The following is a 144,179-nucleotide window of genomic DNA, read 5'->3' on the forward strand; positions in this document are numbered from 1 at the left end:
TGGAAATCACGAATGCAAAAAGGGAACATGAGATAGGTTTGGCAGAGAAAGTTAAGGAGAACTGAAAGAGATTCTACAAGTGTATTAAGAGCAAAAGAAAAGCAAGGGACAAAACCAGCATCCTTAATGATCAATGAAGCCAACGATGTGTGGAATTAAAAGATGCAAAACAAATATTTCACTTTGGAACTTACTGTAGATAAAGACTGGGGAGCTCAGGGAACTAAACAGTGTTTATCCTGACTATTATTGGAACACTGTGTGCAATTCTGGTCTCAATGCCACAGGAAGGATGTTATGGAACACGAAAGGGTTCAGAAGAAATGAACAAGGATGTTGCCAGGGTTGGAGGGTTTGCGCTTCAGGGAAAAGCCTGAATAAGCTGGGACTGTTTTCACTTGAACATGGGAGGCTGAGGAGTTACCTGATAAAGGTGTTTAAAATCATGATGGTCAGCGATAGGGTCAATCGATAAGGTCTTTTCCCAAGGGCTGGAGGATTCTAAACCAACAGAGAATAGCTTTAAAGTGCAAGGGGAACGTTCCAAAGGGACTTAAAGGACAACTGGTTCCTGTAGAGTGTATGGAATAAACTGCCCGAGGAAATAGTGAAGGGTGACAGAAATACATTTAAAAGGCATGTGGAAGGTTGTATGAATAGGAAGGGTTTAGAGGGATATTGGCAAAGTTCTGGCAAATGTGACTAGATACGTCATGCAGGAGTTGGTCCAAAGGATCTGTTTCCATGCTGTACATCTCTTGATGGCAACTGAAGGAAATGAAGGCAATGGGTTTAACCATTAAAATGTTTCATTGGAGGAAATTGCAGCTAATCGAATAGTGAGAGTGTGGTAAGCAGTTTGATAACTCAGTAACAGTGGAGTAATGGAGAGGGATGATGGGGAGGGAGAGCTGGGCAGTGTCAGTGTACATGTGAAACCTCACACTGTGCTTTTGGAAGATGTTACCTCCTGGCAGTATGTAGGTGAAATACAGGAGGGGATAACGATAGATCCCTTCGGCCCAAGAAGTCCACACTGACCCTCCGAAGATGAATCCACCCAGACCCGTTTCCCTACATCTACCCCTGAATAATGCTCTTAACCTGCACATCTTTGGACTGTGGGAAGAAACCGGAGCACCCGGAGGAAACCCACGCAGTCATGGGGAGAATGTGCAAACTCCACACAGACAGTCGCTCGAGGCTGGAATCGAACCTGTATCCCTGGGGCTGTGAGGCAGCAGTGCTCACCACTGAGCCACCGTGCTGGTCAGCCCTTGAGGGACATCACATACAGGGAATTCAGAAAGGAAATCAGAGAGGGTGTCACAGCTACAGACGTTACCATTGTCGAGGAGGGTCTGCCTACTGAGTCAGTATGGGTGGAAATTAAGATTCCCGATGAAGGGCTTATGCCCGAAACGTAGAATTTCCTATTCTTTGGATGCTGCTTAACCTGCTGTGCTTTAACCAGCAACACATTTTCAGCTGGAAATTAGGAACAGTAAGTGAGCAGTTACCTCATTAGGGGTTTACTACAGGCTCCCCAAACAGCAGCAGGGAGACTGACGAAAACATAGATCGGCAGATTTTGGAAAAGTGCGAATGGACTAAGGTAGATGTAATGGGTGATTTTAAATTTCCCAGTATTGATTGGAACCTTCTTCGAGCAGATGGTTTGGAAGAAGCTGTATTTGTAAGGTGTGATCAGGAGGGTTTCCTAACTCAGTACGTTGACAGGCCGACGAGGGGAGAAGCCATTTGGGATTTCATGCTCAGCAATGAGCTGGGGCAGGTGTTAGATCTTGTGATGGGAGAGCATTTTGGTGATAGTGACCACAACGGGCCTCACATTCTACATAGTCATGGACAAGGAGAGAAGCAGGCACAATGGGAGGATATTTAATTGGGGAAAAGGAAACTATGATACTATCAGACGTGCATTGGGAAGCATGGACTGGGAGCAATTGTTCCTTGGAAAGGGCACTATAGACATGTGGAGACTGTTTAAGGAACAGTTGTTGCGACTGATGCACAAATGTGTCCCGCTGAGACAGGCACGAAGGGGTAAGATAAAGGAACCTTGGATGACGGGAGCGGTGGAGTTCTCGTCAAAAGAAAGAAGGCAGCTTACGTAAGGTGGAGGAAGCAAGGGTCTTTCTCAACTCTAGAGGATGACAGGCCGGTGAGGAAGGAGGTCAAAAATAGTCTGAGGATAGCCAGGAGGGGGCACGAGAAAGGCTTGGCAGGAAGGATTAAGGAGAATACAAAGACATTTTACACGTATGTGAGGAGTAAGAGAATGATCAAATAAAGAGTAGGGCAGATCAGGGATAGCATAGGGAACTTGTGTATAGAGTCTGAGGAGGTAAGGGAAGCCCTAAATGAATTTTCTGCTTCCGTCTTTACTAAAGAAAAGGGCCTTGTAGTGAATGAAACCATTGAGGAGCAGGTAAGCATGCTGGAACAGATAGAGTTTGAGGAAGCTGATGTGCTGAAAATTCTGACAAACATGAAGATTGCCAAGTCGCCAGGGCTAGACCAGATTTGTCCTCGGCTGCTCTGGGGAGTGAGAAATTTGGTTGCTTCGCCACTTGCGAAGATCTTTGCATTCTCGCTCATATTGGATCCATACCTGAAGACTGGAGAGAGGCAAATGTAATTCCTCTCTTCAAGAAAGGAAATACGGAAACCCCTGGCAATTACAGACCAGTCAGTCTCACGTCTGTCGTCTGTAAGGTGTTAGAATGGATTTTGAGGGATAGGATTTATCACCATGTGGAAGAGCATGGCTTGATTAAAGGCAGTCAGCACGCCTTTTTGCGGGGCAGGTCATGTCTCACAAATCTGACTGAGTTCTTTGAGGATGTTACTAGACAAGTTGATGAGGGTCGAACTGTGGATGTGGTGTATCTGGACTTCAGCAAGGCATTTAATAAGGTTCCCCATAGTAGGCTCGTTCAGAAGGTCAGGAGGAATGGGATACAGGGAGACTTAGCTGTCTGGATACAGAATTATCTGTTGGACAGAAGACAGCGAGTGGGAGTAGAAGTAAAATATTCTCCCTGGAATTCAGTGGTGAGTGGTGTTCCACAGGGCTCTGTTGTTGGGCCTATACTCGTTGTAATTTTTATTAATGACTTGGCTGAGGAGATTGAAGGATGGGCTAGGAAGTTTGCAGATGACACAAAGGTTGGAGGTATCGTTGACAGTATAGAGAGCCGTTGTAGGCTGCAGCAGGACATTGACCGGATGCAGAGATGGGCTGAGAGGTGGCAGATGGAGTTCAAACTGAATAAAAGCGATGTGATGCATTTTGGAAGGTCGAATTTGAAAGCTGAGTACAGGATTAAAGATCGGATTCTTGGCAGTGTGGAGGAACAGAGGGATCTTGGAGTGCAGGTACATAGATCCCTTAAAATGGCCACTCAAGTGGCTAGGGTTGTTAAGAAAGCATATGGTGTTTTGGCTTTCATTAACAGAGGGATGGAGTTTAAGAGTCGTGAGATCTTGTTGCAGCTCTATAAAACTTTGGTCAGGCCGTACTTGGAATACTGCGCCCAGTTCTGGTCGCCCTATTATTGGAAAGATGTGGATGCTTTGGAGAGGGTTCAGAGGAGATTTACCAGAATGCTGCCTGGAATGAAGGGCTTATCTTACAAAGAGAGGTTGACTGATCTCGGACTTTTTTTCATTGGAAAAAAGAAGGAAGAGAGGGGACCTAATTGAGGTATACAAGATAATGAGAGGCATAGATAGAGTTGATAGCCAGAGTCTTTTTCCCAAGGCAGAAATTGTTAACACGAGGGGTCATAGTTTTATGCTGTTTGGCGGAAAGGAGAGAGGGGATGTCAGAGGCGGGTTCCTTACGCAGAGAGTTGTGAGAGCATGGAATCCGTTGCCAGCTGCAGTTGTGGAAGCCGGTCAGTGGGGATATTTAAGAGGCTGCTGGATGTGCATATGGTCACAGAAATTTGAAAGTTCATTCATTCGGTTTACCTTACATGAGGATCACTGGTCGGCACAACATCTTGGGCTGAATGGCCTGTTCTGTGCTGGACTGTTCTATGTTCTATGTTCTGTGAAGTGTATCTGTACCTTGCGACCATCTGCACCCTGTACTGACAGATAGTGCTCCCTCAATACCTTAGAAACCATTCCCACAGTAAGTTTATCCCCAAAGCCCCTCGACAGAACATTCATGACCTCAACTCCTCAGAAAACAAACTTGTTGTCCCCTTGGGCCGTGTCCATCCCCAAACCTGTTCTCACTGTGATGAGCCACAGCCACCCGCAAGATTGGAGCCCAGGGCCCAGAACATTATTTGAGTCTCTGGATTGATCATAGATTCCCTAAGATGTGGAAGCAGGTCCTTCGGCCTATCAGGTTCACACTGTCCCTCGGCAGAGCATCCCATCCCCCCCCTCCCCCCGCAATCCCTGTATCCCATCATTTCCCCTGGCTAATCCACCTAGCCTGCACATCTTTGGACAGTGGGAGGGAACTGAAGTACCCGGAGGATGACACGGGGAGAATGTGCCAACTCCACACAGACAGTCGCCTGAGGCTGGAATCGAAGCCGGGTGGGGTGAGGCAACACTGAGCCCCCTGACAATCCCACCATCTCCTCCCCGTCGATGACCGTTTGATGTGTATACCCGGGGAGTATCTTACTTGTCTAGTGTTTATTTAAGAAACAATAGGGACAAGGGCAATGCCTCCACAAGCTCAAGATGCTTGATCCTCCTCGAAAAAAAATTAATATCAATTTCAAAAACAGTCAAAAACAGACTTTATTCACAAAAATACTTTACGTACAAATACAGTCACGAAAGCTCAGTTCTGTACATTCTTTACAACAAGTCTTTGCCATGACATATACACTCCCCTTGGCTGATTAACTGAAATGTTAGGTCTGAGCTGTTCCTTCTGAATTCACATCACAAAGTTACAATGATCAGGATCTTTGTGAAGTGCCTGTGTTCTGTATCTGATCTCCCATGTAGCCCGCCCTCCGAATACAACACCTTATAAAGCTTTAAACCTGTTTGTCAACTTTCAGCAGAAGCAGCCTCAGGGCATTGAACACAGACTGAATTACTCAGTGACGCTTGGATCAGCTCAGATCAAATTCTCAAGCAAACAGATGGCTGGGGATATTCAGTAACAACGGTGAGGAGAGAGAGGAACAATTCACATTTCAAGTGACCCTTCCTCAAAACGGTCTGTTCTGAAGGAACTTTCCCGCAGAAATCACTGGACTGAAAGGTGAACTCTGTCTGTCTCTTTCTCCCTCTCCCTTTAGAGATGCTGCCGGACATGCTTAGCTTCTTCAGCAATCTCTGTATTGATGTTTCAGGTCTCCAGTGCATCCGTACAGATTGGTTTTAGTGTTGAATTCTCAAGCTTGTCTGAAATTACCATGAAGGCCCCAGCTTCTCAACCTCGCCCCCCACCTGAGGTGTGTGACCCACCAGGCCTCTCTCTCTGACAGGACAGCAGCTCTCGGGTCCTCCTGGTCTATACTCTCTGTCCTCCCTCTCTCTTCCCCCTTTCTCTGTCCCCTTTCTCTGTCCCCTCTCTCTCTCTGTCCCCCACTCTCTGTCCCACCTCTCTCTGTCCCAAATCTCTCTGTCCCCCTCTCTCTGTTCCCTCTCTCGCTGTCTCCCCTCTCTCTATCTCCCCCTCTTTGTGCCCCCTCTCTCTATCCACCCCCTCTCTGTCACCCACTCTCTGCCCCCTCTCTCTGTTCGCCCCTCTCTGTCCTCTCTTTCTCTACACCCTCTTTCTCTTTCCCCTTCTCTGTCCCATTCTCTCTCTGACCACCAAATTTCTGTCCCCCCTCTCTCTATCACCCCTCTCTCTGTACCCCCTCTTTCTGTCCCCACTCTCTCTGATCCCCCTCTGTCTGGACCCCCTCTCTCTGTCCCCATTCTCTCTGATTCCCCTCTCTCTGTCCCTCTCTATATGTCTCTTTTTCTCTGTCCATTTCACTCTGCCCCCTCACTCTGTCCCCCTCTTTCTGACACCTTCTCTCTGTCCCCTTCCCTCTGTCCCCTACTCTCTGTCACCCCTCTCTGTCCCTGCTCTCTCTGTACCCGCTCTATGTTCCTCCTCCTCTCTCTACCCCCTCTCTCTATCCCCACTCTCCCTGAATCCCTCTCTCTGAACCCTTTAACACCGTCTCTCTGACCCCCTGTCTCTGTTCCCCCTCTCTGTGTTCCCTCTCCAGACTCCGCTTGCTCTGTCGCGCACTTTCTGGGCCAATTTCTCTGTTCCCCTCTTACTATCCCCCTCTTACTGTCGCCCTCTCTCTGTCACCCCTCTCTCTGTCCCTCTCTCTCTGTCCCTCTCTCTCTGTTACCGCTATCTCTGTCCCCTCTCTCTGTCCCCCTCTCTCTCTGTCACCCCCTCTCTGTCCCCCTCTCTCTCTGTCACCCCTCTCTCTGTCCCCCCTCTCTCTGTCAGCCCTCTCTCTGTCACCCCTCGCTCTGTCCCCCTCTCTCCCTGTCGCCCTCTCTCTGTCCCCCACCTCTGACCACCCTGTCCGTTCCCCCGTCTCTGTACCCCTCTCTCTGTCTGCCCCTCTCTGTCCCTCCTCTCTCTGACCGCCCTCTCTCTCTGTCCCGCCCTCTGCCCCCCTCTCTGTGTCCCCATCTGTCTGTCCCCCTCTCTCTGTTCCCCACTCTCTGTCAACCTCTTTCTATCCCCCTCTCTCTGTCCTCTTCTCTGTGTCCCCCTCTCTCTGCCCACCCCTCTCACTTTCCTTCTCTCTCTTCTCCCTCCCTCTGTCACCACCTCTCCATGTCCCTCTCTCTGACCCCCGGTCTGTCCCCCCACCTTGTCCCCCACTCTCTGAACCCCACTCTCTCACCCTCTCTTGCTGTCCCTCTCTCCCTGTCCCACCCTCGCTGTCGCCGTCTCTCTGCCCCCGGTTCCCCCACTTTCTGTCCACCCCTCGCTCCATTCCCCCCCTCTCTGTTCCCCCTCTCTGACTCCCCTCTCTCCTGACCACCTCTCTCTGTCACCCTCACTCTTTCCCCCTCTTTGTACCCTTCTCTCTGTCCTGCCCCTCTGTCGCCTTCTCACTGTCTTACCTCTCTGTCTCGGGGGACAGAGAGAGGTGTAAGGAGAGTGGGGAGTCGCGGGGGGTGGTGGTATAGAGAGAAAGGGACATATAGAGAGGGACAGAGAGACGGGAATAGAGAGAGGGGGACAAAGAGAGAGGGTCAATGAGAGGGGTACAGTTAGAGGGGAACACAGGGAGGGGTTCAGGGAGAGTGGGTACAGAGAGAGGGAGGTAGAGAGAGTGGGCACAGAGAGTTGTGTACAGAGAGGACAGGGGAAAAGAGAATGGGGAAAAGAGAGAGTCCGAGAGGGGGGACAGTGAGAGGTGGGTGACTGAGAGTGGGGGACAGAGAGAGAGGGACACTTGAGGGGGTCAGAGAGTGGGGGACAGAGTGGGGGAGGGACAGAGAGAGAGGGACAGAGAAAGGGGGACAAAGACCGTGGCAGGGAGAGGGCAGACAGAGAGAGCGTGAACAGAGAGAGAGGGGGACAGAGAGAGGGGGGACGGAGAGACGGAGACAGAAAGAGAGGCGAGAGACTGAGGGGGAACAGTGAGAGGCATACAGAGAGAGCGGAAACAGAGAGAAGGGAACAGAGAGAGAGGGACAGACTCAGGGGGACAGACAGTGGGACAGAGAGAGGGGTTACAGAGAGAGGGGTGACAGAGGGAGGGGTGACAGAGAGAGGGGTGACAGAGAGAGGGGCAGAGGGAGAGGCGGGGGTCAGAGAGGGGGGTCAGTGTGGGGGGATGGGGGAGACAGATGGTGGAATGGGGCACAGGGGGGAACAGAGAGTGGTTAAGAGATTTGGAAAACAGAGAGTCGGTGTCACGCGGGGATATAGAGGGAGGTACAGAGACAGGGGAGACCGAGGGAGGTCGGAGAGAGAGTGGGGACGGATTGGGATCAGAGGGGAGGTACGGAGAGAGGGGGGTAATGGGAGGGGGCAGAGAGAGGGGGAAAGGGAGAGGGTTGGACAGAGAGAGTGGGGACAGAGAGAGGGGGACAGAGAAATGGGGACAGAGAGAGGGGGACAGAGAAATGGGGACAGAGAAAGAGGCTGCCTCTCCCTGAACCCCTCTCTCTGCCCTCCTAAGACCCCTCTCTCGGTCCCCCATCTCTCTGTCTCCCATCTCTGTCTCCCATCTCTGTCCTCATCTCTCTGTGCCCCATCGCTCCGCCACCCCTCTCTCTGCTCCCCGCCTCTCTGTTCTCCTCTCTCTGTTGCCCCTCTCTCTGTCCCCCACTCTCTGTCCTCCTCTCTTTGTGCCCCTCTCTCTGTCCACCTCTCTCTCTGTCCCCCTTTCTCTGTCCCCTTTCTCTGTCCCTCTTTCTCTGTCCCCTCTCTCTCTGTCCCCCTCTCTCTATCTCCCCCTCTCTGTGCCCCGCTCTCTCTATCCACCCTCTCTCTGTCGCCCTCTCCCTGTCCCCCTCTCTCTGTTCCCCTCTCTCTGTCCCCTTCTCTCTGCCCCTTCCCTCTGTTCGCCCCTGTCTGTCCTCTCTTTCTCTCCCCCCTTTCTCTGTCCCATCTTTCTCTGTCCCCTTCTCTGTCCCATTCTCTCTCTGACCACCATCTCTCTGTCCCCCCTCTCTCTGACACCTCTCTCTCTGTCCCCTCTCTCTCTGTCACCCCTCTCTCTGTCCCCCCTCTCTTAGTTCACCCCCCCCCCCGTCCCTCTCTATATGTCTCTTTTTCTCTGTCCCTTTCACTCTGGCCCTCTCTCTGTCCCCCTCTTTCTGACATCATCTCTCTGTCCCCTTCCCTCTGTCCCCTACTCACTGTCACCCCTCTCTGTCACCCTCTCTCTGTCACCCCTCTCTCTGTCCCCCTCTCTCTGTCCCCTCTCTCTCTGATCCCCCTCTCTCTGTCCCTCTCTCTCTGTCTCCCTCTCTCTGTCCCCACTCTCTGTCCCCCTCACTCTGTCACCCCTCTCTGTGTCCCCACTCTCTCTGATCCCCCTCTCTCCGTCCCTCTCTCTCTGTCACCCCTCTATCTGTCCCTCTCTCTCTCTGACACCCCTCTCTCTGATCCCCCTTTCTCTGTCCTACTCTATATGTCTCTTTTTCTCTGTTGCTTTCACTCTGCCCCCTCACTCTGTCCCCCTCTTTCTGTCACCTTCTCTCTGTCCCCTTCCCTCTGTCCCCTACTCTCTGTCACCCCTCTCTGTTCCTGCTCTCTCTGTACCCGCTCTATGTTCCTCTTCCTCTCTCTCTACCCCCTCTGTCTATCCCCACTCTCCCTGAATCCCTCTCTCTGACCCCTTTAACCCCGTCTCTCTGACCTCCTGTCTCTGTTCCCCCTCTCTGTGTCCCCTCTCCAGCCTCTGCTCGCTCTGTCACGCTCTTTCTGGGTCCACTCTCTCTGTTCCCCTCTTACTGTCCCCTTCCTACTGTTGCCCTCTCTCTGTCCCCCTCAATCTGTCACCCTCTCTCTCTGTCACCCCTCTCTCTATCATCCCTCTCTCTGTCCCCTCTCTCTCTGTCCCCCTCTCTCTGTCCCCCTCTCTCTCTGTCACCCCTCCCTCTCTCCCCCTCTCTCTGTCACCCCTCTCTCTGTCCCCCTCTCTCTGTCACCCCTCTCTCTGTCGCCCCCTCTCTCTCCCTCTCTCTGTCCCCTCTCTCTGTCCCACCCTCTCTGTCTCCCTCTCGCTGTCACCCCTTTCTCTGTCATCCCTCTCTCTGTCCCCTTGTCTCTGTTCCTCTCACTGTATCCCCGTATTTCTGTCCGGCTCTCTCTGTTCTCCCTCTCTCTGTCTCCCTCTCTCTGTCCCCCTCTCTCTGTCCCAATCTCTTTGTACATCTCTCACTGTCCCCCTTTCTCTGTCCCCCTCTGTCTGCCCACCTTTCTCTGTACCCATCTCTCTGTCCCCCTCTATCTGTCCCCCCTCTCTGTCCACACTCTCTCTGTCCCCCTCTCTCTGTCCCCCTCCCTCTGACCCCTATCTCTGTCCTCCTCTCACAGTTCCCCTCGCTCTGTCCCCTCTCTTTGTATCTGTCCCCCCTCTCTACCCCCCTCTCTCGGTCCCTCCTCTCTCAGACCTCTCTCTTTGCCCCCCTCTCCACATCCCCCTCTCCACATCCCCCTCTCTCTGTCCCTCTGTCTCTGTTTCCCTCTGTCTGTCCCCCTCTCTCTGTCACCCTCTATCTGTCTCCCTCTCTCTGTTCCCCTCTTTCTGTCACCCTGCTGTCTCTGTTCTCCTCTCTCTGTCTCCTTCTCTCTGTCCTCCTCTCTCTGTCCCACTCTCTGCCCCCCCATTCTGTCCCCCACTCTCACTTTCCCCGACATCTCTGTCCCCACCTCTGTTCCCACGTCTCTCTATTCCCCTCAGTCTGTCCTCCTCTCTCTGTCACCGCCCTCTCTGTATCCCTTCTCTCTGCCTCCTCTCTCTGTCCCACCTTCGCTCTGTCCAACCTCCCTGCCCCCGTCTTCTGTCTCCCCTCGCTCTGCCCCCCCGTCCCCCTCTCACGTCTCCACTCTCTCTGTCCCCTTCTCTCTGTTACTCTCACTCTATCCCCTTCTCTCTATCCCCTTCTCTCTGTTCCCCTCTCTCTGTCCCCCTCTCTCTGTCCCCCTCTCTCTGTCCCCCCGCTCTCTGTCCCCCTCTCCACATCCCCCTCTCCACATCCCCCTCTCTCTGTCCCTCTGTCTCTGTTTCCCTCTGTCTGTCCCCCTCTCTCTGTCCCCCTCTATCTGTCTCCCCTCTCTCTGTTCCCCTCTTTCTGTCACCCTTCTCTCGGTCCCATCTCTTTGTCCCCACTCTCTCTATCCCCCACTCTCTCTCTCCCCTTCTCTCTGTCCCCCCTCTCTCTGCCACCTCTCTCTCTGTCCACCCTCTCTCTGTCCCACTCTCTCTTTCCCCATCTCTTTGACCCCCTCTCTCTGTCCCTCTCACTCTGTGCCCACTCTCTCAGTCCCCATCTCTCTGTATCCCTCACTCTATTCCCGTATCTGGACGCGCTCTCTCTGTTCTCCTCTCTCTGTCCCACTCTCTGTCCCCCCTCATTCTGTCCCCCACTCTCACTTTCCCCCACATCTCTGTCCCCACCTCTGTCCCCACGTCTCTCTATTCACCTCAGTTTGTCCTCCTCTCTCTGTCACCGCCCTCTCTGTATCCCTTCTCTCTGCCTCCTCTCTCTGTCCCACCCTCGCTCTGTCCACCCTCTCTGTCTCCCCTCTCTCCTGACCACTTTCTGTCCACCCCTCGCTCCATTCCCCCCTCTCTGTTCCCCCTCTCTGACCCCCCTCTCTCCTGACCACCTCTCTCTGTCACCCCTCACTCTTTCCCCCTCTTTGTCCCCTTCTCTCTGTCCTGCCCCTCTGTCGCCTTCTCACTGTCTTACCTCTCTGTCTCGGGGGACAGAGAGAGGTGTAAAGAGAGTGGGGAGTCGCGGCGGGTGGTGGTACAGAGAGAAAGGGACATATAGAGAGGGACAGAGAGACGGGAATAGAGAGAGGGGGACAAAGAGAGAGGGTCAATGAGAGGGGTACAGTTAGAGGGGAACACAGGGAGGGGTTCAGGGAGAGTGGGTACAGAGAGAGGGAGGTAGAGAGAGTGGGCACAGAGAGTTGTGTACAGAGAGGACAGGGGAAAAGAGAATGGGGAAAAGAGAGAGTCCGAGAGGGTGGACAGTGAGAGGTGGGTGACTGAGAGTGGGGGACAGAGAGAGAGGGACACTTGAGGGGGTCAGAGAGTGGGGGACAGAGTGGGGGAGGGACAGAGAGAGAGGGACAGAGAAAGGGGGACAAAGACCGTGGCAGGGAGAGGGCAGACAGAGAGAGCGTGAACAGAGAGAGAGGGGGACAGAGAGAGGGGGGACGGAGAGACGGAGACAGAAAGAGAGGCGAGAGACTGAGGGGGAACAGTGAGAGGCATACAGAGAGAGCGGAAACAGAGAGAAGGGAACAGAGAGAGAGGGACAGACTCAGGGGGACAGACAGTGGGACAGAGAGAGGGGTTACAGAGAGAGGGGTGACAGAGGGAGGGGTGACAGAGAGAGGGGTGACAGAGAGAGGGGCAGAGGGAGAGGCGGGGGTCAGAGAGGGGGGACAGTGTGGGGGGATGGGGGAGACAGATGGTGGAATGGGGCACAGGGGGGAACAGAGAGTGGTTAAGAGATTTGGAAAACAGAGAGTCGGTGTCACGCGGGGATATAGAGGGAGGTACAGAGACAGGGGAGACCGAGGGAGGTCGGAGAGAGAGTGGGGACGGATTGGGATCAGAGGGGAGGTACGGAGAGAGGGGGGTAATGGGAGGGGGCAGAGAGAGGGGGAAAGGGAGAGGGTTGGACAGAGAGAGTGGGGACAGAGAGAGGGGGACAGAGAAATGGGGACAGAGAGAGGGGGACAGAGAAATGGGGACAGAGAAAGAGGCTGCCTCTCCCTGAACCCCTCTCTCTGCCCTCCTAAGACCCCTCTCTCGGTCCCCCATCTCTCTGTCTCCCATCTCTGTCTCCCATCTCTGTCCTCATCTCTCTGTGCCCCATCGCTCCGCCACCCCTCTCTCTGCTCCCCGCCTCTCTGTTCTCCTCTCTCTGTTGCCCTCTCTCTGTCCCCCACTCTCTGTCCTCCTCTCTTTGTGCCCCTCTCTCTGTCCACCTCTCTCTCTGTCCCCCTTTCTCTGTCCCCTTTCTCTGTCCCTCTTTCTCTGTCCCCTCTCTCTCTGTCCCCCCTCTCTCTATCTCCCCCTCTCTGTGCCCCGCTCTCTCTATCCACCCTCTCTCTGTCGCCCTCTCCCTGTCCCCCTCTCTCTGTTCCCCTCTCTCTGTCCCCTTCTCTCTGCCCCTTCCCTCTGTTCGCCCCTGTCTGTCCTCTCTTTCTCTCCCCCCTTTCTCTGTCCCATCTTTCTCTGTCCCCTTCTCTGTCCCATTCTCTCTCTGACCACCATCTCTCTGTCCCCCCTCTCTCTGACACCTCTCTCTGTCCCCTCTCTCTCTGTCACCCCTCTCTCTGTCCCCCCTCTCTTAGTTCACCCCCCCCCCGTCCCTCTCTATATGTCTCTTTTTCTCTGTCCCTTTCACTCTGGCCCCTCTCTCTGTCCCCCTCTTTCTGACATCATCTCTCTGTCCCCTTCCCTCTGTCCCCTACTCACTGTCACCCCTCTCTGTCACCCTCTCTCTGTCACCCCTCTCTCTGTCCCCTCTCTCTGTCCCCTCTCTCTCTGATCCCCTCTCTCTGTCCCTCTCTCTCTGTCTCCCTCTCTCTGTCCCCACTCTCTGTCCCCCTCACTCTGTCACCCCTCTCTGTGTCCCCACTCTCTCTGATCCCCCTCTCTCTGTCCCTCTCTCTCTGTCACCCCTCTATCTGTCCCTCTCTCTCTCTGACACCCCTCTCTCTGATCCCCCTTTCTCTGTCCTACTCTATATGTCTCTTTTTCTCTGTTGCTTTCACTCTGCCCCCTCACTCTGTCCCCCTCTTTCTGACACCTTCTCTCTTTCCCCTTCCCTCTGTCCCCTACTCTCTGTCACCCCTCTCTGTTCCTGCTCTCTCTGTACCCGCTCTATGTTCCTCTTCCTCTCTCTCTACCCCCTCTGTCTATCCCCACTCTCCCTGAATCCCTCTCTCTGACCCCTTTAACCCCGTCTCTCTGACCTCCTGTCTCTGTTCCCCCTCTCTGTGTCCCCTCTCCAGCCTCTGCTCGCTCTGTCACGCTCTTTCTGGGTCCACTCTCTCTGTTCCCCTCTTACTGTCCCCTTCCTACTGTTGCCCTCTCTCTGTCCCCCTCAATCTGTCACCCTCTCTCTCTGTCACCCCTCTCTCTATCATCCTCTCTCTGTCCCCCTCTCTCTCTGTCCCCCTCTCTCTGTCCCCCTCTCTCTCTGTCACCCCTCCCTCTCTCCCCCTCTCTCTGTCACCCCTCTCTCTGTCCCCCTCTCTCTGTCACCCCTCTCTCTGTCGCCTCTCTCTCTGTCCCTCTCTCTGTCCCACCCTCTCTGTCTCCCTCTCGCTGTCACCCTTTCTCTGTCTCCCTCTCTCTGTCCCCTTGTCTCTGTTCCTCTCACTGTATCCCCGTATTTCTGTCCGGCTCTCTCTGTTCTCCCTCTCTCTGTCTCCCTCTCTCTGTCCCCCTCTCTCTGTCCCAATCTCTTTGTACATCTCTCACTGTCCCCCTTTCTCTGTCCCCCTCTGTCTGCCCACCTTTCTCTGTACCCATCTCTCTGTCCCCCTCTATCTGTCCCCCTCTCTGTCCACACTCTCTCTGTCCCCCTCTCTCTGTCCCCCTCCCTCTGACCCCTATCTCTGTCCTCCTCTCACAGTTCCCCTCTCTCTGTCCCCTCTCTTTGTATCTGTCCCCCCTCTCTACCCCCCTCTCTCGGTCCCTCCTCTCTCAGACCTCTCTCTTTGCCCCCCTCTCCACATCCCCCTCTCCACATCCCCCTCTCTCTGTCCCTCTGTCTCTGTTTCCCTCTGTCTGTCTCCCCTCTCTCTGTTACCCTCTTTCTGTCACCCTGCTGTCTCTGTTCTCCTCTCTCTGTCTCCTTCTCTCTGTCCCCCCATTCTGTCCCCCACTCTCACTTTCCCCGACATCTCTGTCCCCACCTCTGTTCCCACGTCTCTCTATTCCCCTCAGTCTGTCCTCCTCTCTCTGTCACCGCCCTCTCTGTATCCCTTCTCTCTGCCTCCTCTCTCTGTCCCACCTTCGCTCTGTCCAACCTCCCTGCCCCCGTCTTCTGTCTCCCCTCGCTCTGCCCCCCCGTCCCCCTCTCACGTCTCCACTCTCTCTGTCCCCTTCTCTCTGTTACTCTCACTCTATCCCCTTCTCTCTATCCCCTTCTCTCTGTTCCCCTCTCTCTGTCCCCCTCTCTCTGTCCCCCCTCTCTCTGTCCCCCCGCTCTCTGTCCCCTCTCCACATCCCCCTCTCCACATCCCCCTCTCTCTGTCCCTCTGTCTCTGTTTCCCTCTGTCTGTCCCCCCTCTCTCTGTCCCCCTCTATCTGTCTCCCCTCTCTCTGTTCCCCTCTTTCTGTCACCCTTCTCTCGGTCCCATCTCTTTGTCCCCACTCTCTCTATCCCCCACTCTCTCTCTCCCCCTTCTCTCTGTCCCCCTCTCTCTGTCCCCCTCTATCTGTCCCCCCTCTCTCTGCCACCTCTCTCTCTGTCCACCCTCTCTCTGTCCCACTCTCTCTTTCCCCATCTCTTTGACCCCCTCTCTCTGTCCCTCTCACTCTGTGCCCACTCTCTCAGTCCCCATCTCTCTGTATCCCACTCTATTCCCGTATCTGGACGCGCTCTCTCTGTTCTCCTCTCTCTGTCCCACTCTCTGTCCCCCCTCATTCTGTCCCCCACTCTCACTTTCCCCCACATCTCTGTCCCCACCTCTGTCCCCACGTCTCTCTATTCACCTCAGTTTGTCCTCCTCTCTCTGTCACCGCCCTCTCTGTATCCCTTCTCTCTGCCTCCTCTCTCTGTCCCACCCTCGCTCTGTCCACCCTCTCTGTCTCCCCTCTCTCTGTCCCCCTCTCTCTGTCCCCCTCTCCACATCTCCCCTCTCTCTGACCCCTTCTCTCTGTTACTCTCACTCTATCCCCTTCTCTCTGTTCCCCTCTCTCTGTCCCCGTCTCTCTGTCCCCCCTCTCTCTGTCCCCCGCTCTCTGTCCCCCTCTCCACATCCCCCTCTCTCTGTCCCTCTCTCTCTGTTTCCCTCTGTCTGTCCCCTTCTCTCTGTCACCCCTCTCTCTGTCACCCCTCTCCGTGTCCCCCCTCTCTCTGTCCCCCTCTCTCTGTCCCCCTCTGTCTGTCCCCACCTCTCTCTGTCCCTCTCTCTCTGTCCCTCCTCTCTCTGTCCCCCTCTCAACGTTCCCCGTCTCTCTGACCTCACTCTCTGTTTACCTCTGTCTGCCCCTTCTCTCTGTTCCCCTCACTCTATCCCCATCTCTTTGTCCCCCTTCTCTTTCCCCTTCTCTCTGCTCCCTTTTCTCTGTTTCCTTTTCTCTGTTCCCCTCTCTCTGTACCCCTCTCACAGTTCCCTACTCTCTGTCCCCTCTCTTTGCCCCCCTGTTTCTGTCCATCCTCTCTCCGTCCTCCTCCATCTGTCCCCCTTCTCTCTGTAACCCAAACTCTGTCCTCCCCTCTGTTCCCACGTCTCTCTGTCCCCCAAGTCTGTCCTCCTGTCTCTGTTACACCCCTCTCTGTCCCCCCTCTCTGTCACTCCTCTCTCTGTCACCCCTCTCTGTCCCCCCTCTCTCTGTCCCACCCTCGCTCTGTCCACCCTCCCTGGCCCCCTGTCTTCTGGCTCCCCTCCCTCTGTCCCACCTGTTTGTCCCCATTCTCTCTGTCCCTCTCTCTCTGTCCCTCCTCTATCTCTGTCCCCCCTCTCTGTCCCCGCTCTCTTTGTACCCCTATCTCTGTCCCCCCGTCTCTGTTCCCAAACTTCCTGTTCCCCTCTCTCTGTCCTATCTCTTTGTCCCCCTCTCTCTGTCCCCTCTCTCTCTATCCCCCTTTCTCTGTCTCCCTGTCTCTGTCTCCCACTCTCTCTGTCCCGCAGCTCTCTGTCCCTCACTCTGCGCCCCTCTCTCTGTCTCCTTCTCTCTGTCCCCCTCTCTCTGTCCGCCCTCTCTCTGTCCCCTTCTCTCAGTCCCCCTCTCTCTGTCCCCCTCCCTCTGACCCCTCCATCTGTCCCCTCTCTCTGTTCCCTCACTCTGTCCCCCCTCATTCTGTCCCCCTCTACACGTCCCACCTCTCTGTCCCCCTCTCTCTGTTTCCCTCTGTCTGTCCCCTCTCTCTGTCGACCTCTCTCTGTCCCTCCATTCTCTCTGTTCCTCTCATTCTATCCCCGTATCTCTGTCCCGCTCTCACTCTTCCCCTCTCTCTTTCTCCTTCCCTCTGTTCCCCCCTCTCTGTCCCCGTCTCTCTGTTCCCCACGCTTTGTCCCCCTCTCTCTGTCCCCCTCTCTTTGTCCCCCTCTCTCTGTCCCCCTCTCTCTGTCCCCCTCTCTCTGTACACCCCCATCCCCCTCTCTTTGTCCCCCTCTCTCTGTTCCCCTCTCTCGACCCCTCTCTTTGTCCCCCTCTCTCTGTCCCCTTCTCTTTGTCCCCTTCTCGTCCACCCTTCTCTCATCCTCCACTCCCTCTCCCTCTCTCTCGCCCTCCCCACCCTCCCTCACCTCTCTCTTGCACTCTCCATTCATCTTGCCTTCCCCTCCTTCTCCCCCTCTCTCACCCTCCCCCTCTCTTGCCCCCCTCACTCGCGCTCCCCCTCTCTCCCATCCACTCTCTCACCCTCTCCCTTTCTCTTGCCCTCCCCTCCCTCCCTTCCCTGTCTCGCCCTCTCCCTCCCTCTCGGCCTCCCCTCCCTCCTTCCCCTCTCTAACGGTCCCCTCCCCTTCCTCTCCCCCTCTCTCGCCCTCCCCATCCACCCTCACCTCCATCCATCTTGCCATCCCCTCCCTCTCCCCCTCCCTCCCGCTCCCTCTCTCTCCCATCGGCTCACTCACCCTCTCCCTTCCTCTCGCCCTCCTCTCCCTCCCTCCCCTCTCTCTCCCTCTCCCTCCCTCTCAGCCTCCCCATCTCCTTCCCCTCTCTCACCCTCCCGTCCCCCCTCCCTCCCCCCTCTCACCCTCCTCTCTAGCCCTCTCCATTCCTCTCGCCCTCTCTTCCCTACCCTCTCTCGCCCTCCCCTTCACCCCTCTCCTCTCTCGCACTCTCCTTCCCTCCCTTCCCTCTCAATCCCTCTCCCTCCTTCAAGCCCTCCCCTCTCTCGCCCACCCCGTCTCTCGCCCTATCCTCTCTCGCCCTCTCCCTTTCTCGCACCCTCCCCTCCCTCCCCTCTCTCACCCTCCTCTCTCTCTCCCTCCCCTCTCCTACCCTAATCTCTCTCCCTCCCCTCTCTCACCCCTCCCCTCTCTTGCCAACCCCTTCCTCCCCTCTTTCGCCATCGCCTCTCTCACCATCCCTTCTCTCACTCTCCCCCTCTCTTGCACTCCCCTATCTCGCCCTCTCCCTCCCTCTCGCCCTCGCCCTCCCTCTTGCCCACCCTCCCTATCCTCCCTCTCTCGCCCTCCCCTCTTTCACTATCTCCCTCCCTCTCACCTTCACCTTCCTCTCCCCTCTCGTGCACTGCACTCTCTCGCCCTCCCCGTCTCTCGCACTCCCCCTATCACAACCTACTCCTATTCTCGCCCTACCCCCCATCTCACCCTCCCCTCCCTTCCCTCTCGTCTCTCGGTCTCCCCTCTCTTGCCATCTCCTCTCTCATCCTCCTCACTCTCGCCCTCCCCCTCTCTCTCCTCCCTCTCCCACTCTCCCTCCCTCTCGTGCTCCTCTCTCTTGCTCTCCACTCCCTCGCTCCTCTGTCTCATCCTCCCTCTCGCAACCTCTCCCCTCTCTCTCCCTCCCCTCCCTCCCTCCTATCTCTCGTACTCTCCCTCCCTTTTCCTCCCCCCTCGCGCTCCCTCTCTCTCCCATCCCCTCATTCGCCCTCTCCCTCCCTCTTGACATTCCCTCCCCTACCTCCATCCCATCTCTCGCCCTCCCCTATCTCACCCTATCTCTCCCTTGACCCCTCTCTCTCTTCCCTCTCTCCTTCACATTCCATCCACCATCTCTCACTCTTGACCCCCCTCAATCAGTGTCTCTCTCTCTCTCCCCCACCTTCCTCCGTTTCTCTCTGACTGAATCTCTCTCCCTCCTGTCCCTCCCTCCCCCTGTTTCAGACACATTCTCCATGGTCCTTCGCTCTCCCTCTGAACCCGAGATTGGGGGGTGCGGGTTTAGTTTGGTCGTGAGGCTGCGTGTCGGGGGTGTTGAGATGTGGGAGGTAGGAGGAGGGGAAAATGGGGTAGAGGTGGAACTGCTGGAGGGAGACAGAGACAGCAGGACAGAGAGAGTCAGGGTGAGGGGATAGGGAAGATGTGGGCAGGTGGAGAAACCGGGTTTGGTGGGATTGTGTGTGCGAGGGGAAACGTGGGAGTGTGAAGAGGAGAGGTGATGACGGAGAGAGAGACAATTGAGCAGAAAGAGTAGGGGAGAGATAATGGGGAGACCAGGCTGCAGTGGAGGGACAGAGGGAGGTAACCCCAGCTCCTGAGCTCAGGGCGCGGTGCCCTCCCCTTCCCTGAGGACCAGGACTTGGGGCGGAGTCTGTCTCTCTCCAGCTCAGCTTCTCCAACACAAAGACACACAACAACATCGGTCACTCTGCTGCTCGGCACGCTTTAATCCACATTTTTATTGGTTACAAATGGAAGTGATATATACAGTCAGTGTGATGGTGCCTTTTCTCACTGGCCCCTGAGTTGTGAGAAACATTGAAATGTTTCCCTGTAACCCCCCTGTGGGATAAGGATGGACAAACCAGCGCTGCCCCCTGTCTGTTACCATAGCGACATGCTGCTCCACCGCGGAAACACTGAACTGAAATGACAAAATCCCGGTTGGTGTGATTAATGAGGGAATTTGATGAATGGATGGAGCTGGGTGAAGGGATATTTCAGCACATTCTTCAGCTGCTGCCTGAACTTAGTCTGGGTCACGGCATAAATCGCGGTGTTTGTGCAGCAACTGAGGAGCTGCAGCATGAAGCCCAATTCCTGTACAAAGGGATAGAGAAACACAGACTGATACCCAGTATAATACATCCGGAACCATATAGAATACAGCATTAACGTTGACCATAAGAGGATGAAATTGGCCGAGATCACAAACAGTAAAATGATGGATTTTTTTCGTTTTCTCATTTCTGTGTCAGACTGAGCGTCCCCATTGGTGTGAGTGCGGAGTCTCCTGCGGGCTCTGCTGGTCACTAAAATGTGTCTGACGGTGAGAACATTGAGCAGCAGAATCAGGAGAAATGGGACACACGGGGTTAGAATGTGGTGGAGGAACTCGATTGTGACCCAGACACTGGAGACTCGAACAGCGTCTGTTACCTCACAAAACCAAGGGATGTTCCCCAGCAAATACGACGCCGTGAGAAGAAAATACCAGAAAATGTTCTTTAAACAGCTCAGCACAGTCACTGCTCCCAAAACCACAGCCGCCGTTTTCTCACTGCAATATTTACTTTTCAGCTTCTGGCAACAAATGGCCACAAACCGATCAAAGGTGAAAGTGACGGTGAACCAGACAGAGCAGTCAGTGGCTGCATAAAGCAGGACGGCGTGGATATTACACACGGGGACGGAGTACAGGAAATAAAACTGTTCCGAATAAACAATGGGAATGTGTCTCAGGATCAGGTCGAGGATAATGACCAGGAGATCCGCCGCTGCCATGGCCCCCAGGTAACGTCTGACACATGGAGACAATCCACAATCTTTATAAAGCAGGACGTAGATGGTCACTACGTTAACTGTGAGGAAGGAAAACAAACCCATTATCCATCAGCCTGGAGGCAAAGGGACCCGTTTGATCGGGGACCCAGTGAAATTTTCAAATGTGTCCCTGTATTCAGGGATTTATTAAAATAATTGGAACTGGAATAACAAATGGGAAGGTCGGAATTACTGACAAAAATGTGATATAAACCACAAGAAACCCTTCCTCCCCAAACACACAGAGACACATCCATAAGGACAGATAGTTTCTAGAACATTCCCACGCACTCAATCACTCGAGAGCAGGCACAGGCCACTCCTTCCCAGTTCCAAATACGGAGGGTGGAAACGTTGCTATCCTGAAGGATTCTCTCCCAGTTTCCTGAGGACAAACAGTTTGTGAATTCGTGAAGAAATGTAAACCCAGGGAAAACATATTCACCCCTTTAACTGCCTGAGGGGCCTTTGGAACAGTGTCTCCTTCTCCCTGGAACGGGATCTCTTCCCTCGGGATCTTATCGTTTGTTCAATTCACTGACATCCGGCCGTTCACAAACAAACAACGTCGGGGACAAAACGTTCCGGGGAATGTCAGTTATAGAATGTTGGGGACAGATTGTTCCTGGAAGCTCTGTGACCTGTCCATCACATTTCCCCCATCCACCCCACCAACATCATGAAGTGTGCACAGGCTACAGATCTGTCCAGTGCCGGGAGCTGCACTGACCACATCATTGTATTATCCATAAACCTCAACCAGACAGTCTGACCAGCACAGAGACCTGTGCAGTGATCACCCGTGAATTAATCTGTAACCCAGGAGCAGTTACCCTCCCAGCATGTAGGACTGTGTACCCCACCCCAGTGCATTGATCTGTAACCCAGGAGCAGTTACCCTCCCAGCATGTAGGACTGTGTACCCCACCCCAGTGCATTGATCTGTAACCCAGGAGCAGTTACCCTCCCAACATGTAGGGCTGTGTACCCCACCCCAGTTCATTGCTCAGTAACACTGTGTTAGATCCCTGCCCAGTGTGGGGAAACTTGCAGCCCATGCTGGAAATGATACGATGTTCAGCTCCCACCCATTTACAGCTCCATATCTCCATTGTGCCCTGACAAGGAGTGCTGTGGGTGTGAACATCACTGCCAGAGAGAGATGGCGGGGGAATCAGTTTAAATGTCAACACATGGGAGGGGTTTGGGGTATAGACAGAGAGGGGGAGACTGAGAGACAGTGTCATGGAAGGATGTGTTCTCAGGTTTCGGACTGCTGAAATGTAGACACTTCGATAGCATCCGGTAACATGAGCCAGTCTTCCCAGGAAAGGTGGGAAAAAGGGATATTGGTGTGAGGCCAGATGAAACAACAGCTGCTGTTTGGTTTTGAAATTACGTTTGTGTAATTTTCATAAATGTCGGTTGAGATGTCTGTAGAGTTGGAGGCGGGTAATAAGCAGTTAAGATAAATGGGCTCTGAGTTGTGAATAGTTGATGTACAATGTTCACTTTCAGAGTGAAAAAATAAGTTGATGTTTTTGTTTAAACAGTGGAATTTGGGAGTCCTCTGTCACTCATATTTTAACAGTTTACAAGGCAAGTTGAGCATTTATTTATGTTTAGTTTAAATTACCAGATGAGCTCAATGTTGTGTCCTAACAATTGCTGTGTGTGTATCTGTGTGTCTCTGTGTGGGGCAGGTCTGGCAGTCTCTGTGGTGCTGAAAGTGATGCAATGCCACCCTCAGCTGGCCTCCCCACGCCACTGCACCGCCATTGGCACAGGGTGAAAACCAACAGGAAATCATTCAGAGAGGGGGTGGGAGAGGGCAGCTGCTCAGAGCACCATCCAAACTGATGTCTTATCCATGTACTGATCTAAATGTCCTTTAAACGACATTACTGTCCCTGATTTCGCCAGTTCTTCTGGAAGTTCATTCCGCAAACAAGCCAGCTTCTGTCTAATATAATTACCTCTCATGACTTTTGTCAATCTTTTTCATCAGGCCTTAAATATCCCTCAGTTTTGAATCCCCAACTCTAGAGAAAAGACATCAGCCCATCAGCCTATCTGTACCCCTCATTATTAAATAAACCTGTGTAAAGTTACCACTTAATCTCATATTCTTCAGTGAAACAAATCCCAATGTACCCAGCCTCCCCTTGGAGCGCAATCCCTCCTTTCCCAACAACATCCAGGTTAATCTCTTTGGAACCCTCTCCAGCTTAATAATATCAAGGTCAATAATATCAAAGTGAATAGTCAAAGTATTTTCTAAGGGTACGGGGGATGCGGGGTGGGGGTGGGGTGGGTGTGATCCAAAACTAGAGGACATAGGCTTAGGGTGAGAGGGGAGCATTTAAAAGTGACCTAAGTGGCAGCGTTTTCACCCAGAGGCTGGTGTACCTATGGAATGAACGGGCAGGATGTCCAGACTGGACACGGTATTCCAGAAGAGGTCTCACCAATGTCCTGTACAACCACAACATGACATCCCAATTCCGATACCCAAAGGTATCATTGAAGATAAGTGTGTTAAACACCTTCTAAACCACTCTATCTATATGAGATGAAAATTTTAAAGAATTATACCTGACGGTCTTGGTCTCTGTCCTACAACACTGCCAAAGACCCTACTTTTAATTGTATAGATCCTACTCTTGTTTGATTTACCAAATCCAATACCTCGCATTAATTCAAACTAAACTCCAACTGCCACCCCTCAGCCTAGTGTGTGATATTGCTGCCACCACCCCTCCCCCTTCAATTTAAAATATCCTCCCCCTCTCCAGGAGGCCTGCACACTCCGGCCTTCATTTTCACAAAGACCCTGAGTTTGGTTTGCCTTGAGTGGTTAGTGGGAGGGGGGGGCAGATTGCAGACACAGTCAGTGGGGAGGAGAGGCTGGGCAGTAATCACCGGCCTGGTACCATTTCATGGTTTTAGGCAGAAGGCAGACACACGTTAGAGGTGGGTAACAGTGATCGGTGTTTTGGGACCAGGAATTTGGTTTTCAGTAATAAATATCCATTTGAGCCCCTTCATTGTGCAGAGTGTGTCTGCAAGATTTCTTTCCCTAATATTGCAGACGACTGATAATCGCGATAGTTAATTTCGATAGCATAGCACGTACAGTCAATATCCTACAGTTGAGACAAATATCTTGCATTTGTTTAACAATACAAAGTGTTTTCTGTAGTTCAATAATGGTAACCTGATTGTAGAAAATCCATACCAAGCTGAAAGCGAGCATTAAAATATGACTCAAAATCTGGATGTGGTAGTATAGTGGGTATTGTCCCTGTCTCTGAGCCAAAGCTCTGGATTTGATTCCAATTCATGAACTTGTGTGGTAGTGTTCCTAGCTCTGGACTAGAAGACCTGGATTCAAGTCCTGCCTGTTGCAGAGGTATGTCTCAACATGATAGAACAGGCTGATGAACAAACACACAGGAGAATAATGTTACAGCTTTATGGGTATTGCTGAGTGATGCTAGTGTCCCTACCTCTGGGCACAAAGGTCTAGGTGTAAATCCCACAGCAGTGTCTCATGATATATCTGAACAAACTGATTAAAATGGATTTAGAATTGTGACTTGATGGAGAAAGGACAGGTATGGGTGTTGAATTTCAGCATTTCGGCCGGGATTATTGAAAGTACAGCCATTCGTGTTGATTTAAGTCACATTTCGCAGCAGTAATGGTTTATAAACTCAGAACGGTCATGAATAGGGTGAGTAGTCAGGGTTTTTCCCCAGGTTAGGGGCGTTCAAAACTCGACGGCATTGGTGGAAAGTGAGAGAGGAAAGGTTTTGATGAGGCATAAAGGGCACCTTTTCACACAGAGGGTGGTGTGCGTATGGAATGAGCTGCCAGAGGAAGTGATTGAGGCTGGTACAACTACATCATATAAAAGGCATGCTGGGTACTGACAGATCTGCCGAGCTTTTCCAGCAATATCTGTATTTCTGTAAAAATTGCATTCATTTTAACACAGGTATTCTGAATAAATTAAACACTTTTATTTTTTAATGACGCAGGGCCATGTAAATATATCTTCAAATTGACCGAGACCATTTTCTGCTAAGGGTATGGCTTTGTGTATGACAGTAGCAATAATGCACCGACATGGAACAGGGAATGTGATGGAGACATAGTTTGGACAATGTACAAGGAGAAAGTGTCATCTGCCCGAGAAGGAACGGCCTATTGAACTCTCCCTCCTTCATTGTTCCTCATCACAGCAATGTGTGCAAGCTAAAACAAATCTCTACAATCATCGTTACCATTCTTATTATTATGAAATCCCTGCAGTGTTGAAACAGTCCCTTCAGCCCAACAAGTCCATACCAATCATCCCAACCCATTCCCTTATATTTACCCCTGACTAATGCACCTAACCTAGAAATCCCTGAACACGACAGGCAATTTAGCATGACCAATCCACTTAATTGAACTGTGGTAGAAAACTAGATCACCCATTTAGAAGCTCACACAGAAAGGTGGAGAATGTGCAAACTCCGTACAGACAGTCACCCAAGGCTGGAATCGACCCCAAGTCTCTGGTGCTGTGAGGCAGCAGGGCTAACCACCGTGCTACCCTTTGGGTGATCCTTGACCAGAATTCATTGGATTCTACTCACTGCTTAAAGCAAAGGGAATTCAGCCAAATCCATCTCTCCCAGGATGAAATCCCATTGCTAGCAGCTGTGTGAGTACAATATCTTCAAAAGCAGAATAATGTTTTGGACAATCTCGCAATGTTTCCTTTTGTCATGAGTTCCAATAATATCTGGACAAAGTTCTTTTAAGTTAAAATTGCAGAGATTTTGTGTGTGTGTGTGTGTGTGTGTGTGTGTGTGTGTGTGTGTGTGTGTGTGTGTGTGTGTGTGTGTGTGTGTGTGTGTGTGTGTGTGTGTTTACAAAGGGAAATATTGATTATATATTTGAAATAACCAAACACTTTGCCATTCATCTTTCCATCATAGTTTGAGTAACATTGTTCTGGATCAGAAACGTGCTATTTGAGCAGATTACAGAAACCAGCCTAACTTGTTCCTAAAACTGACCCTGACCCAGTCTGAGACCGATATCATCGGCCATATCACCGACCTGGTTACATTTAACATTTGTTGTGAGCAGTGCAGGAGTGGGACTAGAAAAGGAGACAGTGACCCAAAAAGCCGGGGAACTATAGACCGGTGAGCCTGATTTCAGTGATGGGTAAGTTGTTGGAGGGGATTCTGAGGGATATCATTTACATACATTTGGGAAGGTAAGGGCTGATCGGGGTAGACAACGTGACTTTCTTCATGGGAAATCATGTCTCATTAATTTGGTTGAGTTTTTTTTGAGGAGGTAACAAAGAAGATTGATGAAGGCAGTTTGGTTGACATTGTCTATGTGGACTTCAGCAAGGTGTTCATTTAAGGAACAAAGAGCAAAGAAAATTTCCAGCCCAGGAACCGGTCCTTCGCCCTCAAAGCCTGAGCCGATCCAAATGTACTGTCTAAACCTGTTGGTCAATTCCTAAGCATCTGTATCCCTCTGCTCCCCACCTACTCATGCATCTGTCTAGACGCACCTTAAATGAATCTGTCGTGCCTGCCTCTACCACCTCTGCTAGCAACGTGTTCCAAACGCCCACCGCCCTCTGTGTAAAGTACTTACCGCGTGTATCCCCCTTAAACATTCCACCTCTCACTTTGAAAGCACGATCTCTTGTTATTGAATCCTTCACCCTGGGAAAATAGACAAGCGACAATAGACAATAGGTGCAGGAGTAGACCATTCAGCCCTTTGAGCCTGCACCGCCATTCAATATGATCATGGCTGATCATTCCTAGTTAGTATCCTTTTCCTGCCTTATCTCCATAACCATTGATTCCACCATCTTTGAGAGCTCTATCCAACTCTTTCTTAAATGAATCCAGAGACTGGACTCCACTGCCCTCTGGGGCAGAGCATTCCACACACCCACCACTCTCTGGGTGAAGAAGTTTGTCCTCATCTCTGTCCTAAATGGTCTACCAGTATTTTTAAGCTGTGTCCTCTGGTTCGGCACTCACCCATCAGCGGAAACATGTTTCCTGCTGCCAGAGTGTCCAATCCTTTCATAATCTTATATGTCTCAATCAGATCCCCTCTCAGTCTTCTAAACTCAAGGGCATACAAGCCCAGTCGCTTCAGTCTTTCAGTGTAAGGTAATCCCTCCATTCCAGGAATTGACCTCGTGAACCTACGCTGCACTCCCTCAATAGCCAGAATGTCTTTCCTCAAATTTGGAGACCAGAACTGCACACAGTACTCCAGGTGTGGTCTCACCAGGGCCCTGTACAGCTGTAGAAGCACCTCTTTGCTTCTGTACTCAATCCCGCTTGTTATGAAGGCCAGCATGCTATTTGCCTTCTTCACTACCTGCTGTACCTGCCTGCTTACCTTCATTTACTGGTGTACAAGAACACCCAGATGTCTCTGTACTGCCCCATTACGTAAATTGATTCCATTTAGGTAGTAATCTGCCTTCCTGTTCTTGCCACCAAAGTGGATAACCATACATTTATCCACATTAAACTACATCTGCCATGCATCTGCCTACTCACCTAACTTGTCCAGTTCACCCTGTAATCTCCTAACATCCTCATCACATTTCACCCTCCCACCCAGCTTTGTATCATCAGCAAATTTGCTAATGTTATTGCTGATACCATCTTCTATATCATTAACATATATTGTAAAAAGCTGCTGTCCCAGCAGGGATCCCTGCGGTACCCCACTGGTCACTGCCTGCCATTCCAAAATGGAGCCAATTATCACTACCCTTTGTTTCCTCTCAGCCAACCAATTTTCAATCCAATCTAGTACTTTGCCCCCAATACCATACATCTTAATTTTACTCACTAACCTCCTGTGTGGGATTTTATCAAAAACTTTCTGAAAGTCCAGGTACACTACATCTACTGGATCTCCCTCGTCCGTCTTCAAAGCTCGTCTCTATCCACTCTGTCTATACCCTTCATGATTTTGTAAATCTCAATCAGGTCCCCCCTCAATCACCTTTTTTCTCGTGAAAATAAACCTAAATTACTCAGTCTCTCTTCATAGCTAGTATTTTATTCTGATTGATAGACAGATGAGTAAAATTCAGTCACGTGGGATACAGAAGAAGCTCGTCACAATTGTCTTGAAGAAAGAAGGATATTTTTCAGACTGGAGGTTTGTCAGCAGCACTGTGCTGTAAGAATCAATACTGAGTTCACTGCATTTCATCATTTATGTAAAGCATCTGGATGTGGATATTGGAGCCATAGTTAGTAAGTTTACTGATTACATCAGAAAGGTGGTGTAGTAGATTATCTCAGAGTACAACAAAACCACAAATAGATGGGACAAAGGGGCAAGGACTGACAGATGAAGTTTAATTTAGATAAATACGATGTTTTGCAGTTTGGGAAGGCAAATCAAGGCAGAAATTATACACTTAATGGTAAGGTCCTGGTGAGTGTTGTGAGTGTTGTGAAACAAATGGACATAGGACTGCAAGTGCATTGTTCCTTGAAAGTGGAGTCGCAGGTAGACAGAGTGGGACAGAACACGTGGCACATTTGCCTTAATCAGTCAGAGCATTGAGTATGGGGTTGTGGTGGCATGTTGTATCTGTACAGGATGTTGTTGAGGCCACTTTAAGAATACTGCGTACAACTCGGCCAAGCAAGGGCACTCATTTGTATCAAACTACTCCGAGGTGTGAAAGGATGAAACCGGACAGAACACCCGGCCCCAGCATCAGTGTCGGAAAAGGGAATGTGAACACGGTCCTCCTTCCTAACATCTGAGAGCATGTGACAACATTTACAGAGCTTTCCCACAGACTGCACAGTAACAGCGGGAAAGGAGTAGGTCATACAACACTTTGAGCCTCCCCCATTCTATTTCATGGAAAAAATCTCCTCGATGCACTTACCCCACATGATGTACATATCCGTTAATGTGAGTAACCTTGGGAAACTATAAAATAGGAAGTGCAGTAGTACGTTTGGTCCACCGAGTTTGCGAACCAATTCAATGTAACGATGGTTGGCCCTTCAGTTCCACACCGTACTCCTGCTCTCCCACCATCCCTTTACTGTCTCTAAATCCTTATAATCAGTGTCTCGGCATCCAGGTGCGAACGAATTCCCCAGGGTCACCAATGTCTGTGAGTGCAGCCAGTTATTCTCATCTCAATGCAGTGTGACCTGCCTTGCACCTAATACTGTGGTTTCTTGTTTTAAACATCCCAGACAGGGGAATAATCATGTCTGCTTCCAATTTGTCTCACCCTGTCAGAATTTTGTATATTTCACTGCGATCTCCACTCATTTTCCTAAACCCTGTTGAATACTGGCCCAGTCACCCCAAACTCTGCTCCCACAACAAGCCTGTCATCCCAGACACCAGTCTGGTCATCCTTCACTGCTCTCCCTCAATGTCAGGTTGGTCCTTCATTAGGTAAGGAACCCAAAACTGCACATAATGCTGCACAATGTTCGAGACGGGGTCTCACCAAGGCCCTGTATAGCTGCAGTAAGATATTCTTACTCCTGGACTCAAATCCTCCTGATATGCAAGACAACACATTATTTATCTTCCTCACTGCTTTCTGTTTCTGCAATATTGCTGTCAGCGATTGGTGTACAAGGAGATGCAGATCCTTTTCCATGTTATAGCTCCCCACTTGGTGGGTCTGTGTACACTGGTCAGCGTGCCAATGCCATTCCGAGTATTGACATCTGGTTACAGAACTCACTGCGCTGCAGGGACCTCAGAGGTTTATGCAGAAGGAAACAATAAAACGGAACATAAGTCCCTTCGTAGATCAACATGTTTCAACCAATCCTTTTCAAATGGTAGACTTTCAATTTATCGTTTCCACCAAAGGGCACGCTGTGGGATTATTGTTCTCCATCTGTCACGTATTTACCCATTCACTCCACTTGTCTCAGTCTACTTGGTGCATTTTTACAACCTCCTCACCCACTCACAATCCCACATCCGTTAGTGCTGTCAGCAGGCTGGGATGTATTGTATTTGATTCCAGCAACCAAATGTTTAAAGGACATTGTGAAACGCTGGGCCCCAAGCACCGATCCCTGCGACACCTCAGCAACCGTCCTCTGTTAATTTCTATTTCTGTATTTCGTCAATCTGGGTGTCACTGGCTGGGCCAGCATTTATTGTCCGCCCCTAGTTACCCTTGAGAAGGTGGTGGTGCGCTGCCTTGTTGAACACTGCAGTCCACCTGCTGTGGTTCACCTCCAATTCCATTAGGGAGGGAATCCCAGGATTCTGACCCAGCGACTGTGAAGGAGCTGTGATATATTTCCAAGTCAGGATGTTGAATGGCTTGGAGGGGAACGTAAAGATGATGATTTTTCCATACATCTGCAGCCCTTGTCCTTCTAGATAGACGTGGTCGTGAGTTGGAAAGATGGTCTCTGAGGATCTTTGGTGAATCATTTCATTGCAGCATGTAGATAGTAAGAGAACTGCTGCTGCTGCGCGTTGATGGTGGAGCATTGTGGGTGAAGGGACAATCAAACTGGCTGCTTTGTCCTGGATGATATAAAGCTTCTTGTGTGTTGTTGGGGCTGCATTCATCCAGGCAAATTGGGAGTCTTCTATCGCACTTCTGACTTATGCATTTTAGATGATGGACAGACATTTGGAAGTCAGGATGTGAGTTACTCGCCGCAGTATTCCTAGCTTCTGACCTGCTCTTGTAGTTACTGTGTTTATGTGGCGAGTCCAGTGAGTTTCTCAGCAATGATTACCCACCAGGACTTTGATACTGGGGGATTCAGTGATAGTACCACCATTAAATGCCAAGGGGCAGGTTAGATTGTATTTTATTGGTGATGGTCATGGTCTGGCATTTGTGAGGCCTGAATATTACTTGCCACGTGTCAGCCTGGATACTGTCCAGATCTTGTCGCATTTGAACATGGACTGCTTCAGTATCTGAGGAGCCACAAATGTTGCAGAACATTGTACAATCATCGGCGAACATCCCCACTTCTGACCTTAACATGGAGGGAAGTTTATTGATGAAGCAGCCCTGAAGAAGTTTTCGGCCACTGCTCGAGGGACTCCTGCAGACTTGGAGCTGAGTTGACTGACCTTCATCAACCATGACCATCTTCCTACGTGCCAGGTATGATTCTAACCAACGGGGTGTTTGCCCTGATACCCATTGATTCAGTGCTGCTAAAGCCCCTTGATACCACATTTAGTCGAAGACAGTCTTGATTTAAAGGGCTGTCACTCTCAAACTATCTCTGGAATTCAGCTCTTTTGTCCATGTTTGAACCAAGGTAATGAGGTCAGGAGCTGAGTGGACCTGGTGGAGCCCAAATTGGACGTCATTGACCAGGGTATTGCTGAGCAAGTGCTGCTGAAAAGCACTGACACCTTCCACCACTTTACTGATGATCGAGAGTAGACTGATGGGGTGGTAATTGGCCGGAATAGATTTGTTCTGCTTTTAATATACAGGAGATACTTGGGGTAGTTTTCACATAATCGGGGAAAGCCATTGTTGTAACTGTATTGAAACAGTTTGGCTGGGGGAGTGGCAAGTTATCGGTACTATTGCCAGAATGTTGTCAGATTATGGACCCTATGGAATATCCAGTATCTCCACCCGTTTCTGGACATCGTGTGGACTGAATCGAATTGACTGATGACTGGTAACTGAATTGCTGAGGACCACTGGAGGAGGCTGAGATGGATCATCTACTCAGCACCTCTGACTGAAGATTGTTGCGAATGTATCAGGCTTATCTTATACTCTGAAGTGCTGGGCTCTTCCATCATGGAGGTGGGGTTATTTGTGGAACCTTCCTCCAGTGAATTGTTTAATTGTCCCCAACGTTTCTCGACAAGGTGTGGAAGGACTGCAGAGCTTAGATCTGATCCTTTGCTTGTGGGATCACTTAGCTCTGTTTATCACTTACTGCTTATGCTGTTTGGCGCACAAGTTGTCCTGTGTGGTGGCTTCACCAGGCTGATACCTGATTGTCAGGTATGCCCAGTGCTGCTCCTGCCATCCTGCACATCCATTGAACCAAGGTTGATCCTTTTGGCTTGATGGTAATTGTTGTTAGGGGGATATGCTTGGCCATGAGATTGTGTGGCTGCACAATTCTGCTGCTATTGCTGACCCACAGCACCTTATGGACACCCAGACTTGAGCTGCTAGATCTGTTTGAAGTCTGTCCTATTTAGCACCGTGATAGTACCACCCAAAATGATGGAGGTTATTCTCAATGTGCAGGTGTGACTTTGTCTCCACAATGACTATGCGGTGGTCACTCTTATCGATACTGTCATGGGCAGATACTTCTGCAATTGGCAGATTAGTAAGGCTGTGGTCAGTATGTATTTTCCTCTTGATGGATCGTTCACCACTTGTCAGTCTAGCAGTTATATCCTTTAGTGCCAGGCCAGCTCGAACAGTAATGATGTAGATGAGGTACTCTTGGAGGTGGACATTGAAATCCTCCACCCAGAGTACATCCTGCGTCCGTGCGACCCTGAGTGCTTCCTCCAAGTATTGTTCAGCATGGAGGCGTACTGACTCATCAGTTGAAAGTGGCTGGAACATAGTAATCAGCAGGAGGTTTCCTTTCCCATGTGTAAACTAATGCCATGAGACTTCATGGGATACGGAGTCATTGTTGAGGACTCCAAGAACAATTCCATTCCAACTGTATCCCAATGTGCCACCACTTCTGCTGTATCCGTCCTGCTGATGAGACAGGAGATTTCCGGGGAAGGTGATGGGGAGTATGGGACATAGACTGAAATGGATCATCCACTTAGCATTTCTGACTGAGGATTGTTACGAATGAATCAGCCTTAGCTTATACACTGAAGTGCTGGGCTCTTCCATCATGGAGGAAGGGGTTATTTGTGGAATCTCTTCCTCCAGTGAATTGTGTAATTGACCCCAACGTTTCTTGACTAGATGTGGAAGGACTTAGACCTTACAGAATCATACCTTACAGACAATGTCAGGCTGTTGCTTGACGAGTCTGTTTATTTCTATTCATTGTTTCCTGCCAGCTGTCCCATTCTAGAAACATGCCCATATATTAGCCCCAATCCACTCAGATTTGATTTTGTAAACTGGGCTTGGAGCTGTACCAACATTTTTCTTAAAATCAATATGTTTAACATATATTGATTCTCTTTCATTTGTCTCCCATTCTGTTTCTCAAACATAACTCCCATTTCATAAATCTATGTTAGTGTTGTCTATGACTATTTCTTTAAACCCCAATAATTTATCCTAAACAATTTCCTTACTATCTTCTATGTTCCATGTACTCTATCATTTTCCCATACCAGACTTGGTTTTCCTTGTATTGTTAGGAAGTTCTGTGAAGACAGAACTGAAGTAGTGGCTTCATAGCTCTGCCATTTCTCTGTTCCCCATTCTCCATTCTCTGGTTTCAAACTGTAAGGAAACTGTACATGTTACTGATATTTTTCACATTGACATGATTTATCAAGTTATTACAGTTCACTCTTATAACCCTTGTGAATATACTCTTCAGAAACTCATCAATTCCCACCTTAAACTGCTCAATAATTAACCTTCCACACCATACACTCTCAGGAGCATAGACTCTGTGCCAACAGAAGTACAGCACCATCTATATTAGTCCCACTTCCCTACAGCAGGCCCATAGCCTGGAATGTTATGAAACTTCCAAGTGCTCGTCCAGGTACGTTTTAATGATTGCGAGGTTATCTGAGATTATTTCCCTCCCAAGACGTAATCCCAGAACACAACATCCTCGAGCTAAATCGTCTCTGAAACTCAAATGTTTCACTTTAAAAGTGTGCTCCTTTGTTCATGACCCTCTGACTAAAAGGAACAGCTGCTGTCTATCCCCCCTGTCCGTGTCGCTTATAATCTTATCCTTCTGAATCATGGACCCCTCAGCTTTCTCTGCTCCAAAGTAAACAACCTGAGCTTATCCAGCCTCTCTCCATAGCTGATATGCTCCATCCCAGGGAACATCCTGGTGAATCACTTCTGCACCCTCTCCAGTACAATCACATCCTTCCTGGAATGTGGCTCCCTGAGCTACATACAGTACTGCATTTTGGCCGAACCAAAGTCCTGTATTATTCTTATAATCTACACCCTGATTAGGAAACGCTACACCCAAGGTCCAATTCTTAACTAGTTAATTACCCTGTCCAGCCACATTCAGGGATGTGTGGAGAAGCACACTCTGAGGTTCCCAGTGTGCTGCCATTCATTGAGTCCTCCCCTGACTGGTTTCTTCTCCCAATGAGCATCACCTCATATTTATCAGGGTCACATTCAATCTGCCATTGATCTGCCCATCTGACCATTCCATCTGCATCTTCCTATAACTTAAGGCCTTCCTCCTCAATGTTAACCACTCAGCCAATCTTTATGTCAAACATACACTTACTTATCACACCTTCCCCACTCTCCACCTAGCCCCCTCGACATTCATATATATATATATATATATATATATATGAATTACACAAACAATAAGGGATACACCTCTGATCCCTGTGGTACACCAGAGGACACTGGACTCCAGTCACACAAGCAGCCTTCTCCCACCACCCTCTGTCTCCTGCTACTAAGACAGTTTTCTTTGTAACTTGTCAAGTTTTGCTTCATATTGTGAGATTTTACTTTATTTTTCAGTGTCCCAGGTGGAAATTTGTCAAAGACCTTCCTAAAAAAAACAAAACAATCGACCTCCTCAAACTAATTCAATCAAACCCATTAGATGTGACTTCCTTCTGATAAAGTCATGATGATTATCCCTGATCAAACCTTGCGACTCTGATTGGAGTTCGATTTTCTCCTTCCCTATTTTCTCCAGTAGTTTCCTTAACAGTGATCTAATACACGCTCTTCTATAGTTCCCTGGTCTATCTCTCCCACCCTTCCTGTGAAGTGGAATCGTATTAGCAGTTCTCCAGTTCTCTGGCGCATCCCCTATGGTCAGATTCTAATTAAAATATTCAGTCCGCAATACAATCAACGTGTGTATTGCTGCTTCCTCTGAAATACATGCATGAAGTACATCTGGTCTGTCAGATTTATAAATACTCAATCCAGCTTTCTTTTCAAAGATGACCCAAACACTGATAAGAATGATCTCAGATTTTACTTACACAAGTCCCATGGTCACTTGGTATTTCTGGAAGAATTTCTGGACATTCTTCCATGAAGGTAGACACCAAAGAAACTGTTTCCTTTCCCTGCAATTTCTCTGTTCTCTGCAATAACCTATCCTGAACGCACACCAACTGCACCACATTTGATCTTATTTTTATTTTTTCATACATTGATAGATGCTTTTTAGCAGTCTTTATGTTTTTCTTTCGCTTGCACGCTTTTTCTCTTTTTGATTTTCTTCTCAGTTTCTTGGTCATCCTTTGCTGGGTCCTACATTTCTCTGAACCACCGGCTTACTGCAACACCTGGCATTTTTCTAAGCTGCCTCCTTTCATCTAATAGGTAGATGAAGGTGGGGTTGAAAGTGATAGTCGGAGAGGAGGGGGGACCAGATTGATAGGAAGGAAGGTGAACACATAGCACCGATCAAAAGGGCGATGCTGACTTGGAAGGTTGGAGTGGGGTAAGGTGGGATTAAGGGAGATGGGGAAATCCACTATGATCCTCCGTGGTTGGATGGTCCCAAGGCAGAAGAGGAGGCTTTCTTCCTCCAGGCTTCTGGTGGCTCGGATTGGGCGATGGAGCAGGTCTAGGACCCTCATGTCCTTGGCAGATTGGGAAGGGGAGCTAAAGTGCTCAGCCACAAGGCGATGGAGTTGTTCAATGTGGCTGTCCCAGAGATGTTCTCTGAAATGATCTGCAAGTTGACCTCCTGCCTCGCCAATGTAGAGAAGACCACATGGGTTTAATGGATGCAGTAGATGAGGCATTTTGTCTCCCTTTATCACCTATCACTTTCAACCCCACCTTCATCTACCTATCACAATCTCAGCTACCTTCCCACTGCCGCACCCTCTTCTAATTTATCTCTCAGCCCCCTCGGCCCATAAGCTTCATTCCTGATGAAAGGCTTATGCCCAAAACATCGATTTATCTGCTCTTAGTATGCTGCCTGACTGTGCTTTTCCATCATCACACTCTTCGACTCTGATATCCAGCATCTGTAGTCCCCACTTCCACCTCACACCTTCATGGCTTGCAAGACTCAGATTTATAACGGTTACTTCAAATATAACAAAAACTGCCGTGTACTCAAACAGCATAAAAGAAAACCAATACATTGTGGTCACTGTTCCCAAAATGTCCTTTCTGGCAAAATTTTCAATTAGCTCTTCTGATCACTCAACACCAATTCCTAAATCACCTGATCTCGAGCTCAGTGCTCAACATAATGTTCATGTAAACCATCTCACACGCGGTCATGAAATCCATTTTCCCAACATTAGCATTAATTGGGTTAACACAGTTTAGATATAATTTAAATATATATCATTACTGCAGTCGCCACAAATGTGCATATCTCATTTCCCGTTTTACAACATGCCCAGCATTTGTATTGCAGCTTTCACTTTGATATATAACTCCCATCAATGTTTGCTCCTCCTTGCTGTTTTTTTAATCTCCAAATACTAGATTCTGTGGAATCTGAGCGATGTGGGCTCTGGGGAGATTAATGGCAGAGATCATCTCACCACATCATTTATGATCTTCGCAAACTTTAATTTCTCCAGATCTCACGTTATGCGGTGGAGTAGAGAAGGACAATGATCTTCCAACAATGCTCTGTATTCCCCCAGAGAGCTGAGGCTGATCTAACCTGGGTGGGAACCTTACAACAGGCTGGGAAAGTGTTGCTGCTGCTGTACAGGGAGATTACATCTGGAGTAGTGTGTACAGATCTAGCCTCTTCAATGAAGAAACGGTGTTGTTATATTGGAAGCAGCTCAGAGATGGTTCCCTCAACTGATTCCTGCAATGAAGGTGCTGGCATATAACGAAAGAATGATCAGGTTGATCCAGTAGCCATTGGAGTTTACAAAAAATAAAGAAGATCTTATTTGAACACAGATGACAGAAGGAGTCAACGAGTGAAGTGAATTACACAGATAGTTGAGTAATCCATTCCGTTCTCCAGCCTGTTGCACAGGAACAACAGGATGATATTCAGGCCTTCGACCCTGTCACACCAAAACAGGACGAAGCTATTCAGCCCCTGGAGCCTGATATACAATTACAGAAGGAGGCCAATCAGCCACTCGGGCCTATAACAGTAGTAAAAAATGAGGTCTGCAGATGCTGGAGATCACAGCTGCAAATGTGTTGCTGGTCAAAGCACAGCAGGCCATGCAGCATCTCAGGAATAGAGCATTCGACGTTTCGATGAAGGGCTTATGCTCGAAACGTCGAATTCTCTATTCCTGAGATGCTGCCTGGCCTGCTGTGCTTTGACCAGCAACACATTTGCACCTATAACAGTAGGCCATGCTGCATCAGTATCCTGTTAAACAGCAACAGGAGCAGTCCATTCAGCCTCCTCAAGTCTTTAACATAGGAACTAAAAGTGGTCACACAGTGACTGGAGATTGTTACACTGGAATAACAGGAGGCCATTCAGACTCACAAAGCCTATTGGAAGGGAATTGGATAATGATAGAAACTATCTGAGACTTCTTTCATGAGAAATGAAGAGGTAATTTAGACACGCATCTTTTATATCGTATCAGGAGAAGACCAATCACTCCCACGGTCCCATCTCCGGGATACATGAGGAGACCGTTCAGTATTTCCACCTGTTATGAGAAGACCCATCAGCCCCTCAAAATGTTACACAGCAACGGGAAGATTCCATAATCTCCCAATCCTCTGATGCATCAACAGGAGGAGGTCATTCTGGCCTTGGAGATGATAACGTGGGAACACCAGAAAGACATCAGCTCATCGATTTTGATGATGAGTCCATTCAGTGACACATGGCTCTTACACAGCAATTGGAGCACATCTCTTAATGTCTTGTGCCCATTAAACAGGAATTCAAAGAAAATGTAAAGGTTTTCGAAAGGGAAGAACTTATAATAATGGTATACATTAGGGACTAAAGTGTAACAATAAACTATGGTAATTTAAGGCAAATTCTTTAGAGTCCATTGTTCAGGACATTTGCAACGTTCAACCACAATCCATCAGAGTCATCATGGTTTTACGAAAGATAAACCGTGTCTGAATTGTTTGCTTGAGTTATTAAAAGATGTCACAAACAAGGTGGGTCGGGGGAATCCTGGAGATGGAACATATCTGGTCTTCCTGAAGGCATCGGATATGTCGCTTCTCCAAAGAGTAAGTGGTAAGATCAGACATCATGGGTTTAGGAGTAATTTATTAGCTTGGATTGAGGATTGGATAACAAATAAAATTGAGTCAGATGGAATAAATGTGTCATTTTCTTTTGGCAAATGCAATTTGTGGGGTGCCATTGATTTCAGGACTCATGCCTCAAGCATTTGCGATCGATGGTAGTACTGCACTCGGTTGATGGGATAGAAAATGCGATGCCACATTTTCAGATGACACTAACATTGGTAAGAAATTACTTCGGAATGATGATGCAAGAGATTTAAAACTATATGGATAGGTTGGAAAAATGGGCCAACATTTGACAAGGAAAATTAAAGTGAATAAATATGGGGCTATTCAAGTTGGCCAGTATAATAGAAAGACAAATTATTATCTAAATGGAGAGAAACTTCAAAGTGCTTAGGTGCAGAGGGATCTGGGTGTCTGCTTGCATATCACAGAAAACTTGCTTGCGGGTACTGCAAGAAATAAGAAATGCAAGTATAATTTCAGTGTTTATTTACAAAACGATAGAGTAGAAAGGTCGGGAGTGTTGCTGGAGCTAAGCAAGGCATTAGTGAGGCTGCAACTGGAGTACAGTTTGGGTGTCCTGCAGAATGAGGTATTCCCATTGGAGGCACTTCAGAAGAGCTTCATTAGATTGATTCCATATTGGAAGTGTTTGTCTTATGAAGAGAAATTCAGCAGTTTAGGCCTATACTTTCAAGTTTATAAGAATGTAAGGAGATCTCACTGAGGTCTGTAAAATGCTAAAAGTCATTGAATGCAGAGATGTGGAGCGGATTTTTTTCATGTGTCGCAATCTACAACAAGAGACTAGAGTTTTAGGATGGAGAGATGGCAGGAAATTGGAACAGAGGCCACGTTGACATCAGCCTCATCGAGGGGTTGAATTCCTCACAAATTCTCCTTGTTCTTAGTCAACTCTTTGACTGTGTTGCTCAGGAATCGGTGAGGACTGGGTATCATACAGGATGCAGGCACTCAGGATAAATCAGTCTCAATCAGTTAGACAGAATACAACCAGTAAGGTCACACAGTGACCAGCGCTGGGTTCTCAACTATTTACAGTCTGTATTAATGATCAGGAGGATGGAACAGATATACAGATGCTGAGTTTGGTGATGTCGCTGTGGTAAGCAAGAGATTAAATTATCAAGAGAAGGTGGAGAGTCTGCAAATACATTCAGAGAGGTAAAGGCAATAGATAATAGTTTGGCAGGTGGAATGTAACATGATATAACCTGTCATTTCATTTACAGGAATAATGGAAGGCAGTATGCTACTGAAATGGAGAGGAATTACGGGACTTTATGATACTGTGTACTGGGGGGTTCAATCAGATCCTTTCAGACATGGGAGGTTTTGCTACATCCCTGATCATCTGCTCCCAGACACTGCTTGCGACCCTATTGCTCTCCGTACACATGGAATACTTTGACGTGGTTGATTGGTGGTAGGGATGAAGTTTTGAAACGAACATCGAGGGGACGTCTCTTATCCAAGATATATTTCTTTCTTTCTGCGTGGAGACCCGATGACGATGGGAATGGTTGACTGCTTCTGAATGAAGAGGCCGTGACTGCTGCCAGGACAGTGGATATTCACCAACATGATGTACTGTGCATGGGTACACTGTAACATTAATAGAGAGAGAGCTCCTTCAGTTCATCTACCTCTCCCCATTGACATGGATACCCTGCAGATGCAATGTACACCATTGGGAATCCCACTATCCTGGATACACCCGGCAGTTCCCTGCTGAGGGAGAAACAATGCTTCTCATCCACCAGAAATATCCGCCATCACTGAATGGTTAACACTGATGTTGAGATACTGAGAAATGATGGATATGTCACCTAGTCCTGCCTGGAAAGTTCCAAATCATAGAAGCTGACTGAAACTGTGACCCTAAAAGCCACTTGCAGCACCGTTCTCCTCCTGGTATGAAGTTGCAGGTCGTGTTGAAGGAGGTGACACCACTCTGTGACCAGCTTCGTGTTCAATCAGGATCCCCTCACACTTTGATCCTAGGTTAGGTGGAGCTTGGGAAGCTGTTCCTGGAAAACCAGGTGTGGATACAGCAGATCCCTTTCCCCAGACACACTCACTCCGTGGTTTCAGAGCTTCGCCTCTCTGCAGCCTCTCCTCCGTTTGTTGATCATGTTCCAGACCCAGAGGTTGTAACTACTGTCCCCATGCTCCATCCCGAGTTGGGTCACCAAATCCTCAACTCTCCCTGAATGTCTGAGGCAGCTCACAGCACAACCTCCAGCAAACCATTCCCCAACTCGTCCACCAACATTTCAATAACAGGAGTCAATCAAAAACCCCTCGACTACAAGTGTTGTGGACCAGACCAGATCCCCGCAAAATATTTTAAGAAGGCCGCTTAGACCCAAAGCTTTCCTTATTTTGAATATAGATGGGAAGTGTGCGTTCCAGATATGTTGTGTCTGGTCAAACTACTCGACATTAAACAAAACATATTATTATCTATTAAAATCCAATCAAAGAAAAGAGCACTTTGGGATAGCTTATATTGGAGCACCTACACAACAATAGATATCGTACCTTCTTGGTATACACCGCTTGACACAAAGATATATTCAAATACAGATTCTTACATGCAATTTTCCAATCCAGGAGAAATCAACATCAACAAGAGATCTCAACGAAAAAAGCAGCTGGGGATCATGTATTGACACTCCCAACCCTTCTGGGATCCCCAACAGCTTCTGAATGCTGCAGCTAAAAACCAAAGCTAAAAACCTGGGCTGTGAGAGCTGGCCACTGCCCTTCCATTGTTATCACCATTTAATGAAACCTAAAGGCCTCCTCAGTTATTTACTTAAACTGTGTTCAGACATCAGTTCTGCACCTCTGCCTTTATGACCTGTCTTTAAAAACAACCTAAGACAAAATAACCTTTTTACTGTGATAGTATACTCACAACTCCTTCTTTAATACAATGATCCATCAATATACAAAGGTGGATTAATTGTAGACCTCCTAATCGTCCTCTATTTGCAGGGTGAAATGCATATATAGGTAAAAACAATGACTACAGATGCTGGAAACCAGATTCTGGATTAGTGGTGCTGGAAGAGCGCAGCAGTTCAGGCAGCATCAGAGGAGCAGTAAAGTCAACGTATCGGGCAAAAACCCTTCATCAGGAATACAGGCAGAGATCCTGAACGGTGGAGAGATAAGTGAGAGAGGGGTGGGGGTGGGGAGAAAGTAGCATAGCGTACAATAGGTGAGTGGGGGAGGGGATGAAGGTGATAGGTCGGGGGAGGGTGGAGTGCATAGGTGGAAAAGAAGATAGGCAGGTAAGACAAGTCATGGGGACAGTGCTGAGCTGGAAGATTGGAACTGGGGTGAGGTGGGGGAAGGGGAAATGTGGAAACTGTTCAAGTCCGCATTGATGCCCTGTGGTTGAGGCGAAAGATGAGGTGTTCTTCCTCCAGGCTTGTGGTGGTGAGGGAGCGGCGGTGAAGAAGGCCCAGGACCTCCATGTCCTCGGCAGAGTGTGAGGGGGAGGTGAAATGTTGGGTCACAGGCGGTGTGTTGATTGGTGCAGGTGTCCCGGAATTGTTCTCTAAAGTGCTCTGCTAGGAGACGTCCAGACTCCCCAATGTAGTGGGGACCGCATGTCGAAGGCTCCTTTAGGGCCTTGGATGGAGGTGAGGGAGGAGGTGTGGGCGCAAGTTTTGCAATTCCTGCAGTTGCAGGGGAAGGTGCCAGGATGGGAGGGTGGGTTGTCGGGTGGCGTGGACCTCACCAGGTAGTCACGGAGGGAACGGTCTTTGCGGAAGGTGGAAAGCGGTGGGGAGGGAAATATATCCCTGGTGGTGGGGTCCGTTGGGAGATGGCTGAAATGCTGGCGGATAATTTGGTTTATGCGATGGTTGGTAGAGTGGCAGGTGAGCATCAGGGGCGTTCTGTCCTTGTTACAGTTGGAGGGGTGGGGTCTGAGGGCAGAGGTGCGGGATGTGGACGAGATGCGTTGGAGGGCATCTTTAACCATGTGGAAGGGAAATAGCGGTCTCTAAAGAAGAATGACATCTGGTGTGTTCTGTGGTGGAACTGGTCCTTCTGGGAGCAGAGAGGGCGGAGGCGGAGGAATTGGGAAAACCGAATGGCATTTTTGCAAGAGGTAGGGATGGAAGAGGTGTAATCCAGGTAGCTGTAGGAGTCAGTGGGTTTGTAAAAAATGTCGGTGTCAAGTCGGTCATCATTAATGGAGATGGAGAGGTCCAGGAAGGGGATGGAGGTGTCAGAGATTGTCCAGGTAAATTTAAGGTCAGGGTGGATTGTGTTGGTGAAGTTGATGAATTGCTCAACCTCCTCGCGGGAGCACGAGGTGGCACTAATGCAGTTATCAATGTAGCGGAGCAAGAGGTGCATATATATATTACATTGACTCTGAGCCTACAAATGTTCCCAACTCGATTCGGTTTCAATCATTTTACTCCGGCCACAGAATGCCTTTGTCTTTCTTCATCCAAGTCTCCACAACGTGTCAAAACTTAGGTTGTCTCGCCCTGTCACCTGTATAATTTCAAATTGATTGACAGCAGTAATAAGGTCAATCGAAACAGACTGGTATTCTTCGCCCTAAACTTCTCCACAAAAAAAAACTTTAAGGGGTCACTGATTGTCAATCACTCATAAAGATTTGTCTCAGGTATGTTATTCGCAATTTAAATGCTGAAATGTTGGAACGCCAATGCCAAGCTGAAGGCCTCCTTCCCGATTGTGGAATAAATCTTTTGATGTTTTCACTGGACACTCCAACCACACATTACATAATAGAGCACTTCTCATCTCTCCAATACTCCCTCTGAATGACATAGCTCCTCATGTCTCAGCACAAAAGAATTGCATACTTCTGTACCTCGTAATGCTGTGACCTCTTTACCTGCTTCTCCTGGCATATGCCAGTAAATCTTACTCTCAAAGGGATATGTTTTAAGAAGATCTCGCACATTCTTCTAAATCTCTCACAGAAACCAAGCTTTGATGTCTGAACTCAATCATCATCATCATCATCAGCCATTACAGGTTCTAACCTTGCCATTGTAACTCTGCTCTTCCACTCAAGTTCTCAAAACTACAGGAAGTGAATTGTTGAACTTCTCCAAAATAAGAATCTCTCTAATTGCCGAGCTATAGCTGTAATTATCTCTCATTTTCACACAGACAAACACAACCCCAACTCCAGGTTGTCTGCCAATTCCTACAGCTTTGCCTTCCCTACCTTTTGGAAAACCCCCAACTTCACTTCGTCCACACCCAGAGAACTCTGAGTGACTGAAAGAATGTTTATTCACAAAACACTGTTTAAACCAAACGAATTCAACATCCGCAACAAAAGACCCTAACAGCTACCATACACGACCTTTGAACCCAATAGCCTCCTGGTGCATAGTCTCAAGTGTCTGCATGAGCTTATTCTGGATTCGCTGGTTTCCTCCCACAATCAAAAAGTGTGCATGTCAGGTGAATTGGCCATGCTAAATTGTTTGCAGTTTTCAGGGATGTGTGCGTTAAGGGTAAATGTGTAATAATAGGGTCGAGGAATGAGTCTGGGGAGGTTATTCCTCGGCGGTTCGGTGTGGACTTGTTGGGCCGAATGGCCTGTTTGCACATTGTAGGGATTGGAGTTCTAAACCCAATTTGGTATTATCGATGTCGAACCAGACAAAAGTCCCCAGTTTGCTGTAGACTAACCAGACTGTCTCAAACTATTTTAAGATGGTAGCTTGGATGCCAACCTTTTCTTATTTTAAAGGTAGATGTGAAGTGGGTGTTCCAGATGTGATGCTACTAGTCAAACCACTCACCATTAAGTAAAACACAATATATTTAAACATTGTAATGAAATCTATACAAAATGAAGAGGATTTTAGAATAACTTAACTATTGGAAACCTTAACCAAATAATGGGTACAGTATCTTCTACAAATGAACTGTTCCAATATACTGACATCACCTAAACACACTCCTTGGTAAAAAGGAGCATTCAGACATGCAGTTCTCCAATCCAGGAGGAAACAGCATCAAGTGAAGCTTCAGAGACAATAGCAGCTAGGGATAATTTACTAAAGCTTCCAACCCTTCTGGGACGCAAGCACCTGGTGACTTACAGCTATAAGGAAAAAACTAGAAAGCCTGGTCTATGTGAGCTGGCCATTGTTAAAAACCCTAAAAGTCTCGTAAGTTATTTACTTGAGCCGTTTACAGTAGGCAGTTTGGCCTTTAAGACCCCTTGTTAAAAAAAGAGAAAATGACCTTTTTTAAAAAAAAAAGTGACAGCATTGTCACACAATTTAGATGCCTGGTCCTTTACTCGATGGGTTTCCTCGTGTTACTGATCGCAAGGTCACCTGAGAGGGACAAATACAGATACAGACCAAGTTACAAGGATGTGTCGCATAACTTCTGAAACACGCCTGTCAATGGGCCATCACATGGGACATACCGGGAAGTGAACAACAGTCTGACACACACCATTTCATTGCTTCTGAGCTTCACAATGCCAGCACTCGATACACTAGGGAGTCAAAATCCAAGGCTAGGGAAAGATATAGAGGGACTTAGAGATTCATATTAAAGACAGAAGCAGGCAGTTAATTAACTTGGAGGAGGTTGTGGAAATATGGGGAAAAAGACAGAGCAGTGGAACTAACTGGAGAAGTGAGATCTTCGAAAGCAAAATTACAAGAATGAGAACATTGGATCCAGGCATTGTCAGATCAGCTAAAATGGTTTGTTACATCAAATTCTGAATCTGCTTGACAGAACACCACAAACAACATAAACTGGGACAAGATGACAGCCCAGAATTGAGGGCTGTGCAGACCATGGTGGTGTGTTGCTCAGTAAACTGCAGTATCTGCCCAGTATGGAGAGCAATGCAAACTTTACTATCATTTGCTAACTATACTCGCATCAGATGACTGCCTACAATGGGAAGGTTTGCTCTACCTGCGCGCGCGCGCGTGTGTGTGTGTTCATCAGAGACTGAGGGAGAGTGTGCGCGCATGCGCGATTGGCATGGTTGAAGGTGAAACTCAATGTTTGAGAAGGAACGCACATGGAGGAAACTATTTTAAATACGACCAAGTGGCAGGCTTTTATTTAATCAACAGAGAGAGAAAACGAGAGAATTTTCATGGACAGATGAGGTACACTGTTTGAAAATGTTAAAATAAAGGCATTTGCCATAAAAATAGCAATATATATGCGTGTGCACTTGAATGACAGATGGATGGGAGTTTGGTGTGAGTTCGAATCAGATTTGCTTCAACAGGTTTGAAGTCAGGAGCGTCAGCAGCAGATTATTAACTTCATTAAGACTGTACTTTATAACTCAAAGTTCAAACAGGCGGTGGAATAAGCCAATGAGATACATTGTGGAGTGGTAAGTATTTCAAGTTAGAAATGGTCAGGGCATGGTGTCAGGAATCAGCTCATGATCAAAGGGATCTTCCACAGTTGTGACTCGTCTGCTTCAGCCGCAGGTATTAGCCAGGGATGGGATGGAAACACTGGAAGGAAGTGGAGTTTGTAACCAGAACAGTAGGCAGTGACCTCCATGCTCTTAACATTTAAATAACAGAGGCAAAGATACAGTATATTGCAGTTATCCACTGAAACTGAGTAGGTCAACACAGAGACCCATGAGTAACATTGCCAGAGCAGAGGGAGGCAGTAATTGAACACCTTCATTGATGTAGTTAGTAGTGGTCTGTAGAGTAAATATCTGGATTCAGAGCTTCAACAGGAACAATAATAGCGGATAGAAGTGTAGAATATATGAAAAAACAGTAATACAGTCATAACTAGTTTATAGAAAAAAAATGGACAGTGACACTTACTAGGAACATCAACGATAGCCAGGAAGGGAAAATAAAAATATTGAATAAGGAGAAGAGCGTAATAGATCCTCCTTGATAATGGCCACCAATAATATCCAGAAAGATACCAAACATAATAGGATAAACTCCTGTCTATTGATGGAATATTCCAGTCTAATGTTCACAGATTATGTCTCATTGTTGGCACATTCCGGTGTAATGTTCTCAGATTCTGATTCATTGTTTGGACATTCCAGTCCAATGTTCTCAGATTCTGATCCATTGTTGGAACATTCCAGTCGAATGTTCTCAGATTCTGATTCATTGTTGGAACATTCCAGTCTTAATGTTCTCAGATTCTGTTCCATTGTTGGAACATTCCAGTCTAATGTTCTCAGATTCTGATCTCTCCTCCCCCTCTCTCTGGATCTGCTGATCCCTGTCAGTGCTGTCGGTGATGGTCCCGCTCTTGTTATGGAATAACACATTGAACGGCGCCCATTTATCATTAAAAGATGGAAACCCTCCATTAGGATAATTAGTATCCATCGAGACTGGCATTAATCACAGTCACTGAACAAATAGGATCAGGAACCAGTTCCATACACCACTTTTCATATCACTATAAAAGGGAACATTTACTGGTTTTGAATGCAATGGATGAGGGTTGCTGAGAGATGGACCATAAATCTTTCAATTTTTATTTCTTTTTCCTTGCATACAATATTATTAACAGAACACTGCAGAGGTCTATATGTGTTCCACTCTTTTTATGAAAGAAAGCAGTTATAAAATAACAGATCGGCTACATAAAAAAAAAAACGTCGGATGGGCAAGTTTCTAGATGCCTTAACCGACAGTATGATACTTATTGACCAGTGTGAGGCTACGCCGGATTTTAAGTGCCCTGTTTTCAAATCCTTTCATAACCTTGAGACAGAGCACTGAGACTGCTGCTCAGGAACAGGCCGAAGCAATTCTGTCCCCATGGGCCTCTTACAGAGGGGTAAGGGAAGGCCATTCAGCCAATATTAGCCTGTTGCTACTTGAAAAGGTGGAACTCTGGAATATTAGCACATTTTGCCAACATATCATTCAAAATAAAAGGATTTGTCGCTGCAGCTGTATGAGGTGTCACTGAGAGGGCACCTGGAGTTCATTGTTTCTGTAACTGAGAAGGGATGGACCTCCATCAGGTACAGTTTATTGGCTGCTTATAATTCAGGGGTTTATGTGTCATTTAATGTCTTGTGGCTGTTATACAGGGACAGGAGGATCCCATGCAGCCTTTCGAGCCTGTTACAGAGGAGCAGGAAGTGCTTATTTAACATTTCAAGTCTGTTACGCATAAATATTACGTTTAAACTAGTTATGGAATCGGAAAGACCTGATGTAAACAATAAGGTTCTAACTTTGAACAAGGCTAATTTTGAAAGTGTTAGTCGAGCCCTGTGAAAGGCTAATTGGAATACTCGATTTGCTGGTAAAGTGATAGTTGGTAAATGCACGGCCATCAAAACTTGATTTCAGAGAGTCCAGAGCCAACGTGTTCCCATTGGTGAGATGGGCAAGGCTGGTGAGTGCAGGGAGTGCTGGATGGGTAGACATATTGATGCGCTGATCAAGGTAAGAAAGGAAGCATACGTCATGTAAACAGAACTGAAATCAAGTGGATCCCCAGAGGATAAGGGCAGTAAGTGTATATTCAATGGGGAAATCGGGCTAGAAAAATGTGAATACTAGTTGGCTTTAGAAATAAGGTTAACGAGGTATCGAAGAAATTCTACGAATCTTTTCATGGCAAAAGATTAACTGGGGAGGAATAGGACACCTTAAAGGTCAGTATCGCTACCTATGTGTGGAACCACAAGAGATGGGAGGGATATGAAATGAATATTTCTCCTCAGTATTTAATGTGGAGGGAGTTACAAGAGCGAGAGAATGAGGAAATGTATAGTGATATCTTGAAAAGTGTCTATATTACAAGGACGTGTTCGACATTTTAAAACACATAACGGTGAACAAATCCTTGGGACCTGATCAGTTGTATCTCCGACATTTGTGGGAAGCTGGGAAAGAGATTTCTCTGCATTTTGCTGATATATTTGAATCAGTGATTTCTACCGGTGAGGTGTCAAAAGACTGGAGGGTTGATAACGTAGTGTCATCATTTAAGAAAAGAAGGAGAAAACAGGTAACTATAGATCGATGAGTCTGACGTCAATGGTGACTAAATTGTTGGAGGAGATTTTGAGAGAAAGGATGTATATGCATTTGGAAAGACAAGGACTGAAGAGGGCTTTGTACATTGGAGATCACGTCTCACTGACTCGGTGGAATTTTTTGAGGAAGTGATGAAGTCGATTGATAAAGACAGGACAGTGGATTATTGTCTTTATGGAATTCAGTAAGAAAACCAAAATGTTCTACATGGTAGACTGGTTAGCAAGGTCAGACTGCCTGGGCTCCAGGGAGAGCTCACTATTTAGATCCAACATTTTCTTGAATATTGGAGACAGGGCGTGACAGCGGATATTTGTTCAATGACCTTGGAGACCTGTGACCAGTGGTGTGCTGCAAAGATCAATAGTGGGACCACTGCCTTTTGTCACTAATACAAAATCATTTGCATTTGAGGATATGAAGTATGGTCAGTAAGCTTGTAGATAATACCAAATTTGTTGGTGTAGTCGACAGTGAAGAATGCAATCTCTGAACAAAGGGAAAGTTGATTAGGTGAGCCGAGGGGTGGTGGATGGATTTAAATTTAGATAAATATGAGGTGCTGCATTTTGTCAAGGCAAATCAGGGCAAGATATGTAGGTAGGGTTCTGTTGAAAGTTGCCACTCGAAGAGAACTCAATTGAAATTATCGAATCCCTACAGTGAGGAAACAGACTATTCAGCACATCGAGGCCACACCGACCCTCTAAACAGTATCCTACTGGAGAAACCCTACTCTGTCCCTCTGAGCCTGTATTTCCCATGGCTAATCGACCTCGCCCACACATCCCTGGGTACTTGTGGCAATTTAGCATGGCCAATCTACACTTGCCTGTATATCTTTGTACTGTGGCAGGAAAACGTAGCACCCAGAAGAAAGGTACGCAGACACGGGGAGAATGTGCAAACTCCATACAGGCAGTCATTCAAGGATGGAGTTAAACCCAGATCGCTGTGCTCTAAGGTAGCAATGCAAGCCTCTGAGCTACTGTGTCACCTTGTGGTGCAGGTTCTCCGTTCCTTGAAAGTGCCGTCAGAGGTAGACAGCGTAGTGAAGAAGGCACTTGGTGATCTTCACTTTATTGGTGCGTGCTTTGAGTCTATGCGTTTGCAAGACATGTTGCCCCTGTCCAGGACATGGGTTTGGCCACTTTTCTAATATTGCCTTTAATTCTGGTCTCTCTGCTGTCGGAAAGATGTTGTCAAACTTGAAAGGGTGCAGAAGAGATTGAAAAGAATGTTGCAGATCTTGGAGGGTTGAGCTACAGGGAGAGTTTGAATAGGCTGGGACTATTTTCAAGTGTTAAGGCTGAGGGGTGACCTTAAAGAGGTTTATAAAATCATGAGGGGCCTAGATAAGGTAAACAGTCAATGTCTTTACCCCAGGATAGGCGAGTCAAAAATAACAGGAAATGAGGTACAACATTTTTAAAGAGAGACTGCTGTGTATATGGACTGAGCACCCAAATGAGGTGGTGGAGGCAGGAACAGTTACACCATTTGAAAGGCATTGGAATGGGTACATGCATGGGAAGGGTTTAGAGGGGTATGGGCCAAGTGCTGGCAAGGGGGACGAGATTAATTTGGGATATTTGGTCAGAATGGACGACTGGATCGAAGGGTGTTTTTCCGTGCTGTACATCACTGAGACTCTGTTGACTCTTGAGTGTATAACACAGGAACAGGAAGAGGCTATTCAGGTCTGAATTTTGACAGTCAGCTTGTTTGCTCAATTACTGAGAAAAAATACAAAAATGCATCATTCACATTTTGGTGGTGTTTTACAGAAACAGGAGAAAGGCATTTAGTCAAGAGAAGCTGTAAATAATGTGAAGCGACCATTCAGTCCCTCAATTCTATTCCACAGGAGCAGGAGGTGAGCACAGAGCGATTGGAGCCTGTTAGTCAGTAGCAAGAGGAGGACATTTATTTTCAAAAACTTGGGATCAGGAGGCATCACTCAGTTGCTCAAGACTGCGACACAGGAACAGGAGGCAGTCACTCAACTTCTCGAAACTAGGACACAGGAACAGGAGGCAGTCACTAAACTTCTCGAGACTAGGACACAGGAACAGGAGGCAGCCATTCAATTGCTCGAGACTGGGACACAGGAACAAGAGGGAGTCACTCAACTGCTCGAGACTGGGACACAGGAACAGGAGGCAATCATTCAACAGCTCGAGACTGGGACACAGGAACAGGAGGGAGTCACTTAACTGCTCGAGACTGGCACACAGGAACAGGAGGGAGTCATTCAACTGCTCGAGACTGGGACATAGGAACAGGAGGGAGTCACTCAACTGCTCGAGACTGGGAGACAGGAACAGGTGGGAGTCATTCAACTGTTCGAGACTGGGACACAAGAACAGGAGGCAGTCATTCTCCAGCTCGAGACTGGGACACAGGAACAGGAGGGAGTCACTCAACTGCTCGAGGCTGCGACACAGGAACAGGAGGGAATCACTCAACTGCTCGAGACTGGGACACAGGAACAGGAGGCAGTTACTCAACTGCTCGAGACTGGGACACAGGAACAGGAGGCAGTCACTGAACTGCTCGAGGCTGCGACACAGGAACAGGAGGGAGTCACTCAACTGCTCGAGACTGGGACACAGGGACAGGAGGGAGTCACTCAACTGCTCGAGACTGGGACACAGGGACAGGAGGGAGTCACTCAACTGCTCGAGACTGTGACACAGGAACAGGAGGGAGTCACGCAACTGCCCGAGACTGGGACACAGGGACAGGAGGGAGTCACTCAACTGCCCGAGACTGGGACATAGGAACAGGAAGGAGTCACTCAACTGCTCGAGACTGGGACACAGGAACAGAGGAACAGGAAGCAGTCACAGCAGCTGTGTAGACATCACTGGTTCATTCATATATAACCACAGACTGTTGCATTGTTCGATGACACTGTTAGATCCCTGGCCAGTGCGGGGAAACGTGCAGCCAATGCTGACAGTGACGTGATGTATCCATTTACAGCTTTATATCTCCATTGCATCTTGACAAGGGGTGCCGTGGGTGTGAAAACCACTGGGAGGGAAAGATGTAAATTGAAACAGTTTCAATACCAATAGTTCCAATTCAGGCACATACTACCCCAGTATTTAAAGATGAAATAACTGAGATAATGTCCAGTGAGGTTTTGTGGATGGTGCAAAGAAGTAAGAGGGGGATGGTGATGTTATAGTGGTTGCACTATAAGCCTCCAAATAATCAATGGGAATTAGAGAAACAAGTTTGCAGTGAGACTGAGGAGACTTGCAGGAGCAATAGGTTTGTCATAATAGGTGTTTTAATTATACTAACATAGACTGGGACTTCCAGAGGTTTAAGGACCAAGATGGAAAGAAATTAGTTAAGTGTGTTCAGGAAAGTTTCCACAAGCAGCAAATAGAGGGTCCTACTCGGGAGGGGACAAACTCGACCTACTGTTGGCACATAGGGCAGGATAGGTGACGGAGGTAAAGTGGGCAGCATTTACCACTTAACATAGTTATGGGAGGGATAAGTTTTAAATTGGGGCGAGGTGAATTTTGCTGGAAGTAGACAGGGACTTGTAAACGTTGATTGGAGAAGCTTGTTTCCAGGCAAAAGGATCTCTGGTAAGTGGGAAGCCTTTAAAAGTGAGATAGCTTGAGTTCAAGGTCTATATATTCCTGTGAGTATGAAGGGAAAGTGAGGCAGGAAGAGAGAACCCTGGATGATAAGAAATAATCAGGCTCTGGCCAGCAAAAAGGAGTGCTCAGTTTCAGGTAGCTGGAATCAGTGGAATCTATGGAGAGACACGGGGATACAGGAGTTTACTGAAGAAAGAAATCAGGAGGGCGAAAAGGGTGAACACATAGCCTTGGCTGAGAAAATTAGGGTGAATCCGAAGATGTGCTTTCAGTATAGTAAAGAAAAAGAACGACTAGAGAGAAAATCGGACGTCTTAAAATCCAAAGTGGGCATTCATGTGGAAAACCACAACAGACGGGCGAAGTCCTCAATTTCCCCTCTGTGTTTACCACGAAGAAAGACATGAAGATCTTTTACCTTTGGGGTGGGGGTGGGGGGTTAGTTGTCATATCTTGGTACCGTTAATATCACAGTAGAGTTGTTGTTGGACATACTGGAATGCATAAAGTCAGATAAATCTCTTGGTCCTGACCAGATATATCCAAGAACACTGCAAGAGGCGAGAGAAGACAGGTCAGGGGCTAGGGTCCCGGAAGATTTGGCAGGAGCAAATGTTGTGCCCTTATTCAAGAAGGGCTGCATAGAAAAACCTGGGAAGTATGCACCAGTAAGCTTCACATCTGTTTTTGGTAAACCACTTGAGATGGTTCTGAGAGATAAGATGTGCATGCATTTGGAAAGACAGAGTTTGACTTGGAGCAGTCAGCATGGCTTTGTGCGTGGCAGGTCATGCCTTACAAATTTTGTTTGAGTTTTTTGAGGAAATGACCAGAAAGGTTGAAGAGGGCAGGGTGGTGGACATAGTCTATATGGATTTCAATAAGGCCTTTGATAAGGTTCCACATGGTAGGCCGATCGAGAAGGTTAGATTGCATGAACTCCAAGGTGAACTGGCAAATTGGCGACAGAGTTGGCTTGGCGTTAGGAAGCAAATGGCTATGGTGGAGGTATGCTTGTCGGACTGGAGTCCTGTGACAATTGGAGTGCCTCAAGGATCGGTGCTGGGCCCATTGCTATTTGTTATCTATATCAATGATCTGGACGATGGTGCACAACGTAAGGTTAGTAAGTTTGCAGATGACACTAAAATAGGAGGGATCCAATGAGGAACATTACCAGAAATTGCAGCAGTACCTTGATCGGCAGCAGAAGTGGGCTGAGAAATAGCATATGGAGTGTAACATAAATAAGGGTGACGTCTTGCATTTTGGAAAGACAAATCCAGGTTGGAGTTTAATGATGAATGAGAGTGCCTTAAGGAGTGTAGTGGAATAAAGGACATGAGAGATCAGGTGCACGGTTGTCTGAAATTTGAGTCACAGATACACAGGTCAGTGAAGAAGGCTGTTGGCACACTGGCCTACATCAGGGCATTGAGTATAGAAGTTGGGACGTTATGTTGCAATTATACAGGATATTGGTAAGGCTGCATTTGGAGTATGGTGTTCAGTTTTGTTCACCTTGCTCGAGAAAGGATATTATTGAACAAGGAAGAGTGTAGAAGAAATTTCAGAAATGTTTCCTGGGCTAAAGGGTTTAAGTTATAGGGAGAAATTGGACAGGTTAGAACTTATTTCTTTACAGCCTAGGAAACTGAAGGGGTTTCTTATCGAAGTGTATATCGTTTGCGAGAAGTTTTGTAGCTCGGGTGTTCATTGTTGTGGTTCTGTTCACCGAGCTGAGAATTTGTGTTGCAGACATTTCAGCGGTCAGCTGGAACTGACAGCCGGGAGTGGCAGATACAAACTACTGTAAATGCCGGAGGAAACATCACAGAAGTGCTTCACAGGAGGTTCCCAAGCACTGAGGATGTCACCTAGACATGGTCTCTCTAATGAGAGTTCTTTGGGAGTCTATTCTATCAATGTTACCATTTTTTTAAAAAAAGTAATTTTATTGAAAAGAGATTTTTAATATTATAATAACCCATTAACAACACAGCTCAAATAACTGAACAAAATTACACGCATGTACATGTACATACAAAACAAGTTAAAAACACTCAATGGACAGAAGAAAAACAAAAATAAACAATAGTCAGGGTAAATATAGGATGGTAGGGGAATGGGTCTGGGTGGGTCGAAGTCGACTTGTTGGGCCCAAGGGCTTGTTTCCACACTGTAAGGATTCTATTAATTCTAAATAATGAATAAATAGTACTGCTCAGCATAACAAAAAGGTAGCTCTCGTTCTTCAAGAGCATTAACTGATACGCATTTTGAGGTTCATAGTTGTTCCTCGCTTCATATTAGTTCCATTAGACAATATCGTCATGGCTATATAAAAACCCTTCTTAATGTGACAGATAAACCTGCATCGTGGTAATCCAAAAAATTCTGCCATGTCTTATATAACTCTCTGTTTTTTTTTGATGCACCATACTGGTGAGAAAGTCCAAAGGGATATTCTCCATGAAGAACTTACGACGACCCAACAGTCCCGGGGTTTTCAGACATCCAACACAACAGAACATGTTTCCTAGCACAGAAAGTAACGATATACACACACACACACACACACACACACACACACACACACACACACACACACACACACACACACACACACACACACACACATATATATATATATATATATATTCCTTATGTGCATCTGCGTAAGGAACCCTGAGCAGGCCCAGGAAAAGAAAAACCGGATCCATCTCCAATTCTGTCCCCAATAACTATCCTATCAGAGCTACCACAGTGCTCCAATATATATGAAGCCTGCAGCAGGACAACAAACAATAGTAAGAGTACCTGTAGTCATTCTGCATTTACGATATGCTGAAGATAATCCCATTTTGCATTTTGAGAGTCAATCTGTGGTCAGATTTGAAGAATATTCAACTGCATGGAATGGGTCCTATTAAGGATCAAAGTCCTTCGAGCATTTTCACAAATATCCTCCCATCTCTCCGAGGTATTCTGAACCCCCAACTCTCTCTCTCACATGCATCACAAAGCTGCGCAGTCTCGTCTGAGGGGACACACTCCAACTAGTGATAAAGGGTACTGGCAGAGAGTGTATTCTAAGCAATAAACACCCACTTCTCTCTATTGCATCTTTAAGAGTCTGTTAAAGCTGTATTTTTTAAACAATCAAATCTCTGAACTGGAAAAAAAACAGAAGATGTCTTCAGTATGTAGTCCATACTTACGAGTTATTTGATCAAATGATGTCATTCTTTCTCCCTCAAATAACACGTGGTGGCTCAGTAGTTAGCACTGCGGCCTCACAGCACGAGGATCAACAGATATGCAGGTTAGATGAATTGGCTATTGATAAATCACCCTTAGTGTTCAGGGATATGTAGGTTGGAGCATTAGTCAGGGAAATATAGGATGGTAGGGGAATAGGTCTGGCTGGGGCGAAGTCGACTTGTTGGGCCAATGGCTTCTTTCCACACTGTAGGGATTCGATTAATTCTAAATCACTCAAGCAAGTTACCCCCCTGGCTTCCCACAGTTTAAACATGGAATCCATTATCCCCGGTGACAACTCGTTATACCAATTGTAGGACTAAGAAACATGGTTTTGGCTGTATTGCCCTCGATCTGACGCATTGTCGTTCATGTTGTAACAGGATTGATAATTATTGGGTTATGAGAATACTCCACAATGTCATTTTTTCTAAGAAAAACAGACTAATAAGGTTTTACTTTCTCTGAGAGGGTTCAATATCTAACCATAGTGATGCTGAGTCCTCAGTGGCTCAGACACTAACATAGGATAATAAAGAGCTTAGTTGATAGATTTTAATCTGGGAATCTACTCCCCACACTCTGTGGGGTTATTGCAGTTTGGTTAGCTTGATAAAGAGTCCCTTATGATGCCAAATAAAAAAGCTAAACCAGCCATTAAATCTCCTAAATATCTGTCTGGGAAAGATCAAAGGAAACGTTCACACGGGGTATCGCAAATAAGGAAGAACATTCATTTGAAGAACAGCTATCCGACCTCGCCAGGATGTTGGACGTGCATCCCATCTTTGAAGGTCTTGTTTAATTTTGTCAAACAAATGGACATAATTCACATCAAATAAATGATCAAAGATGAATGTAATGAATATACTGAAATAGGGAAACCACCGTCGTGACCATTTAAAAGGAAACCAGGATTTGCCTTCAACATCAGGTATTTCCCTGGACCTCCCATAGGGATGGACACAAATCTTGTTAAATTAATCTTATAGCCCGAAAAGGTGATAAGCGAATTAATGTATTGCATCACGCGAGCTGCTGAAACTGTGGGATTTGACAAAAACATACATCTGCATACAACGTAATCTTATGTTATTTCTATCTTACTTCTGGGGCAGGAATGTTGGGATAATATTCCTAATTGTGTAGGATGCCACCGAATCTAAGATTGTTGCGGGGATGGGGACGAGATCAACCCTCGTGTGCCATTTCTGCGGGTTAAAGGAGAAAATAAAATCCCTACTTGTGAGGCATATTTGCCTCCAGACATCTACTAGCTCTAATTCTGCACACAAATCCACTAATTGCTTACATCATAACGAGGGTATTTGTGACATTTGGACACTCTGTCCACCGTGGGTCCATAAGACAGTTGAAATCTCCTTCTACAATTATGTGCCACGATGCAAGATAACTTAATTTGGAAAAAGCATCTACCAGGGTTTTAAGATTGTGCACGGGGGTGGGGGTGGGGGGGGGGGGGCAATAAACTTTCAAAATACTGTATTACTTCCCATGGTTCAAGACTTTGGGGATGATTATCGTCCCGTGAGTGTCTAATGCAATCTAGTAATTTAAATGGAAGATTCTTCTTCACTAGGATGGCTTCTCCCCTACTTCTTGCATTAAAAGACGAGAAAAAAAAACGATCGAACCGCCCTGCTTTAACGTCAAATGTTCTTTGCCATCAAGGTGCATCTCCTGCAATTGGACAACATTCACCCTCTCTTTTTGAAGACTAGAAAGTACATTTTTCCTCTTGACTGGCAGATGGCTCCCCTTAATGTTCCAGGTACAACATTTAAGCACATCATTATCCATAACTCATTGTAGCAACATTTCAACTCTAGAGTTTCACATCGAAATATGCATCCCTGATGATTAATGAAAAAAAGACTCATTAAGCCTAAAAACTGTACCACCTAAAACTACTATAACTAAAAAGCTCTCAAAACTTTCCAAAGCTAAACACACAAAAAAAAGAATGAAATAAAATCCAAAATGCCAATCACACTCGATTGGGGAATTTACCGCCTACTGGGGACGCTCACATATCTCAAAACTTTATCTTGTGTCCGCTACCAATATGGAATCCTGGGCAAATAACAACAAAAATCGGGCTTGAACTGCCCTTCGGTTGGCACTTAGTCATCACAACTACCTTTGTAACACGCTCCAGCTTGAGCTGCATTCCAGACACAAGCAAAGAAAGAGAAAAAGAGTAGTAATACTAATGAAGAAGTTAAAAATGAGTACTCAACCCAGTCCCGGCTATAATTTAATACTGGTTAATACCAGAAAAATCCAACAATTTTTTTTTTAGGAGAAACATGATTATCTAAATATCCAGCTTACATTAAAATGTCCATAAAGTTTTCGCTTTCTCTGGAGAGTCACACGAGTTCGTGGATCCATTGAAATCAATTCAGTGCACCGCTGGGTACCGTAAGGAATACTGAATCCCGAGTTCCCTTACTCTTCTCTTCATCTCATCAAAAGATTTGCTTTCCTGAATCACTGCCGCTGAAAAGTCCTGAAAGTACATAATCCCGAGCTCTGGTGAATTAAACTCATCAGATCTTTCCTCTGGGTTCTGAAAGCTTCCACCAGTCTATGTTTGTCCCCATAGCTATGTAATCAAACAAGGACAGGATGAAGTCGTTGGTCTGAGTCTGACTTCCGTGCCGTAACCCGATGAACTGTCTCAGTCTTCACCCGTCCCTCCTCAGTTTCGAAGTGAAGGGATCACTGCAGCCAGTTCTTGAAAATAAAACTCACCAGCTGACCACCTTCTGTCCGCTCCAGCAAACTGACGATGTCAATATTCTTCATCTTACCCCTGTTCTCGAGGTCGTCATCTTGTTCAGTTAAGGTGCAGACCTGTTTTTCAAGGGCGAGGATCCTCTCCTGAGAGGTATCGATCACGGTCTCTGTCGCTTCAGTTCAGCACTTGGCATCATCTGTTCTGTTTCCAAGGCTGTCAAGTTGCTGCTCATGTTTTTGGAGCAAGGCTGAGAGCGGCTCTAGCCACGGCTGAACTGTTCATCAATCATGGCTTCAATCATTTCGCATAACTTGGTGAACTCAGTGACCAAGGCCTGGTGAGTAACTGAGTCCATGGAACGAGCAGAATGGGTTGCAGCTACAGCCTCAGGCATGCTCGATGCTTCTGACGGGTGCACCACTTGTTGGGACTTACTCGATCCTTTCCCCGTGTTTTGTCATTGCCCTTTGACAAATCGGGATTAGTAAAGATTCTATCGCACTTTTAGTGTTGAAGTTTAAGTAAATGGCTGGGATGGGGTGTACTAGAGAACCACTTTGCCCGTGTGTTGATGCAGAGCCCAGCAAAGCAGACCTTCTGGATCTCTGCCGTCTAGTATTCCCCCTTAACATTTTATCGATATTATCATTTCATTTTGCATTATATTCCTGCAGGGTCTGAAGCCGTGTCATTTGATACCACTGTCTACATTTCCCCCCACACTGCACATTGCTACCCATTCTTCGATAATCCTTGACTCTGTTGTTATTTATGAACCTTCCATCTGTGCCTCAAAAATATTCAGTATCTCTGCCTCCAATGCTCTGTGGGGAAGAGTGTTCCAAAAACGCACAGCACTTTGACAAGACAATTATAAACATTATGATCTGAATGTGAGATTAGTCTTTTGTGTCTCCTTATCTGAGAAAGGATATAGTTACATTGGAAGCAGTTCAGAGATATTTCATTTCACGTATTTCTTGGGTGAATGGCTTATATTATGAAGGCTTTAACAGGTTACTGTTGGAATGAGAATGAAACATACAAGACGTTGATAAGAGTGGATTAAGTATGTATCCACTGGGTGTTTCTATCGTCCAAATTTATTGTCATTGTCATAGAACCTCTACAGTGTGGAGGCAAGACATTCCGCCCATTAAGTCCACACTGACCAACCAAACATCATCCCACCTGGACGTGCCCCCAATCTTATCGATGTAACCCTGCATTTCCCATAACTAACCCATCTAACCTACACATCCCTGGGCACTATGGGCAAGCCACTTTAAACTGCACACACTTTGACTGTGGCAGGAAACCCACACAGGCGTGGAGAGAATGTTCAAACTCCACATAGAGGGTCACCCTAGGTTGGAATTTTACCCAGCTCCTTGGTGATGTGAGGCAGCCGTGCTCCCCACAGATCCACCATATTCCTCCGTTAGTTCTGTTAGTAACTTGTGGCTGATTAAAGAAATCTGCCTGACTTGTTCTTATCACTGAACCTGACCCAGTCTGAGACCTTTATCATCGGCCATATAACCAACCTGATTACATTTAAAATTTGTTGTGAGCAGTGAGGAGTGGGACTAGAAAAGGAAAGAGTGACACCCACGGGAGATTGTGTAAGGGAGATCATGACTCACAATTTTGTTGGAGTTCTTTGATAAAGTGACCAGCAACTTTGAGGAGGTCCGGGTTGAATACATAGTCTAGATGCATTGCAGTAAGCCTTCAATAAGGTTCCACTTTGTACGCCGCTCTGGAAGGTTAGATCACATGGAATTGAGGGAGAGCTGGCAAATTAGTTACAACATTGCCTTGATGGTGGGAAGCAGAGATTAATACTGGAAACATGCTGGTCAGACTGGAGGCCTGTGACTAGTGGAATGCCTCAGTGGTTGAAACTGGGACCACTACATATTACATATATCTATGATTTACATGAGAATGTACAGGCATGATTTGTAAGTTTGAAGACGGCACTAAAGCAGGCGGAATCATGGAGAGTGAGGAAAGTTATCAGAAATTTCAGTAATTATAGCAGTACTTTGATCAGCTGGCAAATGGCAAATGGATTTTTATATAGATTAGTGTAAGTTCTTGCATTTTAGAAAGTCAACTCAAGGTTGGAGTTTCATGGTGAATGGTTGGGTCCTAAGGACTGTAGGGGAACAGAGGGACCTTAGAATTCAGGTGCGTGGTTCTCTGAAAGTTGGTTCAGAGGTAGACAGGGAAGAAAGCTTTTGGCACACTGGCCTTAATCGGTTTATATCACTGAATATCGAAATTAAGGAGTTATGTTGCAGTTATCCAGGATGCTGGTGAGGCCATATTGGTAGCGTTATGTTCAGTTTTGTTCACTTTGCTATAGGAAGGATGTCATTATACTGGAAAGAGTGTGGAAAAAAATACAAGGATGTTGCCAAGGTCACAATGGTCTGAGTTATAGAAAGAGGTTGGACAAGCTAGGACTTTTTACTTTTGCGTGCATGAGACTGAGGGAGGATCATATTGAAGTGTATAAGATCATGTCAGGCATGGATAGAGTGAATGCACTTAGTCTTTTTCCCAGGGTTGGGCAATCACAGACTAGAGGGCATCAGTTTAAGCTCAGAGGGGACAGAATAAAAGGGAACCTGAGGAACAACTTTTTAACACAGGGGCTGGTATGCATATGGAATGAGAAGTGGTTGAGGCAGATACATTAACAACACTTAAAAGGCATTTGAACAAATACATGGATAGTAAAGGATTAGAAAGATACGGGGCAATGGCAGGTAAGTGGGTTTAGCGAGGATGGGCATTTTGGTCGGAATGGACCAGTTTAGGCTGATGGGCCTGTCTCCGTGCTGTCGGACTCTATGACTCTAACAACCATTGCTTGTCTCCCACTGAATGTTATATTGTACTTTCCAAATTCACTGAAGATATTTTGACACTCTAGCCTCCAGTCTTCCATGATGTTTGTCTAGAATATTCAAGCATTCTATATTGTATGCAGACACTTTGTAAAATACACCTTGTAAATGCCATTATTCCTTAAAAGCTGCTTCAGACCAAGGTTAATAATTCGTCCTTCTGACCACACAAAATCAAATCCGAAATAACCTGCTCTCTAGTTTGCTTCACAACATACTCTTCAACCCACCTCATATACACTTACGGAACTTATTTTTCAGCTGTCACTTAGTTAACGTAGTTTACATACAACTTGAGACCATCCAATAAGATTGCGGTATCCACAATATTTGTCTGTCTAATTTCCAGAACATATGATGCTCAGATTTTCTGCTACCGTTTTGGATTCGATATATAACACACCAATATTTGCTTCTCCTTGCTATCTGTAAACTCTAACTAAACTGTTTCTTTGGAACCTGAGGGACAGGTCTGTGTCGTTATTAGTGATAGACCTGGACAAGACATTCAGGGAGGCTCACCCCGACGCTGAGATGATCTGAAGAAGTGTCCCACAATACTGGACAAGCAAAAATATCTTCCACGCTCTGTTTGGATAAGAGTTACCGTATACTCTCTGCTCCCTCACACTCACTGTGTATCTGTTATGGCAACTAACCCCGAACAAGGTTCGCGCTCTGTCTCCAAATAAGGCTCAGGCACTCCCACTCTCACTATTGAATTCAGCAACTAATAATACTATATGGATTCAAAACTGTCGACTGACTCATTCCAGACACCTCACATCTCCCCTCACCTGCACCAGCAAAAACAGCAGGGTCACCCATTCCCATTCTGCCTCCATCCCTTTCTCCCATTCCAGGAGAAACAGCCTGGAATAGGATAGAATGGGCCAGGCCGGGTACTGTAGTGCCCGATATCCGTTCCCTCACTCCCTTCCCACCGCCATGTGGGGAGGATTCTTAAAGAGCTGGAGAGGACCAGGACGCCTCGTGTGGAGTATCCGAAACATCCACGTCCTACTGACCAGTTAAGGAGCAATTGAAAGACAATTCTCAGTTTCAACCCACTGGCAGTTCCAAAACAGTCCTTTCACTTCCAAAAAAAACCCACAGATACCTCACTGCACAGAGACGCAGACACAGAAATACACAGACGAACACACACAATACTTACAAGGAGATAGGTATACATTCACGTATAAACACACAAATACATACACAGTCACATACAAATCGATATAAATACGGATAGAAACACAGGCTGAAACATAGACAGATGTAGACACGCAAACACACAGATAACAAGCACATGAACACACACGCACACACGGGCAAACAAACACATACAGACACACACAGACACATGCACAGACACTCGCATACAAATACACAGAGGCACAGACACTCGTGTCATTAAGACACAAATCGGTATGTTTTTGATTTGTAAGGACATCAAGGATTCTAGGGAGCGGGCAGAAGAATGAGGTCGAGATACATGTAAGAAATTATTGAACGGAATTTCCCGACTCGATCGGCTGACTAGCCTCAATCTGTTCATTTCCTTAATGCTCCTGCGGTATTATGCTGTCAGGCATTCTCTTCCTGAGACAGCAGCAGAGGCTGGGTGTTATACATATTTGAATGGAAAGGGTCAGTAAGAATGTGGGATAGATTTGGAGTCCGGAATGGATTATGTTCCTAATTATTCCTAATTATTCTGTTCTTATGTCTGAAAAGAGATGTTGATTTGATATTCAATTAACACAGCTTTAAAATAACAGTCCCACAATGAAATAAGGACGTTCTTTTCACTTTAGTGTTACACTACCTGTGGTGTCCTCATCCTCAGGGAGCAGTGAAGACTCGGTTATTGAACGCATTCAAGGCTGAGCTCGACTCATCTGTACTGGACAGAAGAGTCAGTGTTTATTGGGAACAGACAGGAAATGGATGGCCAAACACACTCCGATCAGCCATGAACATTCTGAATGGTGCAGCCGAATGGGCAACTTCTGCCCCTATCCCATGTGTTGTTCCCTCAATCCACCCTCGAGGCTGTAACAGAAATATACTGCTTTCCCTATCCCATGTGTTTTCCCATAATCCACCCTCGAGGCTGTGACAGGGTTGGGGACCACTCCATTCAGTCAGACAGGATCATTACAATGACACAGGAGGAGACCATTCCGCCCCCTAAGGAATTACACAGGAATATAGAATGAAGTAATACAGCTCGTTCAGTACACTACACAGTCCAGGAGGAGAACATTCAACCCACCTGAGCCGCTACACAGGAACAGGGAAGCTGTCGCTTACAGGAAATAGAGAGTAGAGATAAATGTTTATTTTCAGGCTGCAAAGCTGTAACTGATGAAGTACCTCAGACATCACTGTGGGTCGTCAATGATCAACAATCTGTATCAAAGATCTGGAGGAAGGGAAGGGAATGGTTTGGAGCTCAATTAGCTCATACACCAAGCTGGTCATTCAATGTGTCGTCAAATGGAGATCCTAAGTCTGCAATGTGATACAGGCAGGGAAGGTTAGTGAACAAACCTTCAGCAACATAAGGTAAGGTGCCTATTTTGGCATGAAAGATGAAACAATGGTAAACAATTTAAATGGAGAGAGATTGCCGAACTCTGTGATACAGGAGGTTTCCATGTTCTTGCGACATGAATGATATGAAGTCAGATGCAGCAAGTGATTTGGAAGGTAAGTGGAATGATGCTGTTTTTGGCAAAAGGTATCAGGTTTAATTGGAGGAATGATTTACTGCATCTGTGCAGGGCATTGCTGAGACCACACCCGATGCACTGTGTGCAGGATTGATCCCCTGAACTAAAATTAAAACGTATACTTATTTTCGAAGATTTTCAAAGAGGTTTCCCTTTACTCATTCCTGGAATGCCGGCCTTTTGTTATGGGGGATTATCAGTTTTGATCTTAGCTGAGAAATAGTATTGAACGATCCATGACTTTCTGAGAAGTATATCAGCTGGATGCATATTATCTCCTGTCAGGGAGACTGAAGCTAGAGAATAAACTTTAAGAAAAAGATGCATTGATATTAACACACATACTATGAAGACACCCACCAATATTTACAAATTACACAGACACATGTAAGTATGTCTTCAAATTATAAAGTAGGGACATTTTTGTGATTGGAAGGAATTGTGTATAACAAGAGCAATGACGCTCCTGCATATAATCCATAATCAGGTTTTCCAGAGAATGTTCCAGGAGATGGCACATGGTCCAGTTTGGTGTTCAGTTGACAAAATTGTATGTTGCAGCATCTTGACCACTTCTGAAGGATTCCTGGTGAGGATTCATTGGAATCTCTCCACTGCCTGAAATGAAGGGAATTCAGCCAAATACCACTGTTCCAAAAAGAAATCCCACTGCCAGTAGCTTGTGCGAGCAGAATAACTTCAGGGACAAAATGATATTTGGGCCACTCTATCATTTTACCATTTGTTTTGAGTTCAAAGTTCTGTGTCTCACATTTTTCTAGAAAATGGCCTGGTCTGAGACCTAAATCATTGGCCACGGCATTCAACTGGCTGCAATAAGATAGGTGTAACCAGTGGAGGAGTGGGACTGGGAAAGGACATAGTAACCCTCCAACATTTGTTGAAACACAAATAAGAAATTCTCAAAAGGCTGTTCGGGTGGTAATTCCCTTCCACAGAGGACTGTGGTGCCTGGATGTTTGCATTTATTCAAAGTTGTTTTTTGTCATGTAGTAAAATGGTATACAGACAGAAAAATGCTGCTGTGAACAAAAGCACATGGAGCGGTGACAACGTATCTAATAGCCCACTCCTGCTGCTCAGTCGTCTGTTGCTATGTTCTATTCAACCCCTCACAACTCCTACAAGGAACAGATGGAGGCCACTTGCTCTAAATACCTGGTCAACAGGAACACAGGATCTCATCAGTCCCTCAAGACTGTTACACATGGTTTGGTGTCGGTTGGAAAATGATATTTGGTTCGAAAGATGCCTCTGATCACCTTTGCAGAGTGTTTCCTCTCTGCAACTTGTGGTTCATTTGCTGGTGATATTATAGACCCAGATTCACCGTGAATACAGTCTCAACCAGAAATGACTCACAAAATACTTTACTCTCACTGATTGCAACGTTCAATAAAAGAACATTCAGGAAAATTACAGCCATTAACTTTGCAGTTACTGAATATGAGGACAAAAGGAACAGGATCAGGTAATTCGGATGATCAAGCCATTGCATAACATCATGGCTGATATACTGTTGACAGTAACTCCTCTTTAATGCCCAATTCTTCACACCTTAGCTCTCTGACAGCTCAAAAATACATCTACCTCCTCTTTAAATGCTTTCAATGATATAACTCCCCTCGCTCTCTAGCCCAGATCATTCCTGACAGTTATTACCTTCGGTGAGAGGAAAGCCCTCCCTACACATACGCTGTCACATATTGATATGGACAAAACGTGATCACAAGGGCTCAGGAAAGAGCGAATGGCTTTGATACCATGGCAGTATTTGACTGAGGATGGCATCGGGACCACCTATTGTTTGATCTGAATATGGATCAGGTGTAACCTTCCCACTGGATGTTGTCTTTCAGAACACAAAGAGGTTTGGGGTCAGTCGCCAACAATCCTCTCAGTCCCGGGACATCTCTGCAGGAGATCCACAGGTTAGCCCCCTCAGTACAAACATCTTCAGCTGGTCCATCAATGTATTTTCCCATCATAAGATCTGAAGTAGGTATGATGACTGAAGATCACAGAAGGTTCAGAAAATTTCGTCTGCCATCAGCTCCTGAACCATTCTGTGTCCATGTGCAGCAAGACCCGGACAGCATTCCGGTTTGTGCTGATAAAGTGTCGGTAACATTTATGTAACAGCACGGCCAGACACTGCACATTTCCACAGTTAAAACAGGAGCTCATTCAGCATCTCAAGCTGGTTACACACGGGTATGAGCTAGCATTCAGGAACAGGAAGAGTGACAGCACATTCAATACTCCTGCCTGTTAGACAGGAAGAGGGTGGCCTGTTCAGTGCATCGAGCTGTTAAACAGGAACATGCAGAGCCCAATCAGACATTTAAACCTGTTCCATGAGACCAGGAGGAGGCTATTCATCCCTACAAGATAGTTATACAGGAACAAGAAGAGGTCATTGATATTCCAACATGACAAACCAATGAAACCGAGACGGCACAGATAGAGGACTCCATGATGTTAATCATGGTTCCATTGTTTGTAGAACGTGTGCTGCTTTAACAAAGTTTGCTGGCAATGAAGAGTGGAGTCAAATGATTTGTGCCAAGTCTCAAGGAGGCATATTCTATTGCCGAGAAGACACACTCATCGTCTCCATGGAGGTCAGAATCTGGTGGGAATATTTAACTGTTTTAGCATGGAGATGTTGAGGCTGCTGTAGGGATTGCGGATGACGAGACTTTCCGTGCAGGACCATACACTAAATGCACTGTATTAATGTGGGTTTAGATTATTCAAACACTGGCCGTCTGTCTCTCTCATGTGACATGGGAATTGGATGTGGAGTGAGGGGAATATTCTCAGAGGCTCTCAAACTATCGACAATCATGCAACCCGAGTAAAAAAAGAAGCCATGGAATATTTCACTGTATCAGTGTCTATTTAGAACATCGTGAGTGACTGTCCCTCCCCTTCAAGTTTCAATGCAATCGCCTCTCATTCTCTCACAACGCCAGAGATAAATCTTCAGTGTCTCCTCCTGGTACCATAATCCCAGGGATTAGTCTGGTGAAACTCCATTGCACTCTCTCTGTGGCAAGGCGATCATTCCTTATAAAGGAGAGAAAGTCTGTCCACAACATCCCAAATACTGCCTCAACAACACTCTCAGCGATGGTGACAATAACTATTTTTCCTCTTCGACATCTCCATTTCTTTCCTGTGGCGTAAATAGATTTTCCTTCCCTCTACACTGCTGGAAAGTGTTAACACTTTTATAATGAAGGTATAGTTGCTGCTGTCAGGATTATGGAAAACATGACGTTCATGGCAGGATCAGCACCAATTGAACTGTATTAATGTTGCAAGAGTTTATTCAAAAGCCAGATCCTCTCTATCTCTCTCAGTCTCTCTCTCTCTCTCTCTCTCTCTCTCTCTCTCTCTCTCTCTCTCTCTCTCTCTCTCCTCTCTTTCTCTTTCTGTCACAGTTGAAATAGGGAGTGGGGGTGATTGGGTGGAACGTTCTCAGAGGCTGTTAAACTATCGAGAATCATGTAATCTGAGTGAAAAAAAGCCATGGAACTTAGCACAATATCACTGTCTGTTTAGAACATCCTGTGTGATTGTCCATACTCCTTCAGGTTCAATGCAATCACCTCTTATTCTCTCAGTGAGCTTCACTCACTGCTCATGGTGCTATCATCCCAGGGATTAGTCTGGTGAAACTTGAGAGAAAGTCTATCCACAGTACCCCACATACTGCCTCAACTACACTCTCAGGGATTGTCAAAAACATCTTTTCTTTCACTTAGACATCGCCATTTCTTTTCTGTTTCACAAAAAGCCATTCCTTCTCTATGCCCTACCACTGACATGGAATTTATAAGTCCCTTACATCTGTACATCAGCATCAATAAAGCCAGCATCAGAGATTCCTATGGAGATTTGCATCACTCACAGCGAGAATGTCAATGAGATTGAATACACCTAAAATAGCCGATGATCACGTACCTGAATGGAAATAAGATGGAGCAATACAGAAAACAGGCAGAAAAAGGGATATATCTTTACCTTTATTCTTCTCTCACAGGATGTATGAAGCCCTGGCCAGAGCAGCATGTTATGCAGATCTTGAACTGAGTGGCTGGTTCAGCTGTTCCACAGTACCATAGAGAGTAAAACGCATAGCGATGGATTTGTAGTGTCACAACAGAGGATAAATCTTCCTGCTTAATTAAAACCAGCAACAGAGAAAAGATTTATCCCATGCAGTAATCTGTGATATTTCTAGACTCCAAATTTATTTAAAATAAAAATTAACAACTTTATTTCTTAAAGTATAACAGAATAATAAACGAACAACTATTTACAACTTCTCCCTCTAACCTGTCTTTGTCCTTCCCCCTCCACAATACTAGTCTGATAAGACTCCTAATTAAGATTTACAAAACAAAACTTCTTATCTCAAAACCAGGAAGCTTTCGGTTCTTCTCCATATTCCTGTCTTCTTTTCTTCTAGGGGACTCTGCGTCACCAGTTACTAGTCAATAAAGGTACATATAGGAGAGCTATTTTTCAGGCAGTGTTTGCATGCTGGTGCCTTGGCAGTTCTCCTCTCAACTGTCCAATTTTCCATGGTCTTGTACCACCAAACTATTGGATTGTATCATTGGCTGTTACGATTGTCAATATAATAAATTAAAACTTGATTGGAGGTGGGTATTTTGGGGTATAATTTAAAATTTGTTACAGTTGAATTTGTTTCGAGACAATGAGCTTTGGGTTGTTCGACCAAATGTTACATTATATCTATTTTTCAGAACTCTTGGTGCTGTCAGGTAGTTATTGTTGGTTTTTCATTCTCTCAAAGGTACAGTACTCCCACGTGTTCATCACAGAAGTCACACGGAAACCTGACGAGGGAAGCATGACACATGCGCAGAGAACGAGTTAAACATTCTCAATAGCAATTATTTAGTGACGGACATGTGATTCAAGGAATGTGAAACTGTTGCATCCGGATTGAACAAAGGCACGAATGGTTTATTCAGATATTGCACTGAGACTGAGGACGAGACTGGGATATGATGATGTTGGTATTGGACAGGATTGGTGAGTGGGGAGGACATGGAGATGTAAATTTGTGATGGGCAAAATGGTTTATGAAGTTTGAGAAGAGTCTGATTCCTTCTCGCATATCAGTGAATAATGTATAAATCGTAGTTTGATAGTTATAACATATAAGGAATTCATTTTTGTTTGGAACTGAAGATATTGACTTGCAAATTTACATATCATGAGCAGAAATTCAGTTCAACCTGATTTAGTAGACAAATAAAAAGACTTAACAGCAACACCAAATATCGCGAGGATGGGACATTAACTACCTTGAATAATCCAAATGATATTCTGGATCCGATATGCTAATGATATCCAAGGCTGAGAAAGCTAGTAAAGACCTCCTGGATAAACTCCTGTCAATTGTTGGAACATTCCAGTCTAATATTCTCAGATTCTGATCCATTGTTGGAACATTCCAGTCTAATATTGTCAGATTCTGATCCATTGTTGGAACAATCAAAACCATGGTCCTCAGATTATGAACAACTATTGTAACGTGCCTGTCTAATGTTCTCAGATTCTGATCTTTGCTCCCCCTCTCTCAGACTGCTGATCCCTGTTAGTACTGAAAGTGATGCTCCTCCTCACACTATGGGATAGCACATTGAGTAGAGCCCATTTATCTTTCAACAATGGAAACTTTCCACTGGGATAATTAGGATTCACGGAGATTGACATTAATCACAGTCCCTGAACAAATAGCTCAATTTAACCTCTTTGACTTCGATATTGATTTTATTAAAATTCAGAAGAACGTTTAAAATTTACTCATTTAGCTTGGGATATGTGGGGGTGGCTGAGGAAAGAATATTGGAGATGGTAGATTGATTGCGTGTAATCATTCAATCTGCCTTGGATATGGGAGTAATGTCAAAGGATTATCAGAACATAAACAAGTTTCTCCGTTTATAAATGGAAACATACAGTCTGTAACTACTGATCAGTGATTATAATGTCAGTAAAATATGGAGAGACCTTTTCTAGTCCATAATCTGACAGGCAAATGTGCCTACGACAACATGAGTTACGACAGGCAAATGGCACGGATACTTTAACAGAGAATATGATGTGACACACAATTCAGATGGTTAGCCAAGGATCAGAGAGGGCAGATGAGTGTCATGCTGTTAATGTTGTCGACGTCAATCAACTGTGATTAAGTACCATGCACTGGTTTTCAATTTCAATGTGATTATGTTCTTGGGGACATGGCTGCAGAGACTGGAGGGAGGGAACATGATATTTCCCAGTCATCAAGATTGGGATGTTACTGTTTATAAATCAGAAGAAAATCAAATTCCAGGATACATCTCCAATGAGGAATGAGGAGAGTCAATATTAACCATACGACCAGAAGGCATTGGGGCATAAATTTGGTCATTCAGCCCATTGAGCCTGCTCCACCATTCAATGATGGCTGTTAAGCTTCTCAACACCACTCTTCTGCTTTCTATCTGTAACCATTCATATCCTTTACAATGAATAACCTATCTGTCTTACTCCTAAATATACTCAATTACCTGGCCTCGACAGCACTCTGTAGCAGTGAAGTCCATAGATTTAGCACTCTCTGGCTGAAGATATTCGTTTTTATCTGTGTTTGAAAAGCTATTCTAGTTACTCTGTTCCTTGAGTCCTAGTCTCCCCTCCATTGTAAATATCTTCCCAAAATCCAACCTATTTAGGTCATTCAATATTCTGTAAGTTTCAATTAGACCCCCTAGCATCCTTCTGAACTCTATCCAATATAGACCCAGAGCCCTCAGATGTTCTTCATACATTAAGCTTTTCTTTCCTGGGACGGCTTTCATGGATCTTATTGAAAAATGCTCCAGAGCCAGTACAACCTTCCTGAGATATGGGACCCAAAACTGTGCACAATAGTCCAACAGTAGCCTAGCCAAAATCTTATAGAGCCTCAAAAGTACATCCCTGTATTTATATTCAAGCCTTCTTGAAATAAATGGAATCATTTTATTTGCCTTCCCAACTGCTGACAACCTGCAGGTTTACCTTTCAAGATCCTTGGACTAGCAACGCACCTCCCCCCTCCCCTGGAGTCCTCTGAACTTGCTCACTATGTAGAAAATGGTCCATGCCTTCATTTTTCCTGGCAAACCGCATGACCTCACATTTGCCCACGTTATACTCCACCTGCCACTTCTTTGCTCACTCCCATAACTTGTGCAAATCCTTCAGCAGGAGAAAGTGAGGACCGCAGATGCTGGAGATCAGAGTCAAAAAGTGTAATGCTAGAAAAGCACAGCCTGCTAAATCAGGCGGACTCTGAGAAACAGGATATTCGACGTTTCAGTCATAAAGCCTTTATCAGAAAGGAAGTGGGTGGGCGGAACGGGGTTGAGAGATGAATGGGAGGGGGTGGGAGGAAGGTAGCTTGGAAGGTGATGGCTAAATGGAGGTGAGTGGTGAGAGTGGAAGGTGGAGTGGATAGATGGGAAGGAAGATAGACGGTTAGGACAGTTCAACATGCAGTGTTCAGTTGGAGGGTTAGATCTGGGATAAGGTGGAGGGAGGGGAGATGAGGAAACTGGTGACATTGCGCTGGATACCGTGTGCTTGAAGGGTTCCAAGGTGGAAGACGACGTGCTCTTCCTCCAGATGAATTGTGGCTTGAATGTGGTTGGAAGAAGCCAAAAGCTTGCATGTCCCTTGAAGAGTGGTAGGGAGAGGCGAAGTATTCAGCCACAGGGAAGTGGGATTGTTGGCTGTGTGACGGAGAGTGTTCCCTGAACCGTTCTGCAAGTTGACGTCCTGTCTCCCCAGTGTAGAGGAGGCCAGGAGCAATAGACAGAGTAGATGATGTGTTTGGATGCGCAGGATATTCTCTGCCTGATGTAGAAGGATCCTTTGGGGCCTTGAATGGAGGTGAGGAGGAAGTTGTTGGCACAGGTTTCATACCTCTTGGAATTGGCTAGGGAAGGTCCTGGGAGTGGAAGTTGGCTTGTTGGGGTGTGGGAGGTGGGACGCGTGAACCTAACGAGGGAGTCATGAAGGGAATGGACTCTGCAGAATGCTGATAGGGGTGGGGAGGGAAGTATTTCTCTGGTGATGTGGTCTGACTGTCGGTGGCAGAAATGGCGGAGGATGATGCGTTGCATCCTGAGGTTGGTGGTCTGAAAGGCGAGCATCAGAAATGTTGCTAGAGGGTGCTGCTGCACCCTTCTGTAGCCGAACCACCTCTTCAATGCTACCTATCCCTCTATTCCATCTTTGCAATGTTTGAAAGCTTAGTCAGAATTCCCTCAGTTCCTTCATGTAGACCATTAATACACAAAGCGAATTTTGTGGTCCCAACACTGAAACTTGAGGAATACCACTTGTCACTGGATGCCATCCTGAGAAGGACACTTTTATCCCCACTCTCTTCTTTCTGTCAGACTGCCATCCATCTATCCAAGCTAGCACCTTGCCTGTAACACCTGGGACCCTAATTTTTATCAATAGCCTCCTGCGTGGCATTTATCAAAGGGTTTTGGAGAAGCTGGTTCTCCTTGGTCAAATCTGCTCCTTACTCCCTCAAAGCATTCCAGCAGGTTTGTCAGGCATGACCTTCCATTAATGAAACAATGCTGACTTGCACTATTTTGCTAAATACTTCCAAGTTTTCAGAAATCCTATCCTTCACGATGGATTCCAGGATGTTACCCACAACCAAGGTTAGGCTAATCAGTCTGTAATTTTCCATCTTCTGCCTAACTCCCTTATTAAATTGAGTGTCACGTTAGCAATTTTGTAGCCATTCCTGATTTTAGTCATACCTGAAAGTTTACCACTTTCACTTTCACTACTTCTTCAGCTATCTCCCTTACAATGCTGGGGTGTAGTCCATATGGTTCAGGAGATTGATCCAAATTCAGGCCATTCAGTTTTCTAGCATGTTCTCCTTGGTGATGACCACCATACCAGCTCTGCCCTCTCACTCTCTTCAATTTTTGGGAAATTACTCGTGATTCCACCATGAACATTGATGCAAAGTTCCTCATTCTTTTCTTTGTTTTCCACTACTGTCTCTCCAGCATCCTTTTCCAGTGGTCCATATTCACTTTTGCCTCTCTTTTGCACTTTATATATTTAAAGAACCTCTTACAGTCGACGTTGTATTACAGGTTAGCTTACCTCCATATCTAATCTTCTCTGTCCTTTTTTTTCCCTCTGTTAGTCTTTGTAAGTTTCCCAATTCTCTACTTTCCCACTGCCCCTCATCACATTATACGCTTGCTCTTTTGCTTGTATGCAATCCCTGACTTCCGTCGTCAGCCCCGGCTGCCTCATCCTCCCTGTACCTGCCCCTATTCCTCGGCAAGAATCCCTGCTGTGTCTCCTGAATTAATCTTGGAATCTGCTGCCATTGCTGTTCCCCTGTCTTTCATGCTTGACCCCTCTCCCAGTCAATTCCACGCTTCTTCCTTATGCCTCTGTAGCTTACTTTATTCAGCTGAAATACTGTTACCTCTGATTCTATCCTCTCTATCACATTGCTTCTGAAGTTTACCTTCACCCTAATCTCCATTACGAATCCTGCGTCATTAAATCCAGTATCACCTGTTCCCGAGTGGGCTCCACCAGAAGCTGCTCCAAAAAGCCATCTCATAAACATTCCTAAAATTCCTTTTCTTGCAAACCAATCTGATGTTGCCAGTTTCCCGTATCCTAAAATCACCCATGATTACTGTACTTTGCCTTTCCTACACATCTTTTCTCTCTCCTGGTGTATCTTGTGCCCCAGGTCCTGACGACTCTTTAGACCGCTGTACAAGACTTTAACTGTGGTTCTCTTACCTTGTGGTTCCTCAATTCGACCCGTGCAGATTCTACACCATCTGACCTTACGTCCTTTCTTATTATTAATTTAATGTCATTTCTTACTAATAATGTAAATCCACTCCCTCTGCCCAACTGCCTATCTTTTCGATAGGATAAATATCCTTAAATATTCAGATCCCCTTGCAGCCACATCTCTGTGATGCCCATCGCTTCATACCTGCCGACTTGATTCTGCGCCACACGCTCATTTACCTTATTCCTTATACAGCATGCATTCAGTTGTAACCCCTTCAGTCCTGCATTAACCGTCCATCTTCTCATTGCCATTCATTTGTGCAGTGTGCTTGAAGTTTGATATGTTAAACATTTCCAGGTGCTCTATCCTATTTGTGTCTGTGCTGGAGATTTTAATAACCTTTCCTGAGTTCTGTATTCTTACCTCCCTCTTTTAATTCGGCTTTTCTCGGCGGAGCATCTCACTCTCTCGGCGGAGCAGGTAACGGCTGTCTGGTGGTGTTATTTTTTAAGTCGCGGTATAGTCCAGTTATTGTTTTTGTAACGGCTTAAATTTAAAGTTTTTTTAAGCGCCTAGCTGACCCAGAAGCTGGTGTCGCGCCAGCTTACCTGGGAAGGTTTCTTTTTCTTATAAAATCGCGCAGGCGAGGAACCCGAGGCCCTCCAGGGGTAGACCCTCCTCTAACCTAATAATAAGACCCGTTGTGGTAAGCAGGTAGGTGCTGCATTTTGCTTGTTTGTTTCTTTAGATCTAGTTTTTAAAGTTTACCTTTTAGAGGGATGGCAGCGAAGGCAGTGCAATGGTCCTCTTGCAACATGTACGAGGTGAGGGAAGCCATGAGCGTCCCTGCTGATTACACTTGCAAGAAGTGCACCCATCTCCAGCTCCTCCAAGACCGTGTTAGGGAACTGGAGCTGGAGTGGGATGAACCGCGGATTATTTGGGAGGCAGAGGTGGTCATAGATCAGAGCTTTAGGGAAGTAGTTACTCCGAAAGTTATAGAGAGATGGGTGACAGTGAGGGGGAGGGGGAGGGGGAGGAAGCAGACAGTGCAGGAACCCACTGTGGTCATTCCCCTCAAGAACAAGTATACCCTTTTGGATACTTGTGGGGGGGGGGATGACTTACCAGGGGTAAGCAACAAGGTTCAGGTCTCTGGCACGGAGCCTGTCCCCGTTGCTCAGAAGGGAAGGGTGGAGAAAGGTAGAGCGATAGTTACTGGGGACTCAATAGTGAGGGGCACAGATAGGCGGGTTTGCGGGGGCGACAGAGACTCAGATTGGTATGTTGCCTCCCAGGTGCAAGGGTACGAGATGTCTCTGATCGTGTTTTACGGGTCCTTAAGGGGGATGGGGAGCAGCCCCAGGTCGTGGTCCACGTTGGCACCAACGACATGGGTAGGAGGAGGGGTGAGGATGTTAGGCAGGCTTTCAGGGAGCTAGGTTGGAAGCTCAGAGCTAGAACGAACAGAGTTGTTGTCTCTGGTTTGTTACCCGTGCCACGTGATAGAGAGTCGAGGAATAGGGAGAGAGAACAGTTAAATGCGTGGCTGCAGGGATGGTGCAGGAGGGAGGGATTCCTGTTTCTGGACAACTGGGGTTCTTTCTGGGGAAAGTGGGACCTCTATAAACAGGATGGTCTACATGTGAACCTGAGGGGCACCAGTATCCTTGGGGGAGGTTTGCTAGTGCTCTTTGGGAAGGTTTAAACTAACTCTGCAGGGGCATGGGAACCTGGACTGTAGCTTTAGTGTACAGGACCATGAGTGTACGGAGGTTAGGAACATGGCATTGATCTCGAAGGAGGGTGCCTGTAAACAGGAAGGTGGCTTGTAGTGTGTATACTTCAATGCCAGAAGTATAAGAAATAAGGTAGGTGAACTTGCAGCGTGGGTTCGTACCTGGGACTTCGATGTTGTGGCCATTACAGAGATGTGGGTAGATCAGGGACAGGAATGGCTGTTGCAGGTTCCAGGGTTTAAATGTTTTAGTAGGGTCAGAGATGGGGGGTAAAAGAGGCGGAGGTGTGGCATTGCTTGTCAAGGATAGTATTATAGCGGTGGAAAGGACGATGGAGGAAGACTTGCCATCTGAGGTAGTTTGGGCTGAGGTTAGAAATAGGAAAGGTGAGGTCACCCTATTAGTTTTCTACAGGCCTCCTAATAGTCCGAGAGAAGTAGAGGAAAGTATTGTGAGGATGATTCATGAGAAGAGTGAAAGTAGCAGGGTGGTTGTTATGGGGGACTTTAACTTCCCAGATATTGACTGGGAAAGCTATAGCTCGAGTTCGTTAGATGGGTCGGTGTTTGTCCAATGCGTGCAGGAGGGTTTCCTGACACAATATGTAGACAGGCCAACAAGAGGTGAGGCTATACTGGATTTGGTTCTAGGTAATGAACCAGGCCAGGTGTTACACTTGGAGGTAGGTGAGCACTTTGGGGACAGTGACCACGACTCGGTGACTTTTACTCTAGTGATGGAGAGGGATAAGTGTGCACTGCAGGGCAAGAGTTATAGCTGGGGGCAGGGAAATTATAATGCGGTGAGGCATGACTTAGGATGCGTGGATTGGAAAAACAGGCTTCAAGAGAAGAACACAAATGATATGTGGAGGTTGTTCAAGGAACAGCTAATGGGTGTCCTTGATAAGTATGTACCAGTCAGGCATGGAGTAAAGGGTCTTGTGAGGGAGCCGTGGTTTAATAAGGAATTGGAATCCCTTGTGAAAGAGAAGAGGGCGGCCTATGTAAAGATGAGGCGTGAAGGTTCAGTTGGGGCGATTGAGAGTTATAAGGTAGCCAGGAAGGATCTAAAGAGAGAGCTAAGAGCAGCGAGAAGGTGACATGAAATGTCCTTAGTTGATAGGATTAGGGAAAACCCAAAGGCTTTCTCTAGGTATGTCAGGAATAAAAGGATGACTAGGGTAGGTATTGGTCCAGTCAAGGATAGTAGTGGGAAGTTGTGCGTGGAGGTGGAGGAGATTGGAGAGACACTAAATCAATACTTTTCGTCAGTATTCACTCAGGAACAGGACACTGTTGCTGATGTGAATATTGAGTCACAAGTGATTAGAATGGATGGCCTTGAGGTATGTACGGAAGAGGTCTGGGGAATACTGGAAAGGATGAAAATAGATAAATCCCCTGTGCCTGATGTTAAGTATCATAGGATCCTCTGGGAAGCTAGGGAGGAGATAGCGGAGCAATTGGCCTTGATTTTTATGTCGTCGTTGTCTATGGGAAAAGTGCCAGAAGACTGGAGGATAGCGAATGTAGTCGCCTTGTTCAAGAAGGGGAGTAGGGATAGCCCTAGTAACTATAGGCCAGTGGGTCTCACTTTAGTTGTGGGCAAAGTCTTAGAGAGAATTGTAAGGGATAGGATTTATGAACATCTGGATGGGAATAATGTGATCAAGGATAGTCAGCATGGTTTTGTGAAGGGCAGTCGTGCCTCACAAACCTTATTGAGTTCTTTGAGAATGTGACCAAGGAAGTGGACGAGGGTAAAGCAGTAGATGTGGTGTATATGGATTTTAGCAAGGCGTTCGATAAGGTACCCCATGGTAGGCTAATGCAAAAACTATGGAGGTATGGCGTTGAGGGTGCATTAGAGGTTTGGATTAGGTATTGGCTGGCTGGAAGGAGACAGAGGGTAGTAGTTGATGGTATAGGTTCATCTTGGAGTGCAGTTACTAGCGGTGTTCCACAAGGATCTGTTTTGGGATCACTGCTGTTTTGTCATTTTTATAAATGACCTGGAGGAGGGGCTTGAAGGCTGGGTGAGCAAGTTTGCGGATGACACGAAAGTCGGTGGAGTTGTGCACAGCGAAGAAGGATGTTTCAGGTTACAGCGGAATATAGATAAGTTGCAGAGCTGGTCAGAAAGGTGGCAAATGGAGTTCAATGTAGCTAAGTGTGAAGTAATTCACTTTGGTAGGAGTAACAAGATGATGGATTATTGGTGGGCTACTTGGTAGTGTGGATGAGCAGAGGGATCTTGGCGTACATGTGCACAGATCTCTGGAAGTTGCCACCCAGGTAAATAGTGCTGTGAAGTAGGCATATGGTGTACTGGGCTTTATTGGTAGAGGAATTGAGTTCCGGAGTCCTGAGGTCATGTTGCAGTTGTATAAGACTCTGGTGCGGCCTCATCTGGAGTATTGTGTGCAGTTTTGGTCGCCACCTTATAGGAAGGATGTGGAGGCATTGGAACGAGTGCAGAGGAGGTTTACCAGGATGTTGCCTGGCATGGTAGGAAGATCGTATGAGGAAAGACTGAGGCACTTGGGGCTGTTCTCATTTGAGAAAAGAAGGTTTAGGGGAGATTTGATAGAGGTATACAAGATGATGAGGGGTTTAGATAGGGTAGACACTGAGAACCTTTTACCGCTAATGGAGTCAGCTGTTACAAGGGGACACAGCTTTAAATTAAGGGGTGGTAGGTAAAGGACAAATGTTAGGGGCAGATTCTTTACTCAGCGGGTTTTGAGTTCATGTAATGCCCTGCCAGTAGCAGTGGTGTACACTCCCTCTTTATGGTCATTTAAGCAGGAATTGGATAAGCATATGGAGGTTATTGGGCTAGTGTAGGTTAGGTAGTCTTCGGTCGGCGCAACATCGAGGGCCGAAGGGCCTGTACTGCTCTGTATTTTTCTATGTTCTATGTTCTATGTTCTAACTGCACCCCCACACCACACACACACACACCTAATCAGTTTAAAGCTCTGTCTACAGCCCTGGTTAGGATTCACTCGGATTCTGGTCCCAGCACAGTTCAGATGACAACTGTCCCATCGGAGCAGGTCCTTTTCCCTCAGCAATAAAATGTGTTCATTCAACACAAAATACAAGGATAAAAAAGCTTTTTCGTACATACCAAAATATGAAAACTACAAAACGATAATATTCTTAAAATACACTTACTATGTGGAGGTATATAAATTGTAATGTGAATTACAAAACCATGGAAGTAGTTTGCAAACTTTATCAATCATTATTTGATCCACAGCTGAGATCCTGATTTCCCCTCTGCCAGTGATCCCCTTCACTGAGATTCCACCCTGCCTCTCACGCAGTGTCTAGAGGGGCTACAAGTTCCTGTTGGCCCAGAATATTTAAATTAATCCATCTTCTCCCTGGAACCAATCTATTGGTCTATTGGATTGTGTTTCGCTGTCAGCAACTCAGCTCGGGGATGTTATTGGCGATAAATGATCTGGGATGACAGCCAGTATCAGCATGGTGCCCACAGGGTATGGCACCAGACAAAGGGCTTACAGTCTGTGAGAGTTTCTAAGAAAAGTTTCTGTGTATTTCTCCTCATGCTATCTCCTGATCTAACATCGCATTCGTCTGACACCCCTTGCTCTCACTCACTCTGTCGCTCCTTTTTTCACTCTGTTTATCTCACTTCACTGTCTTTCTCTCTGTTTATTTCTCTCTCTCCCTCTCAGTCTAGCTCCGATCATTACCTCTATTTTCAAGTTGTCAAGTTGGAGAGCTCATGGATGCATGGTGGGCAGAATGGCCTCATCCTGTCTTGTATTAATTCTGAAGTTCTCTAACCCACAGTAGCAAGTTTTGGTGCTTAGAGAGACAATTAACCATTATCTCTTCCTGTTTTCTGACATACAGCGACATCGAAATATCTGTTCAAACAAACAGATTCCTCATATTAAAATCAGCACACTTCAGACTGCCAGGCCATTGTGTTCAGTACACACTGTTTTGTTTTGTTGGTATTAGCTTTAATGGGATTATTCCTCCTCAGTCACTGTACCTGTGGACGTACTGCTGTGGTTCCACACACCCTCCCCCACCACCGCCACACACTCGTTTAAACCCTCGTAAAGGACAATAGCAAACCTGCCTGCCAGGAGACAGATTGCTGTCAATTCAGGTCTGTCCCGTCCATCTTGTGTATATCCTACCAACCCAGGAATCCCAATGATCCACATATCGGAGATTGTTCTTGGTTCATGTGCACCCCGTCCTTTTTGCGTGTATCCCATTGACCTGCGAATCCCAATAATCCACTATATCATAAAATTGCTGCCAGTTCAGGTTCATCCCGTCCTTTTCACGTATATCCTCCCGACTCGAGAATCCCAACGATCCACATGTCGGAAGTGCTGCCTCACCGACCAGCACTATGATCGTGTATTTAACTGTGCTACCTTACAATTCCTAACCTCACTCGCACGTGAATATTCTACTGTCTCCAAAATTCAAATATCCTTTCAGCACAACTCCAGCAAGGCCTTTTCTTTAAACTGGATAGACTTGATAATAAAAACTTAAGTATGATGTCAGGAAAGTGAGACCACTGAATCAGTCCAATGACCACTGGATCTGATGTCTATTCCCGCCACCAAACCTGTTCGACAAGGCATACATATGGACCTCCTGTTTGCAGATGGATGAGGATAAACAGAAGATTAGAAAATGTCAGAGCAGATGGATATAATTCAGTCTGTTTACTCAGGTTTGCTTTTCAATTGGATTCGAGGGAGGTCAGGTATAGCATAAAAGCAAAAAGGAAATGATATAATGTGGCAATATGCAGTGGGAAACCTGAGGAAAATGTAATGGCCTGAAGATAGTTAAATATCCTTGACCAGATGGACTACATCCCGGTGTTGTAAGGAAGATAGCGAAAGAGGGAGTGGAGACAATCGTGGTTATCTTTCAGCATTCACTAAAGTAAGGAACGATCCCAGAGCATAGGAAACACACTAACGTGACACCCCTTTTTAACAAGAGAGTAAGGAAAAAGATTAAATAAAAACACCATGAATAGTTTAACCTCTGTCGTGGGTAAGATCTTGGAATCCATTGTGAAGGATGAGATTTCTGAATACTTGAAAGTATTTGGTAAAATAGGGCAAAGTCAGCATGATTTCATCAAGAGAAGTTAATGCCTGACAAATCTATTGGAATTCTTTGAAGATGAAATGAGCAGCTCGACCAAGCACAGCCAATGGATGATATCCACTTGGAATTCAAGTAGGCCCTTGACAAGGTGTCACACAGGAGATTACTGTGTATGATAAGGGTCCGTGGTGTTAGAGGCAAGGTAGTGGCATGGATAGAAGCTTGTCTGTCTGGCAGAAAGCAGAGAGTGGGGATAAAAGTGCACTTCGCAGGATGGCAGGCGGTGACAAGTGGTGATCCAGAATGTTCAGTGTTGGAATCATACCTTTTTACTTGTTTCATTAAAAATCTAGATGAGGGAATTGCGGGCACTCTGGTTAGGTTTGCAGATGATACAAAGGTAGGGAGATGGTCAGGTCTATTGAGGAAGCGGACAGTCTGAACGAGGATTTGGACAGGTAAAGAGATCGTCAGATGCATTCCAACGTTGGAAAGTGTGAGGTCATGCACTTTGACACGAAGAATAGAGGCATGGTCTATTTTCCAAATGGCGAGAAAATTCAGAAATCTGAAGTGCAAAGAGACTTGGGAGCTCTAGTGCAGGGTTTTCATAAGGTCAGCTTGCAGGTTGAAGCAGTAGTTAGGAGGGCAATTGCAATTATGATTGGGAGTATTTACTACGAGAAGAATTGAATATAAGAACTGACTGTATACGGCTCTGGTCAGACTACGTTTGGAGTATTATGCTCATTTTTGAGCTCCATACCTCAGGAAGGATGTACTGGTCCTGACCGTGTTCAGAAGCTTTTCACGAAAATGGTCATTGGAATGAAAAGCTTTTTGCATGAAGAATGTTTGAGTACTCTGGGTCTATACTTGATCAAGTTTGAAAGGATGAGAGGGAATATAATTGAAATAGACAGAATACTAAATGACCTGGAGAGAGTGGATGCTGATAAGATGTTTCCATTGGATTAGAATCTGAGGGCACAGCCTTAGATGAAAGGGAACACCTTTCAGAACAGTGAGAAGGAGACAGTTATTGAACCATAGAAGGGTGAATCTTTGAAATTCATTGCCAGAAGGCTGTGGGGGCCGGTCATTGAGTATATTTGAGAAGGAGATAGATAGTTTTTCATTATCCAGGGGATGAAGGGTTATGGGGAGAATGTCGGAGAATGGGTTTGAGAAACCTATCAACGATGATTGAATGATGGAGAAGACGGGATGGGCTAACTGCCCTAATTTATGCTCCAACATCTTATAGTCTTGTGGTCCAAACCTTAAGGAAGTACTTGCATCTCTGAGAAAATAGATTCTTGTCATTCATGAGTGTCAGTAGCTGGTGGGAATAGTTAACTGCTTTAGAATGAAGGTACTGTGGCTGCCGTCAGGGTGGTGGATAATATGACATTCAGTGCAAGATCACACACCAACTGCACTGTATTCATGTGGGGAGAGTTTATTCAAAACTTGGACCTCCCAGTCTCTCTCAATGGGGAGTTGGGGTTGGGGTGGGTGCGTGTGACGTCCGCCCAGGCACTTTCACTATCCTGAATCATGCATCCTGAGTGAAATAGCAGTCATGGAATTTATCACCTTCTCATTGTCTGTTTAGAATATAAGGATTGATTGTCCATCCCTCTCAGGGTTCAACCTCTTATTCTCTGACAGCGCTACAGATCAACCTTCACTCATTCCTCATGGTGTCATCATCCCAGGAATTAATCTGGTGGAACTCCTCTTCACTCTCTCTGTGGTAAGGAGATCACTTTATAATTGAAAGAAAATCTGTCCACAATGCCACAAATACTGCTTCAACAACACTCTCATGTTTGATTACAATAATTCCTTTCCCTCACTTAGCTGGCTCCATTTCTTTCGTATGACACAGGAAACAATTCATTTCCAATGCACTGCCACTGATGTAGAATTTAAAACATCCTTATATCTGTAGGTCAGCATCAAGAAAGCTAGCACCAGAGGTGCCCATTGAGATGGACATCACTCTTGGAAGAGACTCAATCACAAAGAATACATCTAAAACAGTGAACGGCTACCTACCTGAATGGAAATGAGCCGTTGGAATATGGGATGCTGGCAGAGGAAGGGAGCCAACTTTCCTTTTGTTCTGCCCTCACGGGATGTGTGCAGCCATGGCAGGCCAGTATGTTATGCCGATCTTGAACTGAGTGGCTGTTTCAGCTGTTCCACAGGACAATAAATAGTAAAACAAATTGTCGTGGGTTTGCAGTTAAACAGAGACTTGACCAGAGAAGGATGACCCACTGCCTTCTCTAATGGGCATAAGGCAAGCCGATATCAACAGATTATTGTTCTGTGGTTCTAGAATACGAGCCAATGACGTGACCCACCATACCCTGTTTGCCCATTTTTCAGATTTTGTGCAGAGAATAAGTTAAACATCTCAAGTGCAATTATTTTCCCATGGACACGTGGTTAGAATGGGACTTGAAACAGATGTATCTGGAATTAACAAAGGAACAAGCGATGGTTTATTCAGGAATTGAACTGAGGCTGAGGAGGAGACTGGGACTTCTTAATGGTGGTACTGGACAGGATTGGTATGTGGGGAGGATATGGAGATGTACACTTTGCAGGAGGAAATGAATCAAAGAGGTATCGAACAGTGTATTTTACACTCGCGGATTGGTGAGTAATTTTTAAATAATAGTTTGATAGTTATAATTTCTAAGGAATGGAATCTTTGACTGGAGCTGAAAACGTTGGCTTGCACCTTTCCAAAATCCATATTTCATGAGCATCGATTAAGTTCAGACCATTTCACTAAACAGACAGAGTGACTTACCAGGAACACCAACTGTAGCAAGGATAGGATAGTAACCAGCTTGAATAACCATCAGTACATCTTCAATCCGCCATGCTAATGATATCCAAGGCTGGGAAAGCCAGTAAAGACAATCAGATAAACTCCTATCCATTGTTGGAACATTCCAGTCTAATGTTCCCAGATTCCCATCTCTCCTGCTCTTCTCTCTGAAGCTGCGAATCCCTATTACTGCAGTTGGCCATGCTACCGCTCATACTATGGGAGACAACACTGAAAGCATTCCCTTATTGATAGAAGACAGGAACTCTCTGGGGACACATACCATCCATGGAGACTGACATCATTACAATCGCTGAACAAATAGCTCCAGTTAACCCCTTTGAGTCCAATGCTACTTTATTAAAATTCAAAATAACGTTGAACATTTATGCATTCTGGGTGTGATATGCGAGTGTGACGAAGGAAGGACTGTTGAAGATGGCAGATTGATTGTGTGTAATCATTCGGTCAGCCTTGGATATGGAAGTAATGCAAAAAGTTTAACGGAACATAAACATGCTTCTCTGTTCATAAGTACAGAAATAAATCCCATAACTACTGATCAGTCATTGCAAAATCAATAAAACATTGAGAAAACATCTATCATCCATGATCTGAGAGCAAAATGTGCCAAAAAAACACGTGGGTTACAACAAACAAACAGCATGAATACGTTAACAGAAAATTGCACATGACAAACACAGTTCAGATTGCTTTTCCAGGATCAGGGAGGGCAGGTGGGGTCACCTGTTGATGTTTTCAATATTAAGGAACTGACATAAAGTGTCATTGAATGGACTTCAATTACATTGTGATTATGGTATTGGGGAAAGGACAGAAGACGGAGAGGACTGGGGGACATGGCTGATTAGATTGTGTGGAGGGACAGTGATGTTTCCCATTTACCAGAATTGGAATATTACTCTTTAAAACTCATATGAAGAACAGATTCAAGAATACATCTACAATGAGGAATTAGCAGAGACAACATTAATGAAATGCATTTATGCAATATAAAATACAGGAACAAAATGATTTTGTGCACCCAACAATATATGCAAAGTCCAAAGAGATAAGGTTGTCAAAATACACTCCTGATATTGAGCTATATAAATTGAAACGTGAATTACATAACTAGGAAAGTGGTATGCAAACTTTATCAATCATTATTTGACCAACAGCTAAGATCGTTTTTTCACCTCTGTCAGTTAGTCCCCTCACTGAGATTCTTTGGCCTAGTCTCTCATACAGTATCGGTGTGGGCGGGGGAGCGGGGGTAATGGAGGCGGGTGGTGGTTATCATTTCCTGCTGCTTTTGGCACAGTCTATTTAAAAACTCTGCTTTCTCCATGGAACCAATCTATTGGCCTAATGGGTTCTGTTTCGCTGTCAGTAACCCAGCTCTGTGATATTGTTGGAAGTAAATAATCTGGGATGACAGCCAGTATCAGCACAGTGCTCACAGTGTATGGCGCCCAGACAAAGGGCTTGCCGTCCAGATGAATTTCTAAATAAAGCTTCTAACTTCTGTCTGTCCATATTTATTTACTGTAATGCAGTCTTCTGATCTATCTAACCTCACCTTCATCTAACACCTTTTCCTCTCACACTCAGTCAGTCGCTCCCCTTTCTATACTCTCTCAGTTGATCTCCCTTCACTTGCTCTCTCTCTCTCTCTGTTTATTTCTCTCTCACACAATCTCTCTTCACACATTCTCTCGATCTCCAATTGTGCAGTTGGAGAACTTGTGACTCCACGATCGGCTGAATGGCCTCCATCCAAGCCATAATAATTTAGGTTCTCTGACCCACAATAAATACTTCCTGGACAGACATGCTGGCCCAGTGACAGGTACAGTGCACAATCACCTATCATATTTTCCTGCTCTTCTCTGGTGTACAGCTGCCTTGAAATGTCTGTTCAAACGAAACAGACTGAATGAAATTCGAGCAGTCGAGAAGGTGTTCATGACTGTGTATTTCAATCAGGATTTAATGAAGGAGGAGATTCCAGAATAACATAAGCAATGAATGAAAAACAGTGTAACACAAGAAATAGTAGCTGAGTACAACATGTGGTTCAAGTAGGTCTCATGGTATTACCAATAGATTATCAGTCCAGAAAAATCAGCTTCTGTTCTGTGGATCCAAGCTGAATCCCGCCACTGCAGATGGTGGAAATTCAATTCAATAATGTAAAAATATCCCTGGAATTAAGAATCTACTGTTGAGAATGAAATCATTGCCGATTGTCAGAAAAATCCACATGGTTCACTAATATCCTGCGATGAAGGAATCTTCCATCCTCCCCTGGTCTGTCTGACATGCAACTCTAGACCCAAAGCAATGTCATTGACTCTCAATCGCCCCTGAAACAGTCTAATGAGTCAGTCAGTTGTTCCAATCGCTACAACGTTTCAAACAAATGAAACCAGATGGACCACCTGGCATCGAAATGGGCACCGGAACAGTCAACATTAGAAACATCACTGTATTACCTGTAAAGTCTTCCTTACTGACATCTGAGGTCGAATGCCAACATTGGAACAACTGCCTTACAGTCTAGTCAAGCAACAGCCTGACACGGCCATACTCACAGAATCATACCTTACAGAAATAACAGAAATTAAACATGCACAAAGGGGTCTCTTACTGATTACCACGTAACGTTGTTCCTCATCTGAATCAGTCCTCCTCCATGTCAAACAACACTTGGAGAAAGCATTGACTGTGGCAAGGGCACAAACTGTATTCTGGCTGGGGGATTTCAAAGTCGACTGTCAAGAATGGTTTTGGCAGCAGTACTACTGATCATGCTGGTCGGCTCCTAAGGACATAACTACTAGATTGGGTCTGCAGAAGGTGGTGAGGGAATGAACGAGAGGGTAAAAAAAACTTACTTGACCTCATCCTTACCAATCTACCAACTGCAGATGTATCTGTCCATGACAGTATCGGTAAAAGTGACCACCACACTGTCCTTGTGGAGACAAAGTCTATTGTCTCCATAAACTCTATAGTGTTGTGTGACACTATCACCATGCTAAATGGCACAGACTTTTAGCAGATCTAGCAACTCAACACTAAGCGTCCATAATACACTGTGGACCATCAATAGCACAGAACTATACTCCAGCACAATTTGTAACGTCACGGCCCAGCATGTCCCCCACTCAATCATTACCATCAATCCAGATGATTAACCCTGGTTCAATGGAGAATGCAGGAGAGCATTCCAGGAGCAGAACCAGGAATATACAAAGGTAAAATGTTCATCTGCTGAAGCTTCCAAACAGCAATACTTGCGTGCCAGATAGCATAAACAGCAATGGACCGACATAGCTTAGCCATCACAGAACCAATACATCAGAATTAAGCACTGCAGTCCTGCTAATCCGATCGTGAATGGTGGCGGACGATTAAACAACTCACCAGAATAAGAGTCTCCACAAATATCCCAAACCTCAATGATGGAAGAGCCCAGCACATCCGTGCAAAATATAAGGCTGAAGCTTTCGTTGCAATCTTCAGTCAGAATATTTGAGCGGATGATCCATTTCGGCCTCCTCCGGTGGTCCCCATCATTACAGATAGCAGTCTTCAGGAAATTCGATTAACTGATATCGAGAAACGGTTGAAGGCACTGGATACTGCAAAGGCTATGGGCCCTGATAACATGCCGGCAAAAGTCCTGAAGACCTGTGATCCAGAACATCCCGCTCCCCGAGCCAAGCTGTTCCAGGATGTTTACACACCGACAATGGGGAAAAACTGCTCAAGTACGCTCTGTACATAAAACGCAGGACAAATTCAAACCGTCCAAATACAGCCTTATCAGTCTACTCTCCATCATCAGTAAAATGATGGAAGGTGTCGTCAAAAGTGCTGTCAAGCAGCATCTGCTAAGCAATACCTGCTCAGGGCCGCCCAGTTTGGGTTTTGCCAGGGTCACTCAGCTCCTGAACTCGTCACAGCCTTGGTTCAAACATAGAAAAAAAACTGAATCCCAGCCCATGACATCAAGGCTGCATTCTGCCAAATGTGACACCAGGGACCCCAAGCAAAAACAGCATCGCGGGCCAAAACTCCATTATTGGAGTCATACCTGACAGATAGGAAGATGGTCATTATTGTTGGAAGTCAGTCATCTCAGCTCCAGAACATCTCTGCAGTAGTCTCTTAGGATAATGTCCTCGATCGAAACATCTTCAGCTGCTTCAACAATGCCCTTCCTTCCATCATAAGGTAGAATTGGGGATATTCGATGATGACTGCACAATGTTTATCTCCATTCGCAAATGTTCAGATATGGAAGCAGTCCATGCCAAAAGCAACAATATCTGGGCAATATCCAGGCTTGGGCTGGCAAGTGGTAAGTAACATTTGCGCCACATAAATTCAGACAATGATAGTCATCAATAAGAAACAATATAACCACTTTGTATTCATCACTAAACTCCACCACTATCAATATTCTGGTGGGGGTGAGATGGGGTGGGGGGAATTTCGTTCACCAGAACATCAACTGGACTCGCCACATGAATGTAACAGCAGATCAGAGGCTAGGAATACTGCACGAGAAACTCACCTCCTGATTACCCAACACCTGTCTATCATCTACAAAGCAGAAGTCAGGAATGAGATCGAATGTCCTCACTTGCCTGAATGGGTACAGCCCCAACAACACGAAACAAGCTTGACACAGTCCAAGACAAAACAACCCCTTTGATTTGCACCACATCCACAAGCATTCACTCCCTTCACCATGGTCACTCAGGAGCAGCAGTGTGCACTATCTACAAGACACAATGGAGAAATTCCCCAAAGATCCTCAGACAGCTCCTTCCAATCAAACGAACACTTCCACCTGGAATGACAAGGGCAGTAGACGTTTGCGAACAGCACCACCTTCAAATTCCCCTCCAAACGAGTCAACATCCTGATTTGGAAATGAATTGCCGTTCCTTCACTGTTGCTGCATGAAAACCCTGGAATTCCCTCTTTAATTACTAATGGGTCACCGCACACCAGGTAGGTTGCAGCGGTTCGAGAAGGCAGCTCAGCACCACCTTCTCAAGAGCAACTGCGGATGGGCAAGAAATGCTGCACACATCCAGCAATGCCCACATCCAATGAAAACTTCTTTAATAAAAAACAATTCCAAGTTAAGCATCTCGATGGGAAAGGTTATCTGATTTGAACACTAACAGGAAAGCAATGTTTCTAATTGTGAACATTTTAGACTGTCCTGTTCTTAAAGGGTGTTCAGTATTCGATGACATATTGTTGCTGAATGCTGTGATAAATTGCATCTGTTTTGTTTAAATCAACAATACTGGTGTAACAGGATCAATCCTTCCAAACTACCAGACAGAAAATGACAATCATCATAGATTGAATGTACTCCCGCCAGATGAGACTCACTGATAGCAGCTCATATTCAAAATATTACTGGAATACTGGCTGACACTGAATCCTCCTACTATCCATATCACAGGGGTTACCATTGACCAGAACATGAAGTCAAATCAACACACAAATACAAGGGTTACAAGAGCAGGTTAGAGATTTACAAGTCCATACTGAATAATAGACCCTATGTCCTAAACGGCATGAGATATAGCAATAGATTTAGACCATTCAGGCCATTCCTTCACTCTGATACTGTGCCATTTTGTCATTGTCTCCATGAAAAGTGGAAATATCTTCTACATACTGACTGTATCAATCTTTTCAGTAATCTATTTGTTTCAATCAGACCCCCCCTCCACTCCCCCCCCAACAATTCTTCTAAATTCCATCGCGTGCACACACTGCCACTCATATGACAAGCCATCAAACCCAGGATGTATCACCTCCAACACCAGCAGATCTTTCTCCAGAGATCGTGTCCAAAACAGCTCACAATTGGCCAAGTGCTGTCTGTCCATAGCCCATTACATTCTCAGCAGTATGTCTCCCGTCTTGCTTTCTTGCTCTCTTGAAATGAATGCGAGCATTGCTTTTGCTTTCCTAAATGCCAACTGAACACGCACGTTAGCCATAAGAGAGGACGAGTGCTTTAAAATCCTTTTGTGCTTCAGATTTAATGGATAATATTAGAATATAGTGTTACCCCTATTGCGCCTACCAAAGTGCATATTCTCACACGTTCGCATATTGTGCTCCATCAGCCACGTGTTTTCCCACAGTCCTAAACTGTTCAAGACTTTCTGAAGCTTCCCCACTTCCTCAATATTATCTGCAAACTTAGCAAAACTGCCCTCAAGTCCTTGGTTCAGTTTAGATTAGATTACTTACAGTGTGGAAACAGGCCCTTCGGCCCAACAAGTCCACACCGACCCGCCGAAGCGCAACCCACCCATTCCCCTACCCCTACATTTACCCCTTACCTAACAATACGGGCAATTTAGCATGGCCAATTCACCTGACCCACACATTTTTGGACTGTGGGAGGAAACCGGAGCACCCGGAGGAAACCCACGCAGACACGGGGAGAACATGCAAACTCCACACAGTTAGTCGCCTGAGTCGGGAATTGAACCCGGGTCTCAGGCGCTGTGAGGCAGCAGTGCTAACCACTGTGCCACCGTGCCGCCCACGGTTTGTTCACACATAATACATTTCCTGGCTCCCTAAGGACAGTCCACCCATCTACAAGGCACAACAGTCAAGGTGCTTGACTCCATTCAGGTTGAAGCAGTGGCTTGACTTGAATTACACCTGTAAAGTCTTCACTGCCTGCACCACTGACTCTCAGTAGAAGCACACCTTTTGTTGTGAGTTTACTTCATTATGATGCACAATCCCAGTCTATTGATCTCCCTCCGTCTCAACACGAACTGAGTGGTGCTCACACCAACCATGTCACTGTGCATTGATGACGATGGAGGGAGGTCGGCGAGAGGATGTCTATGATGAATACTTGTGTGATTGCCAGGCTGAAACCTGCCCCGACAGCTTCGGATGTTCCTATGCCCGCTCTCACCGCTGCAGGCATGATCAGTAGGTCAAATCAAGGAAAGCGCCGGGCCTGCACCGTGTTCCAGGCTGAGAACTCAGATCCTGTGAGGACCAACTGACAGAGGTATTCACATACATTTTCAAATTCTCCCTCCCACAAGCTGAAGTCCCAACCTGTTTCAAGAAGACCAACATAAACCTTCATCATTGTGCTTCCAATTAAATCTGTTGGACTATAACCTGGTGTGGTGTGATTTTTTACTTTGTACACCCCAGTCCAACACCGGCATCTCCAAATCATAACGTCAACCTTGTAAGTGAGTAAACTCATGCTTTAATGACTTAATCATTACCGCTCAGCGGCTCTAACCTCAATAAACATGGAGTGATTTGAAAGGCTGGTTATGGCCCACATCACCTTCAATCTCCCAACCTGACTTGATCCCCTATAATATGCCAACTGATGTAATGGGTCCACAACAGATGCCGTATCCTGAGCCCTGCACTCATCCCGAGGACATCTAGACAACATAGGCACCTACACCAGACTGCTGATCATTGATGATAGCTCCACCTTAAACATCATTATCCCCTCCAGACTGATCTCAAAATTCTGTGATCTTAGTCGCGGCTCCACCCTCTGCAGCTGGATCCCCCGGTTTCTGACCAACAGAACACAATTAGTTAAGATAGGTATCTGCAACGCTGCCACAATAACACTCAACACTGGAGCTCCTGGAGAATGCGTCCTCAGCCCCCCACTGTACTCTCTGTACACAAATGGCTGTGTCCCTCAGCCTCCTACTGTACTCCCTGTACACACACGACTGCGTCCCTCGGCCCCCTACTGTACTCCATGTACACACATGGCTGTGTCGCTCAGCCCCCTACTGTACTTCCTGTAATCACATGGCTGTGTCCTCAGCCCCCTACTGCACTCCATGTACACCCACGACTGTGTCCTCCAGCCCCCCCCACTGTATTCCCTGTACACCCACGGCCGTGTCCCTCAGCCCCCTACTGTACTCCCTGTACACATACAGCTGTGTCCCTCAGGCCCCTACTGTACTCCCTGTAATCACATGGCTGTGTCCTCAGCCCCCTACTGTACCCCCTGTACACCCACTTCTGTGTCCTCAGCCCCCTACTGTACTCCCTGTACACACACAGCTGTGTCACTCAGCCCCCTACTGTAGTCCCTGTAATCACATGGTTGTGTCCTCAGCCCCCCACTGTACTCCCTGTACACCCACGGCCGTGTCCCTCAGCCCCCTACTGTACTCTCTGTACACACACGGCTGTGTCCTCACCCCTGACTGTACTCCCTGTCCACACACGGCTGTACCATCAACCCCCTACTGTACTCCCTGTAAACACACGACTGCGTCCCTCAGCCCCCTACTGTACTCCCTGTGCACCAAGCGATGTGTCCTCTGCCCCCTACTGTACTCCCTGTACACACACGTCTGTGCCGTCTACCCCCTACTGTACTCCCTGTAAACACACGACAGCGTCCCTCAGCCCCCTACTGTACTCCCTGGACACACACAGCTGTGTCCCTCAGCCCCCACTGTACTCCTTGTACACCGACGGCTGTGCCCTCAGCCTCCTTCTCTATTCCCTGTACACGCACAGCTGTTTCCTCACCCCCGAATGTACTCGCTGTGCACCAAGAGGTGTGCCCTCTGCCCCCTACTGAACTCCCTGTACACACCCAGCTCTGCCCTCAGCCCCCTACTGTACTCACTGTACATCCACGGCTGTGCCATCAACCCCCTACTGTACTCCCTGTGCCGACACGACTGTGCCCTCAGCCCGCTACTTTACTCCCTGTACACGCACAGCTGTGTCCTCAGCCCCCTACTGTACTCCTTGTACACCCATGGCTGTGTCCTCAGCCCCTACTGCACTACCTGTGCACACACGGTTGTGTCCCTCAGCCCCCTACTGTACTCCCTATACACACACGGCTGTGTCCCTCAGCCCCCTACTGTACTCCCTATACACACACGGCTGTGTCCTCAGCCCCCTACTGTACTCCTTGGACACACACGGCTGTGTCCCTCAGCCCCTATTGTACCCCCTGTACACACACTGATGTATCCTCAACCCCCTACTGTACTCCCTGTACACACACAGCTGTGTCCCTCAGCCGCCTACTGTACTCCCTGTACAGACACGGCTGTGTCCCTCAGCCCCCTACTGTACTCCCTGTGCCCCGACCGCTGTGCCTTCAGCTCCCTACTGTATTCCCTGTACTCCCACGGCTGTGTCCTCACCCCCGATTTTACCCCCGTACACCAAGCGATGTGCCCTCACCCCCTACTGTACTCCCTGTATACACACAGATGTGTCCTCTGCCCTCTACTGTACTCCCTGTACACACACAGCTGTGTCCTCAACCGCCAACTGTACTCCCTGTACACACATGGCTGCTTCCCTCAGCCCCATAATGTACTCCCTGCACACCCATGGCTGTGTCATCAACCCCCTAATGTACTCCCTGTACACACACGGCTTTGTCATTAGCATGCACTACTTCTACAGATGCACTATTATGAACGTACTGAGCGGTTGCGTAATGGCCTGGTACGGCAACACTATGCCCAGGAACATCAGAAACTACAGAAGATTGTGTTCACAGCCCAGACTATAACGGACTCCAATCTCCCAATCATTGACTCTATTTACATGGCTCATTGCCGCAGAAAGGCTGCCAACATCTATCCAAGATTACTGCGGGAAGGGAGAGAGGAAATAACTAGGGCCTTAACAGATATCTTTGCAACATCCTTGAACACAACTGAGGCCCCGGAGGACTGGAAAGTTTCTAATCCCCTTGTTCAAGAAGGGTAACATGAATAATCCAGTTAATTATAGACCGGTGAGCCTGACGTCTGGGGTGGGCAGGCTGCGAGAGAAGATACTGAGGGATAGGATCTATTCTCATTTGGATGAAAATGGTCTTACCAGTGAGAGGCAACATGAGTTAGTGCAGGGAAGGTCATGTCTTACCAATTTAATGCAATTATTTGAGGAAGTGACGAAGGTAATTGATGAGGTTAGGGGCTGTAGATGTCATGAACATGGACTTCAGGAAGACGTTTGATAAGATCTCCCATGGTCGGGTTATGGAGGAAGTGAAGTCACATGGTGTCCAGGGTGGGCTAGCTACATGGATAAAGAACAGACTTCGCAACAGGAGTCAGAGCGTGGTAGGGGAAGGGAATTTCTCAAAATGGAGAACTGTGACCAGTGATGCTCCATTTAAGATATTTGGGGAAATATATATGAATGGGCAGGGAGCATAGGGATACAGACCTTTAAAAAATAGGAGACAGTTGAGATGGAGGATTTGGATCGGCCCAGGCTTGTACCACCGAATGGCCTGTTCCTGAACTGGAATGTTCTTTGTTCTAACATTATCAAAGACCCAACTTATGCCTGTAAAGATCTTCCACAACCTCTTCCATCAGACTAAAAGACATAGACGCTTGAACACATAGAGCAGCAAGTTCAGGAACAGCTTCTTCCTAGCTGTTCTTAGTTTGATGAATGGACTCTCTAATCTCAGATAATGCTGATTTTGTTCAGATTGATCTCGCCTGGCGCATGCCCAGTGCAGCGTAACCTATATGCCTCTCAGACATGTTTTACAGCCATCGTTCAGTACATCCATTCTTACATGATCTTCCTGGACATCTTGACGCAGGACAAAATAAATCCTCACCTCCCTAACCCCAGTTCCCTCCAGTGCTCACGCCCAGGTCTCTCCGGTCCTCACCCCCAGCTCCTCCCATTCCCCCCAGCTCCCCTTGACCCTATCCCCAGCTCCATGTGACCTTTGTCTCTCACTGTTATCTCACACTGGCTATTTCCCTGTGTTTTCCTTTTCACTGTCTTCTGTTTCTTTCCCTGAACGTATTATCTTCCCTTCTCCCTGCACATGTGACTGTTTGTTTCCTTGTTTTGTTTCCTTTCTCTCTTTGACTGACTGTCCATCTGTTTCCCTCGCTGTGTTCTCTCCCTCCTTCCCTTTGTTTCTGTCTCTTTCTCCTTCGTTGTTATGGTGATGGCTTCTCTATTTGTTTGAAGCAGGTGATGGCTCATTGTTTCGATATTGGCAATGCAATAATCTCTGCAAGGTTTTGGTATAAAGGACATAATTTAAAATTATCAGTTAAATTTCAATTGTTGTCAAAACAGCAACCAAAACGTGGGTATCCATTTAACAGCCAATTTTTACAACTAATTATTTTGAAACCGCCCGTCTCCCAGTGCTCTGCATACTGGCAATTCAAAGCATTCTATTCAGGTGCATAATGACCTGACATGGTAACTGCTGTGCCCAGGACCATAAGAAACTACAGACGGTTATGTGCACAGTCCAGACCATCATGGGAGACAACCTTCCGTCCATTTATACTTGTCATTGCCGCAGAAAGGCTGGCAACATCAAAAATCTCTCCCAATCCAGTAATGATCTCCTGCAACCTCTTCCAACAGGGAGGAGATACAGAGGCTTCAAAATATGGACCAGCATGCTCAGGAACACTTCCTTCCCTACCATTATGAGACTGACAATTTGACATCTCTCACTTTTCAAATAATATTAATCTTGCTAACGTCGATCTTACTTTGCACACCTCCTGTGAAGCTGTAACCGTATTTGCCTCACTCTGTCCAAGGACCCTGTGATCTCTGTTTTCTTGTTTAGCGTCATGTGCCTGCACTACAATAAAAACAAACCTTTCCATTGTACATTTCACTAAAATAAATGAAACCAAATCAGATCAAACACGTGGACTGCAGTGGCTCAAGGTCTTCACAAGGGCAATTGGAAAATTGAACTAATGCTGCCCCAGTCAAAGATACCCATATCTAATTAATGATTGTAAGAAGATGACCACACTTAGGGAGGACAGACATAGGGAATCAAATCGCTTTAAACATGATCTTAGATATATACAGGTTTCCCTCACTATTTGTAAGTAGAGTGTTCCTACGAAACCGTTCACAAGCTGATATGGTGTAAAGTGCAGTAGCACTAACTTATATGGGAAAAAATCGGCTTTCTTCGTAAAAGTGAAAATCCTGTTCTGATTTCTTTTGGTTAGCGAAACAATGTCCAACTGTAAGTCATTCGGAAAAGGAAGTGGCGAAAAGCGAACTTTTGAAAAGCGGGGGATACCTGCATTTACAAGGGCATGATATTCAGGAAGATGGGAAAGGTGAAAAGTAAATGAGGTGAATCTCACATTTTATTTCCCGCCCAGGTGATCATAATTCTCTTTGTTTGCTCTTTTTCTTCTTTACCTCTTTTTCTCGATTGATTCCTCCTCCTCTTCAAAGCTGACTTCCCTCTCAACGGTATTAAACACACTCCTTTCCACATTCTTTCAGTTCAGGAAAGTTTCCCAGCATTTTCTGTTCGTTTCTTTGTATTTCTTCCAATAATTTCAGATTTTCAGCGTCTTCCTTTATTTGATTTCACCTTCAATTTTGTTAATTCATGGGATGTTGGCATCTCTGCTAAGGGCAGCATTTGGTGACCATCACTAATTGCCCTGACTCTGAGGCCACTCCACAAGCCAATATAAAGTTAAGCAGATTGTTATAGGTCTCAAGTCACAATTAACTCAGACAACTAACATTAGATTTCTTTATCAAAATTGATCAGTAAAAGAAGAATGCTTTCAGACAAAATGTTGCTTTTATGTTGTTTTTCGTGAATTTCACTTTTATGCCAATTCTTATCCTTTTTATTTTAGTTCTGTCATCAGCTGTGGTAGACATGAAACAAATCACTTGAAACAATCTCTTTCCTTTAAAAAGCTTTGCTTCTGAATTACACCCAGCGACATTCCTACATTCATACATTTTCCAAATCTGAAGTAACGTCCGAGGCAATGGTAATTTTGCGATTGAAATATTTGGAATTGGAAAATTGGTCAGAAGAGAGCTTGGAACATTAAGTCTGAATTTTACCAACGTGCAGCCAATGGTTTGCTCAGCAACAATACTGACACAGAGGTGAAGATTGTGAATATTAGGAGCTTGGAGTGGACAGATTTGGTGACAGAGAGAACACGAGACATAAATCAGTTCAGAGCAAAAACAGATCTCGAGGTTGTGCCCAGTTTTGATCGCAGATGTTTGTGAGGGAGGGGTCTACAATTCATGGGTAATGAATGGAGACTGCAATTGAAACTGAAGGCAATAGTTTCTTTCTCTGACAAATATAGATAACAGAAATTGCAACGAAGTTCAAGCTTGTTTATGGGATTAATGAATGGACAGAGGTAGAGAACACCAACAATAGCGAGAATAGGTTAGTAGCTCACCCTCCACCCTGTCCAGAATAGCCATCAGCACTGCTGATATCCGAAATGGTAGCTATCCCCATGAGGGGGAAATCTTGAAAAGACTCAAGGAAAACCTCCGCTCCATTGTTGCAATGTTCCAGTCCGCTATTCTCAGTTTCAGATTTATGCAGCTGTTGATCTCTGTTACTGTTGGAGCTGATGAATCTGTTACTACAGTGGGTTAGCGCACTGAATGAAGCCTCTTACTAAGAGGAGAGAGAAACCCTACAGTGACACTGTTACATTGCACAGAGACTGACATCAATCACAATCAGAACAAACAGTCCCTGCTTTCAATACAGCACATTCAGTTCACAACATATCTGGACTGGACTACATGTTGACATTACTGGCTATTGGTCACATCTCCCATCATCAATTGCTCTCGTGAAGTCAGTTGTGAGGGAGAATAAGAATAGTGTCTTTTCGTGGGGTGCATGATTCTGCTCTGTTGTCCGTTTATTATGCTGTAACCATCTCTCCAAAAAACCCTCCACCGCCCAAAAGAATCACAATCAGGATGCTGTTAATGTGCTGATCTCTCCTCCACGGGAACAAACGCCAGCGAACAGACTGTCATTGAGCACGGCCGCCCTGAACATAGACAGGAAGTGTGGACTTCTCTGAATGTTACTCTCGCTGCTCTAATAAGGCAACATTGGAACTTCCATCGGGAATATGCTTCAGTAATTTATTTATATAAATTGACAGACTTCTAAGTGCAGTTTTATTTGCTGTAAACCGTACTTCTCACGGATTTTGGCCTCAGCCCAAAACTAAAAGCGATAATTACAATGAATGTAGTCTTTAAGACTTATGAACTAATGAGTCAGGTTCGAATGAACATGGTATTGGCTGGTAGATAGGGCGGAATGGGAGCAGTGGCTGTGGAGACTGCGTGGGGAGTACAATGATAGTCCCCAGTCATCATCCCTCTTTCTGACAGACAGAATTAAATCTAATGCATGACAAGGAAACAGCCAACATTTGGGTGATGCAATGCTGAATGACATTGTGAACTAAAAGAATAATATTAAATGTGACAAAGTGAACTGAATTTATATACACGCATTTAATTATTGGAAATACAGATTGAGTCGGGTCACCAGACCTGAAACGTTAACTTTGATTTCTCTTCACAGATACTACCAGACCCGCTGAGCTTGCCTTTAAGTTCTATTTTTCTTTTTGTTTGAGATTGATCATATTTTTCATATCTGGCAGGATACTTACAATTAAAAGCAGACACTAACAACAAAATGTAAAGGGCAATGGGGACAATATAGGAGACTAACAGTAGAGATATAATCATTCCAAACTGGAAGAGACAATGGATTGAGTTTCCTCCACTTTTGCTGTAAATAATTCTGTGTAATCAAAGCCTTTGGAGAGGGAGTAGACAAGCTAGTTCCACGAAGGACGCACAGAGTGCTCCACCATCAATAATCTATTCCTATTATCTAATGAAATTTCAGCTGCCTCTAAGATGTCTTTTCAAACAAAGTGGAGTTCCTGAGATTTACAGGATATTCAGTAAAATATTCTTTTTTCCTTTGAATCTTAAAGAAGAAACAGATTTCGGCCATAACACAGGTGTCCCAGACACAGCAACTATAATAGGAACAGGAAAGGACTACATTGTCCATATGCAACCACATTCAGCATGTAACCCTGTCAAGAAACATGAAATGTAGTGATACAGAAACATGAAATACAAACAGAAAATGATGGTAGAAGCATACAAATGAGGAAGTATCTGCAGGGAGAAACAGAGTTAACATATTGAATATGATGTGACACTGTTCTGTAAAGGTCATATTGACATCAAAGGTTAATTCTGTGTATCTCTGCTCAGAGGGTGCCAGACCTGCAGAGTTTCCCTCTATCGATTATTTTTTTCTTTCTGAACTGTGACAAATTGACTGATCTAAACGATATAAGCAAAGCTGCTATCTCAGTTGAATCTCGAATATTTGTGTATGGACATTAAATGAGAAATTACAAAGTTCCTATGTTTGACAGAGCTCCAAATATCCATGACGCATTGCATTGTGATACAAAAACATTGTGAGACATTGTTGAAACAAAAACCGAAGTTGCTGCAAAAGTACTGCAGCTTCTGTGCAGCGAAATCAAAATTAATATTTCTAGTTCAGTGGCGATTCATGAGAACGGATGGTAGCCCTGAAAATGTTGATTAATATACAGAAGAGGCTGAATAACTGTTAAAGGAGACTGTTAGTATCTAACAATAGGAGGTGAGTAATGTAAGGCTTCGTGAGGACGAGGGCTGGTGTATGGGTAGGGGGAATTGGGGGAGTTCAGTCCCTAAAATTATTGACCATTATTTTGAGTCTGAATGGCTGCAGGGTCCACCCGCGGAAAATGAGGTGTTGCTCTTCCAGCTTGCGTTGAAATGTCCTGGAACACTGCAACAAGCCTGACGCAGAAACGTTGGCCAGGGAACAGGATGGGTTATTAAACTGGCAGGCAACTGGAAACTCAGGGACTTTTGCAGAGGTACAGCTTGGATATTGTGTGAAGTAGTCACCCAGCCTACCTTTAGTTTCCCCAATGTAGAGCAGACCACAATGTGAGCAGCGAATGTAGTAGACCGGATTGTGGGAAATGTTGGTAGGATGCTGCTTCAACTGGAAGGTACGTTTTGCAATTGGTTAGTGACGAGGGAGGAGGTAAATGGGGAAGTGTAACACCTCCGGCAGGGAAAAGTGAAATGTTTCTGTGGTGGGGGCTAGGGGAGGTGGTGATGGTTGTGGGGATGGTGGGTATATGGTGCGGGGGGTGTGTGTGGGCAGTGAATAACTAGCGGATCAGGGTGTCCTGGAAAAAATGGTCACTTCAGAAGGCAGAAAAGGGAGAGGAGGTAAATATGTGTCTGGTGGTGGCATCTCACTGGAGGTGGGGGAATACAGACTGATGATCTTCTCCATGTGAACGTTGGTGGGATAGTAGGTAAGGACAAGGGAAACTCTAACGCTGTTGCAGCAGGGAAGAAAGAGGCTGAGGGTAGAAGTGCAGGAGGTGGGTTGGAACTAATTGAGGGCCCTGTTGATAACAGTGCTGGGGAATTCTCGGGTGAGGAAGAGGTTGGACATTTCAGAGGCTACATTTTTGAAGTTGACATCATCAGAAGCAATGTGGTAAAGTCGGAGGAACTGAGGGAATGGAATGGAGTCTTTGCAGGAAACAGGGTGTGAGGATGTATACTCCAGGTAGCTGTGGGAAATCGGTGAGTTAATACTGGATATCAGTGACTGGTCTATCCCCAGAAATAGAAGTAGAGATGTCGAGGAAAGTAAGGAAGGAATCATAGATAGACCAGGTGAAAGTGTGAGAGAGGTGCAAATTGGAAACGATGAACTTTTCCAATTCTGGACAAGAAAGAGGAACAGCAGCGATGATATCATCTAAAAATCGGAGAAAGAGTTGTGGATGGGGGCTGGAATAGAACTGGAACAAGGAATTGTCTACGTACCCCATGAAGGAACAGGTATAACTTGGGCCCACGTATGTATCCATGCACCCCCTCTGTATGGCAGGACCAGGCTGAAGCAATGGGTCTGCATGGGCAGTTCTGCTTGTGGATTTTCAAGAGGAGATATAAGTGAACTCTGCTATCAGAGGGCCATCAGCTTCGGGCCTGTTAGGTGGGGGTGAGTAGGGGTGGGGTGGGGTAGGGTGGGGTGGGCAAGTGAGTGGGAATCTCTAGATGAAATGTGGTCAGATTTAGATAATAAAATAGCCTGATGTGCCATGGTAGGGTTATGGACCAGCAGGTGATATGTAAAGGTATCTGAGAGCTGGCAGTCAGCCTCTGAAATGTAGAGGTGAGTCCACCAGACTGCAGCAGCACCTCCCTTTTCGGCACTGGCTGAATAACATAGTAAGGGTTAGATCGAAGCATACAGCGTGCAGTCTGTTCATAGGATGATAGGTGGATAGGGTGAGGGGGATACAGAGAATTTAAGACAACCAAACTCCCATGGAGCATCTCAATGAACATATTCAGTTCAATTAAACGTCAGAGGAATGGATTCAGGTGTAGAGGGAGAGTGTTAGAAGCTGGGCGAAGGGTCTATTGGATGGGGAATGGATGCCCTAAAAATGGATACCTAGGAGAAGATGGTGGAAGAGGAGTTCAACATTATGTCGTGCCTGAAATTCATTAAAGTGGGGGCACAGAGGGATAAAGCTGAGACCTTTGCCGAGTACAGAATATTCAGCATTAGAGCGTGGAAGGTTATGAGGGATGGTGAATACACGGCAGGAGGTGGGCTTGGGGGTGAGGATGGACTCAAAGTGCAGGGCATGGGTGGGGTGGCAGGTTCCAGAGGCTCATAGGCATCTCTAAGTTATTCCATCTTGTGGGCCTCGTATATCTGGCGAGCATGGCGAATGAGCTGGAGAATGAAGTAGAATTGGGGAATGTTGCAGCCTTGAGCCAATGTGATGTGATGCTGTTGGACAGAGAAAATGTTGATCTCAGTGGCACTGACATCGCACGATCAGTCCGCAGAAAGTAACTGATTGAAAATAATCGGAATCGTTATCTTATTGTAATGCTCTGATTTCATTGGGGTGACACTCAACCAGCAAGGTCTAACCTTTCTGAGACTTTAGACCAAACTGTGAAAACAGATGTATCTTGATGTTATTGATGAGACAAATCCATCCATGTTTTGGAAGGCACTAGCTAAGGCAGAGATTATTTGTCATTCCCAATAGTTCGAGGGAAGGAGTCATTGTTCATTGAAGAAATTACCAGCACAGAATTTCCTCTGATTTCCATTAACCACAGTTGTCTGAGGGGAAATGATGCTAAATGAGAGAAATATTACTTTGATGCAAGGGAGGTTACTCTGATCTCACTTCAAATGACATTGGAAAATCAGTTAAAATGGTAAAGAGCAAAATGATCGAACACGCCTTGTTTGAACAATGTGCTCACTGTCCTCACAACGTTTAAGGAAAAACTGATGCTTGGACTTCTGATTCTGAGGAGAGGTTTGTTCTATTGGGATGAGGCTGTTTGCTTAAGAGCTGTGACAGAGACAGAAAAAAAGTTCCACTCTGTATGGGGAACAGAACCATACTTTCCATATTGTATTGGACAGTGGCAGACACACACTATTGTCTGTTCTGAATGGGCATTGATTATCCCAATCTCATCATTGATTGATGACTAATAGCAGCACGAAACCAGGAGTTCCCATCACTCTAGTTAGAAAGCAAAAATGGCAAGGAATGGCCAGTGGAAGTGGGAGTAACTGGGGAATTGGGGTAGCTTACTGTGGGAGTGGAAGAAGATAGACATGAAGAGACATCATCAGTGGAAGAGTACGTAGCAGCAAAAGGGTAATGCAAGGGTTTAGGAGTGTAAAACAAAGAGTCGGAAGGCGGAAGAAGAATGGCAAATGAAGTTTTAGCGACTGGAAAAAACTTGCTTTAGCAAAAGTGAGGTTGCGTGAAAAACATCAATCTTCTGGAAAATTGGGATCTGGTTCCATTGAAAATTACGATTTGATGTATTTCTTTTTCTATTCCTTGATTATTGTTCAGATTGCATATTCATACTATATTTCTGCATCTCCATCAATTGCAGATGACATTTTTTTTTCCCCTGGTATGGTGTCTCAACATTTTTGATTTTTTTGAACAGTATGTACTTGCTTCAAATTCAAGGTAGACATGAGATTATGATTTGATCTCCTGCAGTTTGTACTTAACGTAGAAGTTAATTGAGTATTTATCCTCATCACTTAGCTGATTCAAGCAATGAGTTTGCGTCCATCCTGCAGATGAAAAATTCATCAGTGCTGACTATTGTTGCAAAGGACCGTGTCACACAAAAGGCTAATGTTCCCGTACAAGTTGCCAAACCATAGTTCATTCTAAATTAGGTACACACTTTATGAATAAGACATGCTGAGGGGCAGAATTTAAAAGGTGAATTCAAGTCTGTGTCGAAAATGCTATTTGCAGCTCACTCAAAATAGGTGTTAACTACATCACTTTGCAAATTCCCCAAAATAAGAATAGCAAGAGACTGGAACTCTTAATTCTTCTTCTGTGAATAACATCTGGACAATAGGAAGGAAATCAAGGTTTGTTTGTGATGGTTATAAATGATGATGGTGAGAATGTGAAACATGGATGGCAGTGGAATGATAACTAATGGGGATGACACAAAGATTAGCTGAGTGGCTCACAGTGAGGAGGAAAGGGTTAGGCTACAGGCTGATATAAACAGATGATTTCTATATCCAGATTAATGACCGATGAAGTTTAACACTGATAAATGTGAGTTGATGCACATCTGAATTAACAAGACAAGTGAGTACTCAGACTGTGAAGGGCGATGGCTAAATTTTTCATTGCAGCAGGCAAGGTTGAGGAGGGAACCTGGTACAGGTGTACAAGATTATAAGGCGAATGGAGAGGATGAACAGACGGCAGCTGTTTCCCTTACTCGAAGGAACACAGACTTAAAGTGAAAGGCAGGGGATTGAGAAAGGATTTGTGAGTCTGTTTTGAACTGAGAGGATGTCACAGACATAGAATATAAAAATTCCTACAGTGTGGAAATAGGCTGTTTGGCCCAATAAATCCACACTGACCCTTCAAAGAATACCTGTCCAAACACGCTCCTCCTATATTTACCCCTGACTAATGTAACTAACCTACACATCCCTGAGCACTATTGGCAATTTAGCATGGCCAATTCACCTAACATGCACATCTTTGGATTGTGGGAGAAAATCGGAGTACCTAGAGGAAACCACGCAGACACAAGCAGAATGTGCAAGATCCATAGAGGCAGTCACCTGGGGCTGGAATCAAACCTGGGTCCCCAGAGCTCGAATGCAGAATTGCGAACCATCGAGCTGCCATTCAGCCCCTGGTGCCATGTGTCTGGAATACGTTGCCTAGGCGGGTGATTGAGCCGGTAATCTCATAAACTTTCTAAAAAGCCTTTGGATATGCACTTGGTCGTGCAGACTCGCATTTTCATTCAATGATTCTATGTGGTGGCAGCCATGAACAAAGATCTATTCTGAAGCAATAGCTATTGGCAGTTGCTGGTTTGTTCCATTGACTATACTCAGTCGGTGAGCCTCCAGTGAAGTACTGGTGTTATCTTCCACTTTCTATTTAAGTATTTCTGTTTCCTTGAGTTGGTAATGTAATTTCCTGTGTCGATGATGTCATTTCCAACCCTTTTACTCAGAGGGTGGTAGATGGAGTCAAAATTGATGTATTTGTTGGTATAGTTCCGGTTTGAATGTCATGTTTCTCGGAATTCTTGTGCTTTTCTCTGTTTGGCATGTCTTAGGATGGATATGCAGACCGAGTCAAAGTGACGTACTTCCACATCAGTACGTAAGAAATTAAGGTTGGGGTCATGTGGCTAGTTGATGTTCATATATCCTGGTGACTAGTTTTCTGCTTGATTTTCCGTTGTTACAGTTCTTGCAAGGCTTGTTGCTCCGGGAGCAGAACAGACAAAGATGTGAATTTATTGCAGTGCTCAATGGTATGAAAAACGTTGTTTAGTAAAACAATTTACTCAATTAGTTGGCATTACAGCATCAAGGAATTCTAATTTCAAGGTTGTCAGCAAAAGAGCTAGGAGTGAAATAAGGAAAAACGTCTTTATTTAGAGAATTGTTACGAATTGGAATTGAATGGCTGAGAATATTGTGGATGAAGATTCAAAAGAGAATTGGATATATATTTGGAAATTAATAATTTAACGGGAAACAGAGAGAGGGCTGGCAAATAGGAGGCGCTTGGGAGACATTTGTGGAGCTGATGCATACATAATTGCCAATGCTCTCCTCCTGTACTTTATAGTTTTGCACTCTATCATGTGCCAGGTGTGAATAAAAGTCAGAGTCAAATTATGTCACTGTGTAAATGCTCGCAAATATGTGATTATTTGGTGCAGCATAAGCATTTAATATGCAAGTATTGCAAGGTCAGCTTCATTATGAAGTCTAATTATTACTCAGAACATGAATATTTTGCATGTTGTATTCCAATTACTCAAACAAATATATCATTGCTTTGTCACAAAACTCTTTGTAAAGGTCTGACACAATATTATGTTCGTTGCTTTTTTTCATTGTCTACATTTCATATTAACCATCCTTCATTCTAAAAATTGGAAGTTTTCAAATTATTGTTCACTAAAATTTGATAACACAACTAATTTATTTAGTTTAATATTCGCAGTCCATGTTGAATTGTTGCCTTTTTAAAATTGCTGCCAAATAGCTGAAAATCATACATTTCAGTGAGAAATTAAACTGATTGATTATATATAAATGTATCAGTACGCTTATTCTATTTGAATTTTCAATCATTTTCTCCCTCTGAACATCAAATCATTCAAAAGCCAACCACTTTAAAAATATTGGAGTGACAAAACATTGCTTTGAATCCTGACATTGCATATCTAATTCTGATTACCACAAGAGTCATGGTCTTTTTTCGATAAAATAAAATGTACATACTTTATTTCTGTGTTAGAAAATATTGACAGGAGTTTATATTTTAGTTCCATAAATATAGAAACAGCAGAATTGATTTAAGAGATTATAGTTCAGTTGAATGATTGTCATTCTCATCTTATTTTTGCTCAATTCATGAAATATAGTAAACATCCGATTATTGTTCAGGTCAGGAAACTCAACACCATGCAATGAGCTACGGTGAAAATTGCTTCCAATAGGTCTGAAATCATTTACAGTGCTATTGGACCTCATAGCTGCCTGTGATCTCGAGAGACTCAGTGGCCTGTTCCGAAATCTGTGCATAGAGCTTCTAACCTGGTTCAGAGCAGTCAGTCAAACATTACTTCGCATCAAATAATTTGGAATCCACCTTGGGCAGGGGAAGAACCCGCTAACAGCTATCACTGATCTCAGTTTAGGTACAAATGTTGTCCAGGTTAAATACTAATGGCTGACCAGCAACCACGTTTTAAAATTCATTTTCAGTCAGAGCCTGGCCCAGAGAGCAGATGTGTTGACATGGAGAGCCAGAATCACACCATACAAGTTACCTACGGTGATGAAACCTGACCTGCCTCCCAGACTCCATACATCTGACCCCGCACCAGACAAGGGTGAAGATGTTAACCAGTTGACAATCTATTGCATTGCCTTGTGTCTCAAAAAGAAACAACTAAATTCATATCCAATAAATGTCACCTTCACATTCTCCAGTATCAAAATAAAATTGTACATCTCTGTGAATGGTCAGAGATTACTACATGTATCAAACAGTAGAATGAATGTGAAATAGCCAGCAGCAAACGGCAATCCACAAATCACATTAATAACTGAACTTGGCGGATTCTGTCTGGTCTAAGTAACTACACATATTATAATGGCTTTCAGATGACTGTAACAATGCACACCATAACTGGAGGATTTGGCCTTATACCCTTCAAAGTTTTCTGATCTCACACACATCACTCCCTCGCATATATCCTGTGTATTATAGAATGGAAAACATGGGCAGGGCAGATGCCCAAAACATTGACTCTGCTGCTCCTCAGATGCTGCCTGACTGGCTGTGCTTTTCCAGCGCCACAATTTTCGACTCTGATCACCAGGATCTGCAGTCCTAACTTCCTCAATTACTGAGGGCTGTCCCGTCTGCACACTGAGCAGGGAACTAATCAGCCGAAACTCATTCAATTCTGGAAAGTTGCATTTGATGAACACATTTACTAAAATCGAAATTAAAATATAACAAATATTCATTCAGTCTCAGTGTTACAGTTTTGGTTCATGAATTGGACAGGTTAATAACGAACAGTGAATGACTGAAGAAGTCCGAGATACAGAGTATTCCAGCTGATAAATTCCAGGTTGGATGTGCTTTACATTATTGCTGGTAATATTATCAGACAGACAGATATGATAAGGAAACGAGGTGACATGGAGAAGTGTGACATTTTGCCATTTCTGAGATGTGTTTGAGGGAGGCCAGGGCTGATAACTCAATATTCTGTGGTACCAGAACCATAGTCCGGACAGGAGAGAGGGTACAAATGGAGGTGATGTTGCCTTATTCACGATGGAGTCAGTTACTGGCGTAAGAAGGGACGATATCTTGAAAGGATCTTTTAATGTGGATGGATGGTTAGAGCTCAGGATCAAAACCATGACAGAAACACTGCAAGGGATATATTATTAGATAAAGGAAAGTATGGGAGCAGGTATATAACCAAGTTATTGTGGTGTGTAAAAACAAGAATAGGATCAGTATATTCAGGCATGTCAATTCCAAACATTCATTGGGTCTGTGATAACTTTTTAAGAGGGGGCAGGTGCTTTGAAATTTATTCCAGACAGCTTCTTATATCAACATCGAGCAGATACAACAATGGGCAGTGCAGTGTTGGGCCTCACTGTGGGGAACGAAGCCAGTCAGCTGTTCCAGGCAGAAGTGGGAGAGCATTATAGGACCAGTGACCATGACATCACACATTTTGAGTTTGCTAAGGAAAAGACCCCAAAAAAGTTTGAAAAATAAAAGCTTTTTGGACTGGGGAGATAGATTTTATGGGAAAAAAAGACAGAATCTGGCCAGAGTGCAGTTGTTTCTGGGTGAAACTGTAGCAGAACAAGGTGGGGCGGGGAGCAGGTAGTCAGGGGTCAGTTGTCAAGGAGTGTTGAAAGCCCAAACACAACATCACCGTAGTGCCTTATTCTTTCCCTGACCAAAATTAAATGTGGAGGGATAGAGAGACATGCTGTTGTAGCTGAGCAAGCAGGAAGGCTTTGACACGAGAGGCTCCGGACAGCTGGAGCTCAGCAAAAATTACTGGTAAACTCAAATAAAGTCCTTTTCACTTTATCAGTCGAGATGGCATTTAGGGCAGCCGCACGCTCCTCTTGTGGGATGTGGTAGCTCAGGGAGATTTCCACCCTGTTGGCTACACGTGTGGGCACTGCACCAAGCTTCAGCTCCTGGGAGACCGTGATAGGCAGTGATGCTGGGCGGCGTGGTGGCTCAGTGGTTAGCACTGCTGCCTCAGAGCACTAGGGACCAGCGTTCAAACCCTGCCTTGGGCAACTGCCTCTGTGGAGTTTTCGCATTTTCCCCCTGTCTGGATGCGTTTCCTCCCCCAGTCCAAAAATGAGCATGTTAGACGAGTTGGACATGCTAAATTGCGTTGGGTGTAGGGGAGTGGGTCTGGGTGGGCTGCTCTTTGTTGAGTCAGTGTGGATTTGTTGGGCCGAAGGGCCTGTTTGCACACTGTAGGAAATCTAATTTAGGATGCACTCAGGGTCATTTGACATCTTCATAGATAAGTGTTTTAGTATGGTGGCCACACCCAAGACACATTCCTAGTTATGTTTCTTTAATGACTGTAATATTCCAGTCCAACGTTCATCTCCCTGAGTTCAATGTCTTGACTGTCAGTCCTGTTGCATTTAAATAAACACGATTTAATCCAAGAATTTGAATAAATTGAGGTTGTTGGAAAATATCTGGAACCCTTGCTTCCTGTCATGTTACAGGCGAGAGTAGTTGGGAAACCACCAGGAATGGCAAAGGGAGTAGGCAGGGAGTGCAGGAATCACCTGTGACCATTCCTCTCGAAAACAAGGAGACCATTTTGGATTGTTGTGGGCTATGACCGTTCAGAGGAAAGCAGCAGTAGCCAGGTTGGTGATACTACTACTGGCTCTGGGGCACAGCGGGAAAGGGTAAACGTAAACAGGACGTACAAGACAGGAGGGTTGATTGTTAGAGGGGCAGATAGGAGATTCTGTGGCCACAAACGGGAATCCAGAAAGGTGGGTCACTTCCCAGCTGCTACGGTCCAGGATATCTCCAAGTGGGTGCAGAACATTCTCAAGGGGGAGGGGTAGAAGCACGTTGGCACAAATGATACCCGTAGATATAGGGGCGAGGTCCTGCAGCGTGATTACAGAGAGCTAGGAGAATCATTTAACAAAAAAACTTGACAGTGGAAATCTTCTGAGAGGGAGATTACCATCCGAGACATGCACTGGAGGGGACACCAATATCTTGGCGGCCAGTTTTGCTAGTGTTACAAGGGTGGGTTTAAGCTAGATTGGCAGGGGGTGGTGTCCTCAAGAGGTGTGAGGCAGGTGCGAAGCTGGAAGGTGATGCAGTAATCAGAAACAGTAAGGTTAGGCTGGAAGACGACTGAGAGAAAGTACTGCCTTTTGGATTAAATTGCATCTATTTCAATGCAAGAAGGCCTACAGGTAAGGCCGATGAACTCAGGGCTTGAATAGGTAGGTGGGACTGGGATATTATAGCCATTACAGAAATATGGCTAAGTGATGGAAAGGACTGACAGCTTAATGTGCTTTAAGTACAGGTGCTTTAGGCGAGACAGAGATGGTGGAAGGAGGAGAGGTGAATTGCATTTCTCATTAAGAGGAGTACCACAGCATAATCAGAGATAAAATAATTGATGAATCATCCTGTAAGGCTTTGTGGGTGGAGGTAAGAAATAAGAAGGGAATGGTGAGGTGATTAGGGATGTAATATAGGTTCCCAAATAGTCAATAGGAATGAGAGTAACAAATATGCAGGGAGAGAGGGGAGACCTGCAGGAGCAATAAGGTTATCATAATAGGGGATTTTCATTTTTCTAATACAGATTGGAATGGTCAGAGCCTTAAGGAATTTGATGAGATAGACTCTGTCAAATGCTTTCTCAAGCAGTATATAGAGTGTCCTACACAGGAAGGGGCAACATTCGAAATTTGCTGAGGAAATAGGGCAGAGTTAATAGTGGGGGAGCACTTTGGGACCAGTAACCATAGTTCTATTAGTTTTCATATAGTTATGGAGAGAGACGAAACTGGTTTCCAGGTTCATGTTCGAACTTTGGACTTGGCTCAGGTCCAGGCAGCTGGAATCTAGGGAATCCCTGGAGGTATATAAGAGATACTGGAGTTTACTGAAGAAGGAAATCAGTCGGGTGAAAAGGGGGCAAGAAAGAGCCTTGGCTGAGAAGATTAGGATGAATCCACAAAGGTATTTTAAATATTTTAAAAGAAAAAGCAATAAGTGGAGAGAAAATATGAACCCTCGAAGACCAATGTGGACAAGTATGTGTGCAACTATAAGAGATGGGTGATGTCCTCAACGAATATTTCTACTCTATGTTTACCGTGGAGAAAGACATGTTGACTTGAGAACTTGAGGAAGTTAGTGGTAATATATTAGGGACGATCCATATCATAGTAGAGGAGATTTTGGACGTACTAGAATGTTTGAAAGTGGATAAATCTCATGGTCCTTACCCGATATATCCAAGAACACCTCAAGGGGCTCCAGAAGAATTTGCGGGGACCCTGGCTTTTAATGTTGATCATCATTAACCACAGGGCACGTCCCAGAAGACTGGAGGATAGCAAATGGTGTGCCCCTTTTCAAGAAGAACTGAGCAAATAAACGCTTTGGAACTACAGACTAGTAGGTTTAACATCCATGGTAGGTAAGTTACTTGAGAAGGTTTTGAGGGATAAGATGTACATGTATTTAGAAAGACAGGCTTTGATTAGGAATAATAAGTGTGGCTTTGTGCGAGGAAGTTTATGCTTGACAATTTTCTTTAAGTAATTTGTTGATGTGACCAGAAAGATTGACTTGGATGGGGCAGTAGACGTCGAAACATGTGATGTTGGAAAATCACAGCAGGTCAGGCAGCATTCGAGGGGCAGGAGAATCTATGTTTCGGACATAAGCCCTTCATCAGGAACGTCCAAAACATCGATTCTCCTGTTCCTGTGATGCTGCCTGGCCTGCCGTGTTTTACCAGTGCCACAGTTTTCTACACTGATCTTCAGCATCTGCCGTGCTCGCTTTCTCCAAGGGCGGTAGACTTAGTCAATATGGATTTCAGTTACAGCACAACAGAATCAGGCTTTTCAGCCCCTGGAGCCTGATATACATTTACAGGAGGAGGCCAATAAACCACTCGGGCCTATAAAACTGTAACCAGATCATGCAGCACAAGTATCCAGTTGCACAGCAACAGGATCAGTCTATTCAACTACGTGAAGTCATTAACACAGAAATAGAAGAGGCCACAAATGGACTGGAGTATGGGGCATACAGGAATAAAACCAGGCTACATATCCCATCAGACCTTCCCTTCCATTCAGTAAGTCAGGGCTGATCTGCACTCGGCCACAATTTCACTTTTATGCCCAATTCTTTTTGGCCCTCGACTCTCTAATGGGTCAAAATCCACTGACACCTGGTGATTTGGCCTCCCCTAACTGTCTGGTCCCAACCGTCCCTACCCTCTGAGAGAAGGAAACACTCCCCACACATATACCTTGGGCTATTGACATGAATCAAAGATATGAACACAGCGTCAGAGTGATTGGCCCTGACATCACGGCAGTAATTGATTGAGCAGGATGTCAAGGAGACTGAACAAAATTGAACTTGATGGGAATCAGTTGTAAACACCTCACTGATTGGATCAATCAGAACAGAATGGGGCTGGTGGACATCAATCCTCCCAGTCCCTGGATATCTCTGTGGGCAATCCTAAGGGCAGCTTCTTCGGCACAAACATCTTCAGCTGCTTCATCAATGTCTTTCCCTCTGTGATACAATCAGGGATTGGGATATTCTGTGAAGATTATACAATGTTCAGAACAATGAGTCACCTCCTAAGGTACTAAAGAATCAAATCTGGAAAACATTTAAAGTCAAGGTAACATGAATCAAAAGCACTGCTGAACACTAAACATTCCCACGATTAAACGAAAGAGGAACCCCTTCAGCAACTCTAGCTGGTTTCACAGTAATATAAGAAAGCCATTCAGCCCATCAGATCAGTTGGATAACAAGAGGCGCAATGCATTCACTCACTCCTGTCTGTTACACAAGAAGACAATTTAAAATAAAAGCAGGAGTTGGAATCAAAAAGACACACGCAGGAAGCTGGAAGAACAGAATAAGCAAGGTAGCATCAAGACTTTGAGAAGTGAACGCCTTGGACATAACCCTTCATCAGGACTGTGGATGGGAGTAAGGAGGTCTATAGATATAGGGGTGGGTGAGGGAAGAGAAGGCAGAGTGGCGAGGTGAAGATAAGTGAACACAGGTAAAGGGTATCAGCGAGTTGTTGATGGGAGGGCTAAATCGCATTGGTAGCTGGACAAAAGTTTGCTCAGAGGAATGGAAGGGAGGGGAGGGCCAGCGAAGGAGTTGGAAGATTGGAAGGGAGGTTCTTTGAAACTGGAGAATTCAATATTGAATCCCCGGGGTGTAGGCTGCACAAGTGACAGATGAGATCTTGTTCCTCCAAATTATGGTTTGGTTCGTTGTGGCAATGGAGGAGGCCAAGGATGGCCATGTCAGAAACGGATTGGGAAAGAGAATTGAAATAGGATGTGACTGGGAGGTCTTCCATTCCACCTAACGACCCTACCTTTCAGCTCCCAAATGGAATTCATCCCTCCCATCGCCCAACCAGGTTGAACCCACAATTTGTGTCCACATAGCCGTAACTCACCATCCTCCTGATCTCCCCACTCCAACCATTCCCTTCCCTCTTTATCTGTAGCTCCCCCACCCCTCAACCCAGTTCTGAAGAAGGTTGTATCTGAAATGTTGATTTTCCTAGCTCATGATTCTGCCTGACTTGTTGTGTTCTTCCAGCCTTCTGTTTGTCTCCTATAACTCAGGAAGATAGATTCTCCTCGGCACAATGTGCTGGTATGCAGAAAGTACGGGTTGCCCACTGAAGTCCTTGAACCTCAGCCCTCGGGCCAGGATGAAGACATTCAGTTCTTTGAGACACTGACACATGAACAGAAGAGGCCATTCAGCCCCTCTAAACTGTTAGACTGAAATAGGAGGATGTCATTGTTGCTTCAACACGACAAACCAATGAGGCATAGACTGCACAGACAGGCTGCTTCATGTTGTTTCTCCTGGCTCCATTGCTAATGGTACACACATGTTATGTTAACGTACTTTACTGATCATGAGGAGTGAAAGTGATTGGTTTGTGCCAAGTCCCAAGGAGGCATCTTCCATCTCCGAGATGTTATGAACTTGGCTAGACTATTCAAAACACTTTTAAGCAGGCAGCCCAGAGCATACCTTTGCAATTTGTTTCGGTAAGTGTACAAAGAAAATTACCCGAGGTAATTTAGCTAGGTTGACTACTAGATTTTAAAACAGACAAAAACCTTATTCATAATATTACACAATGAAACACAAAGAACAGAATAAAGAATCTTGACAGAATTCAACCTATTCAGCTAGACTTAATTATGCTATTCTGAATATACACAGCTGTCCCTATAAGCAAACTCCCAATAAAAACCGCTATAAATGGAACACAAACTTCCAGATTGAAGTTGAAAGTCAGAAGAGAGAGAGAGAGAGTTTCCACACGGCTCCCAGTTGAACTTCCCAGTTCATGACTCAACGGAAAACTGCTCAGCTCAGCTCAGCTAGTTCAGTCAAAATAGCTCACCACTCTCCGTTCATTATACTGGTCACTTATAAAGCATGACCACTTTGACCTGAAGTCTCATCTGTTTCCATATAAACCAAATGACTCTGAAAATCCTTTTCATCTCTGTACAAAGCCAGACTGATCTGAGCTTGGCCCAGTTTTATTTTCCCTCTGAAAGAAACCAAGGGCAGAGTCTGCTTGAGCCAAGGAACAGCTTTTAGACAAAAAAGGGACTTGCTTTGTGACATGTCTCTCTTTCTCCCTCCCCCCACCTTAAAAAAAGAACTATCAATGTTAAAAGGTGGCTGCATTTTCAACCCTTCAAACCCAGTTAGTAGTCTCAAAACAGGCAGATACACTATACTAACTGTAAACATTCAAACATGCACAAACCCATGCAAATTCAGGCCGCGGTACACCCACCACCGAATACATAAGTATCTCATTCGAGTCTCAATAACTCATCAGATTTCACGTTTTCGCGACCTGCCACGTGCAGAATTGTCAGATTGAATGGCTGCAACAACAAGCTCCATCTAAACAGTCTGGCAATTTTGTCTTTAATATTTTCCACAAATGTCAATGTGTTGTGATCAGTGTATACGATTGTCTCAGATGAGTTGCTGATCATATAAACACAGTTATGTGTATTGCCAACACCAACTTTAAAGTCTCTTTCTCCACGGTCGAATATTCTGTTGATTAACGTTCGACTTCCCAGAAAAATACCCGATAGATCTTTCTATTCCCCCATCATTCTCCTGCAGGTACACTGGACTAATACCCACATCACTGGCATCGATAGCCACATTGAAAGGCTTCGTGTAATCTAGTGTAGCTAATACTAGGGGCAGTGTTAACACAGTCTTTAGGCTGTAAAATGCCTTTTGACAGTCCTCTGTCCACTGAGAGTTCTTGCCCTTGACAATTCGGTGAGTGGAGCAGCCGCACTGCTTAAGGTTTGGCACAAACTTTCAGTCAAATCCAGTCAATCCCATGAACCGTAGTACGGCATATTTCTTTTTGTCGTTGGTGTGGAACATTCCCCAACTACTTTCGTTTTCATATCTCATGTGGCCATTTGTCCATGTCCAATAATGTGACCCAGGAACGTGATTTGGGCTTTCTCAAATTCACTTTTAGCTAAGTTTACCACCAAGCATACCTTCTGAAGTTGATCACACAAGTTTGATAAATGCTCTAAATGTTCCTTCCATGAATGACTAAAAACCACCAGATCCTCAACGTACACCACATAGTTGGGTAATGCAGGACCATTAACATTGGTTTTTAAAAATTTTAAAAATGTGTTTTTCATACCAAATGCCACGTCCTTTAACGGATATAGTCAATTTGGCGTTATGAAAGCCCCGAAATTGCCCTTGCTTTCTCTGACAGAGGCCCTTTCTCTGCCAGTAGCCTCTGAGCAAGTCCAACTTAGAAATGTAAGTAGCTTCTCCCACTTTTTCGACACAGTTCTCCAAACATGGAATTGGATATGCATCAGTCTTTGTAACGGAATTGACTTTGTGATAGCCCACACGTGACTGCTGGGTGCCATCTGACTTTGGCACCATGATTATACGTGAGCTCCAGTCAATGTAACTCCCTTCGATTATGCCATGATGGAGCATTCACTCTATTTCCTTCTGAACCTGTGCCAATTTTGGAGTGTCATACCTGTAAAGATGTTGCTTATTCAGAACAGCATCTCCTGTATCTTTATCATGCACAATTATGTTTGTACTTTACAGTTTATTTCCGCATATCTCTCCATGAGATTGTAATAACTCTTTCAGGTCGCTTTGCTTATCTTGTGGGAAGAAATCCAAAAATTTATCCCAATTTTTTACAACTTCCTCGTTCAATTTGATTTGAGGAATGCCTAATTCAGAATCCTCTGAACTTGGTTCTTCCTTCTGTGCTGTCATCATTAACACCTTCTCCTCTTGCTTTCTCTCCCTATTGAGGATATTCACATGACACACTGTGAGATTTCTTTCTGTCTGGAGTCCGTACCAAGTAGTTCACCTCATTCAATTTGTTCCCAATTTGATAAGGTACAATAAAATTTGGTTTTAAAGACTCACCTGTTACCGGAAGTAATACCCAATTGCAAAATTGTGAATTTGTGATTTCTGATTCACTTCCTGTTTAATTGTATGCTGCGATACTTTTAAATGCTGTCTACCCAAATATCCAGCTCTATTTAATCGTTCCCTAAAATTTGACACATCGTCCAAATGGGTGGTCACTGAAATCTAACTTATTAATATCTCCTTAACCAATGTTAATGGTCCTTTTAATTCATTCCTACAAATTAATTCAAATAGACTGAATTTGTTTGATTCATTCCGTCCGTCTCTGATCACAAAAAGTTCAAAAGGAATTTCCTTTTCACAATCACCTGGATAATCCTGACCTTAAACCTTCAACATGGTCTTCAGTGTTTGATGCCATCTCTCTCATGCTCCCTGTGATTCCGAATAGTACGCAGTAGATTTGAATTGCTTTATTCCCAAGTTATCCATCACCTCCTTGAATAGTTCAGATGTGGGATTTGATCTGTCTGGATCTCTATTGGTAGTCCGCACCTAGTAAAAACATTAAGTATTTTTTTCTACAACTCTTTTAGCTGTGATGCTGCATAATGGGACTGTCTCTGGTAATTTGTCGATGCATCCATTATTGTTAATAAGTACTGATTCCCACTTTGTGTTTGAGGTAGGGGCCAACGCAATCTATCAAGACTCTTCTGAAAGGTTCCTTAAATGCTGGAATATGTATTGAATTTGCAGGTCTTATTACTGCCTGTGTGACACGTTTGAGACGTCTGGCAAAATTCAACTACATCTTTGTGTAGTACAGGCCAGTTGTATTGTCCTCTCCCCGAAATGATCTCCAAGTTGTAGCTCATATGCCACTCGTAGCACCTCCTTTCTATACCTAACAGGCAAAACAATTTGATGAATGTCTGCCCAGGTCTGATCTGTTTCAATGTGTGCTGATCTCCGCATTGAGACATCATTTGTTAAATAATAATACACAGGAATGCAATCATTTTCTTTCTTGCTCAATGCCTTTTGATGTAACTGATGTAACACCTCATCTTTCTGCTGCAAATCAATGCGCTTAGCAGAGCTAAAAATACTTGCCATGTTTTCCTACTTGCTCCTTCTCTGTTCCACTTAACTGATCAAAAACAACTTTTGGATAACTCTACGTCAGCTTCCTTATCTGCGCCTATATCCTGCTTCAACCAGTGCATCTGTGATCTTGTGATAATTCAATCAGAGAAACATTTCTGGATAAACATTCTCCAGGTCTTCAGTTGCTTGCATTTCCACTGGCTTTTCAACGACAGTTGGCAGCACTCCTACCGGTGAATCAGCTATATTATTTGCCAGGACAAATTTTATTCCTGGAGCTGAGAATATGTCCAGTACTCCTACCACACGTTATCTACACTTCTCGGGGCTCTTTAGCCTTACCTTACATATCTGATAACTTTTTGTGTCATCATGAATTCCTTTTACAAGCACATTTTCTGGCAATAGTCTCTCAAGAGTGCATATATCCTCACCCCTCAGCATTACAGACTGAAAAGATCATTTGCAAATTAATATTGGAACCTCCTTACAAAATTACTTCTGGCCTATGTAAATAAACTTTACCCTTTCATGTAGATTGTATAAGCAGAGCTGGCACGTCCTCTGATCACCTTGTACACTCCGAGGCAATTGTCTATTTTCCCTTGTGCGTTTTGTTACTAGTCCATCAACGTCCAGGCTTGTGTGGTTATCCTACATCTGGTATTCTCCCAGCCCACCAACACCATGATTGTGTGTAGCTCACTTTATTACAATGAAAACAACAGAGATTTTTTTTAACTGCTTTGTTCCCCTCAAGGTTTTATTTTTTACCGCGGTAAATTATCCTTATGATCTTCACTGAGATCTACCATTCCCTTTGCACGTGAGGATATCGCTTTGCTCCAATTTTTATCTCTTATAGAGTGGAACTGTATCTGAAAGCCAAACTAAGTCTATGGACCAGTTCATAATCATCAGCCACTTCAGCTGCTAACCTTACTGTTTACACTCTCTGTTCTTCCACATGAGTTTGCACTACTTCAAACAGTGATTTCTTTTTTGAATTATTCCAAATACTAATCTCTCTAAGCTCATCATTGTTTTGTTTGATTTTTAAAGCTCGTATCCAACTATCGAAATTAGTCTGTTTGATCCTTTCAAACTCAATGTAGCTGTGACCACAATCCTTCCTTAGATTGCTGAAACGTTGTCTATAGCCTTCTGGAACAAGCTCATATGCAGACAAAATGGCTTTTAATTACCTCCTCATACTCCCCAGATACCTCCTCTAACAGGGATGTGAATACCTCACCAGTCCTACCTACAAGTTTCATTTGGATCCACAAAGTCCACATTGCCTCTGGCCACTGCATTTGTTTAGTCACCTTTTCAAATGAGATGAAAAAGGCATCACATTCTTCTTTTCTGATTTAAGCAATGCTTGAACCTGCTCAAACAGCTTCTCACGAGACTTCTGACAACCGGAGCTTGCTCATCCTCACTGCCTTCCTTACTAAACCTACCCTCAGCCGTTATCTCCAGCCTTTTATACTGACTTTCCTTTTCAAATGTCAGTTTTGCTATTCAAAAGCTCTCTCTTTTTCTCTCTCCTGCTGCTCTCTCTTTTCCCGTTCATTCTTCTTTTTTTCTCATTCTGATCGGCTGCTCCCTCTTTTTCCCTATCTACTGGTATTAATCGTAACTCAAATGTTTCATTTTTGTTGCCCTTTCCTTATCTCTCGCAGCTAACTCAAGGTGCTTCAATTGCAACTGAATTCTTGTCATCTCCATAGATTCTGATGGTTTCTCCAGAAAGTTTAATTGACGAGCCACTACTGTAATTATCCCTTCTTTCCTCACAGAAACAGTCAGTTTCAATTCCAGCTTCTCTGCTAATTCTTGCAACTTGGTCTTATTCACTTTTTGTAAAATTTCCAAAGTCACTGCATGCACACCCAGGAAATGTTTGGCAACTGAAAGAGCCATTACTATTCTAACCTGTTGAACTTCCAGTTCAAGACTCAACTGAAAACTGCTCAGCTCAGCTCAACTCAGCTAAAAGAGCTGACCACTCCCCATTTATTATACACGTCACTTCTAAAGCATAACTACTTTGGCCTGAAGTTTCTCCTGTTTACATATAAATAAAATGCCTTTGATAATCCTTTTCGTGTCTGTACAAAACCAGACTGATCGGAGCCCGTCCCGTTTATTGCCCCTCCTAAAACATCAAGGACAGAGTCTCCTTGAGCCAATGAACAGCTTTTAGCAAACAAAAAGGATTGGTTTGTGACAGAGAAGACAGGATAGTGTCCTGTATGGAGGCCAGAAGCTGGTGGAATGTCGAACTCTGTCAGAGTGTGGCTGCTGACTGGTTGTGAACAACACGACGTTCAGTGCAGGGTCACACACCAACTGCACATCGAGACGGTGAGAGTTCATTCAGAACCTGCAGCTCTCTCTCAACCAAACCTTCTAAATCTTTCTGATCTATGTATTTGTCCAAATGTGAAGACACGTATCACGGAAAGCATGCTATATTTAATGCTATCAATGTTTTGTTTTCGAAATAATGAGTGGTGATTCATAATACTTACGTGTTAATGCCGTCACTTTTTATTCTTTTTATAGTGTTACAGATTAAACATTCATTTCCTTCACACTCTCCTCATGTTACCATCACCACGGGAATTAGTCTGGTGAATCTCCATTACACTGTCTCTCTGTAGCAAGGAGATCATTCATTATAATTGAGTGAAAATACTGTCTCAAGAACACTCTACAACTGCAGGACGGTGTCTTCACATTATACTTTAATCATTTTGCAATGAAGTACACCACTCATTTATTGTGCCGATTACTTGCAGAGTCATAGAGATGTACAGCATGGAAACAGACATTTCGGTCCAACCCGTCCATGCCGACCTGATATCCCAACCTAATCTAATCCCACCTGCCAGCACCTGGCTGATCCATATGTATTCTGTTAGTGACTTATGCCCATGGACATCCAGCTCCTTTTCACCAAGAGCACTTCCCATCATCTCGCCTTCTCATAAATACAAAACGAGAAGGATGGTATGTTTTGCCAAATCATTTATTTGCCTTATGAAACAAAGTCACACCAACAACTACACAACTATTGCCATTCGAGTTGATTGGTGATGCCGAGGAGGCGATGGCCGAGTTGTTTTATCTCCGGAATATTAATCCAAGGAATCAGACCCCAGATCTGAATCCCATCACATCAAATGTTGGAATTTGAATTCATTAAAATATAAGGAGTTAAGAATCAAATGAAGCAATGAAACAGTTGTCGATTGTCCTACGGCACCCTTATGCCCTTCAGGGATGGAAATCTACCAGCCTCACCTCATCGGGCTTACATGTGATTCCTGACCCACAGCAACGTGGTTAACTTTCAGTTGCAGTTTGAAATAGCCAACCAGCCATTCAATTATATCACTCACTTCAAACCCTCAAAGAGATGAAACGCATGGACCCCAGCACTGAGTACTTACAGCCCACAGACTGCAGTGGGTCAGGAAGGCAGCTCACCAACACCTTGTCAAGGACAATGGGGAAAGGGAATGAAATCCTGGCCCAGCATCCCACTAATGAATAAAGGAAGATGATCACACTCAGGGAAGAGAGAAAAATCTACATAAATCACTTTAAACAGGGACTTTGATGTAAACCTTACTTGGTCATGATTTTCAGAAATATGGGAACAGGAGAAAAATGAATAAGATTAATCTCATTTTTAATTTCCATTCCAGCTAATCATCAACAATCCCTTTGTTTGCTTCTTTCTCTCTATCTATCTCTTTTTCCATCTATTCAACTCAGTCCTTCTCCCCTTCATAACAGAAGTCGCAGTCACCACCATCAATCACAATACTTACCAACTGTGTTCAGTTCTGAACTATGGTCATGAGAATCGAATTGCCAATTCTGTTTTACTCTCGACCCGAGGCTGTCAAATCTGCTCAGTTTCTCTGGTATTTTTCGTTCTTTATTGTTTATGAACTATTGCATCATTCTTTGTTGTATTTAATCTTTAATTTTGTTATTACTTGGAATGTCTGATTCGCTGACAGGGGCAGCATTGTTCACCTTACCAAATGCCCTTTACTGTGAGGTCATTCTTTCAGGCAGAACAGAACCAAGCACAAAGTTTTGGGTCTGATATCAGTCTTAAGCCAGACCACATAATAACGCTAGTTTTATTTACCAAAGGACATCAGGGAAATAGATAAACACATCGACAAAATGCTTGAGATGTTATGGTTGTTATTCGTAAAACTTGCTTTTATTTCCAATTCCTGTCTTTTGTATTTACTTTCTGACATCATCTGTGTTAGGATGTGGAATATCATCTATCTGTGTAATAGCCTGTGCATCTGAATTACATTTCTTCCGACACTACTGCTCTGACACAGTGTCCCAGTCATTAAGTTACTTTAGAGGCAAGAACACGGTTGTGATCAAAATATTTGCAACTGAAAGATGACTTAGAGGAGAGGTGAAACCATAATGTCTGAACTTTACCAAGGCATGAATAATGGTTTATTAAGCGTCAGCATTAAAGCCAAGAAGATGCATGGTGCATGCTTAATAATGTTTTATTAAGCGTCAGCATTAATGCCAAGATGGTGCCTGGTAGTTGATAGGTTTGGTGATGGACAGAATACCGAGACATAAATGAATTCAGGGAAAAAAGGTACTTTGGTATTGTGAACCATCTCATTCTCAGATGCTTGTGAGGGCATGGGGGTGGGCGGTTCTGAAATTTGTGGGGAATGAAAGGAATTTGCATTTGAAACTGAAGACAATAACTTCCATCTTTGTCAAATATAGATAAAAGAAATAGCAAAGAAGTTCACCACGGTTAAAGAGATTAATAAATGGGTAGAAATGAAGAAACTTACCAGGAACACCAACAATAGCGAGGATAGGATAGATAATCATCAGTGCACCATATATCCGATCTGGTAATGTTTACCAAGACCAGGAAAACAAGAAAAGACCCGAGGATAAACTCCTGTCCATTGTTGCAATTTTCCAGTCTAATGTTCTCAGATTCAGATCAATTAATGGATCATTCCAGTCTATTCTCAGATGTTCATCTCTCCTTTTCCTGTCTCTGCAGCTGATGATCCCTGTGAACGTTGAGGGTGATACATCTGCTGTTATAATGGCATAAAGCATTGCAAGAAGCCCCTTACTAACAGGAGAGGGATACCATCCAGTGGCATCATAAGAATCCATGGAGTCCGGCATCAATTACAGTCACCTAACAAACAGATCCAGTTAACACCTTTCAGTATGTTTCCTTCAGTTCACAAAGACATTTGGACTGGATTGATTGTTGGCATCTCTGACTATTGGCCAAATCACTAATTGCTCTCATGAAGTTAGTTGTGAGAGAGAATAGTTGATTTATTTCTTATCCCAGGCTAGACGATTCTGCTCCGTTGTCCGTTTGCAATACTGTAACTGCCTGAACCTCCCACTACCACCACCCTCAAAAACCACGATCTAAATGTTGTTACCATGCTGATTTCTTCTCGACTAGAACAGGCACCAGCCAATATAATTACAGTGTATATATTTGCACTCCAATACACAGGAAATGTGGATTTGCCTGGGTATTCCTTTAATTGATCTAATGAGGCACTTTTGTATCTCCAACACTCAATGTGCTTCAGCACTTCTTTTATATAAACTAACAAGCACTTTAACACACTTTATTGACTTCATTGTTTGAATTCAGTCCAAAACCAAATGCGGCATTTTGTCACAAAGCCGGTCCTTTTACAAGGTTATGTTATCCTTGATTTTTATTCTTCAGAGAAGTTCTAAATGACCTAAGACTACAATATGTCTGAATTTTGAAAGTTTCATTTGGGGTCCTTTTGTTTATATCTAATCAGGCAGAACGCGTTCACGTCTTTAAATAAAAAACTTGCATAATCAAGAGGACGTGGCCAACTCTCTAGCTGGGAAGATTGGTTCAGTTTGGAGGTTAGTTGTGTCAGGGTGACTGTTGCAATTGGACGCTCTCCCCTTCCTTCTGTCTTTCCGACCTCATAACCTGTAAGCTTTTTGTATCAGATTTACTGTTTGTGATAAAGCGTCTGTTTATTGGTATTGTTGCAAGTATTTTGGAACAACCTCGTAAACTGGGGATAGCCTCTCGATTGGATATGATAAGTTAGTTTGGCATTCTAGTTTCAGTTCATGTGCTTCATTCCGTAACTTGGTGAATAAAGTTTGTTTGTTTAAAACTCAACAGTCTGACCAGCTAATTCACTCTTTGAATACCCACTTTCCACTAACCTTCAACAAATACCAAAGTTACGTCTGGTCTATCTGCTTAGAAATGTTTTGAGGGGTCGGGCCTGGTCCATAACAGTTTGGGGGGACTTTGCAGAATTAAGGCAGCGAGTGGCAGGTGTTAGTGTCTCTTTGATCGTGCGTGGATTTGGTGTGTAAACAGAGCTTCAGATAGCAATCACTCCTACAGTCATAAAGGATGTTTTGGAGGTGGGAGAATCGACCTTGGGAGTTTCACAAAATGCACATAAGTCCAAGCTGCGGGAATTAGTAGAAAAGGTAGAGTTGAAGTTACCTCCTAATGGGAGGAAAGATGAGATGATTGCAGCAGTAGCCCAGCATTCCAATTTGCTGGAAACTGCATTGGGGTCCTTAGAAATGACTAAACATCAATTGCAAATAAAGCAGCTTGAGTCAGAAGCTGAAATGAAGCAGTTTGCGTTACGACTAAAATTAAAAGAGAAACGAAGAAAACGAATTGGTTTTATCCAGGAAAGAGAAAAGAAAACTAATGGCTTTAGCTGGAAAGAAACAAAAAGGGAGAGCGTTTGCGCTTCAGTGATGCACACTGAGAGTAGAAAGTCAGCTGCTAACGATGGAGATGAAGACTGAAGGTAAGCTTCGTGAGGAACAGCGTGAGGATTAATAAACCCCTGGTAGTCAAAAGACTGGTGAGATACTTTATAAGTATGTTCACACCTCGCCTAAATTTGATGAATAGGATATGGAAATCGTTCTCATTTCATTTGGAAGAGTGGCTAAGCAATTGCAGAGTCCAGTGGCCTTGTGGGTTTTGTTGATCCTAACGAAACTTGTAGGTAGTGCAAGTGAGGTGTCTGCAACAATATCAGATGAGGGCTGTGGGGAGTATGAGGAGATGAAGAAAGTGCATATGAGCTTGTGCCAGAAGCCTATAGACATCATTTTGGGAATCTTACGACTGACCCTGGTTAAACTGATATCGAGTTTGAAATAGTCAAAGAAAGTAATTTTGATAAATGGATAAGAACTTTAAAATTCGAGCAAATCTATGATGCACTTAGAGAGATAGTTAATTTGGTGGAATTGAAAGATTCATTGCCTGAAGTAATGCAAACTCCTGTGTAAGAGCAGAGAGTGAAAACAACAAGGTTAGCAGCTGCAGAGTCAGATGATTATGAATTGTTACATAAAACACATTTTGGCTTCCAGAATCAGTTTCAGTTCATAAGGGATAGAGAAATCCTCATGTGGAAATGGATATGTAGATCTCAGTGAAGATGGCAAGGATAACTTACCACAGCATAAAAAAGAAATCCTTGAAGGGGACAAAGAAGTTAAAAAGCTTCGGTGTTTTCGTTGCAATCAATTAGGTAACAGGAAATCACTCTGTTGGTGGGCTAGGGAAAAAAAAACAGATATAAGAAAACAGGATAAGCCTGGGAGTTTTATTGGAGCAGTAGCACAAAGCACAGTGGAGGCTAGAAAGCTGCATCAGAGTGTACAAGTTGATCTGAGGTTGGTCAAGGAGGAAGTGCCAGATCTGCGTATAAAATGTACCACCAAAGGGAAAGTGTATTCACATAGGTCAGGAGTGGCAGATAAAGAGGATACACTATTAAGGGACACAGGATCCTCTCAGTCTGTGATGCTGAAAGATGCAAAAGTATGTATTCCTGTAGGACTATTTCTAGAAAAGGTACTGCTAAAGTGAATTCATATGAGGCAAAAATAGCACAATTATGTAAAGCGGGAATGGAGGGTCCAGTAAAGTGTGGAGAAATTGTGGTAGGGGTATTGGACAAAGTTTCAGCTCCAGGAATACAATTTGTTCCTTGTAAAGTATGAAGCTGATTCATCGGTAGGAGTGCTGCCTGCTCTGGTTGAAAAGCAAGTGGAGTCACAATGCAGGAGCCTTATCCTGGAATCTTTCCTAATTGTGAGGCAACAAGGTCCCAATGTTACCAGCTGAAACAGGAGAGATCATAAATGTAAAGACGAGGAAGCTGAAGTGGCATTGGCAGTGACGTTGTTTCATCAGATAGTTGAAACAAAACAAGAGTAAATATGTGATTATGGAAATACGTTTAGATCAGCTAAACAAGTTGAGTTACAGCATTAAAATGAAAATTGAAAGCAGTTAGGTCCCATGGAATCGGGGGAAATTTAACCAATTGGATGAAAAATTGTCTTGAAGGTAATGGATTATTTTCCAGACTGGAGGCCTGTGGCCAGTGGTGTGCTGAAAGAATCAGTGTTGAGCTGGCTGCTTTTCATCATGTATACACACAACTTGGATGTGAATATCAGAGGCATGATTAGTAAATTTACTGATAACAGCAAAATGTGGTGCAGTGGACAGTGAGGAAGATTATCTCAGAGTACAAGAGCACCCATGGAAGCGGGTATAATTAGACATTGAAATTATATATCTGGATAGATACATAAATAAGAATGGTTCAGAGGTAGATTGGCAAAATGCTGGCAAATGGAACTAGATCAGATTAGGATGTCTGGTCAGCATGGACGATTTGGATAAAAGTGTCTGTTTCCATGGTGTTTGACTCTCTGATTCGATAAAATGAATTAGGAAAAGTTCTAAAGTCCTTTCGAGTGGAAATTCTCTTCCCCAAAAGATTATGGTGCTGCTTTGTTTACATTTATTCAAAGATGTATTAATTAAGTTTTTGTCCATGAAGTGAGTCATGGATAATTGGATACAGACAGGCAAGTAGGGCTGAGACCACAACCTGATCAGCCACAATCTTAGTGCCTGGTGGAGAAGGCTCACAGTGTGAAATTATCCAGTACTGTTCCTTAATCCCATGCTTCTGTGTTCCATTCAGCCCCTGAAGCCTGCTAGACAAGAGCAATGAGAGGCCACGTACTGTATCACCTCGTGCACAGAAACAGAGGAAACTATTCAGTTCCTCAATACTTTCTCACACGGTTTAGGTGATTTGAAAGATGTAATTTGAAAACCCAGACTTGGTATCAAAGAGTCCCCTGATCTCTCTTTATAGAGATTCCCCATTCTGGAAAATGTGCTCCATTTGTTGGTCACGTTATCGAACCAGGTTTACTTTGAATACAGCTCGGACACATCACCCAGAGATGGCTCAGGAAATCCTCTGGACTCCCTGACTATAACATTCAATAACCAAACTTCCAGGAAAATAACACCCTGTAACTTTCCAATAATAGATTGTGAGAACATAGAAACATAAGCAAGTCGTTCGCTCCCTACCCCCCACCCCTCAAGATTGCCTTGTCCTTCAGTAAGATCATGGCTGATCTTCTCTCGGTCTCAAGTCCTCTTACATGCCTAATTATTCATAGCACTTAACTCTCTGACAGGGCAAAATCCATCTAAAGCCCATTTAAATACTTTCGTCGAACAGAGAATATAGGATATTCCAGCACAGTATAGGCCCTTCGGTCCTCGATGTTGTGCAGATCTTTTATCCTTCTCTAATACATACGTTCATGCATTATCTTTCATGTGCCTATCCACGCATCTCTTATATGTTCCTCAGATATCTGACTCGACTGACATTGCTGGCAGTGTATTCCACGCACCCAACACTCTCTGTGTAATGAACCAAACTTTGACATCTCCACGAAACCGCCCTCCAATCAACTTAAATTATGTACCCTCTTTCCCTCGTTAGAGAGATTTCTGCTGGGGGAAAAAGTATCTGGCTATTCACTCTGTCAATGCCTCTCATCATCTTGTATACCTGTATCCAATCACCTCTCATCGTGCTTCACTCCAATGAGAAAGGCCCTAACTCCCTCAATCTTTCTTCATAAGACCTGATCTCCAGTCCAGTCAGCATCCTGGCAAGTTCCCTCACCACCCTCTCTAAAGCTTTCTCATGTTTCCTAGAATGAGGTGACCAGAACTGAGAACAATATTCCAAGTGTGGTCTAGCCAAGACGCTATAGAGCTGCAGCAAAACCTCGTGGCTCTTAAACCCATTCTCCTGCTAATCAAAACTAAAGTACTGCATCCTTCTTAACAACCCTATCAAAATTTGGTAGCAAACTTAAGGGATCTATGGACATGGACCCCAAGATCCATCTGTTCCTCCACACTACCAACAATCCTGCCTTTAACACTGTATTCTGCATTCACATTCGAACTGGCAAAGAGAATCACTTCACACTTTTCCAGGTTGAACTCTATCTGCCACTTCTCAGCCCAGTTCTTCATCCTGTGAATGCCCCATTGCAACCGACAACAGCCCTCCACACTATGTACTGCTCCACAACCTTCGCGCCATCATCAAACTTACTAACCCACCCTTCCGCTTCTTATCCAAGTCATTTATCAAAATCACAACAAGCAGCGGTCCCACAACCGATCCCTGCAGGACACCACTGGTCCCTTTCAGTGATCTAGCTCCCTTAACACTCTGTGTAAGAAAATTCTAGACAATCACGTCCTTCTGTTTGAAGAAACCACTCTCTACTTCTACACCATGACCTATTGATATGAACAAAAGAGGGAACAAAAGGTGTCAGGTAAGAGAGACTGGCCCTACTCAAGGCAGTATTAGTCTGTGGATGGCATCAAGGAGCCTGAGCAAAATTGCAAAAATGAGAATCGATTGTGACCTCTCCACTGCTCGGAGTTATTCACAGCACAAGGGAAGGCGATTATTATTGGTGGGCATCAATCATCTCAGCCGTGGGTATCGCTGCAGGAGATTCTCAAGGTATCTCCCTCAGCCCAGGCATCTGCAGTTGGCCAGCGGGGAATCCCTGCAGTGTGGAAGCAGTCCATTCAGTCCATTGAGTTCACAACGATCCGAAGTGGGGATATTCACTGAAGACTACACAATGTTCAGAAAAAAAAAATCAGCATTCAGATTCTGAAGCCATCTGTGTTCATGTGCGACAAGACGCAGACAACATTCAGACTTGTGCTGTTAAAGTCTGGATAACATTCACGTAACAGACAAAACGCACTTCCCTAGAAAAAGTAAAAAGCTCATTCAGTATCTCAATCTGGGTTCACAAGAATGTGGGGACGTCATTCAGCCCATCAGACCTACTGGGCATGTAGAGGGGTAGCCCAGTCAGTCCCTACTGCCTATTCCATCGGAAGACACGGAGACCGCTCACTCCCACGCATCATTTACATGGGATCAGAAAGAGATCATTTCACATCTGGAGCCATTTACAAAGCTACAGGAAGTGGTCATTCAATTTCTTCGGTCACTGACACAGGAAGGGGAAGTTGTCAGAGATGCTCCAATATCACAAACAAATGGTGAATTGGCTGCACAGATAGACTGCTCTAACTTGTTCCACATTGCTTCATTACTCATAGCACATACGTGTTATTTTAACATGGTTTCTGGCAGTGGGAATGAAGACAACATTTTCACCCATTCACCAAAGTGCTGTCCATTCCAGGAAGTTAGACCCATGGTCTTTATGGAGGTCAGAAGCTGGTGGGGAATGGCCATCTGTTTCAGAATGAAGGTATTACAGCTGCTGTCAGTGTAACATTCAGTGCAGGGTCACACAGCATCTGTACAGTAAAGTCCATTCAGAGTCTGTACATATCTGTCAATAGACATGGGGCTCTGCATAGGCACGGAAACTACCGGGAAACAAGCAACCAATGAGAAGGATGGAATCTTCACCCGATTCAGTTGCTTGGGACATAAAGAGTGTCCAACTATAACCATCAAGTTTCAACTTCTTATTCCCTCACAGTGCTACATATTAAACACAAGTTTCTTCACTTTCTCCTCATGGTAACACGATGCCAGGGTTTAGTCTTGTGAAATCCCTTCGGATGTATCGCTCACAAGATCATTATTTATAAAGCATTTCCAACCTGTACACAATAGCCGAAATAGTCTCTAAACATAACAATACCATTGGGAAAGATACATTTACTCTGGTAGTTTAATCATTTTGCAAGAAGAGCCACATATCATTTACTTCCTGCTGAGTAAACATTCTGTCAGTCATTTATGACCAAGCACATCCAGGTCTGTTTCAACAACAGCACTTCCCAACCTCTCACTATTTAATGAACATAAATGTGAATGATGATATTTGTTGTTCCCATCTGAAACATTTTATTTCTTCTGATCCTTCTGATACGACCAAAGCCTTCACTCCAGATAAAAGCACAACTCTCTTCATTCTCTCGATTATCCAACTTTTAAGTCATTCGGCGTATTCCACCCCTACCTACTCATGGGCTCTAACTTTCTGCACTCACCTGTATTCAACCATGTCAACGTCGGATGAAAATGCAAATACTCCACTCCCACTGATTCTCAATTGTCGATGTCACAACGCACAACCTCCACAAAATCGAGCAGGTTTATCAAAGATCATTTCCCTTTTCTGAATCTAGATTGACGATAACAAATTATGTCATTATTTTCCAAGTGTCTAGTTATCACATTCCTCGCAAAAGGTTCCAATGTTTTTCTCACAGCTGATATCAAGTTAACTACAATTTATTTTCCTGTTTGACCTCTCCGTCGTGTTTTACATACTTAGATTTACTATAGTTGCTTTCCAGTCTGCAGGAAACTTTGAAGAATAATCAGTAATTATTTCATTCGCTCTACTGCCACCTCCGCACTACTGTGGGATGTAGCTCATCTGATGCAGCAACATACCGACCTTCAATCAATGAGATTTTCAAAGACAAACCTTTTATTAATTCTAATTTCCTGCTGTTCCTCATTTTAACCAGTCACTCTTTCCCTCGTATTTCGGGAAGTTTGTTTCTGTTCCTTCCTCAGGGAGACAGACTCAATATGTTGCTCTCAGCAGACAGGTGACTTTTGTCAACCAGTGAATACATCGGAGGACTGCAATGCTATGATGATGGATATGTTACTCAATACTGCCTGCAATGTTCCAGAATTAATCCAGTTTAATTCATGGTGAGCATCAGCAAAGTACTAAAACTGGTGTGAGGCTAAATGGTATACTGAAGGAGGGGAATGTTAGAAGTGACAAGAAGTGTTGTTTTTGCAGATATAAAAACATGAACTCTGCAAGTACCTAGGGAAGTGTATCTTTACTTTTCATTATGGTTAAATTAAATACTAATTCTGGAGTATAATATAAGATGGTAAATTCTTTTAAAATAAGTTTTCAGCAAAAAAAAACTGAGATAACTAAAATGCCTGAGCTGGACAAAAATTGGTACAAAATTGATGAAGTGTACAGGGAATGGATGTACCAGCAGGATTGATACAAAACGTTAAACTATACCTTGACAAAATAATGTAAATGTCAGCACTAACAGGCAGGAAGGTTGCCAACATGGAAAAGGGGAAGTAGCATGGCTGGACGAAGATGGGCAGTTATGTAGCCTGGTAAGAGCGATTGGGTAATTAGAGACTGGAGAAGTGAGCTCCCTCAGCTCAAAGGTATAATTGTAAACTAACCCAAGTCTAATGTGCTTCAATTGCTCTCTGCAATTTGGGTTCTTTCTTGCAATATCGTATAATAAATTGTCTTGTGTCCAGATTTGTTGGTCTCGTCTAAAATTTTATTGAGATTGTTTCTAACCGATTTAGGTGCTCGTCCGGGATCCCAAGCTCTGGTCGCACGGCAATTTCAGAAAGATCGGAGAAGGTGCACCTCGCTGATTTCGGCGGTCTCTACTTTCCCCCATTGCTGTGGTGGCTCGGGTGAGCAAGATCCGGACAGAGGGACCCTGGAAACAAGACGTGCAGACGCGACCCGGCGGGTTCGGTCTGGTAACTCTTGTGCACAAGACCCGGGTAAGAAAAAGGTCGTAAGTAAGTATTATCCGGGCGACCGGGGTAGGCAGCACGTTTTGTTTTGTTGTCAGTCTTTGCCACGAGCGAGGCGTACTGAGACATGGTGGGTTGCTTGGGTAACTCTTATCGACTTAAGACCCGCATTCGCGGGCGGCTGGGATGTGCAGCAGTAATTGCTGTTCCGGCGGAGTTCTTGCTGCGCTGAGACGTGGTGGTTTGTCGGGTAACCCTTATGTACACAAGATCGATCGAGATTTGCAGCGACATTTGTTATTAGCCTTTGCCACGGACAAGGTGAACTAAGACACGGCGGGTTGCCATGAGCGAGGCACACTGAGACACGGCGGGTTGGTCGGGTAACTCTTCTAGACTTAAGACCCGCATTCACGGGCAGGCCGGATTTGCAGCAGTAATCCCTGTTATGGCGTTGTCAGAGGTGCGTTGGGACATGGTGGGTTGGTCTGATTTAGGAGGCGGCCGGGATTTGCAGCATTACTTGCTGTTTCGCCACGGTGCGAAGGGGATTAAGGGCACTAAGACGTTGCGGTTCGGTCGGGTTACTATTGTGTACATAACACCCGAGTAAAGATAAATTTCGGGCGCCTTAGATTGACAATATTTTTTGCTGTCTGGTATTGCCGCGGAACGAGATGCGCATTCGACCAGGTAACTCTTGTGCACAGACCAAGGTATTAAAATTAACATTTAAGCATTACTTTGATGGTCGGTTCCGTAAGAGAGTACGGGAAATTGGAAACTTAAAAAAAAAGAGAATAAAGGTCTTTAACTGGTTAGATTAACCCAGCCTTAGACCTGTTGTTTAGAGAGGAAATCCCCCACGCAAATGTGAGGACCCTGAAGTAGAAGAAGATAACACCGGACCTCAGAGAGGTTAATTAAAATTATATCAAGAAATGGCCGAGTATTAAAACGGGAAATAAGAATAGCAATTTAGGTGTAGAAAGAGGCATGAGAGAGACATCTGAAGACTAGATCCCAATGGACAGTCCTTTAGGAAAAATGCTAAGACATTGGAAATACAATCCTCGGATGCGAGGAAAAGACAAAAAAATGATAAAATGTTGTTACTTTGAGTGGACGAAGGAAAACATTAAAGCCCCAAATGTAGTTTGGCCTAAATACGGGTCAGACGAGGATTGGTTATGTCAAGATTTAAATATATATATATTAATTGGAAACATAAGTGCTCCTATGAAGAATCTGACTACGTCGCCTGTTGGATAGAGAGCCCAAAAATTTTAATTCTGAAAAATTCAAAAATGGAAGAAGGCGAAGAAAAAACAAAGAATACCTCCTGGGATCTTTTGTCAAGTTTACCCCCTCCCCCATATAACAATGATCATGATGGCTCGTCGCTCCCCTCTCCCACAGCACCCCCTCCCATACAAGAACCTGAAAAACGTCTGGGGGAAAGCCTTCCCTTGAGTCCGATTAGAACGATATCAGTAGTAAAAAGAAGGGAAGAGGGGTACATAGGTGGAGCATCGGCACAAATATTTCCCCTTAGGGAAGTACCCGTTTATAATGGGGAAATCGAGTATATTCATGCACTGCTGACCAGAAGTGAAGTTAGGTCTTTTAAAAGAGAAATGAAAAAGAAAGTTATTGGAACCATGTATGTCAACCTATAATACTCCAATACTACCATTTGGGAAACCACATGGGACTTACAGACTCGTACATGGTCTCAGAATAGTAAACCGACAAGTTCAAACACGCCATCCAGTGGTGTCTAATCCACATACCATTTTTAGTAAGATACCATGCAACCATTGTTGCTTTAGAGTGATAGGTTTAAAAAATGCATTCTGGGCTTGTCTTTTAACCCCGGAGAGTAGTGATATCTTTCCTTTTGAATGGGAAAACCTATGCACTGGCAGAAAACAACAATTCCGATGGACGATACTTCTCCAGGGATTCACAGAATCACCTAGTTTATTTGGGCAAGTACTGGAACAAGTCCTGGAACAACGTCACTGTTGCAATACGTAGACGATCTACTTGTGTCAGGACAAAATAGAAATGATGAAAGCTCAGCTACCAATGGGTTGTTAAATTTCCTCGGACAACAGGGGTTAAGAGTAACTAGGAGTAAATTGCAATATGCAAAAAAAGAAGTGAAATACGTAGGACACCATATTAGCAAAGGAACTAGACGCATTAACCCACAGAATTCAAGGGGTAGAAGAGTTGCCCCTCGCGGAAACCAAACGAGAGTTACGGAAGTTTCGAGGATTAATGGGCTATTGCAGATTATAGGTAGAGTCATGCGCTCAGAAAACAAAGGGGCTTTTTATAAATTGACTGAGTCCGAACATGAAAAATTGCACTGGACAGAAGAAGAAAAAGAAACAAATACGCTAGTTAAATCGTACTTTAATACAAGCCCCAGTTTTGGCCCTAAAATCTGATTGAAGATTTGTAGCTCGGGTATCCGTTGTTGTGGTTCAGCTCGCCGAGCTGGAAGTTTTTGCTGCAAACGTTTCGTTCCCTGGCTAAGGAACATCATCAGTGCTGTTGGAGCCTCGTGTGAAGCGCTGCTTTGATGTTTATTCCGGTAGTTATATTGGTTTGTACTTGCCGCTTCCGGGTGTCAGTTTCAGCTGCAGTGATTTGTATGTGGGGTCCAGGTCGATGTGTCTGTTGATGGATGTTCTTGCCGTTTCCGGGTGTCAGTTTCAGCTGTAGTGGTTTGTATATGGTGTCCAGGTCAATGTGTCTGTTGATGGAGTTTGGGGATGAATGCCATGCTTCTAGGAATTCTCTGGCTGTTCTCTGTCTGGCTTGTCCTATGATAGTGGTGTTTTCCCAGTCAAATTCATGTTGCTGGTTGTCTGAGTGTATGGCTACTAGAGATAGCTGGTCGTGTCGTTTTGTGGCTAGCTGATGTTCATGGATTCGGATTGTTAGCTGTCTTCCTGTATGTCCTATATAGTGTTTTGTGCAGTCCTTGCATGGTATTTTGTAAACTACGTTAGTTTGGCTCATGCTGGGTATTGGGTCCTTTGTTCTAGTGAGTTGTTGTCTGAGCGTGGATGTTGGCTTGTGTGCTGTTATGAGTCCTAAGGGTCGCAGTAGTCTGGCTGTCAGTTCTGAGACGCTCCTGACGTATGGTAGTGTGGCTCGTCCTTTTGGTTGTGGCATGTTCTCGTTCCGTGGTCTATCTCTTAGGCATCTGGTGATAAAGTTGCGTGGGTATCCGTTTTTGGCGAATACCTTGTATAGATGTTCCTCTTCCTCTTTTCGCAGTTCTGGTGTACTGCAGTGTGTTGTGGCCTTTTTGAATAGTGTCCTGATGCAGCTTCGTTTGTGTGTGTTGGGGTTGTTACTTTCATAGTTTAAGACTTGGTCTGTGTGTGTTGGTTTCCTGTGTACCCTTGTGGTGAATTCTCCGTTGGGTGTTCTCTCTACTAACACGTCTAGGAATGGATCAGATATGTTGATGACACCTTTGTAATCATCAAAAACACGTTTAGGAATGGGAGTTGGCTATCCTTTTCCTCTTCTCGTGTCAATCGGATTCCTGTGAGTGTGGCGTTGATGATTCGGTGTGTTTTTTTCTATATCTGTGTTTTTGATGATTACAAAGGTGTCATCAACATATCTGATCCCATTCCTAGACGTGTTAGTAGAGAGAACACCCAACGGAGAATTCACCACAAGGGTACACAGGAAACCAACACACACAGACCAAGTCTTAAACTATGAAAGTAACCACCCCAACACACACAAACGAAGCTGCATCAGGACACTATTCAAAAGGGCCACAACACACTGCAGTACACCAGAACTGCGAAAAGAGGAAGAGGAACATCTATACAAGGTATTCGCCAAAAACGGATACCCACGCAACTTTATCACCAGATGCCTAAGAGATAGACCACGGAACGAGGACATGCCACAACCAAAAGGACTAGCCACTCTGCCATACGTCAGGAGCGTCTCAGAACTGACAGCCAGACTACTGCGACCCTTAGGACTCATAACAGCACACAAGCCAACATCCACGCTCAGACAACAACTCACTAGAACAAAGGACCCAATACCCAGCATGAGCCAAACTAACATAGTTTACAAAATACCATGCAAGGACTGCACAAAACACTATATAGGACAAACAGGAAGACAGCTAACAATCCGCATCCACGAACATCAGCTAGCCACAAAACGACACGACCAGCTATCTCTAGTAGCCATACACTCAGACAACCAGCAACATGAATTTGACTGGGAAAACACCACTATCATAGGACAAGCCAGACAAAGAACAGCCAGAGAATTCCTAGAAGCATGGCATTCATCCCCAAACTCCATCAACAGACACATGGACCTGGACACCATATACAAACCACTACAGCTGAAACTGACACCCGGAAACGGCAAGAACATCCATCAACAGACACATCGACCTGGACCCCACATACAAATCACTGCAGCTGAAACTGACACCTGGACGCGGCAAGAACAAACCAATATAAATACCGGAATAAACGTCAAAGCAGCGCTTCACACGAGGCTCCAACAGCACTGATGATGTTCCCTAGCCAGGGAACGAAACGTTTGCAGCAAAAACTTCCAGCTCGGCGAGCAGAACCACAACAGTTTTGGCCCTTCCCTCACTGGAGACACTATTTCACCTTTTTGTAACAGTAAATGATGGAGCAGCCTTAGTAGTGGTCACTCAGAAAGGAGGAGGAAATAGACAGCCTCTTGCTTTCCTGTCCAAAGTTTTGGACGCAGTTTCAAGTGGATGGCCCGCATGTATACAGACAGGACCAGCGACTGCCATGTTGGAAGAAGAAAGTCTGAAGCTCAATATTGGAGGAACACTAGTAGTTAGTACCCCCCATCAAGTCAGAACTGTGTTAAACAAAAAGGCAGGAAGATGGCTAACAGATTCGCGAATTTTAAAATGCAAAGCCATTCTGATGGAAAAAGATGACCTTGTATTAGTAACAGACACCTGTCTAAACCCAGATACCTTCTTATGGTTCAGCCCTGACGAGATATCTGCTCAACGTGGAGCATTATGCAAACCAGGTTCAGTACAACCCAGCAATTAGTCCAGGATGGAATATAGCACAGGTGTCTCCAGTCCACAACCTGAGAAATGAAGGGGGAGTAAAACGTAAGACCTGAGAGGTCGCTGACTGTCGGTTTGGACATTATTCCCAAGCTACGGCACTGCAAGGGCGGGGGGGGGGGGGGGGGGGGGGAGATACATAAACTGGCAGCTGCCCTTAAGAAATTAGTTAATGATACCTCCGATGAAATGGAAGAAACTCATTCCCAAATATCGGCCAGAACCACCGAAATGATTGCCACATGATTAACAGCTTTAAAGAATCGAATGGCTCTAGATTATCTCTTGGCCGAAAAAGAGTTAACCTGTGCACTAATTGGTAAGGAACGTTGCACCTTCATCTCAGACGCCACTTCCCTAGTGGAAGATAAGGCAGTAATAGTAAAGGAAAAGAAAAAGAATATAAAAGAAATTGAGAATAAACTTCGAGAAGATGAGAAATGGGAATGGGGTGACTGGGGACTTACCAGTTGGGGGAAATGGTGAGCTAATTTAGGTATTTATGTCTTACTAATAATTGTAGGACTAATAATTGGATTGCACGTATTTAAGTGGCTAATGTCTAAGTTGATCATGTCCTTGGGAGGTCAACAGTCAATGATGATCATGACAACATTAAACACACAAGAAAGAGAGAGTAATAGATTACTCGTAGAGTTTGAAAAGGGCAGACTTAAGAGGGCAGAAATGGCAAGATTGTGGACCTCTACACCTTAGGGTGAAAAGAGGGCAGAAAATAAAAATTGCAAAAACAACGAATGGTAAAATAAAAGAAATGGGGGAGTTGTTAGAAAAGAAAAGAATAGTTGTTTTCGCAGATGGAAAAAAAATGAAGAAAAGGGGCCCAGCAGAAAAAAAATCTATTAACTCTGCAGGTACTTAGGGAATTTTATCTTTATTTTTAATAAATAATTATGGATAATTAAATACTAATTCTGGAGTATGATATAAGCAAGTTAACTCTTTGAAAATAAGCTTTCGGCAAAAAAACGGAGATAGCTAAAATACCTGAGTTGTACAAAAATGATACAAAATTGATGAAGTGGATAGAGAATGGAATGTACTAGCAGTATTGATACAAAATGTTAAAACTATATCTTGATGTATGGCGACAAAATAATGTGCATGTCAACACTAACAGAGAGGAAGGTTGGCAACATGGGGAAGGGGAAGTAATAAGGGTAGAGCGAAGATGGGCAGTTGTATAGCCGAGTTAGAGAGATTGGGTAATTAGGAGTCTGGAGAGGTGACCTCACTCAGCTCATGGGTATAATTGTAAACTAACCCAAGTCTAATTTGCTCAATTGCCTTGTGCAGTTGCAGCCCATACTTGCAAGTCCGTAACAAATTGTCTTGTTTCTGGACTTGCTGGTCTCATCTAAAATTTTATTGAGTTTGTTTCTTACAATGTTACATAATATTCAAAAAGCTTCGTCATCCCTGACCTCCCGATGCAGTCTGTGTCCATGTGCAACAAGACTGAGTCAACGTTTAAGCCTGTGCTGTTAAACTGTCGGTAACATGCATGAAACAACACTGCACAATTCCACAGTAAACGCAGAAGTTCACTCAGTACTTCAATCTGGCTTCACCGAAATATGGGAAAGTTATTCAGCACATCAAACCAACTGGACAAGAAGAACAGCCCATTCAGTCCCTCCTGCCGTTTCACAGGAAGTCAAGGAGTCTGCTCACTCCCACGCATCACCTACACTGGATCAGAAAGTGACTATTTCACACCTGGAGTTATTTAAAAAGGATCAGGGAGAGGCCATTCAGCCTCTCAAGTCACTAACACAGGAACAGGAAGGTGTCAGAGATGCTCCAACATCACAAACAAATGGAGCAGGAAATGCACAGATGGACTGTTCCATGGTATTCCTCTACTCAGCGTTACATTGTCCATAATCCTATCAACAGCCACAACACCCTCATTCTGAAACAGTTAGCCATTCCCCACCAGCTTCTGAATTCCAGAGAGAACATAGGTCTGCTCTCTCAGTGACGGAAGATGCCTTTGAGACTGGTTAAAAAATGGCTTTATTCCCACTTCCAGGAAAACATGCTAACGTAACACGGAAAAACTACACATAATAGTGGAGGAATTATTCAACTCTAACCATGCCTAATCCTGAGCAAGCAAGTATAGACTCAAGGATAAAATACCGCCCATCGTTGGAACATTCCAGGCAAATGCTTTCAGATTCTGATCCATTGTTGGAACATTGGCGTCTAATGTTCTCAGAATCTGATCCACTGTTGGAACATTTCAGTATATTGTTCTTAGATTCTGATCATTGTTGGAACATTCCAGTCTAATGTTCTCAGATTCTGATCCATTGTTGGAACATTCCAGTCTGTTGTTCTAAGATTCTCTTCCTCTCCCTCAGCCTGTAGCTGCTGAGCACTATTGTCTTGAGGATGATGCTGCCGATGATACTATGGAATAACAGGTTGAAGGAAGCCCCTTACTAATAGAAGAGGGAAACCCTCAAATGACACAGTTCGTATCCATGGAGACTGACATCAATCACAGTCAATGGACAAACAGCTCCAGTTTACCCTTTCACTACAATCCTGATAAGTCTCAATAATACTTAGTCTGGTTGGGATATTGACATCGCTGACTATTGGGCTAATATCATAATCTCCAATTGTAAAGTTAGAGGTGAGGCAGAGAGATGATGCTTTCTATTCACTAGCTTGATGATACTACTATGTTTTGGCAGGATCGGAATTGCTGGACTCCCAAGGCCGGCTGTGTCTGATAACCAGGCCTGCTGCATCCTTTCGTTTTCATTTATTTATGTTTAACTTTGACATTTATCTTACCCTAGATTAATGGCTTAGGTGGGGTTAGGCATTTTTGAGAGGCTCCTAGAGTACCATAGACAGTGTAAATACAGTCCATTCCTTGTGGTCCTTGCAGCTGCGGCCTGGTCCTGTGGAGTGACGGTCAAGCTGTCACAGAAACAGGATTCTTCGTTTTAGCTTTCCCCACTTATTGTTGGGGTCTCAGCAGGATTGGAATGCTGAAAATCTATCCCAGCCGCTACACTCTCTCTTTTGGTGTTCTTTGCTCCTGGATTCAAGAACTGCATGTGAGACAAGCTGTTTCCTGAATTTATTATTTGACAAGTGTGTGTTTATAGGATGTTACCATATTGGAACAGTTATTGTTTAGTAGTTAAACAATCTATTATTCTGATTTTTTTTGTGTGTTTTGTCGACAGTGATTGAATGAATTGTGTTTTGCTTAATGTTGAATATTTTGACCAAGCGAATTGCATCTGAAACACAGCACCTCACATTTATCTTTAAAATAAGAAAATGTTCCAGTCAAGACTACCTTCATCACATATTCTGAGATTATGCCTGCTCAGTTACATAACAAAAATGACAGATATTCACGTTTTAATTGGCTAACTACATAATGAACAACATGTTGCAGAAACACAGGATTTAACAGCGGAATGCACCATGCTGGAGGAGCGATAGTTCTATCAGGAATTATATCGTACAGTTAATCCACCTCACAGATCCAGCTCAAACCGTATAAGCCCAGACGAGATATCTGCTCAACATGGAGCACTGTGCAAACCAGGTTCAGTACAACCCAGCAATCAGTCCAGGATGGAATATAGCACAGGTCTCTCCAGTCAACTCGCTCGCTGTCCAACACGTGGAGCAGTACAATACACCCCGATGCATTGATTCAGAAACGCTGACGAAACGGTCTGTCCAACATGGGGTAATATGCAGCCTACACCAGTGTCTTCCACTATAGACGTGGACAATGCATCTGTACAGTATGAGGAGCTGTGCAGTGAATGGATCTGTAAACCTGGAGCAGTTACCGTCAAAGCAGCTGTTTTCACCACCCCAGTACATTGCTCAGTTACACTGTGTTAGATCACTGCCAAGAGTGAGGAAACCTGCAGCGCATGCTTGGAAGTGACAGAATGTGTAGCTCCCATCCATTTACAGCCCCATATGCCCATTGTGCCCTGACAAGGGGGTGCTGTGGTTGTGAACATCACTGTCAGAGAGAGATGGCGAGGAAATCAGTTTAAATATCAACAAACAAAATATTTTTGGGTAAAAAAGGGAAAGGGAGATTGAAATACAATTTCAAGGAAGATCACAGTTTTCAGAATGCTGAAATGAAGATATTTTGACAGCATTGAGCAACGTGAGCCAGGAATGAGGGGGGAATGGGATATTGGTGTGAGTTCAGATGATGGAGAGTTTTGGGTAAGCATTTCTTCTTCAGCTTTGTAACTGGGAGTGGGGTCAGCAGATACTTCAACTCATTGGGCAGAAACTAGCAATAATTAACTCAGTGCCATTTTCATTGAGTGTGACTGAGGGATCATCTGTCTGAGGCCGAGTTCATTTCCTGGTGTTAGCTAATTGAACTCACATCATTAACTACCCGCCCCACCCGTTGGTATCCCTCTCATTCAATGCCAGCCTAATTCTCCCACCCTTCATGGCTGGAGGTAAACACCATCGCTTGGATGCCCCATGGATATTCTGTGATCCTTGGCACTGGTACCATCTTTAAAAGGCCAATTGGCAAACGGTTGAGCTTTCTCAGTTTGGAGCTGCCCTGCACAGTGGTGTGAGCTCACCACCCAGCTCAGTACAGGATCTGAGGTCTGAAGAAATGTCCAACAATATAGGACAGGCATCAACAACATGCCCCATTCTGCCAGAATAAGGGTCACTGTCTTCTCCATGCGCCCGCACATTCTTTGAAATCTCTTATATCATCTACCCCAAACAAGGCTCATACTTCACCACTCGAAATCCTGCATGCAACACCTTCTCTCTCTCTCTCTCTCTTTTTCTCTCTCCCTCTCCACTTTACTCCCACACTATAAACACTGTATATCTGTTATAGCACCTTCCCATCAAGGCTCATGACCCATCACTCTCACTGCTGCACGCAGCACCTTTCCTTTTTTGCTCTCTCTCCCGCCTTTTCAATACCCTCACACGGTGATAGAATATTCTTGAGAACGTCGATTATGGGATGTTCCAGAATAAGTTCCAAGTAATTTCGGTTTTAAGGGAAATGTCAATGCATCAGTTTATAACATATAAGGGGAAGGAGTACAGATTGTATGTTTTTCACATCACATCCAATTAAAATCCATCATGAGACCAATCAAACCATCACATGTGCTCTAGCATATAATAAGATTGCGGTTTATTTGATGGTTTTCTCATCTCCATGTTTCCGAAACTTTCACTGATACAACCCCCTGATCAGTGTTCCTGTCACTGATCAGATGACATTCAGGCAATTTCACCCCGGTTATCTTCAAGCGCCTGTTCGAGGGCATTTCCCACTGGGACCGACACTCCAAACATTATATTCCATCAGTTGTTTACTTTTATGTAATACTAAGTTCATTTTACAGAGACTGACCAAAATCTACACTTCTTTTATGGTTATCGGTAACCAATAACAATTAGTATTCTGGTTATTTCACTTGTATCATCTTATATTATTCAGCCAAAGACAGCTTCCAAACACTTGTCTCGTTATAACATACAATTTCTAGCCAAGAACATTTTCATCCACAGCCGTTATCTTGACCGTTAACTGAATTGTACATTTTTCCTTGTTAAGAACGTTTCTATTGTCCTTTGTCTGTGGCAGTTTCGGTCTGTAACAGTTATACAGTCTCCCACACATTTGGTTGGATGGCTGGTTTGTGATGCAGAGGGAGGACACCAGCGCAGGTTCAATTCCCCACACTGACAGAGATTATCATGAAGAGGACGCTCTCTCAACTTTACCCCAGCACCTTAGGTGTGCTGACCCTCAGGTTAAACCACCACAAGTGGTCTCTCTGTCTCTCTCCTGACAGAGCAGCCCCATGGTCCTTTGGAATTCTATTCTATCACTTTTGCATTTATTTTAGTTACCTACATTACCATTTGTTTTGCATTATGTCCCTGAGTATTTTGGATCATGTCATTTTGTACCAATTTCAGCATTTTCCCCACACTGCACATTCCTGCGCAATAATCCCTGACTCCATTGTTATCTATGAACCTTTTGTCTATGCCTCAGAAATATTCAATATCTCTGCCTCCAATACTCTGCGGGAAGAGATTTCCAAAGTCTCACAACACTGAGAAAATAATGAATAACTTCATCTGGGGTGTGAGGTTGTTATTTTGTCTCCTTACCTGAGAAAGGATACAATTATATTGGATGCAGTTCAGAGATGTTTCGCTTCACGTATTCCAGTAATGAAGGGCTTATATTATGGAGGCTTTAATAGATTATTCTGAGAATGAGAGGTGATCCTATTGAAATATGCAAGACCTTGAGGAGCATGGATCAGGTAGATAACCACTGGGTGTTTGTCTAGTCCAAACTTGTCATTGTTATAGAACCTCTGCAGTGTGGAAGCAGGACATATTGTCCATTGAGTTCACACTGGCCCACCGAATGGCATCCCACCCAGATCTATCCCCCTATCCTAACCAAGCAATCCTGCATTTTCCATGACTAAACTACCTAACCTACACATCCCTAAGCACTATGGGCAATTGAGCATGGCCAATTAGCTCTAACCTGCACATCTTTGGAATGTGGGAGGAAACTGGATCACCGGGAGGAAACACACACAGATACGGGGAGAATTGAAGGTTGCAATTGAACCCAACTCCTTGCTGATATGAGGCAGCAGTGCTAACCACAGATCTACCATGCTGCTCCGTTATTTCGATTCGTTATTTGTGGCTGACTAAAGCAATCTGCCTGACTTCTTCCTATCCTGAACCTGACCCAGTTTGAGACCTTTATCATCGGCCATATCTCCAACCTGGTTACATTTAAATTTGTTGCAAACAGTGGAGGAGCGTTACTAGAAAAGGTAACAGATGCACCCTCCAACCACAGTCTGAACCGGAGTGAGGAGAATTCACAAAGTGGGCAAGTGGGAATTCTCTTTCCCAGAAGTTTGTGATGGCTGAATCTTTATATCATATCGAGGCTGGCTTCGTCTGATTTCCCAGAGACAGGTAAATCAGGGATAATGGTGCATTGAGAGAAAAGTGCAGCTGAGAGCACAGTGAGATGAACCATAACCTACTTTACTGGTGGAGTAGTGTCAAAGGACCGAATGGCCCACTCGTCTCCCTCAGCCTTGTGTTCTGATGTTCCATTCAGCCTTTCGGACCTGCTAAACAGGAGCAGATCGAGGTCACTCCGATGGTTAGGCCTTATTTCGGAAATGTACTTGTAGAATCCAGGCTGGCTCAACTCCACTTTCCTGCTACCCCCTCGCATCTCTCAACTCGCTTGTATGTCCGAAACCAATCCACCCCCTCTATAAATACATTCAGTGACCCACCTTCTACAACTGTCTGGGTTCTGGAATTCCAGACGTTCACTATCATCTGAAAGATGGCATTTCTTTACATCTCAGTTTGAAATCGATATCCCTTATTCTGTATCAATGTCCCGGGATCAGACACTCTGCCCAGGTGTGGAACCACATTCTCAACAAATACCTTGTCAAGCTCCCTCTGTACCTTGTCCATTTCAGTAACTTCACGCTCATTCATTTCAAGCACAATGAGTAATTGCCTCACCATTTTAGATGTACTCAATAATTCAACCCTTTCATCCCAGAAACCCGCTTAATGTACCAATCTTTCTGCATCAGCATGATGACTTTACGTTTCATGCGCAGGAACACTCCAATCCCTTTTCTACTGCTCCTTTGTTAGGACTCCTCTTCATTAAATAACAGGCTGCCTTTTTGTTGTCAGTGTCATCCTCAAATTCGGATGTGTATTGCACTCAGCACCCTCCCTCAGGCTCTCACTATGGATGAAAATAACTGAAGCCATTGGACTGATATTGGTGCTAATCCAGTAGATATGTCTTTATCATAAAGATTGATGAATCCTGACTCCAATTTCTGTGTGATAACCATCCATCATCCCATGCTAATACATTATCCATCATAGTATGAATTTCTGTCTGGTGGAAGAACCTTTACTTTGTGATACCTTGTGGAAAATCTCTGGAAACCGTCATGTCTACCAGTTCCCCTTTATCAAGTCTGCTTGTTCCATTCTCATGGAACCTCCAGAAAAAAGAAATTGCATGATTTTACAAGGCAAAACATAGTTTCCCTTTAACAAAACCATGCTGACTCTGCCTGGAGCTTTTCTAAATTCCCTGCAATTCCTTCCTTAATAACAGAGTGTCGCAGATTCCCAGCAATAATAGTTAGGCTAAATGCTGCTTTCTGTCTCGCTACATCCTTGAAAACAGGCGCCAGATTGGAGCTTCACGAGTTTCACTGGAAAACTTCAGTAATCCAGAGAGTGATGGAATATTTCACACAGTGACACCAATCACTCTGTAACCACTTCTTTTAAAGTCAATTATGAATTACTGCTGACCTGCCCTATCCTTAGTCTTATTTGTTGTTAAAAACCTTGTACATTTTGTAAGAGACAGTTCGAGAATACTCCTATTCCCATTTTCTTCATGATTTTGAAATACTTACAGTGCCTTCCCTGTGAGGATTGATGTCAAATACTGGTGTAAATTATCTGCCTGTTCACTGTGGCCACTTCCCCAGTCACACCCTCCGAATGACCCCAATATACTTTCCTAACTTTCTTTCTACCAAAAGTCACACACTCATCTTCAACTTTTTTATGTATGCACAGACAAACTTGTGATGCTTGTTTTTATATTTCTTGCCAATTTCTTTACATCATATCTTTTTATCCCTTTTCCACCTATTTCTTGCTTTTTCCATCGCTTTCTAGATTCATACTGTCATATTGGACACAAACATTTCATCTAACCTGTCCATGCTGATCAGGTTATTCAAACTAAACTAGTCCCATCTGATTGCATTTGGTCCACATGTCTCTAAACGCTTCCCATTCATATGTTTGCCCAAATGTCTTTTAAACGTTGTCACTGTACTTGCATCTACCAGCTCATCTGGCAGGTCATTCCATACACCCACCACCACTGCCTGAAAAAGTTGACAATCCATTTAAAGCTTTCACACTGACTACTGTACTTACATTCCAAACAGCAGGACTAATGTCTGATAGAGAGGACAACAGGATTACAAAGCAAACAGATCAGATCGAAACTCTGAAGTCCTGCCACATCCAGTCAGAAATGTGGTTGAACCATGGAACAACTGACGAGAGAAAAGGACTCCACAAATATTATTTGAAAACAACGTTCACTGGGATTAGAGAATCGCTGACTAGGTCAGCATTT

The 144,179-nt window shown here is 44.8% G+C and overlaps 1 long non-coding RNA gene across 1 annotated transcript; it reads left to right on the forward strand.

The window, feature by feature from the left end:
* Positions 1 to 5,100: 5,100 nt before the first annotated feature.
* On the forward strand, positions 5,101 to 68,048 carry LOC132817606 (uncharacterized). Its single transcript, XR_009644900.1, has 3 exons — positions 5,101 to 5,269; positions 20,072 to 20,284; positions 67,987 to 68,048. It is a non-coding gene; the product is annotated as an uncharacterized LOC132817606 (long non-coding RNA).
* Positions 68,049 to 144,179: the final 76,131 nt, after the last annotated feature.

The sequence above is a fragment of the Hemiscyllium ocellatum genome, chromosome 7 (assembly GCF_020745735.1).
Source record: "Hemiscyllium ocellatum isolate sHemOce1 chromosome 7, sHemOce1.pat.X.cur, whole genome shotgun sequence".
Taxonomy (NCBI): domain Eukaryota; kingdom Metazoa; phylum Chordata; class Chondrichthyes; order Orectolobiformes; family Hemiscylliidae; genus Hemiscyllium; species Hemiscyllium ocellatum.